General features: G+C 42.2%; 3 protein-coding genes across 3 annotated transcripts in view; 1 reads left to right on the top strand and 2 right to left on the bottom strand.

The window, feature by feature from the left end:
- Positions 1-24,234: 24,234 nt before the first annotated feature.
- On the top strand, positions 24,235-94,006 carry LOC138977312 (sacsin-like). Its single transcript, XM_070350213.1, has 22 exons — positions 24,235-24,360; positions 36,479-36,626; positions 37,093-37,311; positions 38,651-38,967; positions 40,742-40,882; positions 41,582-41,916; positions 45,788-46,425; positions 47,058-49,447; positions 49,895-50,113; positions 52,942-53,749; positions 54,211-54,370; positions 57,062-58,525; positions 60,144-60,477; positions 61,055-61,189; positions 63,662-63,843; positions 67,789-67,879; positions 69,796-69,949; positions 75,106-79,970; positions 80,361-80,972; positions 81,449-81,727; positions 86,394-86,541; positions 86,802-94,006. Exons 1-22 carry the CDS (start codon positions 24,235-24,237, stop codon positions 86,855-86,857), a joined length of 13,821 nt encoding a protein of 4,606 aa, XP_070206314.1. The 3' UTR covers positions 86,858-94,006.
- Positions 94,007-94,109: 103 nt separating this feature from the next.
- LOC138976727 (uncharacterized) lies at positions 94,110-110,150 on the bottom strand. Its single transcript, XM_070349609.1, has 4 exons — positions 108,920-110,150; positions 103,033-103,206; positions 102,401-102,613; positions 94,110-100,662 (listed from the first exon to the last, which is right to left on the bottom strand). Exons 1-4 carry the CDS (start codon positions 110,108-110,110, stop codon positions 99,652-99,654), a joined length of 2,589 nt encoding a protein of 862 aa, XP_070205710.1. The 5' UTR covers positions 110,111-110,150; the 3' UTR covers positions 94,110-99,651.
- Positions 110,151-112,152: 2,002 nt separating this feature from the next.
- Positions 112,153-116,416, bottom strand: part of LOC138977310 (sacsin-like) — a 46,147-nt gene continuing 41,883 nt past the window's right edge. Inside the window, exons 21-23 of the mRNA XM_070350212.1 lie at positions 115,004-115,621; positions 113,817-114,095; positions 112,153-112,386 (exon numbers count right to left, since the gene is read on the bottom strand). Of these exons, the coding sequence (XP_070206313.1) occupies positions 112,216-112,386; positions 113,817-114,095; positions 115,004-115,621 (1,068 nt within the window). The 3' untranslated portion in view covers positions 112,153-112,215. The remainder of the gene's footprint in view (positions 112,387-113,816; positions 114,096-115,003; positions 115,622-116,416) is intronic.

Here is a 116,416-nt window from a genome sequence, read left to right as displayed (position 1 = left end):
CCCCTGGACCCCTGCCTTCAGTTGGACCCCCCCCCCCCCCCCCCATCAAACGAACTTGGTCCGGCCCTGTGTGGGTAGAATTGTATACTTGTGTGAGTGACGTGAGTGTGTAGATGAGAATGTGAAAGTTGTTTTGGACCCAGACACACACAGCAGACTTCAACGCAACAGCTCCAGTATATTAGGTATTACTCTTAGCTAAGTTTCAGCCTGACAAAGAAATTCGAGTGACACAGCTAATGCCTGTACTTGTTATTTCTCTATTAAAACAAATGTATCAAGATCTTCAGGCCCAAAAAAATAAATTGTCTGTTTCTAATAACATGGCTAAACAAAATAGGGTAGGTAGGTAGGGATTTTTTATTTTTTTTTTGCCAGGATAGAATACTTGATAATAACTAAATGACACAAAGAGACAAGACTCGCTATAGATAGATTTATTAAAAAAAAACACAAATGTGACAAAGGATATAAAATGATTGTTTTACCTGGTCTGGAATCTTCAGTAGTAATTGCATAAAAAAGTCTGATATATCAATTATCATGTTAACTTTTTTTTTAAATAGGTGCGTTAAATCCTAGTCGGTTTGTTTTTAATGGACTAAGCAATCAACCCTTGGACTGACAGAAAAGATGTACTGTATTTTAAAGATGTCCAGTTGCTTAAAATTACTTATTTTTCTAATTGGAAGAGAATATGCACTCTTTTGTGTTCAAATGGGTAGGGGGGGTAGTAAAAGGATCACAGTTCAAGATTGTGCGTGACAAGAGGTGTGTTTCTTTTAACTGTGATGAAGAGGGATAACTCAACTTGGTATCTAACACTATTTCTGAACACTGTAACAACTTTAGCACTTTTAATTTATTTTTTCTGTCTTCCAAACTTCTAATTCAGCTTCAAAAATGAGAGAGAAAAAAGTGGTTTTTTTCTGAAGTCAACAACTAAATCACTATGTTGGATAGTCTATTTTGCTTCCCTATTTATCGTCTTAAGTTTTTGATCATCTGATTACTTTGCTTTTCTATTTGGAAGATAATATGCACTCTTTTCTGAAAAATGGGTAGGGGGTGGGGGTAGTAAATGCATCACAGTTCAAGATTTTGCGTGACAAGAGATGTGTTTCTTTTTACTGTGATAAAGAGTGATAACTCAACTTGGTATTTTACACTATTTCTAAACACTGTAACCACTTTAGCACTTTTAATTTATATTTTTCTGTCTTCCAAGCTTTAAATTCAGCTTATAAAATGAGTAAAAAGGTGTTTTTTTTCTGAATTCACCAGTTAAATCACTCTGATGGTTGTTCTATTTTGCTTCCCTATTTCTGTTCTGAAGTTTTTGATCATCTGACTACCTTGGTTTCCTATTTTGAAGATAATATGCACTCTTTTCTGAAGAATGGGTAGGGGGTGGCGGTAGTAAAAGCATCACAGTTCAAGATTTTGCGCGACAAGAGGTGTGTTTCTTTTAACTGTGATAAAGAGTGATAACTCAACTTAGTATCTAACACTATTTCTAAACACTGTAACCACTTTAGCACTTTTAATTTATATTTTTCTGTCTTCCAAGCTTTAAATTCAGCTTATAAAATGAGTAAAAAGGTGTTTTTTTCTGAATTCACCAGTTAAATCACTCTGTTGGATGTTCTATTTTGCTTCCCTATTTCTGTTCTGAAGTTTTTGATCATCTGACTACCTTGCTTTCCTATTTGGAAGATAATATGCACTCTTTTCTGAAAAATGGGTAGGGGGTGGGGGTAGTAAAAGCATCAAAGTTCAAGATTTTGCGTGACAAGAGGTGTGTTTCTTTTAACTGTGATGAAGAGGGATAACTCAACTTGGTATCGAACACTATTTCTGAACACTGTAACCACTTTAGCACTTTTAATTTCTTTTTTTCTGTCTTCCAAGCTTTAAATTCAGCTTATAACATGAGTAAAAAAGGTTTTCTTTCTGAATTCACCAGTTAAATCACTCTGTTGGGTGTTCTTTTTTGCTTCCCTATTTCTGTTCTGAAGTTTTTTATCATCTGATTACCTTGCCTTTCTATTTGGAAGATAATATGCACTCTTTTCTGAAGAATGGGTAGGGGGTAGGGGTAGTAAAAGGATCACAGTTCAAGATTTTGCGTGACAAGAGGTGCGTTTCTTTTAACTGTGATGAAGAGGGATAACTCAACTTGGTATCTAACATTATTTCTCAACACTGTAACCACTTTAGCACTTTTAATTTATATTTTTCTGTCTTCCAAGCTTTAAATTAAGCTTATAAAATGAGTAAAAAAGTGGTTTTTTTCTGAATTCACCAGTTAAATCACTATGTTGCATGTTCTATTTTGCTTCCCTATTTCTGTTCTTAAGTTTTGATCACCTGACTACCTTGCTTGTCTGTTTGGAAGATAATATGCACTCTTTTCTGAAAAATGAGTAGGGGGTGGGGGTAGTAAAAGCATCACAGTTCAAAATTTTGCGCGACAAGAGGTGTATTTCTTTTAAAATTGGTGAAGGGGGATAACTCAACTTGTTATTTAACACTATTTCTGAACACTGTAACCACTTTAACACTTATAATTTATGTTTGACTGTGTTCCATGCTTCAAAATGGGCTTCAAAAATGGATACACAAGGGTTTTTTTCCAAATTCACCTGTAAAATCACTATGTTTGATGTTCTATTTTGCTTCCCTACTTCTCTTCTTCAGTTTGTGATCATCCGATTGTTTTTTTGTTAACATATTCACAATACAATATCACAAATTCTTCAGTAGGGTTTGCGTGAAAAAATCTCATACCTATGCTCAAACTTCAGTCGTTATCTCAAAATTTTGCGCGACAAGCTCTATTCATTTTGTTTTTTCCTGATAAACAAAACACTGAACTAACATAAAAACAAACCTTTAAAACTGCCTAACCACTTTGAAATATGGCCTCAGGTGTGTTCTCCAGCCTTAAAGGGGTTTCTTTCTCAGATTTCTGTTTGCCCTCTGTCTGTCTCTCTATGTCTCCGTCTGTCTGACTGATTCAATTAAATGTGTAATTACTTAGTTTCGCAAAAGTCAAACTAAGTAGGATATACCTAATTGATTCAGGTCTCTAAATTCTTATTGTAAAATTGTGAGTTTTATTCAAAAAAAATTTAATTGGTGTTTTAAACTCAATAATGGGGCATGCTGTGATGAGTGGAAGAATGTGTGCTTACGAGCAGAAAAAGCCCATCAAAGTCAAGAATCGTGTTTTTCTTTTTCTATTTTCACCTTGTAGCTTCATACAGACACTAAGCAACAGTGTAGTTCCACTTCCAGTGCAATATCTTGTACTTTAATTTTGACCATCTGTGTAACACTTTATTGACCCATGATCTGAGCTGTTCACACATGTTAAACCATTCAGATAATTATAAACATGCATGTGCATAGTGCAATAGGAAGCTACATTTTCAAGGTCTAGTAATATGACAAGAAATATGTTTGCACTGAAAGGAGACAAAATGCTCAGAGTGTGGTGCAAGGTTAACACAGTCTGCAACTCAGTTTGAGTTGGCACAAATTCACATGTATGCTAGTTGTGCTAGGGTTAGAGCAACACATGTTGACCATGCAAAGGGTGATACCTGGTTGAAACAAGAGATACAGACACCAGAAACACAGACTGCAGTCAACACTCACAGCGATACCTGGCCGAAACAAGAGATACAGACACCAGAAACACAGACTGCAGTGAACCAGTTCCAGTGTGTGAGGCCCCACCCCTCCATTCCAATCATCACGAGCAACACATGCCAACACTTGAAAGAGTGAAAAATCATCCCTGAACAGAGTGTGATGCTGGGGTTAAATGGTCAAATCGTCTGAAACAACATAGGTTGACACATTCAGGAGAGAAAAAACATGCATGTTCAGAGTGTGATGCTAGGTTCAAACAATCTTGGTATTTGAAGCAACACATGTTGACACATACAGAAGAGAGAAAACATGCAGGCACATGTTTACAAATACAGAAGGGAGAAAACATGTAATGTGTGATGCAAGGTTCAAACAAGCTCGTCTTTTGAAACAACACATGATGGTACATACAGGAGAAAAAACCCACCCATGTACAGAATGCGATTCTAGGTTCTCCCGGTCTGGTCATATGAAGGAACACATGTTGACACTTACAGGAGAAAGAAAACATGCATGTTCAGAGTGCGATGCTAGGTTTAAACTGTCAAATCATTTGAAACATTTGTAATGCTTGTTTCAAACATCCTAGCTATTTGAAGCGACACATGTTGACACATACAGGAGAGAAAAAACATGCATGTACAGAGTGTGATGATAAGTTCTTACTGTCTGGTTTTTTGAAGCAACACATCTTGATACATACAGGAAAGAAAACACATGCTTGTACAGAGGGTGATGCTAGGTTTAAACTGTCAAATCATTTGAAGCAGCACATGTTGACACATACAGGAGAGAAAAAAACATGCATGCACAGAGTGCAATGGTAGGTTTGGCCGTTCCGTTAGTTTGAAGAGACACTTGTTGACACATACAGGAGAAAATATCATGCATGTACTGAGTGCGATGCTACGTTCACAGAGCGTGGTACTTTGAAGCGACACATGTTGACTCGAACAGGAGAGAAGAATTATTTATGCGAACTGTGTTGTGCTATGTTCAGACGGTCTGGTAACTTGACGCGACACATGTTGACACATACAGGAGAGAAGAATCAACACAGATTGACCACGGAAAGCTTACACAGGCCTGTTGTTTGAAGCAACACTAAATAAGAAATACATCAAAACATCCAAATGAGTATAATCAGTGATTTATAAAATCAAATCGCGAAGCATGCATTCACACAGTGGTGACCCTGAGATTAGACAGACCAATACTTTGAAGCAACAGGTGTTGAGATACAGCAAGATTAAACGGCAGACCAATACTTTGAAGCAACAGGTGTTGAGATACACCAAGATTAAACGGTAGACCAATACTTTGAAGCAACAGGTGTTGAGATACACCAAGATTAAACGGCAGACCAATACTTTGAAGCAACAGGTGTTGAGATACACCAAGATTAAACGGCAGACCAATACTTTGAAGCAACAGGTGTTGAGATACAGCAAGATTAAACGGCAGACCAATACTTTGAAGCAACAGGTGTTGAGATACACCAAGATTAAACGGTAGACCAATACTTTGAAGCAACAGGTGTTGAGATACACCAAGATTAAACGGCAGACCAATACTTTGAAGCAACAGGTGTTGAGATACAGCAAGATTAAACGGCAGACCAATACTTTGAAGCAACAGGTGTTGAGATACAGCAAGATTAAACGGCAGACCAATACTTTGAAGCAACAGGTGTTGAGATACACCAAGCTTAAACGGCAGACCAATACTTTGAAGCAACAGGTGTTGAGATACAGCAAGATTAAACGGCAGACCAATACTTTGAAGCAACAGGAGTTGAGATACAACAAGATTTAAAAGAAGTTGGGAGGGGTTGGGGTATTAAAAGGCGAGAAAGAAGAAGGGAGGGAGTCTTCTATCGGGTGGGGAAGGGGGTATTAAAGGGGAGGGAGTCTTATATGTGTAAGGGGTGGGGGGGGGGGGGGTCTGAAAAGGGGGTTCCACAGTAATTGCACATGACAAAGGCGAGTCGTGTAAGGGAGGAGAGGTCCTCCTGAAGCTGGTACTATCTACTTGAGAGGAGATACTTCTGAATCGTAGGCAGTTGTCTGCAAACAGCTTGGTGTGCAAGTGCTTTAAATAGTCGGGGGAAGGGGGGGCGGGGGTGAAGTCATTTATGAGAGTCAGAAATTGGAGGGGTCCGAGCACTTTGCCTTGTGGGAATCCGGACATGACCTCATCTTCAGAAGAAAGTTCCCCTTCTAGTTGTACCCTCTGCTTTACTACTCAAGTTTCTTCAGCTGGCGGGCACTATGGGACACACTATCAAAGGCTTTCGAGAAGTCGAGCAGGATCACATCGACCTGTGTTTGTTCTGTCAACTGCTTTGCAATCTCATGAACTGTCACGATAATCTGGCTTTTACATGATCGCTTCTGCCGAACGCTATGTTGCGTGTCTGTGAGTATCTTGAAGTGGTCATGATTGAGCTGTGAATGATGTGTTCGAGGACTCAAGTGGAGGTTAGTGAGACCGGCCTGTAATTGGCTGGATTATGTCGTTCGCCTGTCTTGAAGATTAGAACAACAAGAGCCCGACGCCAATCAAAGGGTATTGATGCACCATCAAGTGAGACCTGGAAGAGCTGAGTCAGGATTGGGGCTATTTCTTCAGCAGCTGTCTTCAAGATGAAGGCAGATATGGAATCGGGTTTTGTGACTTCATCGACTCTCAGGTCTGTTGGGAGTTTCAGGACACTTTATTCTGCAATGTGGATGTTTTCCATCGCGGAAAATATCCACATTGCAGAATAAAACTTGCGGGGAACCTTGTTCTCGATAATAACGTGGATCTTTAGTTTCAGGGACTGCCACAGTGATGGCAGAGTTGTACAGTACGATTGCATGGTTGCTGTTGCCGATAGAGCACAGTGGTTTACAACGCTGCTTGAAGCTCGGATGGGTTGTCGTGATCACGTCCATCGTATTGTCTTATCTCATGGGAAAATCGACACGTTGTTCCAATCCATTATTCACCACAGCTTGAAGGAATCCTCGGTTCATTTTCTCTGGGTACCGATGTCCGTTGATGGATGGGTCTTCCCAGTTAATGTCAGGGAGATTAAAGTCACCTTCGATAATCAGTACATTCTTCCCAACTCTTGCGTTCAGCTGTGCAAATGATGTTGAAGTTGCGCTGTTTATGCCTTGTCCGTCCTCTTTGGTGGTCTGTAGTATGATGCCACAATTAGCATTTATTATCTTTGGCAGTTGTTTGGATCCGCTCATCATCTCAATGTCTCTTTATCTTATGACGTCAGTCAGTTGTATCTCTGACCTGGCTGCTATCAGGACTCTCCTATGCGCGTTTTCAGGTCTGTCTCATCGGACAATTTCGTTGCCTATTATTCGTTGCCTGTTATCTGTTATAAGTGCCTCTCGGAATATTCCTTTCTTTCTAATGCTGTTGAAGTTCATTGACACGTAGCGTTTCCACTTAACTTTTGTGTTCCCTTCGGGTAACGTTCCTGACTTTGTTTTTTGACTTTGTTTTTTAAAATTGGTTTAATTTAAAGTTGTGTAATGTTAAACTTGTGGGGTCCTGATTTGGCCTAGATGGTCCGCTCTACCCATTAAGCAACAGTTAACTAACTAACTAACTAACTAACTAATGCTGTTGAAGTTAAGAAACAAAACCCAGAGCGTTTTTCTTTTCTCTGCAGCTCTCTTTGGATTTTTAAAGGAGTCTGGACTTTATTTTAAGATTTAAATTTTAAATCCTTGTCACGTTGGGTTTCGATTTAGCTTTTATGTTCCGGCCTTCGGGTGACGTTCCTAATTTTGTTCAGTAAAATTGATTTAATTTAAATGTGTAATGTTAAAGTTGTGGGGTGCTGATTTGGCCTATATGGTCCGCTGGACCCAAAAAGCAACAACTAACTAAGTAACTAAAGTTTTTGTTTTCTGCATTTTGTTCTTGTTCACTTGGACTTCGAAGACAGCAATGGCATCAAACCGCTATGGGACACCTTAGTTCGATGTTTTTATACTGTTCAAAAAAAGAAACGCATAGTTGCTACTTGCCAAATTTGTTTTATTTTTCGAAAAAATTAACAGAAAATCCAATATTTAGATTATTTGTTTGAAATTTGGTATGGACACAGTTGAATGCACACACAGTTTATTTGCATCTTCAAATCAATCAGTCAATCAATACGATTGGGTGCCGAGGCTGTCAAGTCAGTAGGGGGTGTGACTGCCTTGAGCAGCAACAACTGCCCGGCACCTTCTGGGCATGGACTGGATCAGATGCCGGATATCTTGCTGTGGGATGGTGTCCCACTCCTCCTGAAGTGCCTGCAATAGATCGCGGTGATTTGCCGGCGCTTCTTCTCGCCTGCGCACACGTCTGTCCAATTCATCCCAGAGGTGTTCTATCGGGTTCATGTCTGGCGACATGGATGGCCAGGGAAGCACCTGGACATGGTGGTCGGTGAGGAACTGGGTGGTGAGTCGTGCTGTGTGCGGGCGAGCGTTGTCCTGCTGGAATATGGCATCCTGGTCAGCCAGAAGAGGAAGGGCGTGTGGGCGCAGAATTTCCTCCACGTATCGCTGGGCAGTTATGCGCCCTTGGACGTGCACCAGGGTGCTCCTTCCAGCGGTATTGATCGCCCCCCACACCATGACGCCTCCACCACCATGAACGGGTGCCTCATCCACACAGTTGGGCGCGTAACGTTCGTTTACTCTCCGGTAGACCCTCCTCCGACCATCATGTCGCTGGAGCAGGAAGTAGGACTCGTCGCTGAACCACACGTGTCTCCAGTGATTCCGGACGGTCCAGCGAAGGTGCTGGTTGCCCCACTGCACTCGGTTCTGGCGATGGCGGCGGGTGAGGACAGCTCCTCTGTGAGGTCTGCGAGCTCTCAAACCAGCTTCATGCAGGCGGTTCCGCACGGTCTGGTCCGATAATCGGTGTGGCCCGGGGAGAGCCTGGACAGAAGATGAGGCCGACAGGAAACGATTCCGGAGGTGGCGGAGCCGTATGAAGCGGTCGTGAGCAGCAGTTGTCGCCCTTGGTCTTCCCGCTCGTGGCAAGTCAGCAACGGAGCCAGTGGCTTGAAACCTGACCCACAGTCTACTGATGGTGCTCTGGGACACGTGGAAGTGCCTGGCGATTGCACTTTGACTTTGGCCTGCTTGTAAACGACCCAATGCAATTTGGCGGTCTTCTCTGCTCAATCGGGCCATCTTTCGTCGCTGAATTGTCGTCTGATTTCTTTGTGGCGAACAATCCGCTTTTATGGGTTTTGGAAGACATGGTGAGAGCTCAATATTCCCCGAGTTTCACGAGATTACACTGAAGCATGACGAGTGGTCATGCCAAATGAGCAATTTTGACATTGTAGCCACTGATAACGCATGCGTCACGTGCAGAGCTCACTTGTGGCAATGGACGAAAGGTCGACGACCAGATAAACATTTTCTGCAGTTTGGTGGATATCCTTGTAGCCCTATAACTAAATTAACCAAATATTACAACCTATGCGTTTCTTTTTTTGAACAGTATATATCTATATATATATATTTTTTTTTTTATAGATATATTACCTCTTCTTTATATTATGTTGTGTTTTTCGTTTGTGTTTGTTTTTGTGTTTGTATTGACAAGAAACGTGTTCGATATGGATATTAAGTTTTCTTAATTGTTTTTGTCTTGTTTTGTGTGTGTATATATATCCCCTTAAATAACTCCTCCCTTTCTTCCTTACCAGTTCAATATCAATATCAATGTTCCTTTTGTCAAGAAAATCTGTCACCAAATTTGTTTAGTCATAACCCGCGATATGAGCACTTATTATAAGCTTTAAACTTGTTGTGCTCCTTTGTAAGCATATTATTGTATTATCACGTTTGTGTTTGTGAATAAAATGTTGTTTAAACCAATAGCATTGCTGTTGCTCTCTGAGATTCTTGCTTCTCTGCATACTTTAGTCACAAGTCCTTCTGTCAGCACGTTATTTCTTCACACGTTCAAAAGTCTTTTGCCTGTAGCGAGCCTTTTGTTTCAGGGTTGTTTTGACCCTTCTCTCCTTGCCGGCAGAGTTCCTTTTGCTTTGCAAGATATTCCTTGTATTACCCTCTTTCCTTGCGATGTTCTCTGTAGAGATTTCCGCGTCTCTTTTTTGTTTTGAATAGCAGTGTGGGGTTTACGCAAGCTGAATAGCCAATCAAATGAACTGTGTTATTTAATGCTGTTAAATGCTAGTGCAAATGTGTTCCATAAGGTTAGAATTGCTTATTTCGTGAAAGATTCCATCGCCCTGTAAATTTCATATGAGGCGTAGTGATCGATGCTTTAAATCGCAGAATTTTACATTTGGGAACCCCCCCACCCCGGATCCGCCCCTGCTATGGATTACTATAGCCATCAAAAACCAAAAAAATCGAAACAGAGACAGCTGCAGACGGGGGACATATTCTCTCCTTTTCTCCATACAGTCACAGGTGGCCGATCCATCGATTGATCGAGAAAGCGAAAGAAACATAGAGAGACGGAGGGAGAAACGAAGAGAGTGTGAGAGAGAGAAAGAGAGAGAGAGGGGGGGCGGGGCAGAAGGAGAGAAAGAGATATACGGAGAGAGACGTAAGACATGTTATTGATTAAACACACAAGGTTCATTTCAACGGGGTGTGGGGATCAGTATTACATGCCGTGTGTTTGTATTTATGGACAATCATCCGGTTTTATAGCTTTCTCTCTAACATATACTCACACGAACGCACGCACGCTCTCACTCTCTCTCACTCCCTCTCTTTCTCTTAAACCTAAAGGCATATCCAGCGCATGAATTAACAATATGGATAGGTGCAACGACAAACAAGTTTACAGTGCTAACATACATTATCGGCTTTCAATCATGCTCTATCGTTCCACGGCACAAACTCTCTCTCTCTCTCTCTCTCTCTCTCTCTCTCTCTCTCTCTCTCTCTCTCTCTTTCTAACATAGAAACATTTCCAGCGCAAAAATCAACAATTTGAATAGGTACAACAACAACACAAGTGTTCTACACCAGCATTTGCAATCAAACCTGCTCTAACATTCCACGGCACAAACTATGTACAACACATCGCCGTCTCGTTCACCTGTTCCACATTGGGTAACTAGTCCAACAAACTTTTTCTTTTTTGAAAAACACGATATAAGAATCTAGCCACATGCACCAGTGAATCCCCTTTATCTACAGACATAACACGTACACTGCCCAAAATAAGTCAAGGACCAAAGGCCATTTTTCGATCCCAACGTTGATTGTGCAAAAATCACAAAAATCGGCGACAATGACCCTCTACGCTGTGTGGTCGTCTTGACAGCTTCCCTGCCTTTGCTGTGACAGCAAAAACCGGTACTCAGACTTTGCCTGTTTCTCTGTGCAGGCGAGCAAAGAATCCGCATTATTGCGAAAAACGCACGTGAAAGTAACCCTCCTGCAAAGCTCAGCACAGGTGATTTTGCCCCAATCAATCTTTTTCACGTAAACCATTGGTCCTCTGTGAGTGAAATGTCGTCACCAGAAATGCTTTGTAAGCCCAGGCAAAACCACAGCAGGCCACCAAACAACCATGCCTCCAAGACTTCATCTGAACCTTGTCGACCGCGGACGAGCTCTAGCCTGGGTTCAAGAGGGTATCCGGCTCCGAGAGATTGCTGCAAGACTTGGCTGCTCCCATTCCGTCATCGTGAGGCTGCGGCAGCGCTTTCTGGCCACTGGAAGTGTGGAAACCAGACCCCGGTCTGGGCGCCTTCGAAGCACCGCACAACGTCAAGACCGCTACATCACACGCCAGGCGTTGCAGACCAGGACGACCACTGCCAGCACCATCAGACGAAGGCTTAGGGTGGCAACCACCACTGACATCAACGAGCAGACCGTCCGCAACCGCCTTCATGACCAGACGCTGCACGCAAGGCGTCAACTTGGCCGCATTTTACTGACACCACGTCACATGATGGCAAGACTGGCCTGGTCCACCCACCATTTGAGATGGAATCGACAGCAGTGGGCCCAGGTACTGTTTTCCGATGAATCTCGATTCAGACTGGAGCATGATGATGGTAGGACCAGGGTCTGGAGGTGTCCAGGAGAACGCATGATCCCTGCATGTGTGAGGGAGAGAAGAGCCTACTGGCGAGGGTCAGTGATGGTGTGGGCTGGGATCAGCGAGCACCACAGGACCCCACTGTACCATGTACGGGGCAACTTGAATGCCCTTGTCTACAGGGACCAGATCCTCAGGCCCCAAGTCCTGCCCATGCTGCGTCAGATTGGGCCCCATGCAGTGCTACAGGACGATACTGCTCCCCCACATCGAGCACGGCTTGTGGACGCCTTCCTGCACCAGGTACAGATCAACAGGATGGATTGGCCGGCCAACAGTCCCGACATGAACCCTATCGAGCATGCGTGGGACATGTTGAGCCGTCGTGTTCGCGAGAATCATGCTCCACCTGCAAACCTCCAACAGCTGCTCGTTCTTCTTCAGCAAGAGTGGCAGGCCATCCCCCAGGCTAATCTGGCAAACATTGTCCACTCAATGAGGGATTGCTGCAACGAGTGCCGCCAGAATCGTGGGGGTTATACCCATTATTGAACTTTGAAAACCGGTGAAACATTGGAATTGACAATCTGCTAAGACTTGCGACTTTTGATTTTGACCCCCTCTTCACTTAAGAGACAATAACTCAATTGTTTATGAATGGAATTCAATGCACTTTGGCGTGATTGTTGTTGAATGATTTGACCACAACATATTACAAGTTCCATGTTTTTGGTTGATCGGTTTTTGCATAATTTGTGTTTGGATGTTTGGTCCTTGACTTATTTTGGGCAGTGTATAATACTGTTCGCATCTTCACTCTGGTTTTTTCTCTCCTAATATTTTGACATCAAGTCTATAATCACAATATCCTTTGCATACAAACAATACATGTTTCTCGTCTTCCACGTCCTCTCTGCATACAGGGCAAATCAAAAGGCCCGGTACAACGTCAGTTCGATAGCGGCATTTGTGAGTGTTTATCATCAGTGGGTGAAATACCAAATCGAAATTGTATGTATGCATCTCGAAAACAGCGGAGCTGAATATGGTCTATATACACTTCAGCGCGAATTTCTTGTTTAAAGAGCGAATAAAATTCAAATCGCTCCGAGTTCATGATGCTGTCGTGCCAGTCTTGCTGGAAGCAATCAAACAATCGTTGTCTGAATACTGCTATAAATCGATTCAAATCGCCTACACCTTGTTGCAGCCAGACATCTCCAAAGCCGTACATGCATAACATTTCTTTCAAATAATGAGACCATGTTTTCTTGCCAGAACCCTGTAAATGTTTCATCATGTCATATGCTTTCCTTGTGAGGTTTTCGCTTGGCAAATGTAACACTCTCAGCCAATACTTAATACAGCGAACCGACGAAGTGACATAAAGTGGGTAGCGGCCTAAGTCACCATATCCCATCTTGTTTGGTGTTTGTCGTCCGTTCACTAGTCCGAGGGTTCACTAATCCGAGGGTTCACTAGTCCGAGGGTCCACTAATCCGAGGGTTCACTAGTCCGAGGGTTCACTAGTCCGAGGGTCCACGAGTCCGAGGGTTCACTATAGTCCGAGGGTTCACTATAGACGCTTGAACAAAGGATATTCAATTTGATTTGTTTTTATTTTGTGTGTGTATGTGTGCGTGGATGTGCGTGTGCGTGCGTGCGTGTGTTTTTCACTGCTGTGGGAACCAAATCGAAGAATATTCTCATAAAAACACTGAGTTGTTTTCATTCAAAAAGATAATGTGGTGTTTTATATTTTGACTGAAGAAATCTCAGACTATTTCCCCCAAGAAACTTAGTTATTTATATTTTGACTGAAGAAAGGATATTAAATTTATCAGGATACCGCCCCGACTGGACAATTACGTGATCGAACTGCCTACAGTTTTTAGTCATATTATCTAGCACCTCGGGTTTCCGTTTGCCCGTGAGGGTCAATTAGTTATCCCACCGACCTGAATTATGGGATCGAGCCTGGGTTGTACTACAGCCTCACACATAATTTCATTGAAATCGGTTCTCAAACATCGGATATCTATTTGCGGACAGACAGACACCCCCCCCCCCCACACACACACACACACACACACAGACAGACAGACACAGTAAAACCTATATACCGCCTTTTAAGGGGCAGTATAATAACTGGAAAATCAAGCGTCTATATAGTAAACCCTCGGACTAGTGAACCCTCGGACTAGTGGGACGTTCCCCGTCGCAACACTGTTCATTTCATCAGAACACAATGTGCAGCACTAAAATTAAACTTGCAGAATACAAGGGAAAAAAACTAGTTTTCTTGGTAGTTATTGAAGTGACTTATAAAAATGAATGACAGAATTGTGAATATTAATTGACACAGACTGTCGTTGCTATGGAAACAGCTGCCATATTGGATTTCTAGGTAACGGTTTTACAGCGACATCATACATCAGAAATGCATGATATTTGGCACAATGTTACACACGACTCATATCTACAGTCATATAGAACGATGTTTTGGCTGAAGACGACAGTTGAATTTAAATCAGATTTTGTAATAAGGATTAATGAATTTCTAACCACAAATTAATGAATCCTTATTATGAACATTAAATTAAATTCAACTGTAGTCTTTTTTCAAAAAAATCGTTCAATAGCATTGTAGATATAAGTCATGTGTATCTTTGTGCCAAATAGTATGCATTTCTGATGTATGATGTTGCTGTAAAACCGTCTCCTAGGAATCCAATATGGCGCTGTTTATGCCAGTTTCCATTGCAACGTCAGTCTATGTCCTTTAGTATTCGCAAATGTTTTCATTTCTTTTGATAAGTCACTTCAATAATTACCCAGAAAACGAATTTATTCCATGTATTCTCCAAGTTAAATTTTAGTAATTTTAGTGCCTCATATTACCGTAAGCTAATAGGGTAGCGGGGGGGGGGGGGGCGGTGGCGGGGGGGGGGGGGGGGGGTGGGGGGTGTTGTTTGCACTTTGAAAGCACCCCCTATTGGCTACTGGACAGAATCTGACCGAGGAATGCAATTTTACAGATTTGGTGTGAAAAACGTGCTCACGCGTCACTGAGGCTCCTCCGGGGTTGATACGAAAATGTTACCTGGGTACAACAAAAACTATGGACAGTAGAGCTTAACCCTTTTAATAAAAGATTGTACTAATCGTCCTCAACAACTTTTATTCTTAGACACTATGCAAAAGTTGATTGGATTTGTTTTTAAATAATTTAAAACGTCATCTGCTGGTCACCCGGACAGACTAAAACTCTTCTGGCACTCTTGTGTGGGGGCAGAGACTGTAAAGTATACAGAGACGTGCCAGGCCTTCTTTGCGTTATGTTAAAAAAAAAACTGAGACCAGCGCGCGAGAAAGGCCGACTCCCTGCCGACCGTGTAAACTGACACTCGCGTATAGCTATCGGCTTTGTTATCACGTCTGTGTCAACACACTATCAGTTCTGACAGTGCGGCAAACATTAACCGGTGGAAACAAATATGTTTGTTTGTGTACATTCCTTTTAAAAGGACCGGGGGGAAAAACGAAGAAAATACAATTGATTCAAACTTAATATCTCTCTCTCTATGAATATCCCGGACTATATGTGTTAAAAAAAAAGAAGATAGGGCTGGCGGGATCAGCTCGTTACTCCACCGGCTCGTTACTCCCCCTTAGGGTTTGGGTTAGGGTTAGGGTTAGTAACAAGTAACAACGGGGGAGTAACGATACGGGGGAGTAACGATACGGGGGAGTAACGAGATGCTCCCGGGCTGGCGCGGTCTTGCAGCAACATTGACTGTCTCGGTCAGTGTTAATTGTCACATTTTGGTCAACACTACAAACAAGAAATTCAGTTGATCCCAGGATCAACACGAGCCGAAACATTGACAATATCAAAGAAACAGGGAGTTCTACACCTGTTGGTACAGGTAAACAAAATAATAGTGTTGATGTGTCCTGTTAAATTGTCTGTTCGGCGTTTGTACATAAATGGGAGATATATAGAATACTACATGGCTTGCTGTGTCGTACCAGATTTACACGAGTTGTTTTTTTAAATATTGAACTGCGAGCGAAAGCGAGCTGTTCACTATTTGAAAAAGCAACGAGTGTAAATCTGGTACGGAACAGCAAGCCATGTTCTTTCTTTCTTTATTTGGTGTTTAACGTCGTTTTCAACCACGAAGGTTATATCGCGACGAGGGAAAGGGGGGAGATGGGAAGCAAGCCATGTAGTATTCTGTTTATCCTACATACTGTACTTACGTGTATTTTACTGAAAATGTCCTGCATTCGAGGCAGCTAAATTGAAGACGCTTGTTTTAGAACCTCGATCTCTTCTAAAGCCTCGTGCAATCTATTAACGTCAAAGCAAAGAAACGTCACTGTGAAAGTGTGGCGTGACGTGTTAGTTCTAAAGATTCATCGAGGGTAATTAGCGAGCGCAATTTGTGTTTCTATAATGACGTTTGTCTCGGTGACTTTAGCATCATAAGCAGTGGAAAAACAGGTCCCTGCCAGACTTGCTTGACATGACCTCATTTACATGATATACACACGTGTGATTTGAACGATTATTATCTCACGGGTGTCTCTCTCACGTATGTAGGATAAAACAACTATCGCAATATCAAGGAAGAAGATTGTTGTGAAAGTAATGCAATAATGAATAAGAGCTCAATCATGAATAAGACCTATTGGCTTAACAGAAAGGAAGAAGGCTACTCTACCTTTATGGAAGTGATGCAATAATACTGGTATTGGTGACAGAAATATGTTTTCCACCAAGAAAACGATCGATCAATCAAGGAACCAAAAGACAGAGCGAGCGATAGACGTTGCAACAGGTAGGAATGGTATTGTTTTTGGTCTGAATGAGCGTGATACAGTGGCATGTCACAGTGAATAAGGGAAAGTAGTAAAAGTAGTTATAAATAGAAATGAATGAAATCAAAGTGTATGATGCAAATAACTTTATTTAAAATTATCACTGAGTCACAAAATAATAAAGCAAGAAAGAATACAGTGTTAGTGAAACTGTTGTAAATGGCAAAATGCTGTTGCCATGAATACACATTTGAATGCTAGTAATGTAGCACCAATATATGACATTGCCTGTTGTAAATGGCAAAATGGTTTATGAAAGAGATTTACAGTTTCACTCCAACAAAAAATGTAAGCTTACTTCGTAGCTTTCGGTAGCTGTTGCCATAAATACCCAAAGACACTGGCATACAAATAATATAGCATCAATATAGGACATTGTATTGATATTACCTACAATGATATCTGTCGTCAAGGTTAACAAATGCTGACTAGATGTAACAAAATAGATACAATATTATAATACTAAAGTGAGTGCTTAGTCATGCAGAGTGGCGTTTGCATAGAATTGAAGTCTATTCGTCACGAGGGTGAACAGCATGATAACTTTCCTGTATAATACTTCTTCAAAAGGAACACTTTATTATATTTAAATATCTGGGAAATTGTGGTTAAAAGACTTCGTTACTTCTTGATTGTTATTTACTATTATATTGAAGTGAATAGCAAAACGCTGTATTTGAAAACAGCATGGGATTTATATATATATATATATATATATATTTTGGTATCAGGTAATGCCCTAGTTTTTACAAATTGTAGCAAAGTCGATTAACTTTACTATGTACGATGTTTGCTTGCAAATTACAACACAAACGCGAAAAACTTAACTATTTGTAGAGTTCTAAGGCATTGCAGACAAAGCAACTGCAAGAAAGTCAGGTTTTAGCAGTGTGAAAATCCGCTGAAAACGGTCTTATATCCCTTCCGTTAACATGGCTTCGTCCGGCCATACATGTAGGCTCTTATGACACTGACCCTGAGCTGACCCTGAGGCACTGAAAAGGTTTTCACGGAAAAAGTCTCTCGAAGAACGAAATGGGTTCGGTGCATTTGTCAACTGGTCTGTCGCATGTTGAAGCATACGGGTTGAAAGAGATAAGGTACTGTCGTGTTTTTCCCAAACCTAGTGCACTACCGTTCTCACGAGATAAGTTACTTCTGTTTTGTTCCGGTTTTTCTCTCCAATTGACACCATGTATGAGAGATGAAACAGAAAAGCCTGTTGTGAAAATGCAAAAATTTGGAGGTAAAAACGAAACAAAACAAAAGTAACTGTTCTCATGACAACGGCAAACAACGACACCGCCCTCAGCTAATTCAAGAAATCACCCCCCTCCTACACGTGCACTCAAGTTAACCTCTGCTTTGACCTGTGTGCCAAGAGTGAGATGAGAGAGAGCAGAGACACACACACTCCCGCGCCGTAGATCAGATTAATAGGTGCTTGATTTTGGTATTTTGATTTTACATAACATTAAACCTTTCTTCTTCTTATTATTATGGTGAGCTTATATAGCTTTACATATTAATTTCTGCCGTGTGAAATGGAATTTTTTTACAGACAGACAGACAAACAAACATTTTTTACACACAATATATAACGCATTCACATCGACCAGCAAACCTCAAGCCTGTTAGGCGAGCATTCACCTTTCGCGGCCTTTATTCCAAGTCACACGGGTATTTGATGGACATTTTTATCTATGCCTATACAATTTTGCCAGGAAAGACCCTTTTGTCAATCGTGGGATCTTTAACGTGCACACCCCAATATAGTGTACACGAAGGGACCTCGGTTTTTCGTCTCATCCGAAAGACTAGCACTTGAACCCACCATCTAGGTTAGGAAAGGGGGGAGAAAATAGCGGCCTGACCCAGGGTCGTCGGAACACGCAACCTCTCGATTCCGAGCGCAAGTGCGTTACCACTCGGCCACCCAGTCCCATGGGGTTCATGGTCATGGCAACAGCCTTAATAATATTATATCATGTATAATATTACATTTCAGCATATGTGAATTACATGTCATCATACCAAACTGTCATACATTTTTATTCCCACATCATTCTGATTGATCACAACCAAACCTACTATCAGTGGACACATCCAAATACAAGCGCCTGTTCTTGACAACTTGCGACTGATCTAAAAATAAAAACCAGTGCAATTTCCTCGGTCTGGCTTTGCCACGACACTCACGGTTTGGCCTGTAGGTAAAATGTACAATGTATTTTCTGATTTGTGCACAAAAGCTTTTTTCTTTTTTCTTTTTTTTTAACATAACAATGTTTAATGTCATTGTTTGTTTAAAAGACCATGGTCACATTTGTAAAAAAAAAAGGTTAAATTAGAAAATAAATAACATTTTGGTTCATGATTTTTCCTACACCTGTGCTGAAAAAAAGAAATAAAAATGTCGGTATATAAGTCACTCAAATACAGCAATGCATGAATGGCTCGGTTTGAGTTTGTTGCGGTTGACCCTGCACAAATCGACCTATGATGTTTTTGTTCAACAATTTTGCCGTCACACCTCCCATAGGGTGACGTATTCCACAACTTCCTGTGTTCCTGTGTTGCTCAGTGATTTTGTTAGAATTCAAATTCTTGTGACACACTTCTTCTTGTTCATTTCCTGTGCCTGTGATTTGTTTGAGCACATTGTGAGGTATTTCACCACAGACTACAAACGGCGACTTCCTGTCACGTGTTCGCCCATGAACAAAAATTTCTCCTCCTGCACGCTACTTACCCGTCGCCAAAGACGACCCGCTGGTGCGGCTCGTCAATAACTTAGTATGATAGTCCAGACAGAGAGAGGCACAGGCAGAGTGTGTTATAAAAGCAGCCATCGATTTTCTTTATTTCCCTTGTAGATGCTGTTCAGCGGAACCAAAAGTAGACAGTTTACCGGGAACCGAAAGTAGATTCGAGATCGTGCTAAAACCGGCACGAGCTACTTTCAGTTACAGGCGCGTGAATCAATATTTAATACCAATATACTACAAGAAAACAGCTTCATTGCCAAAGGAAGGGCCTGGGGATTTTAGTAAATAGAACGGAGGGTTGTAACATACAGTGTAACATAGTAATAACCTTTCAAAGAGATTAACAAATACCGTACGGTACAGTTTTATTGTGCTAGTTCACAACCACACAATCACTGTAGGAAAGACGTCAAGATCTATCTACTATCAACAACAAAAGACACCTACACGACAGCGAGCGCTCACCACAACCACCACCATCAGCTGGCAATGGTGTCTGCAGTGTGTCATCTCTTCTGGAAATGTGTAAGTTGGCTTCAATATAAACTCTGCATACGAATAATTGCGATAATTTTCACATTATTTCCCCTGTATTTCCATTTCAGGGTAAAGGTGGAAGGGGCGGACGAGGGGGGAGGGGGTGCACAGGGTGCAGGTGCACCCCCCTCCAGCAACAAAAAATAAAAAAATTGGAAAGCTGATTCTATGACCATTTCTAAGTTCAAATGGCACCAGATGGCACCATTTTGCTTCTGTGGGCCAAATTTTTTTTCGGGGGGGGGGGGGGGGGGGGGGGGCATGCTTTTTCTTCTTCTTCTTCGTACGACGGTTGTGTCAGACTCGGAATCTGGAGGATGCCATGAACATGGACGTTCTTTTCAGGTCCTCCAGTGCTCCCCACATTTTGGTCCTCAGATCTGTTTGGTCAGGCCATGTCTGGATCCGCAGTTGGTCGAGGAGGGGACATGCTTGGAGAACATGTTCTGGAGTCTGATCTCCCTCTCCACAGTCACACAGACCCCCCTAGCAAATTCGGGCGCTTCGCGCCCATCACATTCACTTTCGATTCAAAGTGCACCCCCCCCTTACAAAGCAACTGATCCGCCCCTGGGTGGTAACATTTGCAGACTGTTCTGGCACCTCAACAAATCTTGTATGCACTTTTCGTTTGACCCTATCGTCTATAGCAGCGTATATTCCCCGGATGAGACGCCATGCAGCTACAGGCTTGGACAGGCATAGTCAATTTATTTTTGCTGTTTTTAATATATTTTGTTATTATTTTTTTAAGAGAGACAGGTCCTTGCATACATCCTGTTTAGTTTGCATTGTTTATTGAGAATAAATATGCTTTCGTAAAAGGAAAGATGGAAGTATTTTGATTTCGATCGCCGTCAGATGACGAGGAAGAAGAAGAGGAGGAAGCGTGAAGCACATAAACAGTTAGTAAGATTCAGTTGCCTGTGACACAACCGGTCGCCGGCTGACACCAACACAAGTTCTAGCTGTGTAGACCGGGAGAAGCTGTTTGTGGGTCACACCTCTCGGCTGTGCATTGTACACGCTCTGCCGATATGATTTACTGGTGCAAGGACGGGACTGCACGATTCATGATTACAAGCAACCCAGCGAGTGTGGAAGGTGAGTCTTGCTTGAAGCTATTTTCTGCTTCAGACTTTTACTCGACTATCGTCATTTTCAACATACTGGTATCACCTCGTTTATGACCTCCAAAAATCGTGTCTTAAAAAAGAGTAGTCTTAAAATGGAGGTAAATATACAGAGGTTAGAACAGAGGATCTGAGAAAGCAAGGTCTTAAAAGGGGAGAAGTCTTAAATCGGGAGGAGGGGTGGGGACTAACCGATGTACAGAAGAGCAGAGGCGAAGAGACGTGTACTGCCGGAATGATCGATTGCGTGTTTTCGGCACTGCGTGTTTTCGGCATGTCGTAACCTGTTTGTTGTTTGTTTGTTGCTTGGCGGCTGGAGACGCACACTGGGGTAGGCAGTGCACTTTATATTCATTATATTATCGATCGTCCCAAGCAGGATTGAATAGATTCTTTTCCCGATCGTTGAAAATCATGAAAGAATTGCTATCAAAATAACTTCAACGCAGTCAGTTTTTTTTTTCGTCGTTGTGTGTTTTCACTGGCGCGTGGTTAGAGTGGAGTGGAAAAGGACCTGAATGGAATGAGAGAGAGAGAAGACCCATTCGGGTCTAACATTCGTGCTTTTATAATGACGTGCTTCTGATAGCTATAATCGTTACCATAGTCAACTGAAATAAATAGGCAAAATGTGACACTCCACCACGGAATGAGTCGCATGTCACCTTTGCATGATTTTCATATTTTTACATTTTCATAAAGAGGTTTTTATGCTCTATCCAGTGGTGAAAACCGTTTTATAAAAGAGCAAAAACTGTTTGAGTTATAAGCCTGTGACTAAGGTGACCCTCTCACTGTTACCAGACACCCCCCGGACTAGCGCAGAATCGCGCGAGGTGACATGCGACTCATTTCGTGGTGGAGGGTCACAAATAAGCATCTCTGTTTTATTTTATTCGCAAAACTATTAAGTCATTACCTTGGTTAGATCACACAGAGTAGTATTGCCTGAAAATAAACACGTTTTCACCTGCCCACGTGTTCTCAGAGTGTAGCTTTGAAATGTGTCGTGCAACTTGTACCGGCGTTTTCTAAGCGCTGCAGCATATACATACTGGAACATGGTGTAACATGGCACAATTAAACATTTTATTCATAGACACGACGATTTAACTCCTCTCGCATGATTTAGCTCTGCAAACATTGAGCCGCCTTGGAAAACTATTCTGACAGCGCGCGCACACACACGTACACACATTATTGACACACAAATACATTCACTCGCACGCACGCGCACTGACACACTTGCACACACACACACACACACACATACACACACACACACACACACGCGCGGACCATCAGCAACAGTGTGAGATGTGTAACGGCCTTACGTAACAGCTACAATATATACAGAGCAGTGCCGAAAGAGGGACAATATGTTTGGGGCAGGTGGGGGGGGGGGGGGGGGTGGTCGTTCCTGAGACTTTACAACGTTTGAATTATATAAACCGGGAATTTACACTGCGGAACCGTACACTCCACACCGGAACCGTACACTCCACACCGGAACCGTACACTACACACCGGAACCGTACAATACACAGTCGAACCGTATAATGCACAGCGGACCCAACATTCCACAGCAGAACCGTACACTCCACAGCGGAACCGTTCACTCCACAGCGGAACCGTACACTCCACAGCAGAACCGTACACTCCACAGCGGAACCGTACACTCCACAGCGGAACCGTACACTCCACAGCAAAACCGTACACTCCACAGCGGTACCGTTCACTCCACAGCGGAACCGTACACTCCACAGCGGAACCGTACACTCCACAGCGGTACCGTTCACTCCACAGCGGAACCGTACACTCCACAGCGGAACCGTACAATCCACAGCAGAACCGTACACTCCACAGCGGAACCGTACACTCCACAGCGGAACCGTACACTCCACAGCGGTACAATCCACAGCAGAACCGTACAATCCACAGCAGAACCGTACACTCCACAGCAGAACCGTACACTCCACGGCGGAACCGTACACTCCACAGCGGTACACTGTACTCCACAGCAGAACCGTACACTCCACGGCAGAACCGTACACTCCACAGCGGAACCGTACACTCCACAGCAGAACCGTACACTCCACAGCGGTACCGTTCACTCCACAGCGGAACCGTACACTCCACAGCGGAACCGTACACTCCACAGCGGTACTGTTCACTCCACAGCGGAACCGTACACTCCACAGCGGAACCGTACAATCCACAGCAGAACCGTACACTCCACAGCGGAACCGTACACTCCACAGCGGTACAATCCACAGCAGAACCGTACAATCCACAGCAGAACCGTACACTCCACAGCAGAACCGTACACTCCACAGCGGAACCGTACACTCCACAGCGGTACACTGTACTCCACAGCAGAACCGTACACTCCACAGCAGAACCGTACACTCCACAGCGGTACAATCCACAGCAGAACCGTACACTCCACAGCAGAACCGTACACTCCACAGCGGAATCGTACACTCCACAGCGGTACACTGTACTCCACAGCAGAACCGTACACTCCACAGCGGTACAATCCACAGCAGAACCGTACACTCCACAGCAGAACCGTACACTCCACAGCGGAACCGTTCACTCCACAGCGGTACCGTTCACTCCACAGCGGAACCGTACACTCCATAGCAGAACCGTTCACTCCACAGCGGTACAATCCACAGCGGAACCGTACACTCCACAGCGGTACACTGTACTCCACAGCGGATCCGTACACTCCACAGCGGTACCGTACACTCCACAGCGGTACAATCCACACCGGAACCTAAAACTCCACACCGTAACCGGAGGTTGATTTCCAAAAGTGTATTGAACTTTAAGGCGCTCTTGAAGAGTTTCCCATAATACATCATAGCTTGAAATTCCCTTCACAAAAGGTCAACACTGCTGGCAGGGGACCCATCAGCCTGACAGGCACCCTGTATGGAAATGTTTCTGCCACAAGTATTCCGAAGTTCGTCTAGTATGATGTAATGAAAAAAGCGAAGTTCTCACGTCCTTGGTTCGCCTAGGTTGCAAAATATAATTAGTTCCCCTCCTATACATTTAAAGCCCTTACGTCCTTTGTTTCTCACATGTATCTTTAAGTTAGACGTGTTTGCTCGATCTGCAGGGTCGGCCATGACATGAGCGGCTCAGGAACCTGGCCTGACCCGGATGATCCACGCTGCAAGATGGCGGACGACGACCGAGACGTTGGAGGTCACAGCAAGAGAGTGCTGGGCTTTGAGAGACCCAGTCTGCTGGAGGACCTCAAGAACATCATGCACGAGTACCCGGACAATGAACACATCTTCAAGGTCAGTACTCTGACACTGAACTCATCTTCAAGGTCAGTACTCGGACAGTGAACTCATCTTTAAGGTCAGTACCCAGACAATGAACTCATCTTCAAGGTCAGTACCCAGTCAATGAACACATCTTCAAGGTCAGTATCCAGACAATGATCACATCTTCAAGGTCAGTATCCGGACAATAAACACACCCCAAGGTCAGTACCCGGATGATTAACACCTCTTCAAGGTTAGTATCCAGGCAATGAACACATCTTCAAGGTCAGTACCCGGGTGATTAACACCTCTTCAAGGTTAGTACTCGGAAAATGAACACATCTTCAAGGTCAGTACCCTGCTAACAAATACATCTTCAAGGTCAGTACCCGGACAATGATTTTGTTTGTTTGTTTGTTTGCTTAACGCCCAGTCCACCACGAAGGGTGATATCAGGGCGGTGCTGCTTTGACATTTAACGTGCGCCACACACAAGACAGAAGTCGCAGCACAGGCTTCATGTCTCACCCAGTCACATTATTCTGACACCGGACCAACCAGTCCTAGCACTAACCCCATAATGCCAGACGCCAGGCGGAGCAGCCACTAGATTGCCAATTTTAAAGTCTTAGATATGACCCGGCCGGGGTTCGAACCCACGACATCCCGCTCACTGGGCGGACGCCTTACCACTAGGCCACCGTGTTGCGGTCCCAAACAATGAACACATCTTCAAGGTCAGTACCTGGACAATGAACACATCTCAAGACCAGTTCCCCGACAATGAATACATCTTCAAGGTCAGTATCCAGGTGATTAACACCTCTTCAAGGTCACTACTCGGACAATTAACACATCTTCAAGGTCAATTTCTGTACAGTAGGCAGATCAAGTTCAGTAACCTGTCAATGTACCGTTCTGTTAGATTAGATAGAAACATACTGAACACGTCTTTTCGGTTTGTGCCTGGGTATGGAGTAAATCATCAGTACTGGACAATGAACAAGATGAGTGGACACAGTCAACCGACGATGATTTAAAGCAATTACGTGGAAAGGCGAACTTATCAATCAACGTTTCATCAAAAAAGCGAAGTAAGTCTCCAAAGTAAACAAAATATCAAAGATTATTAATACAATATGAGATGTATGCTCTAGGAATGTCCAGATATTTCAGTTACATTTTTCAAGGAACGTTTGAAATAATGAAATTAATTGTTTCAGGAAATGCTTCAAAACGCAGAAGACGCAAGGGCAACAACTGTCAAAATCGTATCTGTACCAAGGGATGCAACTCCTCCGCCGCCCGTCAAAACCCCCAGACAGTCGGATCCAACGTCCTGGCGACCTCCTTTTGCGCGTGTCTTTTCTGTGAGTGCGGAGTTTTTAAGCTGACAATATTGCGTTAACCAGACATATCCCGGTAATCCAGTCAGAAGAAGGGATATGTAATAAACAAAGGGAAGTAAGCGCTCTAAACGCATACGACACGTGTAGTAGAGTAAGTGAGAGTAATTAAATTACATATCTTATCCCAATTCACATATAGCAATTTACTTCAGTTTAGTGCTAGAACGCTGAAACTACGCTCCACCCTGGTAGGGGGGGAAGTAACCCTAAAAATAGAACGGCCTTGACGGTCACATGTCCATTTCTGGCCAATGGTTACCTCCTAACATGCATTGCGCATGCGTGCTCTCGCCGCCATGTTATTCATTCTACTCTTCAGCGATAGCGTCTAAGGACATGTTTTGGATTACGCTCTGGCTATTTTGTTAGCCCACTGCTTCTTTGGCAGACTACACCCTGGTTTCGTCTGTATCTTAGCTTTCTAGCTGAGATTGGGTGAGATTTTTCCAATTTCTTTTGTTGTATTTGCATTCGTTCGCCACGAGTTAGTCTTTGTTTACTTTCGTCTGCAAGACTAACGCCAGTATGGCGGACAGTGGGAAGAAGAAACCCAGCTCTAGACAGGGAACCAATACAGAGTCTCCGTCTAAGAAAGCGGCTAAGAAGCCCAAGGGTTCTAAACCTACAGTTACGGTGTTCGAGCCAGTTTCTCAGAATACTTTCACGATAGAAATTGACTATCCTAAGAGCCGGTAATGTCGTCGCTGAAGCAAGAATGCAAGACAGCGCCGGTTAAGGCTAGCATAGCATCAGAGAAGGAAGATTTGTCAGCAATGTTTGCTTCATTTTAGCGATCAAATGAGATGCATGTTTTCGGCAGAATTGCGCTCGGCGAGCGAACATTTGCTCTCCCTTCAAGCTAGAGCGGAAGACGCTCGTTCACGGTCGAAGGTTATGGCAGCGCCGTCAGCCACCGTTACGTCGGCCGACGTTCACGCCGAACATTTCCGGTGAAGACGGAAAGTTCCCCTCACCATGCCTCCTCTTCCGGATTCAGCAGCTACAATAAAGGTACTGTGACTGTCCCACAGGGAGATACGCACGGGCGTTCCCTACTTCCGCCCGGCGCCGGGCAGGAAGCCGTGATAAGACAGGAGGCTTGCTCGAATCACGACTTGCAGGGGCCTGTACTTAGATCGGAGGACACGCTAGTACCAGGTTGTTATACGGATGCAACATCGGTACAGCGGTCCAAGCTTCCGCCACGGGTGCGCGAAGTTGTTAAGAGACAGGAGGCTTGCTCGCATCACGACCCGTAGGGGCCTGTAGGCTACTCTTAACGGAAGACACGCGAAGGCCGGTTTGCACAAAAGCATCCCCAGCTCAGCATTATTCCCTTCCGCCCAGGGGTCAGCAAGTTGTTGTAAGGCAGGAGACTTGCTCGCATCACGACTTGCAGGGGCCTGTACTTACAACAGGAGACACGCAAGTGCCGGTTTGCTCGACGAAAGCATCCCTAGCACAGCTCTTCACACTTCCGCCCAGGGGGCAGGAAGTTCTCTCCAGAGAGGATACGAGTAGAGGATATGCCTCACGCGGTACCTCTCTTCCGGACGACACTGCCAATGACTATGACAGTCAATATGGCGTTGAATTTCCGGTAGGCACTTCCGGAAGGAGAATCGGAATACGGGGCTTCTCTTTCTGAGGAAGATCCCAATTTCCAGCTACCAGACAAGCTTCCCCATGCAGTAGCTTTGGCAGCACAGGTAGCTTCAAGATACTTTGAGGAAGGAGTGGTGTCAGCAACAAACTTGTCTGCACCACCACCTTCTGCTGTCAGAGATTTTCGCTCAACACAGGGAGAAAAACAAACTTTTAAGTTTCGTGAATCTCCCTCAGTGGCGTATGAGATGTCTAAGATTTCCGGCTACCACACAAGCTTCCCCATGCAGTAGCATTGGCAGCACAGGTAGCTTCAAGATACTTTGAGGAAGGAGTGGTTTCAGCAACAAGTTTGTCTGCACCACCACCTTCTGCTGTCAGAGATTTTCGCTCAACACAGGGAGAAAAACAAACTAAAGTTTCGTGAATCTCCCTCGGTGGCGATGAGAGGTCTAAGATTCTGGCTAAGAATTCCCGGTCGGGATATGTGCCTTTGGACACAGTGCCTCTGCTTACAGAGCACAGTCCGACACCAGAGTTAGCACAGCCGTGGCTAGCCTCCACACAGACAACCCCTTAAGTCGGGCAAGCTGCTGGCCGGAAGTTCGGGTTGAACCCAATGCCACGCAATCTCTTGGACACTTTTCTCTACCACGAGCTCCACTTCCGGTGACACCGGAGTTAGTGACGCTCAGGGAGGATGGCTACAGTAGGACAGATCTGTCCCTTATACAGAGTCCGCCCTTGTGGCACTGGAAGAGACAGGGAGATTTAACCTAGAGTTAGCGTCTCTTTCGGAAACGCTGCCTAGGTCTCTCTCCCGTTCTATCGTTACGTCCCTGGAACCGTTGGCATGCGGCCCGTCTCGGGCATTTACACATTGGTTACTAAGGTAATCAGTCAGTGAATAGCGGGTATAGTGCGTTCAGGATTCAGGCTACTCTGGAAGGAGGGGTAGGCTCCCTTAACCAGAGCGCCGCAGCTGTCAAGTTTCCTGTCTAAACGGAAGCAAAGACAGTGATACAAGTACATTTTTCCCCTCTGAATAGATTTCTGAGACAAATCAAATTCACATAGGAGACACCCACGTCAGTCAGAGACGCACTCAGACCAGGAGACTGGGTGATGTCAATCTAGGACTCTATGTCAGACAGCTTACGGCTAGCTTCAGACGTATAAGCCTCTTTGCTTAAGGATAAACGGCTGCACAGTTGCATGTCAGCCACTATTGCCGGACAACATGAAGCACTGTCAAACCCTCGAAGTTTTCATATTAAGTGTTACGAACAGAACTAAGGTCCCCATCATGTGGCTACCCTTATGTTCGGCACTAAAGCTTTTTCCGCATTTGGGGATCTTTTTCCCTGACGCAAAAGATAGGAATGTGGTGTTTGGCAATTACTGTTAAAACACACACCTTCTGGTTCGGTGTTTCAACTCAAGCTTTACGTCCCTCAAGGCCTTTTCTACCGCGAGTTAACAAACTACACTCTTTTTGTAGTTTTCCCAGCGGTGGCCCCTGGATTTTGCACAATTTGGCTTTGCGCCAGGAGTTTTCTTCTACTTCGCAAATAGTACTCTTTGCCTCTAGATTAAGCCAACGAAGGCTGAATCACGAAACTTCAGTTTGAGGGATGCAGCTTCGGATACATACTCAGATCCCTCTGCATGGTTTCTAACAACATTTTAGTCTGAGTCACTTCCGCACATGGGCAGAAGATGATTGAGCTTACCTTTACCCTCGGGGATATCGAACTTGAGGTTACCAGCACTTGAAGTACCAGTTAATGGAACCTTGGCTATGCAGTGACCTCTTCTAACAGAGTCCACTTATTTTCCAAAGCCAGTTCTCTTTCCTTGAAGATATTTTCTCAAGGTTTCAGAACTAGCTACATGTAATGCCTCTAGCCATACAGACATCGGCAATTAAAACTCGTAAGACGCTCACTCACCCCTCCCTTGGGACAGGATTTGACAGGAGCATGGTCTGAGAGCGGATCAGGTTACCGATACCCAGTCGTGTCTTCCCCGATTGCGGGCCGATTAACACAGAACGAACAGGCAATCAGGTTTTCAATACTCCTGACATTTCACCCCTGCTTTGCAAACAGGGAAAGTATACCCGCTTCTTGCAGCCGTGGCACAGACTTCCGTTCACAGCCAAAGGCAGCAACACGGTCTTTTCCGACCACCGAGGTTAACAACTATTGAGCCCGGTTACTACCGGGATGGGTGACCGTTTGGAACACGGGCCCAACAGGCAATCTCTTTAACAATAACATTCAAGCTGCGGCCTTCAGGCTTCAGCTATTGTACTGTCGTTTACTCAAACACAACATCAGCAGTACTTCGCTCCCTAGAGAGTTACACTACCGGTTTTCACCGGAGTTCGCCTCCCTTTCTTTCAAGCCCCCGCTTAGGGACTTGGGTAGTGTACATAGTTCTCACTGATACCACTCCTGTAGCCATTGAGGACTACGGTTGTTTTTTCTGGAGCTTGATTTATTCTTTGTTCTTCATTCTTTTCCTTGAAAAGATCAGTGACATTCTGTTACATTCTCACAAACGGGTCCTTCCTCTTCACTCATAAGTCTTATGAGACAAGGGGACAGAAAAAAAGGGGGGGGCGCATGTTCGTACTTGGACAGTTCTCCCTTGGGCTCCTTCCAGACTGTGCGATATAGAGCATGGACCTACTCATAGGCCTTACCTGAATTAGGCAATGTTTCTTCCTAATCTTATCAGCGTGTCTTACTTAGCTCGCAGTATAAGATTACAGGTCTCCCTTAACAGAGAGACCATAGGCTAGATAGCGTTTATAACCAAAGGGTCACAGCAGGACAAGTCTGAGTCTTTTGGTACTGGAGTTTCTATGCTTCACAGATTTTGAACTGCTACAATCGCTCACCTTCATAAATCTGACGTGTGAAACGCTCTCAGCTTTGCTTCTAGCTACGGCACATAGAGGTAGCGAGATTCACGCACTCTCCCGCTTACTGGGAGACGTAGTTTCAATAGAGACGCTCTATCTCACTTGGTTTCGGCCCAGACTTCTTAGCCAAGAATCAGAAGTCAGGATAACCATCTTCGATGGTCTATTTATTCCTCTTTATAGGATTCTCGCCACAGGCGAACCAGTCTTATGAATCTGACCAGTTAGATCACTATGCTCCTTCCTGTCTCATACAAGGAGTTAAAATCACAAACAAAGCTACTCTTATCGTCTTTGAACACAAAGAGAGATAAGGACATATCTAGGTTGGTGCTAAAATCAGGAAGATTATCTGACGTCCTAGACTCCTCCTACTGGAGATCGGAGGATGTCTTATCTAATTTTATCTGCGCGACATTTCCAGTGCGCGGCAGGACGGTACCAAGGCGTTACCAGCAATGGTAGCGGCAGGGCAATGGTTGCCTAGCTCATAGGTGAGCACCCCACCACCTTAATAAGCAATCTGCTATATGTGAATTGGGATAAGATATGTAATTTAATCGAAAATTTTAATAATTCATTTTTATTTGATTAATATACTTACCCAATTCACATAGTAAAGTTCCTCCCACCTACCCCGCTTTAGATTCCCTAAAAATAAAAGGGCGCTTCAAACAAATGAATAACATTTCGTTACAAGGTGCGTTTGTTGTTGTGTACCTTTGAAACGTATTCATGAATAGATAAATAAGTAGATAAATAAACGTATTGATTAATAAGACCTTGTAAGTGACATATATGTATCCAGAGATTTTAAGGATGGTACGCCAGAGCTATTATAACCTTAATCCATAAAGGAAAAGACCTCACAAGAGATAACTTGTGTAACTGGAGACCCATCTCCCTTACAAATACAGACTATAAATTATTAGCAAAATGCCTTGCGCTTAGGATGTCGAATGTTATAAGTGATTTGATCTCAGAGGATCAAGTGGGATTCATTAAGGGTAGAAAAGCTAGTAATATTATCCGATTAATAGATGACGTAATTGAACATATGAATAATGAAAATAAACCCGGTATTTTATTGGCCCTAGATTATACACGTGCATTTGACTCTATCTCCAAGGAATTCATGCTATGGGCTTTCAGAAAATTCGGATTTGGCGAGAATTTTACGCATTGGGTTAAAGTTCTCACAAATGAGACCGAAAGTAGTATTAACTACCTTGGCTGGATTTCCGAACCATTCCCGATTGAGACAGGAATTCGCCAAGGCTGCCCGTTTTCGCCAATGGCCTTCATTCTCGGACTGGAAATTCTTGCAATAAAGATTAGAAACGATCCAAGCATACACGGACTTCGATTACCTCGCTCCCAGATAGAGACTAACAACTCAATTGATATGATAAAATTAGCAATGTACGCTGACGACATTAGCATGCTATTACAAGGAAAACAAGATCTGGAAAATGCAATGAAGCTTGTCACTGATTTCACGAAAATATCACAACTAAAAATTAATAAAAACAAAACGGAAGCAATGTGGCTAGGATCTCAAAAGGACAGCAGAGAACATCTCTGTGACTTAAAATGGAAAAAACAACTAAAGATTTTAGGTATACTCTTTAAAAATGATGTCACTGCATCAGACATAAATGAGAATTGGTCGGAAAGAATCGAAAAAATAGAAAGAATAATAAGCATATGGTCTAAAAGAAACCTTAGTATCACAGGCAAATTATGTATTGTAAAAAGTTTCTTGATTTCACAATTTGTATACCCAATGCAAGCTTTAAGTGCTCCAGCCACTATCCTACAGAAAATAAAGATAGATAGATATATATAATTTATTGCCAAGTGTACAATACATGAATGAACATAAAAAATACACGAGGAAAGCAGCTTGCCGTGTGATAAAAACAAAAATAAATAGCATTCATACATCTCTGGCGCATAGCATCATACATACATGGGTAAGACAATTTGGTATCACAGTAACTAATACATACACTATACAGACATGGTGAGAACTATGAAACTCTAAGAGCTATCGGAACCACAATAAAAGTACGCAGAATAAGATAGGATCCCCCTCCCCCCCCCACTATCAACTACTGTAAGAACTGAACATGTTCCATACTGATAAAATGTACCTCTAAAACAGCACATAAAAATAAACTCTTCCAACACATCACAGTGGTTAAATACAATCTTATTTCGATTTTTATGGAAAAAGAAGTACACAAATACGCGAGCCTTTGAAAAGGTAAAAAGATGTGTAATGTGCAACGTAGGGGAGAATGGAGGTTGTAATATGATAAACATAATAGATATGCAAGCCTCCTTTATGATGACATGGATAACTCAGTTAAAAATAGACACATCTGCCAAATGGAAATTAATACCAACCTACATCTTTAATGAAGTTGGAACAAACCTTTGCTGCCTCAATGCTACTGCCAATCCAAAAACATTTTTAGGACTCGAAAAAGTCAAATCTAAATTCTGGAAATCATGTCTAATTAAATGGCTTGAATTCAGAAATATATACCTGTCCAATACTGAATTCAAATATACCTGTCTCTGGAATAGCAAAGAGATAATGTACAGAAATAGACCTCTGTTCTTCAAGAGATGGACAAATGCATACATAAATTACGTCCAAGATATATGGACAGACGAGGGATTATTACCACTCGCACGTATTGCAGAAAAAATCGGGGACTACCCTGCTCTGCTGTTTGATTATAATGCAATGCGAACCGCGCTCATTGCGCAATCATTGCAAGCTGACAATAACCAAACTCAAGAAGCGATTGTCTCTCTAGAACCTCAATCTCTTAAAAACTGGACTCCCAAAAAATTTAGATCACTACTTACCAAACAAAAAGCAAGTACTCCTTGCTCAATACATTTTTGGATGAATAAATATAACTATAAAATAGAAAGAAATCATTGGATGATAGCAAACAACTGCACCAAGGAAGAGCGACTAAGGCTACTTCACTGGAAGATATTGCATAATATCTACCCCACTAATATCTTACTACACAAAATGAAAAAACGTGAAAACAATCGCTGTAGTCTGTGTGGAGATATTGATTTCATTGAACATTTTTTCTTTAAATGCCCAAGAATATCACTTTTTTGGAAGAACGTAGAAAAGCAAATTTATATAAAAACAGGTTCACAGATAAAATTAAAAGAAACTGACGTTTTATTTGGTTTCCAACCGAACAAGCAACAGGACCAAACTATAAGAAATATTAACTTTATTCTGCTTGTTGCAAAAATGTCAATAAGTATATACAAATACGGAGAAGGCTTTGACCCAAATTGTATATTTGAAAGAGAGCTCTCCATTCGGCTTTTTGACTGAGAAACCCAGTAATGTAAATGACTCGTTGCAAATGTCAATGTATTAACTAAGGTGAACCAATGATGAAAACAATTATGACGAACAGCAAAATATATCATTATTATTAATTCATTTAAACACAACCATGGTAATAGAGAGAGAGAGAGTGAGGGAGGGAGAGTGAGGGAGGGAGAGAGAGAGAGAGGGAGAGAGAGAGAGAGAGAGAGATTGAGAGAGGAAGAGAGAGAGAGAGGGGGAAAGGGGAGGGTGCGAGAGAGAGAGAGGTAGAGAAAGAGCGGAGGGAGGGGTGGGAGAGAGTGAGCGAGAAAGAGAGATTTTCGAAGATTGTCCATTTTAAACGAAAGAATGATATTATTGCTATTTATAACCCTATCTGTTTATGTTTAAACTGTTCAGCATCGCTCACAGTATCAGAGAGAGAGAGAGAGAATGGTAGGGTTTATGTTTAAACTGTTCAGCATCGCTCACAGTATCAGAGAGAGAGAATGGTAGGGTTTATGTTTAAACTGTTCAGCATCGCTCACAGTATCAGAGAGAGAGAGAGAGTGGCAGGGAGGGTGAGAGAGACAGAGAAGGGGAAAGGGGGGAGAGAGAGAGAGGACGATTAAAGATAGAGAGAGGGAGAGAGGGGAGGGGAGGGAGAGAGAGGATGGGGAGAGAGGATAGAGAAAGAGAGAAAGTGTGCAAATGCCAGTTGACGGAGAGAATTATAGCTAAATTATAATTGATTGAAAATATTGTACATTTTCGAAGATTGTCCATGTTAAACGAAAGAATGATATTATTATTATTTATAACCCATTCTGTTTACGTTTAAACTGTTCAGCTTCGCTCACAGTATCATACTCGTAGCGAGTCATATTGTAACTGAGGTTCAAGAGAGGAAGAAAAAGAAGAAAAGAAAGAAAAGAGGGAAGAAAAGAGAAAAGAAGAAAGAAAAAAAAAAGAAAGAAAAAAAGATAAGAAAAAAAAAAGAAAAAAAAAACAACAAAAAAACCTTCAATCGTTTTCGAATAGCAATATCAGCGGAAGAGACTAAAGAAATAAAAACCAACCAACCAACCAACCAACCAACCAACCAACCAACCAACATTGAGCTGCAATGAGATGATAACTATTGGTTTTCCCATTTTAGAGGTAGATCAATGAATTGACTTTGAAAATGTACTATAATTTCCTCACTCGAAATCATTACTTTCGATTTTACGCACTGCCACAGTTTGCACATCCCTCCCATCCAGGGCATTAAACGCACGATGAAAGCGGAAAAAAACAAAACAAAAAAAAAACAACCTATAAAATAGAAAGAAATCATTGGATGATAGCAAACAACTGCACCAAGGAAGAGCGACTAAGGCGACTAAGGCTACTTCACTGGAAGATATTGCATAATATCTACCCCACTAATATCTTACTACACAAAATGAAAAAATGAAAAAACGTGAAAACAATCGCTGTAGTCTGTGTGGAGATATTGATTTCATTGAACATTTTTTCTTTAAATGCCCAAGAATATCACTTTTTTGGAAGAACGTAGAAAAGCAAATTTATATAAAAACAGGTTCACAGATAAAATTAAAAGAAACTGACGTTTTATTTGGTTTCCAACCGAACAAGCAACAGGACCAAACTATAAGAAATATTAACTTTATTCTGCTTGTTGCAAAAATGTCAATAAGTATATACAAATACGGAGAAGGCTTTGACCCAAATTGTATATTTGAAAGAGAGCTCTCCATTCGGCTTTTTGACTGAGAAACCCAGTACTATCATGCTATTGTAAATGACTCGTTGCAAATGTCAATGTATTAACTAAGGTGAACCAATGATGAAAACAATTATGACGAACAGCAAAATATATCATTATTATTAATTCATTTAAACACAACCATGGTAATAGAGAGAGAGAGAGAGGGAGGGAGCGTGAGGGAGGAAGAGAGAGAGAGGGAGAGAGAGAGGGAGAGAGAGAGAGAGATTGAGAGAGGAAGAGAGAGAGAGAGGGGGAAAGGGGAGGGTGCGAGAGAGAGAGAGAGAGGCAGAGAAAGAGCGGAGGGAGGGGTGGGAGAGAGAGAGCGAGAAAGAGAGATTTTCGAAGATTGTCCATGTTAAACGAAAGAATAATATTATTATTGCTATTTATAACCCTATATGTTTATGTTTAAACTGTTCAGCATCGCTCACAGTATCAGAGAGAGAGAGAGAGAATGGTAGGGTTTATGTTTAAACTGTTCAGCATCGCTCACAGTATCAGAGAGAGAGAGAATGGTAGGGTTTATGTTTGAACTGTTCAGCATCGCTCACAGTATCAGAAAGAGAGAGAGAGAGAGAGTGGCAGGGAGGGTGAGAGAGACAGAGAAGGGGAGAGGGGGAGAGAGAGAGAGAGGACGATTAGATATAGAGAGAGGGAGAGAGGGAGAGAGGGGAGGGGAGGGAGAGAGAGGATGGGGAGAGAGGATAGAGAAAGAGAGAAAGTGTGCAAATGCCAGTTGACGGAGAGAATTATAGCTAATTATAATTGATTGAAAATATTGTACATTTTCGAAGATTGTCCATGCTAAACGAAAGAATGATATTATTATTATTTATAACCCATTCTGTTTACGTTTAAACTGTTCAGCTTCGCTCACAGTATCATACTCATAGCGAGTCATATTGTAACTGAGGTTCAAAAGAAGAGAAAAAAAAAGAAAAAAAGGATGGTACGCCAAAAACAAATTTCTATACAAATAAGTAACAACATGAATAAATAAACGGATTCCTAAGACTTTTTTTATGTCATTTTGAAATTTAAAGCTTTGAAAGTATACTGTCTCCATTCAGATGCCAGGACTGTGTGTCTACAACGACGCCCTGTTCACGGAAGAGGACTGGCAGGGCATCAGGAAAATCCACGCCAGTGTCAAGGTCAAGGACCCTCTCAAAGTCGGCAAATTTGGACTGGGCTTCAAGTCTGTTTTTCACTTGACAGGTTAGTGCTTTCTTCAGTGCAGTATGATAAAACCATGTCTTCTGTGGATCAAAAAAGGTACCCTCTACTTCTCGGACGTCCCAGAAGGAACATAGTTTATAAACAGGTTGTTTTGTTTTAACTCAAATTGGGAATCTCGAGAGACTCTCTTTGTTATGTTGGGCATCCCCTTAGTTACCAAGTAAATAAAGAAAATCCCAAGGTTGTGAGAGCTGTGAGTGAGGAGTACTAGTTTTATTTGTGTGTATGAAGCTTTTAAATCCAAATTTGCTTTGGTGATGAAGAATGCTTCCTGTCCTACAGGCACTATGCAGTCTCTAAAGGAATAGCCTGTAGTATATGAAATTAATTTGCTTTTTGTGAATCATGAAAAATCACCAATCCATTGATCAATCATGCATTTCCTTTGCCTTTTTGAGTAAGTCGAGAAGGACATGTATCTTCATTTTCGCTGGTTAAAAACACACTTACGCGAGAATAGCTTGTCTCTGTCACTTCTGCTGTATCCCAACAGATCATCCAATCATCATCAGCGGACCACACCTGCTGTTCATGGACCCGTTCAGAGAGGAAAGGGAGGCAATCTACATGACATCCCTGGATGACCTTGACCGAGAAGAGTGGAACACGTTAGGTGGCGCTCTGAAGCCTCTGCTCCATCTGCTGGACAAAGACTCCCTTGGTGGTGAGTGATGTGTTGGAGCCCTTGAACTTTCTTGTGAGAGGTGCACCTTGTAACGTGGGGAAAATCACAGAACATATTTTGTATCTGTGGTTTTGACAGGTATTGGCTGTGCGAAACATATGTTCCGCCCCGTTCCGTTTTATCATTGAACACAATGCTTCTAAAGGCTATAAAAGAGACATATATCATATCTTGTAAGTTCCACCTCAAGAAAAAAAGTATTACCTATTAGTTAGATAATCTATTGTTCATTAGATGTAGATATGTGCATGACTCGTTATCTCCGGGTCAGATTTCGTAAAAGATTCTCTGTTCATTTTTATATTTAGTCAAGTTTTGACTAAATATTTTAACATCGAGGGGGAATCGAAACGAGGGTCGTGGTGTATGTGCGTGTGTCTGTGTGTCTGTGTGTGTGTGTGTGTGTAGAGCGATTCAGACTAAACTACTGGACCGATCTTTATGAAATTTGACATGAGAGTTCCTGGGTATGAAATCCCCGAACGTTTTTTTCATTTTTTTGATAAATGTCTTTGATGACGTCATATCCGGCTTTTCGTGAAAGTTGAGGCGGCACTGTCACGCCCTCATTTTTTAACCAAATTGGTTGAAATTTTGGTCAAGTAATCTTCGACGAAGCCCGGACTTCGGTATTGCATTTCAGCTTGGTGGCTTAAAAATTAATTAATGACTTTGGTCATTAAAAATCTGAAAATTGTTAAAAAAAAATAAAAATTTATAAAACGATCCAAATTTACGTTCATCTTATTCTTCATCATTTGCTGATTCCAAAAACATATAAATATGTTATATTCGGATTAAAAACAAGCTCTGAAAATTAAATATATAAAAATTATTATCAAAATTAAATTGTCCAAATCAATTTAAAAACACTTTCATCTTATTCCTTGTCGGTTCCTGATTCCAAAAACATATAGATATGATATGTTTGGATTAAAAACACGCTCAGAAAGTTAAAACGAAGAGAGGTACAGAAAAGCGTGCTATCCTTCTTAGCGCAACTACTACCCCGCTCTTGTCAATTTCACTGCCTTTGCCATGAGCGGTGGACTGACGATGCTACGAGTATACGGTCTTGCTGAAAAATGGCATTGCGTTCAGTTTCATTCTGTGAGTTCGACAGCTACTTGACTAAATATTGTATTTTCGCCTTACGCGACTTGTCTTATTTACAACAAGGAATTGTTAAATTAAGTTAGTTAGTTAGCTGTTGCTTTTTGGGTCCAGCGGACCATTTAGGCCAAATCAGGACCCCGTTAAATTAAGTGTTATTTTCCTACAATATAAATGTATTAAACCATCAGATCTTTCTTTGCAGATAAAAACTTTAAAGGCACAGTGTTTTGGTTCCCGCTCCGTCAGACGCCGTCAGAATTATCCCAGACAGTCTACAGCCAGCAGCGGGTTCAGCAACTCAAGCAGGCGTTCAGGGGGGAAATCAGCACCATGCTGTTGTTCCTGAAGAGACTGGAGAGAGTCGAGGTATTCTCTGCACACAGTGAATCGCAGTCTCCTGCCCCTACGCTTGACTTCTCCGTGGAACTGAGCGGAGGGTGTGTGGCGGCCGTAAGAGCCAGCAGGGAGAAATTCCTGTCTGGTATCACCACCAGGGACAGACTTTGTCCCCAACAGGAGGTAACCCTTGCTACTTGCACAATCGTCTGTGTGTTACAAATTGGTCACGGCCGCGCATAGCTTGCCTCTTTACTTTTAGCAACACCAGCTGCGCTACCGCGGATCTAATCTCCTGAGCGGCCTGCGAGCCACCGAGAGCTGCCAGCGGCGAGCACGCTGTTACGCGATACCCCAGCCGTCAGCGGGCTGATACTGCTCTTTCAGTCTGCGCGGGGAAACACACTGCCTTTGTTTCAATAGACAAAATAATCTTCCCATTCATGCAGTTGCAACACTCTTGATCTCATCACATAGTCCAGTGAACACAGTTTACATAGACACCAAACACTCCTGGAGAAATGTGAGCGTGATTTGCACTAAGCCCGTTATAATGCATGCATTCTACACGTCTTACAGCACAGTCACATGTACACAACACAAACAAGCACTAACTTCCACCCATGCTGTGTGGTGCATGTAAGATTTTTGACAGAAGAAATTAGGTACTAGCGTGACTACAGTTTAGCCTCTCTACGAATCACTCACTGAATTTTGGAAAACACGTCATCAGCGCTGTGGAGGTCGGGGTCAATAAACAGACTGGTTCCACACTGTCTGCGGCGCGTACTCCAGTTTCGTGTTGGTTCACACAGACAGTTAGCGAGCCAAAGGCCGTTTGTCAGTTCTTTGTGCCACTGGTTTATCCACTCCTTATTCGCCTAGTATTACTATTAGCTACCAGAAATTTTACTGTCCGATTTTGGTTTCTCTGAGATCTTTCACCACAGATTCTACAAAGAGCATTTAGTTTTTCTAAATGACTTGATTCCGAGTGCACTGTGGCATCCATGTTTGTACAGAAGCTTCTCTATACGCTAGTTTTATTTCTGTCTCAATAACATAATAATAAAGAGTGTCCCCGAAAATCTCTCAGTCACATACTAAAGAGCACACATCAAGCAACTGGAATCATAAATGATATCGGCACACAAATCGTGATGCACAAGATAATCCATTTTGAGAACACAAGAGACAGCCGCAGACCAGTATACTCCACAACACAGAAAATAGACTATACACAGGTTATACTTCTGTCTAAATTACATTACTCTAAAGGGTGTTGTCGGAAATCTGTCAGTCACATTATAAAACACACACACATAGCAATTGGAATCAGCAATTGATATCGGCACAACAACTGTGATGTAGAAGATAATCCACTTTGAAAACACAGGAGACAGCAGCAGACCAGTGTACTCCTCAATACAGAAAACAGAACAAATTCCAGAGCCAAGGAGTGACCTAGAAACACTGGCTGCCAGCCTCAGCTCTTATCACTAGCCTGGCGGGTCAAATTACAGCATGCAGCTGGAAAAACTTAAGCGGTGGTTTTGGGCAGAATTCGTGAGCCGTGTGGTGAGAGCAGAATTAATACAAACCCAAAGGAAAATTGTTTGCAGAGTCCTAGTCAGTGCTAAGGTTTTGTAAAGTTCTTACAGTTTTTGTCACATAGCAATTGAGTTTGTGTTGTTAACGGTTTCTATGCCAGTATGCTACTGGGTCACTGTTGAAGATACTTGGTGAATTGATTCCTATTTGTGTGCGTATAATTAGTGCAATAAAGTGTTGGTCCTTGTTTCAATATCTTTTCTGCCCCTCACTGGGTACATATGTTGCCTTTGGCAGACAGTGAAAAAATCAATTTCCCAGTTGCTCAGCAATAAGGAGTCTTATTTATGTTAATCGAAATCCGAAAAGCAGGTCGTTGCAAGATAGGTGTGTTGTTGGATTGCAGGTAGTTGTGTCCAGTCACCTAGTGGTCAAGGTGGTCAGAGCAGTGGCAGGCGGGGTGGAGAGAGACGAGGAACACTGGCTGGTGGTCCACTATCACCAGGGAACGTACGACATGTCCTCTCAACTCACATTTCTCTGCCAGGTCCGTGACAATAATACCTTTGTTACAAGACAGTTCGAGTATTCTGAAGGGTTACTTGATGATAATAAAAAAAAGTTTGCAGTTTTGATGGTGTATTTTTCTTAAGCGGGACTTCGGGAATGTGGTCTGTGCTCGACGGACTCTAAAACCCATGTGTAGCCTAGCTGGCGCAAAGTAACATGATAATTTCCAGAATTGCAATGAACAGAAGCACGTTAAAGATCTTCTAGTATGTGTGAGTACGAAACTTTTTAGTCTAGGTTGCTGCTGGGGACCAGAAAGGCAAGCATTTTATTTTAATGTCCAATAGGTCAAAAGCAATTCTGCAACAACACAAATGGTTTGCTGTGCTTGATTTCAGTAATTGTGTTACTTGCACATACACGACGTGATATGAAAAAAATAGAGGTGAGTAACTTTTTTCTATGACTTTGTTTTGAGTTTCATTCAGAAGCTACTCGGTTTTTAGTCACAGGATTTCATCTGCACGATTTCCTTGACTTGGTGAGTGGAAAGATCTTTGACCTTGTTCACTATTTCCATTTTTACAAGGCAGAGTTAAAGTTCTGACCCTTCAAATGTAAATAAAGACAGTCTTGAAGACCAGGGGTGTCTGGAAGAGTAAAATCTACATTATAATTTCGATAAGCGTTGCATGTTTTCTATTCAAATGCCGCATTCGTACTTTTTATTATACAGAGGAAATATCTGACACACCGACCGTACGTGGGTGTCGCTGCTAAACTCAACAGCCCAGCGGAAGCTTTCCAGGGTCAGCTGTTCTGCTTTCTACCGCTACCCCCCGAGACGCCGAGCCCTACGGGGCTGCCAGTGCACGTGCACGGGTTCTTCGAGCTGAGCCAGAACCGACGTCATGTGGAATGGCCCAAGGGGGAGGGGGAGGAGGGGGAACCGAACGACGAGGCAGCATTGTGGAACAGTCTGCTGGTTAGGGAGGTCCTGCCTCGTGCTTACGTCACACTGCTCACTGAACTGGTCAACTCAGCTGGGACTGGAGCGTCCCTCTTCACCAGGTGACGTATGACTGGCTGTGCAGCATTTCACATTGGATTTTTTTGTATTATTCTAGTCTAGTCTAGCTGAATTTTTTAGTAATAGAGACTCTCACAGATTAATTTAGCCCAGAGAAAGAAAAGAATTATCACAAGACAGTATACTGTGCAGAATGTCCATGAAATACATTAATTTGTCTCATAAAAGTTCTTTTGGGCGCTTTGGCGCAGATGAATTTCCTGAAAACCTAACAAAGATCATGTTCTTATTTTTTTGATTGACTCACTTCAGTAATCTGGAGCGTCTTTGTACTAAGCAGTTTTAGTGGACGAAAAAAACTTATTGTTGGTGTGTTTTTCTCGGATGTTATTAATCCTAGAACTTTACTTCTAGGATTTGATGGCCTTTAAACATGACTCAATGTGGTTGACCTTTGTCAAATGTCAAGGTCACAGCGGAGTCATGTTTTGGTCACATAATGGAAAATTATAGATTTTTTTGCATGTTTTTAAAGCTAGACCTTTGAATTTTAACACACTTCTAGGGTTTGTACACATCCAGATTATCGATTTATTGAGCGTTTATGAAGCTTTATCTTTGATACTTTCCACGGTTCCAGAGTGTGATGACTCGTAGACATCAGACAAGTCTGGAAGATCCTGGAAATATTTCAAAGTTACAAATAGGTTAAATTTTAAATTAAAAAGTAGAAAATTATCGATTTCTTCAATGTCTATGGAGCTAGGGCAACATATAATTTTGTGGGGAGGTTCACTCTCTCTCAACTCAACAGACTGGATGGCGGGATTTCATCGTTTTATTTAAAACCCCACGTAGAACAACACGCAGTGACCTGAAAACATAATACAAAATTGTATTAAGTTTCAGGAAGCAAGTCATGAAAATAGGCAATAAAATCAAGTAATGTTGTAACAACAAGAGCGGAAATATTTACATAATTATTCACAACACCATAAGTACTAGAGCAAAGAGTGGCACAACACAACATACCGCAGTCCTAAAAACAACATGAACAAACCATGACTAGAGAGTCAAATGCAAATTACACAAGTAAGTTCAAGTCGCTATCAGAGTTTCTAGCACAACAGAACACAAGCTTATAGAAAGTCAACGTGTACAGTGAAAACTCTCAATCTCATTCCTCACAACATCACTGACAAGTTACTTTATGCCAGGATCAACAAGGGACTGTTGGGTATGGGTTATACATCAAATACTCTAGCGCCTAATCGGTGAGCAAACAATGACCAACCAAACAACAAGAACAGCAACAAATAAACTGTACTGTACAACAACTAAACATACAAATACCGACAAATTAAACAAGTAAACAAACAAACCGACAGTTAACAAACAAACAACGCATAAATGACACAAAAGGATTCTAGTAAAAGAATACAAAAGACCTACAATATATGTATACAAAATAACCAAAGTCCTGAATGGACTAAGTCAGTAAGTACTAAGTCAGTAAGTAGCACTATGTACTGACCAACTGTACATCAGTTTCCTACCACAACAAGGGAAGTAACAATTGAGGGTAATCATTCTTCAAAGCACAAAATTTGGGAGATGGGAACACACACAGAAATACAACACAGGCACACGACAAACACACTTAGGACAACAAACACATAAACAACCAAACACACAAACAAACAAACACAACACAGGGGCATAGTTATGTTACAATCATCAGCCTTGCAACAGAAACTAGGTCAGTAGTGACACATAAATTACATTTCTGGCAGCTAGGCTATGTATAAATTTGACCTACATTATATACATCCAAGGTTTGCAAGGGCTGACTCAATTCTATCAACCTGAACTGAGAACAACTCAAAATCCTAGCCTGAGACAAGAAGAATAAACTGGCAACCAGAAGAATAACATTTAGAGAGAGAGAGAGAGAGAATTAAAGGATGAACACACAACTAACAGAATATAACAATGACAAGGATGTTATAGGACAATAATAAGAAATCATACCACAATTCAATCAATGTACTGATTAGATCAGATGGAGCGAGAGTCTTAAAACTGATAACCATAACCCTCTGATTTCACATTAATTAATCTCCTTATCCGTTCCCGACATGAATCTCTTTATGAACAGCTAACAGCTCTCTTGAATAAAAGCAGCTTCTTTCCGTAGTGCTTCCAAGCGAATCGAAAATTTAGAAAAGGCACAACTCTTGATGAGTTACATCATACTCTTGGTTGATACAGGTAACCGGCTCAGAAAGAAACCAATGTTATCATATCAACATACCCAAATGATGCGTCTGTAATTCGGCCGATTTACACGAACTTGCCAATGCTAAACAAAATTCACCAAGCATCCTAGCTGAAAGCTTGGCATCCAAAGCTAACTGCTCAATAGACCATACAGTCGCAACGAAACATCGTTTAGTCTACAGTTTGATCTGACAGACTATGACGTAATGTCTAGACATCCTGACGTAACCTCAGCTATCAGTGAAAGACAAATACTCCATCAGTTCAGTCATCAACAAAACATAGCAGTAATACAATCATGATCAAGTCACAATAAATGGCATAGTTAAACAAAACAAGAAAATCATTGTTTACTTACAGTGAACTCAACTCTTTGCCGACATCAACACAAGTTGAACAGGCTACATGTGGAGCAGTCTCTTTTTCCTAGCTATCTGAGCGGGCAAAATGCCTCCTTTTCCTGGGGCTAGCATAATACTCGGAGTCAAGGCGGTCTATTGTAGCGAGCGATTAGCGAAGTCGAACAATGGACTGAGTGATACCCCGCTAGCCTGAGGCTTATATACGCTGCTAGCGGGCTGCTTCGAAAGCGCCTCCCTCCTCCCACAAAAACGGGCCCCAATTCCTGGCTGACGGCCAAATCTGTGTTTGTTTAGAAACTTTGACAACTGATAACTTTACGGAGAATGCATGCATTTGCAATCGGTTTGTTGCTACAAAACCAGTGTGAAAGATACTTTTTAACTCATGTTACAAGATATAACTTTAGAAGTCCAGACCAAAAGATAATTATGATTAATTACTCAGAATGAATGACCGATTAACGATCAAAACCCAGCAAAATAAAGATTGCTAAACTCGATCACTTCCTGCACCAAATACAATTCACTCCATTACAAGATGAACTCCTGAACTTTCCATACATGTGTCATACTTGTGGTAAAATGGAACTTACGACGAGTTATGTGACGTTAAACTTGATAAAGAAACACAGATACTAAAATGACGCGTGTGACGTCACGCGGCGAGACACCGGTCGAACTGAGAGGAAAACTTTGATTTACTCGATCCAAACAGTTATTACTGCACTTTAACTCAAAAAGTATCTTAAGGGAATAAGAAATGAAGTGCACTAAGTTAGATTTATGGAAAAGTTACAATTATGGAGATAATAGGGAAATTCCAGACGTCACCTACTGGGCGCTAAAATTCAGATAGCGTGGGACGTTTGGGTCGGAACTGATCGAACATTAAAGCAATTTAAGGAACAACATGGCCTTAACAGGTACTTAAGCACGAACATACCGCAACAAAATATCTATATCCATTCATTATTAACATCTAAAAGTAGGATATAGCCTTAGATTGCATAAAATAGCATGCACGTGCACTCAATAAGTCTAAAAATAGATTTTATGTGGGACAAACATGGCCGCCGCTCGAATGTAAACAAGCCGTTCGTGTCGTCTGCTAAGGCGCGGAAAGTTTGTTAGACCACTTGGCTGCTGTAAGGGCACTAAAAGTGCACATTGTCACAATTTGTTTCTGATTCATGTGAGCATATGCTCTTCTTGTTATGAATATTCTTTGATTGTTCTTCAAGTAAATGTATACTTTATTGCTCTCTAATAGCAAAACATCACCAGAGCAGACCGTTGCCATGACAGCGGATGTCCTGTACCAGCTGTGTCCCAACCACTCCAAGCTCACCACTCACTGGCAGCCGTTGCTGGCTCCTTTCTATCGGAAACTGTCCACCTCTCGGCTCTTCTTCACCCAGCTACAGGGAGGCTACTGGGTTTCCCTGCACGAGGCTGTGGTGATGACGTCTCCTACCCATGACGGCCTGGACGAGGACACGGAGGTCGCGGTGGTTGAGGTGTACGCCGTGTGTCGGGTCAACCTGGTCCGGCTTCCCCGGCACGTGCTGCACGGTATGAACGAGGTCAGCGCGACCTCTGTCACTTGTGTCAGCCCTCAACACCTCAGCGATCTGATGCAAGCAGACACCACTTGGTCTGGAAAACTTTTCAGTGACCAGAAGTGTCTGATTCTGCGTTACCTCTGTCGCCATGGTGACCAGCCAATGCTGCAAGGCCTGGAACTGTTGCCACTGGCGGACGGCTCGTTCTGCACGCCTGATGATCACGTGGTACACGTGTGTAGGGATGACCAAGACCTCAGTCTGTTCTTAGGACTACCTGACCGCCTGTGTCACGTGACCCAACCAGATGGGCTTCAACAGTGTCTCCAGGGACTGGCAGAGTCAGGTGATCACATGTTGATATCAATATTTTGGTTTGAATTGACTGAGCAGTCAGTTTTACACAAGAAACAAATTAGAAATGAAAACAATAAACAAAAATTGTCTTTCTGTGGTAGAAGTATAAATATCAAAACCGAAAGCAAACAATCGGCACCCCCCGCGGGTTAGGGGGAAGAATTTACCCGATGCTCCCCAGCATGTCGTAAGAGGCGACTAACGGATTCTGTTTCTCCTTTTACCCTTGTTAAGTGTTTCTTGTATAGAATATAGTCAATTTTTGTACAGATTTTAGTCAAGCAGTATGTAAGAAATGTTAAAAAAAAAGTCCTTTGTACTGGAAACTTGCATTCTCCCAGTAAGGTAATATATTGTACTACGTTGCAAGCCCCTTGAGCAAATTTTTGATTAGTGCTTTTGTGAACAAGAAACAATTGACAAGTGGCTCTATCCCATCTCCCCCCTTTCCCCGTCGCGATATAACCTTCGTGGTTGAAAACGACGTTAAACACCAAATAAAGAAAGAAAGAAAGAAACAATAGGTGTGTTCTTCTTGAGAAAAAAAATGTGGTGACGAATTAAAAAGTGTGTATGTTTGTTTGAAAAGTGTGCTCATGTGTAACATATTTTGTCACACAGGATTTGGGAATCTGAGATTGCTAACTGACGACACAGTTCTGTCACTGCTGGCGGACAGTTTAGCGACCCAGCACTCAGGTCGCTCTGACATCACAGTATCACGTGAAGACCCCTGGATCAGACAGGTGTGGTTATACCTGAATGAAAAGGACCTGCAAGACTTCGACCACCTGCCCCTTCTGCCTTGTCCCCATGGCAACGACCTGATCCTCAGACCCCTCCAGGGCACCTACCTGTGTGAGAGGGAGAGACTGGACGGCTTTCCTCCCACCTCCTCGGCGCTGAGCCAGGCTCTCCGTCACCTCGGTGTACATGTCATCCCCAGTCTTCCTGACTTTGTATTGCGTCACAGTGACGTCATCCACTCCCGCGTGCAACCAGCGTCCCGTCTCGGTGTGCTCAAGTGTCTGGCGAGACTGGCTGAGGAAGACAAGAGAACTGTCCAGAGGGCAGTGGTCAAGTTTAACACGGAGTCCGATGTTGATGCAAAACTTGCCTTGGTGGACATTCTTGCTGAGGGGAAAAGCAGAAGTGAAGAAGATGAGAAACACGAGTGGGAGGCTGCCAAGTCTGTTCTAACAAACCTGAGACTCTTCCCGGTGTGGTCAGCATGTGTAGCATCAACAGCAAAAGCCAAAGTTCCCAGTGTTAAGACGGGCAAGACGAAGAACATCAAAGGAAGGAGAGAAAGCTTAAAACACCCTTCAGGAGAATACACCAGTGTCCAGGAGAATGGTCACATGACTCCTGACGTCAGTAGCCACGCCCTCCTCCCTCCTGCCATCAAGTGCTCACCCAAACTGCTTTACTGTGACATCACAGCCCACCGCCAGATTGCCAGACAACTCGGAGCCAGGGAGATGACCTTGGAAGACCTTGTTGGCAAGACCCTTGCTGATCTTCCACACTGCTCAGACCCAGGTTCAGCTGCTGACGCCACAGTGTTTGTGACGTACTTTCTTCAGAGCTCTTTGTTTGAAAACACCTCTCTGCAGAACCTGGCAAGGGCAATCAGGTTTGTGCCTTCCTGCGTGAGAGAAGAGCTGCACAAAGCCGCAGACCTTTACGATCCCGAGGACAACATGCTTCAAGATCTTTTTGCTGGGGAAGACCGATTTCCTGCCAGACTGTTTCTTCAGGGAAAGGGAGCTCTACTCCAGAATCTGAAGGTGCTTGGTCTGCGAAGCAGTGCTAAAGTCACGGCTCAACACCTGATTCAAACAGCCACAAAAATCGAGGAGCTCTGCAGAAGCGAGAGATCAGAGGACATCGTCACCGCACAGAGAAAGGCCAGAGCAATGTTGACCTTTATCCAAAAACACGGCCACTCACTGACCACAGACACGGTGCAACAGCTGGCCACGCTGCAATGCCTGCCTTGCGTCACAAGCAGAGACCACGCCCCGCCTGGCTTCCCTGCCGCGCTCCCTGTGTGTCCGGCACAACACCACGACCTGGGCATCTCGCGTGCCGTGGACATGTGTCACTACGACAAACTGGAGCTTGTCGGGTCCGTCAAGCCAGTGTTGCTTGCACGCCTTAGTCCTGATTGTTCCATTTCTTCCTACTTTTACCAGCCAACTGCAGATGATGTTATCAACCAACTGAACATTGTGATTTCCATGTTCAATAAAAAACAATCACAACAGTTTGCCACCATTTTGCTTCGCATTTACAGTGAGCTGAATGCTATGTATCGTGATGGTGTGAGGGTTGTGACAGAGAAACTGAAGGACATGAAGTGCATTTTGACGGAGAAAGACGGGTGTTTCCGGCTTCCGGGTAAGTTCTGGATAGCGGATGAAGACACCGATGACCTTGACCTGTCGCCATACTGCTTCCCGCTGCCCTCTGCCCTGGTGGATGCGGGTCTTGACGAGCTGTTCGCGGCGTGCGGCTGTCACCAGGGACAGGGATGTGGAGTTCTCACAGAGGTCCTGCAGGAGATTCAGACCAAGCACGCACAGCTTTCCTGCGATAAAAAGGCTTTCAACAAAGATCTGAAACTTGTCAAAAAGATCCTTCAGGCTATTGTGAACAAAGGGGAATATAACCAGGAAGAAATTCTCTTGCCTATAGACTCGGCCCGCCCCACAGAACTCAGGTTTGCCAAGGCCAGAGACTGCACGGTTGCCCCAGACCCCAATGAAATAGAATTGCTTGCCGAGGAAGAGGAAGGAACGACCCTCGTTCATCCTGATCTTGACAAGGACGTTGCACTGACACTCGGAGCCCTTGACCTGAGGGGGAGGATAGTGGCTGAAATGGCTGACCTTGAAATTGATGAATCAGAATTAGGTGACTCAGAATACGGCCAGAACGAAACTTTAACGACCAGACTGCACAACCTGCTCCGTGAGGGCTACACTGACGGCTTCTCCGTTCCCAAGGTGAGACCGGTCAACCTCTCGTGTTCACCGATGTGTACATGTATGAAAAGCTGCGTTTTACCAATCAGACATGGAATCGCTCCAATTGCAGTCCCAATGATTGTGTTTTATTGTAACAAAATTAAGAAGAAATAACTTGACTGGTGTCAAGCGGTTGAAACAGTTATCTCATTGACTTAACGATAATCTGTTATGTAGCTGACGTATGAATGCCATATCAATGTTTATGAAAAAGAGTCTGAGCTTTTTTGATTTCAAAGTCCCAAAAATGGCAAATGATGAGCAAACCCAAAACACATTGCAGGCGACTGCTCATTAGATATCTGTTTCCGATTCTAAACTGTCCTGACACAAAGTGTGTGTTGTACGTGACTGCTTATAATCAATGTTTCATTATTGACGACCGATTCTGAACTGTCCTTACAAAATGTGTGTTGGTGCCTGCAGGAGCTGGTGCAGAACGCAGACGATGCCAGGGCGAGCGTGGTGAAGTTCCTGGTGGACGAACGAGACAACGGCGACTGGAGGAGCGGACTATTGACCCCCGCCCTCGCCGACCTGCAGGGCCCGGCTCTCTGGGTCTACAACGACTCTGTCTTCACCAGGACCGACTTTGACAACCTGTGCAAGCTGGGCGGGGCCACCAAGAAACAGGACTGCAGCAAGGTGGGGCAACACCAGCAGCTGTCTGTTCAATTGTCAGTTCATGTCTTCTTTTTAAAAAAAATTTTTTTATTTATATAAAATAAAAATGAAATATTATGAAACTAGGTATTGAAGTTACCACTTGTTCGCCATTTTCTTTTATCTGAATGTGTATTGATTACCATTTTAGAACGTGTTACATAAGCAGTCTGCTTGTTAACGTTCTTAATGTTGTTATTGTTTGTTGTTGTATCAAAGAAAATGAATAAAACACGCTTAAAACAAACAATCAGATAGTCTGTAGTCTCGGTGTTGCTTTTCGTGTTGATCTGTTAGTTTCAGGCCGGTGTGACGCCGTCATCTGGGCCCTGTCGTCATATTACCCCCTCGATTTATACTCGAGACTGAAATGTTGTTTCCGGGTAAAATTAATGAAGTGAAATTATTAAAGAAAATTGGTGGTGAAATTTAATAGATTTCACCCAAAAATTCGATTTCTTCGAAAATGTGTACCGAGTGGTTACGTCCCTTGAATGAGAAGGGAAACATTTCAGTTAGGATGAATCCAATTTCTCAGTTAAATACAAACAAGAGGCGAAGCCTTCGAGGCTCCCGTAAGAAATCAACAAACAGTAACATAACACAAACTCACTCACTCCGTAACACACACACAAACACACACACACACACACACACACACACACACACACACACACACGCACACACACACACACACAGTTAAAACTAACGCATCATATCAACTCCATGTATAATTTTCAAAAGAAGGCAAACAGATAAAATTACTAGGGTAATAGGTTAGGTACCTGTCATGTGGGCACTTTTTCCACTGCTGTCCTCAGTCCTATACTTTTCATCAAGACTTGTCACCATGCCGAGTAGATCTAAATTCGGAAGTCTTCATGTGGCTGAGGCATATATCTGACATAGCGTCGATCTTGTTGTAGGTTAACCTCCTTTCTGAAACAAATGGCAAAATGCGATTAGTTATGATGACTACAACCTACACAAATATAAACAGTGTTTTGAAACAGAATAGTCAGGTTATACAAGCCACTTTACCTATGCAGCATGGTAACCCTACAATATGCGAAACATGTCGACTGCAGCAGCCTGGTTCTTAAAATAATTCTGACGGTCAACACAGCCAGAAATGCCAACAAAGACAAGAAAGCTGTTGCAAGGTAAGCTTACCAAACGTTACATGGCAAATCATATGATAGTGCGTAAACAGCAAACAGTAGATCTACAATCAAAGAGAGGATCGAGTCTGGAATGAAACGCGATACAGATCTAGCATTCAAAAACTGTCTTTCACGTTCAAGGAAGTTGTTGCAAAGTACTTAAGACTTACTAAATTGTACAGACAAAACCATGACAGTGCATGTTTTGAATCTGAGGAAAAAATCGTGATCATTTTGACTTTGAGAACAGATTCATTCCGTTTCCTTATATCTGCATGTTCAAGTAAATGGTGGACAGTTTTTTTTGGGCAGAGTAAACTTAACTTGAGACTCTACTGCAAGTCTTGAAATTCACATAAATCGAACCACGAGCAAAGACATCCAAACATTACAGGCACTTTAGATCAACTCATTTCACTAGAGGTGACTGCCTAGCACTGTGTTTGACATCCGTGTCTGCTGAAATAAAAAGAAATTAAAACAAAACGGATTAACAGTAGGTGACACGTTATCAGAGTGGGAGACACTAGATCTGTCTCTGAACTTACCGGGATACGGCTGCAAGATCGACACTGACTGCCGCGCTTTCGACAGCTCTTCCTCGCGTGGACATTGGAAACACGCTGTGCAGATCAAATTGTAGGAAATCTCCCTTTGGTATCTTCTTTATTTACTTTTCTGGAGCTTAGAAACCGAACAACATGAAATCGTCTTCCCCGGCGAATCGGCGAGGTGAGAACTGGACCACAATCCTTCGCGCGACCCCTGACCTGATCTTGACACCTGACCTGCCGTCTACATACCAAACACGACACAAACCAGTCAACTGCTTGTACCCCTTCAAAACCCCCCACCACCCGTTTTCTTTGGATACACGCTTTAACTACACACATGCCGACACAATGTTGATCATTGCTTCAATAATTTGAAGATGGTGCTTGAAAATTAACCACGTGAAATTAGTATTTCGGTGTTTAGCCAAAAATGTTAAAGTTTCTACCACAGACATACATACATACATACATACGCACGCACGCACGCACGCACAGACAGACAAAGTTTACCATCGCATAGGCTACACTTACGTGAGCCAAAAATGGGTTGGACAAATTTGGCCCCATGAATGTAAGGTTAATGTCCTCATGTAGAGAAACACAAGACAGCTGTATTTATGTTCAAGTTGTCTTGGCATTGTGTGACGGTTGCTGTTAGCAGCCAGCTTGAGTATTTTGGTTTTTGTTCAATTTCTGATGCCACAATGAACACCAACAAACGAACGTGATGACAACTTTTATGCATTAGGTTTTTATATTTCTCACAGAGCAGTTAAAGATCATCCGCAGTTGCTTGCACATTTTGACACGTGTTCATGAAGAAAAGCATATTCAGCATTTTCCAAATGACACTCTAAGCATGAATTGCACGCAATGTATCTTGATATATGTTCAGTTTTCTTTTGAGGTGATTGCTGGTATTTAATGCCACCATTGACGCATTTTGAATTGAACTATTTTTAAATTTGTGACGGCAGCGGGCACATTGGCATCCAATAAACTCCGCCCTGATATGGCCCTTCGTGGTCGGCTGGGCGTTAAGCAAACAAACAAACAAACAAATCCAATAAACTTGTTGTTCCCCTGTCAACAGGTGGGGAAGTTTGGCCTGGGGTTCAACGCGGTGTACAACGTGACTGAGGTGCCCAGCATCTACTCTGGCAGCACCCTGGCCATGCTGGATCCTCACCAGCTCTACCTGGACAACAAACGCGGCAAGAAGATGGACTTCGGGGACATCATGAACAAGGTGCTGCTCAGACGGATGCCCAACCAGTTCAGGCCTTTCCAGGGGGTGTTTGGCTGCGACATGTTGAACAAGGACTGGAAGCCGTTCTCCGGAACTCTCTTCCGCTTCCCGTTCAGGACAGAAGGGCAGGCAGAGAAGAGCGAGATCTGCCAGGAGGCGTTCACTGCAGAACGACGAGAGGACTTCATGGAGGGCTTGATGTCCAAGGCGGGCAACTTGCTGCTGTTCCTTCAGCACGTGAAGCGCGTGGAGCTGTACCGTCTGCCCAGAGACTGCAGTGACCCGGCACAGGCACAGCGCCTGATGGTGGTGACGAGAAACTCTGTGCCTACAGTGCCTCGCCAGTTGTCAGGCAACGAAAGCATCTTGGAACATTTCTCAAAAGCTTGGGAGTCAGCAGTTGAACATGGCCAGTCTTTCCACGAGCAGAACTTGACTGAAACAGTGACTGTTTCCATGGAAGCTGAAAAGACGGATAAGAGAGAGGGAGAAACGACACAGAGCAAATTTCGCATTGCCTGGACACCAGGGGCAGGAGAATCGTGTGACACAGCACGTGAGACAAGCAAGGAAGGCTTCGTACCGCTGGCTGCTGTGGCGATTCTCACAGATAATGACGGAAGGATTATGCCAATTGAGTCTTGTCCTGAAGGTATGTGTGAATTTTGTTATTGCAGGCTCTGTTGATATTTTGTTTGTTAAAAGTTCACAGGTACATGATGTACGCACTTCCGTATTAACTTTGATGGAATTTTAAAGTTGGTTCACATGCATGAATTTCACAATTCTTAGTCTGTTCACTGATTTGGTTTGACTGGGACATGCGGTGACCTTAACATTGAATAATAAATGTTTGAACTTCTTTTCTTAAAACTGTGTAGTGCTGTTTTCATAAGTACATAATGTCGGCTTTTTCTTACGTTAGTAACACCTTTGTTTGGGATTTTACACAACGGGTCCTCTGTTCTGCTTTGTTTGGTTCAGAATTTTACACAACGGGTCATCTGTTTTGCTTCCTTTGTTTCAGGATTTTACACAACGGGTCATCCGTTTTGCTTCCTTTGTTTCAGGATTTTACACAACGGGTCATCTGTTCTGCTTCCTTTGTTTCAGGATTTTACACAACGGGTCATCTGTTCTGCTTCCTCCCACTGGCCCGGCAAGTGTCCCTGACTGACCTTCCACTGCACATCAACGCGCCTTTTGCCTTGACCTCTGACCGCCGGGGGCTGCTGTCTCAGAATGAAGATGAGAAAAAGCTCATTGAAGGACGGTCTGTTGCGATAATATCACATACACTGCCCCCCCCCCCCCACCGCCCTGCACACAAACACACACATATCCACGAGCGCGCAAGCAAACAATCTGAACAGCAAGGAAGCTACCTGAGCATGAACACAATCTTTCAAGTACTTTACTCCCACACACACACACGCAGCTAGCTCCCATACACAGCACACTTCTAATGATATGGTTTTAACAAAGGAACATGACTTTTTCAGATTGTATTTAGCAAACAAGAAGGGTTACTATAAAGACAAGGCAAGTTGTCGGCTATTCTCTATTCCTGAATCCAGGATAAACAAAAAAAGAAAACGAATCTTGCACCTTTTTTGTACTTCAATGAATTAACGTTTGCTTATTTACTTAAAACGTTGTATGCCCAGTAGGTATTTATCTTTAACACGTTTTACAGATTGAGGATTTTTTACAGGGAGCAAGTGGCAGCTATTCGAATGAGGGTACCCCCAAAATCGACCTACCTGACAAGAACCCAAGTCTTAAATTGAAATAATTCGCAAAATATCCAAAATGGGCAAAATTATTCTCATTAATTTGTTCATTATAAAAAGACAAAATGATATTCCTGTAAGAATCCACAGGCGTTACAGTTGTCCTATTACCATTCGTGTTGTTTCAGGTAGATTATTGCTGTGATATTTGATGTGACCAAGTGCTCGAAGCACAAGAATCGCCTTTGGAGGCAAAGCCAGTCAAACAGGATTGAGATGTTAGAGCTAAATAATAGCCATATAAAAACTGCTATGGGTACCCATAGGTTATGAAGAGGTGACAACAGCAGCCTGACAGCTACCCACATCTCACGGGTGTGCTGTCTCTTGACGTACCAAAAAGGTTTGGCTACTATAAATAGTCCACGCTTTGACAGGAAGACAACACTGGATTTCCAAGTCAAGCATAAAGTCTTGGGCTGGTCGCACTCTTAACTGATGTTCCGACTAGTCTACCATTCGTCTATGGGAGCGCGGGTGTAACTGTTGTTGTCCACACTCCTGCTCGTTTTAAGGGTTAAACGTCTCCTGCCCTCGTCCACCATCCTTAGTCTAACAGAGCGGACGGACTATAAACACAGAGCTACTGCTACCGTTACTCAACCGACGAGGCCCATCCCCCCTTGCCCCCAGTGTGTACAGGTGGTACATGTGGCCCAGCTCCAACCTCCCCCACTCCACCCCTACCCCAGGAGGACGGAGGATTGTGTCGAGAAGTCGCGCTAACTCACCATACCCCAACATTCGCCCCCATACCGGATCCCCGCCCACCATAGTGTGTATGTCAGCGCCCGCCGAGCAGGGAGCAAAGGACAGTTTCTGTCCCACCCTGAAGGCGGGTAGCGGTACACCAGACATATTACGCGACACACGTCTGTTTGACAGCGTGCTTGCTCGCTTTTGTTGCGTGTGCGCGAGTCCGCCGGCGCCCGCTTGCTGGGGTTCACTCCACCTGGCAGGCGGGCCGATGTGCACCGCACACAAACACTTATACCTGTTCCTCGTTCAATCACAACATTTTGTATCAATATCTTTTATATTTAACTTTTATTTCTTCCCCTACCCCTACAATGGGTGAAGTTTTAACACGCCTATATTACATGGCTGTTATTCCAAATTTTATCTGAGATGCGACCCTCTTGTTCCGGCGGTGACCTAGGCCGCTTTCAGAGCAATCCGCGCCTGCATTTCTATCAATGCTTTCATACTCCTGACACAACGTCAGGTCCCGTGGGAGAGCCAGCCAATGGAGCACGCCCCTTCACGGCAGAGTCGGTGGGAGGGTGTTGCTTTGCTGGCGGGCGACACAGGGGTAGTAAATGATATTTTATTCTTGTGAAATATAAAAAAGAGATATAAGCCAACGTTAGTCAACTCCTTTTTGGTGTGGCATAATTATACTCAAAACAGCCCTTTTTTTGTTTTCCTGTGGGTTTTTTTACTTTGTTTTTGTGTTTTTTGTGTGTGTGTCAGTCTTTGTCACATGCGGCTGTGAATGAAAGTAAATGCATTTCTTTATCCCCTCCAATCATCATCACCATGCATATAGTGCATATACTACTCGTATCACAACAAAATCGGACTTTTATCTTTTAATAAAAGGTGGTTCTAAGTTTTATCAATTTTATCAAATTATGAAATCAGCATGTACTCCTTTATTGGCCTATCCCCATTCCAAGTTTGTGTAAACCAACCCTTTTGAATACTTTTTTTTTTATCCAGAAGCCTTTAATAAATAGTTAGCGGACCCACAACCCCGTCACCTCCATTCCTGTGGCCAGGTGCCTTACCTCCCTCCTTCACCCTCCAACTAGCAAACAACCACATCACCTCCCTAATGGACCAAGCTCTGTGGGACAGAAGCATCATCATCAGGAAGACAACTCTGTCAATGCAGAGCAGCTGCCTGTGACAAGGGGGACTACTGCGTTAGTTTTAAAATACAATCAGTAAAAGATGAAATCTAAAAAGGTAAACCAAAATTTGTTTCTTCATGACAAAAGTGACAAAAAGGAGGAAATGATCGCTCGTCAAAACTCTGTAAACATATTTCTCATTGTGTGTTGATGTCAGTTGATTAAACCTGTGAAAACCTTGCCAGGTACTTCACATGCATATGGAGATGATGTTATTTACAAGACTATTACAGCAGCGCTTCCTTCATCTTTCAGGTGGAACAAAGCTTTGTTCTCGGACCCCATCCCCAGGGCCTACCTGGCTGCCTTGGAGAGCGTGGCGCCGACACAGACATCAGCAGAGCCGTACTACAGCCTGTGGCCCCAGCACACGGCACAGCCACTGAGGGAAGGCCAGAGTCCGCAGGGCGAGCTGTACCCACACTTTTATCAGCTCTTGGTGCAGGAACACTTTAAAGTCTTTCTTCATCCCAGTGGCTGCACAGGCTTCTCTGACTCCTTCTTCTTTGACCCGGAGCTCAGTGACACAGACATTGGCCGGGTAGCGTTCAGGGTGCTTGAAACCTTCTGGGAGGAGAGCGAGTGGCATGCTGGTCGTCTGATCGACCTCCCGCCTGGCGTGGCTGACAGCATCTCGCGGTCCGGACAAGGCGTCGCCTTCAGACAGAGAGTCATCACCATTGAGCAGTTCTGTCGCTGTGTCCTCTTCCCTAAAGTTGACCAGGGCCACACAGCGCTAGAGGCCGGGGATAGAGACCGGCTGGTTCTGTATGCCCTGCAGTCCCACAATGCCGCGCTGCACGAACTGGTCCAGTCTCACGCCTGCATCCCGTGTCGCCCTGACGGACGTCTGCGAGCTCCGGCCAGTCTGGTCCACCCCCACGGCCTGGCCGCCCCGCTCTTCTCTGAGGACGACGCCATGTTCCCACAGCGTGAGGTGAAGGCAGACTTCACCACCAACACCGCCCTCAGCCAGCTGCTGAAGCTAGGCATGGTGAAGGACACAGTCAGCAGAGAGGAGCTGAGGCAGCGAGCTGAATCAGTGGGGACGCTCCCCGAAACAACAGCTCTGCAGAGAGCTAAAGCCGTCATCAAGTACTTGCCGGACCTGGGGAAAGAAATGAAGAGTAACGTTGCAGTCTTGAGAAACATCAGATTCTTGCCGGTTTTGAAACGACCCAAGGGCTGGCCTTTAATGTGGGCTGGACAAGGGAAAAGGTTCACGGCACCATTTGAAACGTTTGCAAGCAGCTTGAAAGAGCTGGTCGGTTGCCAGGCAGCGGTTCTAAATGAAGTTCCCTTAGATTTGTCTGGCACAGACAGGGAAACGTTAGGTTTACTTGGAGTCACTCAGTATAAATCCATGTCCTTGGGTAACACGCGGTTGACAGAAGTAACCGTCACTCAGCTGATGAGTATTGCTGAAGACCCCAACGCAGTGTCCCAGAGCAACTACCAGGCTGTGGCAACAATCTGCAAGGAGATCTATCAGTACCTGGACAGTTTCTGCAGACGTGACCCAAGAGGTACGTACAAAGACCACAGGCTTGTGATTGAAGGGCTGAAGGAGCGACAGGTAGTGCTGACGGGTCAAGGCTTCCAGGAAGCAGGACGTCTAGCCATGGGACCGCGGAACGACCTGGAGCCATACCTGACGTACGCTGATGGATACACCTGGCGCTGTCACGAGCTCTTCGCTTTCCTGGGCGTCAAGGCAGCGTAAGTGTAAATCAGTTTGCAAGAGTATATCTCTATTATTGAGCAATAAGCAGTTTCCGGAGAGAAAAACTTTCGGAATTTTCAAGCGATGTAAAAGAATAATAGACAAAACGCTGAGGCCAGCTAGTGAAAGCAAGTCCAATCGACATAACACTAAGGCCAGCTAGTGAAAGCAAGTCCAATCGACAAAACACTAAGGCCAGCTAGTGAAAGCAAGTCCAATCGACAAAACACTAAGGCCAGCTAGTGAAAGCAAGTCCAATCGACAAAACACTGAGGCCAGCTAGTGAAAGCAAGTCCAATCGACAAAACACTGAGGCCAGCTAGTGAAAGCAAGTCCAATCGACAAAACACTAAGGCCAGCTAGTGAAAGCAAGTCCAATCGACAAAACACTAAGGCCAGCTAGTGAAAGCAAGTCCAATCGACAAAACACTAAGGCCAGCTAGTGAAAGCAAGTCCAATCGACAAAACACTAAGGCCAGCTAGTGAAAGCAAGTCCAATCGACAAAACACTAAGGCCAGCTAGTGAAAGCAAGTCCAATCGACAAAACACTAAGGCCAGCTAGTGAAAGCAAGTCCAATCGACAAAACACTAAGGCCAGCTAGTGAAAGCAAGTCCAATCGACAAAACACTGAGGCCAGCTAGTGAAAGCAAGTCCAATCGACAAAACACTGAGGCCAGCTAGTGAAAGCAAGTCCAATCGACAAAACACTAAGGCCAGCTAGTGAAAGCAAGTCCAATCGACAAAACACTGAGGCCAGCTAGTGAAAGCAAGTCCAATCGACAAAACACTAAGGCCAGCTAGTGAAAGCAAGTCCAATCGACAAAACACTAAGGCCAGCTAGTGAAAGCAAGTCCAATCGACAAAACACTGAGGCCAGCTAGTGAAAGCAAGTCCAATCGACAAAACACTAAGGCCAGCTAGTGAAAGCAAGTCCAATCGACAAAACGCTGAGGCCAGCTAGTGAAAGCAAGTCCAATCGACATAACGCTGCTGAGCGGTTAAAACCTGCCATCACAGCGAACAACTGACTTTGATGTGTATATTTTGCAATGTGCCCTTGAAAATCCTGACAGAGTTATTTCCGAAGATCGTTTGTGCTGAATTCAGAATACAGGAGTTTTACCAAGATGACAAAAGCAAGTTGGTCAACAATTGATTATTTAAAATATTTTTCTTCATGACCATTTCATAAGTTCTAAACTGGAAAATAAGGCGTGTAATGCGATTACCATAGAGCATATTATACCACCTGGAAACATGGGCTATATTTAATAACTTTGGAAAACTTCTTTATCAACAAGAACAGCTCAAGTTACAACACTCATTGCTATATCAACAGTAAGGAGAGCAGATTAACAAAGCATGCATAGCTAGTTATAAATGCAAGTGCTATTTCTTTATTCGGAAAATTCGTTTGATGATCAGAGAGATTGTATGAAGATGAAGAGCAATGTCCAGTCGTGAGCATTTTAAATAATTGAAGGACTTTATTGTCAACTTACCGTCATCTCGTTTGCTTTGAGTTTCATCCAGTAAATAATCTGCTGCAGCTGTTTTCAAGAATGCCTTACCTTTTTAAGTCTTATTGCTTTTTGTGAAACTCTGCTTTCAGATTTGGGGTGTCAGATATACTGGACGCGATGAGACAGCTGGCCTCTGACCATAGTGAATCCCAGTGTGACAGCAAACTTGTCGACCTCCTCCTGAAGATGGCGGAACTCCTCGAGGCAACCCTCCGGTCAGAAAAAAGAGAGCATCTTAAAGAGGAGGAAACCAGTGACCTGTACCTGCCTGACAGAGACGGGGGGCTGCGTCCAATCAGCGAGCTTTGTCTCAACGACTGTGATTGGCTGGAGGAGTCGGACACCATGCACTTCCTGCATCCCAAGTTCTCCGAGCATCTCGCTCTCACTCTTGGCGTAAGGACCAAACGAGAGCATGACGAGGTGATCTAATTTTAATTTCTTTTATAATTTTCATTACTTTATTATCCCAACGCTAGGAAATTCGGGTCGATTCCTCCCAGTGGAAAGCTAGAAGAAACAGAGTCGCGCTACTCAGGTGTGTGCGCGTTGAGGTATAATCAGCCACCTGCACTTATAGCAGAATGGCCGAGGTCTTTTAGGTGACACATTTGTGACACGGGGGTGGAACATGGATACCGTCTCTGAGTCTGCACACAAAGTTGACACGTCCTTCCCGGCCTGGATTCAAACCTGTGACCCTCGGATCACAAGCCTAGTGCTCTACCAACTGAGCTACCGGGTCCCCAGTGTGTGTGTGTATGTGTGTGTGTGTGTGTGTGTGTGTGTGTGTGTGTGTGTGTGTGTGTGTGTGTGTGTGTGCGTGCGTGTGTGACTCTCTTTCTCTTTGTTTCTTTCCTCCCCTTGTCCCAAGTGTTAACTACAAATAGATTCACCGTAACTGTGGTAGTGAGGGTCTCCACTGTGAAGATCCTTCAGTTCAAAGTTCCAGGTATTCCTGACACATACCACGCTCTGTAAAGCTTTAAACTTCTTGCAGGTCGAGTTCTCAGAGTCGTTCGGTCAGCACGAGAAGCTGACCAACCGTATCAACCGTCTGCTGGAGGGCTACACACGGGACGCATCCATCTTCAAAGAACTGCTGCAGAACGCGGACGATGCAGGCGCTACAGAGGTCAGTTATTTCCCTTGTTTATGCTGAGATAACGGTTGAGAAACATTTTATGTTGTTTCAAACTTGGTCCATCTTGCTTATATGATTTTGTTGGTGTAGTTACTACCAAGGAAACCGAGACACACTGCTACATGTGGTAAAGAAAACTACTAAATGATAGCACAAACAACAACAACAAATATTAGAGAACATTATACTGTACAGTCCCCGGCGAAAGAAACGCAACTCATTCGCGCCCACTGTTGCGAGTGATTTTTCGTCATTTTCAAATTGTCGTCAAATATTAACCAGATAAGGTAAATCAAAAAGAAAAACAGATTCGTAGAGGATATTGTACTGGCTCTACGATAAATGCATAGTATTTAATCGTTTGTATTTTTTACTTGTTCATAAATTGTGTTATACAGGGTAGGGGTCAAGCGAGTCGTGGTTGCTACATGCTACAAAAATCGTAAAAATGCATATTTTTTAACATGGTCTTGATAGTTTTGGAGGAAATTCATTTCTCAACAACACCATTTAATTAGAATTATTTGCCAAAGCGTTTAAGACTCAAAAAAATGAGCAAATATCACTTAGACAGTGTTAAAGGCTGCCCTTTTCGTAGCGTTCATTAATTAATTCCTATTGTTTACATGTGCCAATAATGTTATAAAACTGTACCTAAGGGGATATAATAACGATTGGCTGTAGCTTTCGAACACAGAAAAAATTATTTCAGTATTGCAAAGTGGTTTTGATAGTGTCGAATGTAAACAGAACAGTCTCAAAGTGAAAGTGGATGTTTCCCGGAAATTGCGAAGTTAACAAGAATACAGAAAAGCGCGCTTTCCTGCTTAGCACAATACGCTACCGCGTTAAATAGGACAATGTCAGCCTTAAAAAGGGTTGTTTGGCAAAAGCTCCTTCGCACGGAATTGACGCAATGATTTCTTTAAAAAAAACAGGTGCTATTTGTGGCCAAGTGTCTGGTCTACACGAACAGACTATAACTAGAAAAAAATCCTGCTCTTTTTTTAAAAATATATTTTTGTAACATCGATTGATTAGTGATAGTGATTCGTATGAAAGTACTATGAAGCCAGACGCATTCGTCCCCCCTCCCTTAACACATATTTACACACAAATGCACACAAATACACACATATCTATATATATATATATACACATGTGCGCGCATGCTCGTACACAAACCCGAACGCACACGCGGGTGAGGTTGTTTTTTTAACGTAAACACAAACATACTTATTCACACAGAAATACCAACACAAACGTGTGTTTGATTGCGCGCGCGTGAGTGTGTATGTGTGTGTGTGTGTGTGTGTGTGTGTGTGTTTGTGTGTGTGCCTACGTGTGTGCGAGTTGTGGTTGTGCCTTCAGGCGGGCGGGCCGGCGTGTGCATATGTGTCCGTGCGTCTGTCCGTGTATGTGTGTGCGTGCGTGCATGAGTGTTTGTGTGTGCGTGTGTCTTTGTCTCTGTGTCCATTGTTTTAAATGTGAGAAATATAACTTAGGAGAAATAGTGACAGACAATCTGGGACAGCGACCATTAAAGTGACAGTTGGCGCCCCATTTAGCACTGCGTGGCGCTCCTGCACATCGCGACTTTGTTCGTTTATCTGTCTGTTTGTTTATCTGTAATGTATGTATGGATGTGTGTGTCTGTGTGTGTGTATGTATATGCGTGTGTATGTTTGTGTGCATGTGTGTAAATATGTGTTAAGGGAGGGGGGACGTATGCGTTTGGCTCCATAGTACTTTCATACGAATCACTATCGCTAATCGATCGATGTTAAAAAAAATCTATAAAACAAATACGCACTTTTTTGTTTCTAGTTATAGCCTGATTGCGTAGACCAGAGACTTGGCCACAAATAACACCTGGTTTTTTTAAAGAAATCATCTCGTCGATGCCGTGCGAATGAGCTTTTGCCAAACAACCCTTTTTACACTGTCTAAGTGATCTTTGCTCATTTTTTGGAGTCTTAAACGCTTTGGCAAATAATTCTAATTAAATGGTGTTGTTGAGAAATGAATTTCCTCCAAAAATGTCTTTACTTTGTTAAAACTACATGTATACATTTTTACAATTTTTGTAGCATGTTGAAGAGACACGTTTGCCTGCAATTACGACTCACATGACCCCTACCCTGTATAACGCAATATATGAACAAGTAAAAACACAAAAACGATTAAATACTATGCATTTATCGTAGAGCCAGTACAATATCCTCTACGAATCTGTTTTTCTTTTTGATTTATCTTATCTGGTTAATATTTTACGATAATTTGAACATGACGAAAAATCACTCGCATAACAGTGGGAGCGAATGAGTTGCGTTTCTTTCGCCGGGGACTGTACAACACATTCATAGTACAAATAAAGAAACAATCAGCATTAGCAACTCCGTACAGTATTCTCACAGGCAAGAATGAAAATCATCGATGTCTGCATTCATGTTCTTGCTTCAGGTTCGGTTTGTGAAAGACCTTCGGAATCACAGAACAGAAAAACTGCTCAACGAAAAGTGGAAAGAGATGTTTGGGCCTGCTCTGTGTATTTTCAATGACGCCAGCTTCACACCACGTGACATGAAAGGCATCCAGGATCTAGGGGAGGGCAGCAAGGAAGGGGAACCTATGAAGACGGGAAAGTGAGTTGAAATGTTTGGTTTCATTACCTCTGGTGATCATTGTAACATGGCAATGCGTGACGACTTGAAATAACAAGTGGTGTTTTGTGTTTTTCTTTTGTGTTTGTTGTTGGTGTAAGTCTTTTTGTTTTGATTTTTGTGGAAATCAATTAATGGGAATCGCGTAGGAAGACCCTTTGTTACAGCTTAAAACTCTGGCAAGTGGCTTCAAGTAGAAAAGAAGAAAGTGTTTTGGCCAGGTTACATACTGGTCACACTTATCTCACTCATGTTCATCTGCTTAAAAGAGAAGAGGCACCATGGTGCTGCGCATGTGATACTGGTTTTACTGTGAGTCATTTTCTCACTGAGTGTGCTGATCTGTATGATCTGTATGATCAACGAGAAAAGTATTTTGGCACCTCGAGCTTGAAAAGTATTTTTACAGAGGTCAGCTCTTCAGCTCTTTTTGGGTTTTTAAAGGAGTCTTTATTTTAAGATTTGAATTTTAAAACAACCTAGATTTTTTACATATAGGGTTTTTCTTTGACTTTTTTGTTGCCTTCGGGTGACGTTACGGATTTTATGTATTGGAAGTGTTTTAATCTAAAAATGTGCAATGATTAACTTGTGGGGTCCTGATTTGGCCTATTATGGTCCGCTGGACCCGAAAAGCAACAGCTAACAAACTAACTAACTATGAGTAATCTACTCAACTGTTAACCATATGATGTGCACTTCCAGCCCGATTATTGGAAACAATTTTGCACCGCAATTAATCTGGCTTGCGTATTTCGTGTGGTACTGGTATGCCATTCCTTCTGATGCAGGTGTTGGTGGTATGAGCAGTCACTATTTATGGTTACGATGACAAAAAGTGCTCTATTTCAGAAATGACCTGGTGGATTGCTTCGAAACTTTTAAGATAGTATTCCTACTTGCTGGACGTACTTAAGATAACATTTCAGATAGTTTCAGGTATTTATTCAGATGTTATGCAATGTTCCGTGAAGAGTTTTAAAACCTGTCATAGGATTGTCTACTTACATTAAAAACAAAATATGACTGCATGTCCGCAGTCAAAGATATACTGTTCAAAAAAAGAAACGAATAGTTGCTACTTGCCAAATTTGTTTTATTTTTCGAAAAAATTAACAGAAAATCCAATATTTAGATTATTTGTTTGAAATTTGGTATGGACACAGTTGAATGCACACACAGTTTATTTGCATCTTCAAATCAATCAGTCAATCAATACGATTGGGTGCCGAGGCTGTCAAGTCAGTAGGGGGTGTGACTGCCTTGAGCAGCAACAACTGCCCGGCACCTTCTGGGCATGGACTGGATCAGATGCCGGATATCTTGCTGTGGGATGGTGTCCCACTCCTCCTGAAGTGCCTGCAATAGATCGCGGTGATTTGCCGGCGCTTCTTCTCGCCTGCGCACACGTCTGTCCAATTCATCCCAGAGGTGTTCTATCGGGTTCATGTCTGGCGACATGGATGGCCAGGGAAGCACCTGGACATGGTGGTCGGTGAGGAACTGGGTGGTGAGTCGTGCTGTGTGCGGGCGAGCGTTGTCCTGCTGGAATATGGCATCCTGGTCAGCCAGAAGAGGAAGGGCGTGTGGGCGCAGAATTTCCTCCACGTATCGCTGGGCAGTTATGCGCCCTTGGACGTGCACCAGGGTGCTCCTTCCAGCGGTATTGATCGCCCCCCACACCATGACGCCTCCACCACCATGAACGGGTGCCTCATCCACACAGTTGGGCGCGTAACGTTCGTTTACTCTCCGGTAGACCCTCCTCCGACCATCATGTCGCTGGAGCAGGAAGTAGGACTCGTCGCTGAACCACACGTGTCTCCAGTGATTCCGAACGGTCCAGCGAAGGTGCTGGTTGCCCCACTGCACTCGGTTCTGGCGATGGCGGCGGGTGAGGACAGCTCCTCTGTGAGGTCTGCGAGCTCTCAAACCAGCTTCATGCAGGCGGTTCCGCACGGTCTGGTCCGATAATCGGTGTGGCCCGGGGAAAGCCTGGACAGAAGATGAGGCCGACAGGAAACGATTCCGGAGGTGGCGGAGCCGTATGAAGCGGTCGTGAGCAGCAGTTGTCGCCCTTGGTCTTCCCGCTCGTGGCAAGTCAGCAACGGAGCCAGTGGCTTGAAACCTGACCCACAGTCCACTGATGGTGCTCTGGGACACGTGGAAGTGCCTGGCGATTGCACTTTGACTTTGGCCTGCTTGTAAACGACCCAATGCAATTTGGCGGTCTTCTCTGCTCAATCGGGCCATCTTTCGTCGCTGAATTGTCGTCTGATTTCTTTGTGGCGAACAATCCGCTTTTATGGGTTTTGGAAGACATGGTGAGAGCTCAATATTCCCCGAGTTTCACGAGATTACACTGAAGCATGACGAGTGGTCATGCCAAATGAGCAATTTTGACATTGTAGCCACTGATAACGCATGCGTCACGTGCAGAGCTCACTTGTGGCAATGGACGAAAGGTCGACGACCAGATAAACATTTTCTGCAGTTTGGTGGATATCCTTGTAGCCATATAACTAAATTAACCAAATATTACAAGCTATGCGTTTCTTTTTTTGAACAGTATAGATGCAGGTACTGCCAACGTTTCATTTGAGTCGGAGCACTGGTGCAAGTTTGCTGGCCATGTAAACGCATCAGAAAAAATATGGAACGTTTACTCAGTTTTCCACTGACAACGGTTATCGTTGAGTGGCTCTCAAATCATGCTACATACCCAAATGAAACTGTGGAAGTGATTTGTCTGTAGACATGCAATTTTGTCAATTTTTGGGAGATACGAATAATCATATGAGGGGTATTAAAACTCTTTCCCGAGCATTGCATAACACCTGACCAAATACCTGTAACAGTCCAACATTTTACTGAAAGTACATCTAGTATGCAAGCATAACATCCAGAAAATGTCAGTACGATCCAGTTTTATTTATGAAATACAGCGCTTTTTGCCAGGTGCCCTTCAAATTTGATGCCAAAAAAATCTTTAAGCCTAGACAAAAGAACATGTTCTGGGTAGATTATCGATTTTATTCTACATCCGTGAGAGAGACCATCGGCCATGAGATAACAATATCGTTCAATTCACTAGTGAGTATATCATGTAAATGAGGTTGTGTAAAACTAGTCTGGCAGGGATCTAATTTTCCACTGCTTATGATGAAAAAGTCACCGAGACAAACGTCATTGTAGGAACACTTTTACCCTTGCTGTTTACCCTGGAAGAATTTTGAGAACTTACACCTGACGCTATACTTTCTAGAGTGACGTCTTTTTGCTTTGACGTCAAGTATTCACGAGGCTTTGGAAGAGATCGAGGTTCCATATGACGCGTCGTCAATTTGGGCGCCTCGACTGTGGGACGTTTTGAGCAAAAGACAGGCAAGACGAGTATGGAGGATAAACAGAATACTACATGGCTTGCTGTGCCGTACCAGATTTACACTCGTTGCTTTTTCAAATACTGAAAGGATCGCTTTCGCTCGCATTTCAATATTTTAAACAGCAACTCATGTAAATCTGGTACAACACAGCAAGCTATGTAGTATTCTCTATGGACGTTCTCCTCGGATTTACAATTTGCCAAGATTTGCTTGTTATGATTTTTCGCAGATTTGTTTAAATTGGTACCTCACGTTTTTGTTTGTCATGCGTCACTTCTGGGGGTACCCTTTTTTGATCCGCGGCCACATCCATGTTAAAAAAATCTTTGATCCGAAAGGTGTGGCAGATAATCAAGTTGACTGCTTTTAATGGTATAGAAAGTCAGAATGAAATGACACAGGTATTAGTGCTTTTATGGGAGGGCTACATTTCTAGCAATAGTATTTATGCCAAGTTTGGTGGAACATGATACAAACCCCTGCATGAAAACAATATGCCTCCTGGCCTACGAATTCTAAAAATGAACTTGTTGCTTTCCAGGTATGGAGTTGGTTTCAACGCTGTGTACAACCTGACCGACACACCCTGCTTCTGGACCAGAGTGGTGCCTGAACCTGTCGACACTGCACAGGTCTGTCTAGTGTTGTAGTTATAACTGGGAACAACATGGTCATACTACACAGGTCTGTCTGGTGATGTAGTTATAACTGTGAACAACATGGTGACACTGCACAGGTCTGTCTGGTGTTGTAGTTATAACTGTGAACAACCTGGCCACATTACACAGGTCTGTCTGGTGTTGTAGTTATAACTGTGAACAACCTGGCCACATTACACAGGTCTGTCTGGTGTTGTAGTTATAACTGTGAACAACCTGGCCACACTGCACATGTCTGTCTGGTGTTGTAGTTATAACTGTGAACAACCCGTCGCGATATAACCTTCGTGGTTGAAAACGACGTTAAACACCAAATAAAGAAAGTACTGTGAACAACCTGGCCACACTGCACAGGTCTGTCTGGTATTGTAGTTATAACTGTGAACAACCTGGCCACACTACACAGGTTGTTTTTACTCACCTGAGTAATTGGTGAGTATTAGGATTCATATGTTACCGTCTGTATGGACGGCCGGGCGGGACCGTGGACAAAAAACTTAACGTTGAGGTTATCTCGGATGTTTTTCAAGGTAGATCTCTAAAACTTTGCACAGTTTTAGGGTTTGATGATCTCACAAAGTGACCCCAGTTTGGTTGACCCTTGTCAAATTTTGGTGTCACAGCGGGTTCAAGTTTGTTTCATAAAAACTTTATCTCGGATGTTTTTGAAGCTAAAGCTTTGAAACCTTGCACACTTTTAGGGTTTGATGATCTCCTGAATTGACCTAAGTTTGATTGACCTTCGTCAAGTTTTGGGGTCACAGGGGGTCATGTTCGATTCATAATAACCTAACAGTGACGATATTTCAGGCGTTTTTGAAGCTAGAGCTTTGAAACTTTGTACACTTCAAGGGTTTGATAATCTGCCAACATGACCCTAGTTTGGTTTGCCCCCATTACATTTTGGGGTCACAGCGGGGTCATGTTTGTAAAAACTGTATTTTCTTAGTTATTGTTTTAGCAAAAGTCTCCGAATTTCACACAATTGTAGATGTTGATAATCAACAGACATGACCAACATTTGGCTTGGTTTCATCAAATGTTAAAGTTCCAGCATGAAAATGTTTGCTGGAAAAGATTTTCACCACTGAAAATGTCCACTGAGCTATCAAGGATATAAGTCTTGACCTCATTAAGCTATGATGTCATCGTTTGATTTGGTCAGTTTTGGCTAGACTATTGGTGATGACATCATGTTATGATGTCATAGTGTCAGAAATGAGGTCACGCAAGTGTCTGATGTATTACATATTTTGACTGGGCTAGCCAAAACTCAAGCTGGTCAAGAAATATAATGATTCTTGTTAAAAAAAAAAATCCTTTTTCCAAACTTTGGTGGATGTTGAGTATGTCAGGCTAGTGATGGTGGTGGAGAAGAGGTTGGGGGTTGTGCCAGTTTGAATATGTGAAATATTCTTAGGGTTGATTAACTAAATGGATTGATACAGGTCACATAAGGAGTTCTCTTGAAAATTATTTCATGAAGCTGAAACAGCTCTCTCTCTTTTTTTTTGGGGGGGGGGGGGGATGGGGTCATATGTAGTAAAATCCTCAATGACTTGTCGGGGGTTTGGGGTCTTAAAAGGAATGACGTCTTCTGAGGGGTAAGGTGGTCCAGGGAGGGGCGGGGGTAACAAAGGCGAGTCGTTTGCAAGCTTTTGCTTTTCTTGTCTGGTGATGTTGTTATAACTTTTATTACCGAAAAGTTTGACATTAATCTGTAGTTTACTATTTGACTCACATGATCAATCGGGAAAGTCAGAGAATGCAGGAATGTTAAGTTTCCTAACTTACTAACTACGACTCTGAAGACGAGTCAGTCAATCATTTGATCTTGTTGATTTCCTTTCTTTAAGTATAAAATGTTCTTCCCTGCTGTTATTTACCAGGTTGAAGAGAAGAAGCTTGGCGAGAAGCTGTGTGTGATGGACCCCAACTTCTTTGTGGCCAGTCCCCGTGCCAGACGACCGGGACAACAGCTGTCAGTCACAGACAGGTTCAGGGCTCAATACTCAAACATGCTGTCCCCGTTCATGTTGGAAGGTTAGTACATGTTGTAGTAGGCAGGTAGCAAACTACATAAGACCGTCTGCGCGAACTGCCCCTGACACAAGGGGGTGGTCTACTTCAAAGGAATAAGGGGGACCAGCTTCAGATAATTGTACAGACACCTAATTGCTTGCATCTGTTCTAAGATGGACACAGGTGCATTCCAGCTCTTACAGTTTACAAAATGAATTGACACAAAACACAAACCGATGGCAACATAAACAACAAAGACTAAACTGGACAATAGCAACAGGGTTAGAACTGCTTTACTCTTATTTACTGAAACGAAATGCAAATTAAGATTTCCAGCTCAGTTCTACATGTCTTCAACACAAAACTTACACTGATGACAGTTCACTCTGTCACATTCGAATTAGATCTCCATTGAGTAATGTTACACTAACCTGCCTATGTTGGTCACAGAAAAAAAAAATGTCGAAGTATACGTATTCTCGGATTTAATAAAGTTAGGCTGCACTGAAAACTGACAGAGAGTTCAGTCCCCTGGATCTTCAACTTCAATGGCAGACTTCCCCTGGAACGGTCAAGTTAAGTTGGACAAGTTGAGACAATAAGAAAACTTGCTTCAAGTTCAAGTGTCTTTCCACTCATCAGAACTTTAATAACTTTTAATACTCTAGGACACTAATAGGGTTTGATGACTTGAAGACATGACACTGGTCTATAATTGACCCTCGTTAAATTTGAAGGTGTTTAGATCAAAAACTTGAAATGTAAGTTTCTTTTACGTTTTCGAAGAGCAATATATAGCTTTGAAACTTTGCACGTTTGCACAGTTCGATGACCTTCAGACACGACGCAAGCATGGTTGACCCTAATCTAATTTTGAGATTACAGCAGGGTCAAGATTCGATCGAGAAAATAACAAAAGAAAAACAAGAGGCGAAGCCTTCAAGGCTCACGTAAGAAATCGACAAACAGTAACACAAACTCAATCACTCCGTCACACACACACACACACACACACACACACACACACACACACACACACACACACACACACACACACACACACACACACACACACACACACACAGAAAGAGCATAGGTGAAACTGTGCAAGAAAGCGAGACACTAGATCTAGATCTGTCTGTCTGCATACATGTATACTTACATGGACACGACTGCCAAATAGTCTCGGCCCGCTCAAAATAACAATCACCAAGACTTTCAGTAATTCCATCGCGTGACGTCTAACCCTCGTACGTCATAATGTGACGTCAATGTAATATGACGTCTTCAAATGTTAAAGTTTCTACCACAGACATACATACATACATACATACATACATACATACATACGCACGCACGCACAGACAGACAAAAGTTAGCATTGCATAGGCTACACTTGGGCGGGGATATAGCTCAGTTGGTAGCGCGCTGGATTTGTATTCAGTTGGCCGCTGTCAGCGTGAGTTCGTCCCCACGTTCGGCGAGAGATTTATTTCTCAGAGTCAACTTTGTGTGCAGACTCTCCTCGGTGTCCGAACACCCCCGTATGTACACGCAAGCACAAGACCAAGTGCGCACGAAAAAGATCCTGTAATCCAAGTCAGAGTTCGGTGTGTTATAGAAACACGAAAATACCCAGCATGCTTCCTCCGAAAACGGCGTATGGCTGCCTAAATGGCGGGGTAAAAAAACGGTCATACACGTAAAATTCCACTCGTGCAAAAAACACGAGTGTACATGGGAGTTTCAGCCCACGAACGCAGAAGAAGAAGAAGATCGAAAAATGAAAAATATCATGTTATCAAAACGTTTTGAAGCTAGATCTGTTAACAATTTCACATTGCCAGTTTGGTGACCTTTAATCATGAACCAAGTCTGGCTGAGCCTGATCAAATTTCAAGGTCGCAAAGGGGTCAACTCAGTAAGTCGGAAATTATCATTTTCTTGAACGTTTATGGAGCTAGAGTTAGAGTGGCAGACAATTTCTGCTTTATATTACACATGATGAAGTTAAGTCATATGAGCATATAAGCATTTGGTTTATTTTATTTATTCAATTTTTAGTCATCCTGGACCAACTTGCTTTCATCTTTTACTGCTTTCAGACACTGCTCTGACACAAACATTGTCAGAGCTATAGATATACAGGATGACTCAAAATTGCACCCAACAATGCTTATGACTTCTACATCCAATGACCAGATTGTTTAATATTTGGTGTACATTATCAGCCTATACATGAACATTCAATAAAGTGGAAGGTTTGTCGGTCAGATGGTCTGACTGTTATGCTTTTTTTTTTTAAATCCGAATTCGGTGATCGACGCTACACTATGAGGTTTGAAATTAAGAGGTAGTCAAACTAACACAATTCAAGTCCCACACATTGTTACCTTTGAGGTTATTTAAAGAACATAGTATTGTGACTTCAATACAGCAAATGTAGGCAAGATCAAGGCATTTCCCATGGAGGAATGCGCTCATGTCATTGATGACTTTTTCACGCCATTGCGCAAGTGTTGTCTGGGGATTGCCCTGAACCTAGCTGTAACTGCTGTCTTCATGTCACCGATGATCTGGATGGGAAAGGGGATGTTTTTGTATACTCCGACATTTCAGAAAATCGAAAAGGTAAAAGTTTGGGGGGTATAAATCAGGAAAGTATGGCTACTGCTTAATGTCAAGCCTCATACTGTTGAGTTGAGTTTATGTATTCAGAAGAAAAAAAATTTAAGTGCGGAAAAGTCCGACCATTAAATATTTTGACCTATACATTTGTCACGTTTCATAGATCACACAAGGTGATTATGAACGGTCAATTACTGCTAACTGACTAATCCACACCACGATCCACTCTCGCAGTCATACAAATAGATAGAATCAACAAAAGTGTAAGTTTCAGACGCCTGTTTATATACGATCTCGCCACCTCCCTCGATACTTCACTTCAAACGTTGTTCTTACGTCAAAGACGTAAGGAAAGTAACTGACAAAATGCCAGTTAAAGTTTATTAAATGATAATAACACGCTGATCTCGTGTAAAGACAGGAAAGTTAGCTGTTATGCCAAAAGCGCTGGTTATGCAGGTGTCCCACACCCCACGTTATCACCACTCAAATATAAAAGATGACTTGGTGGTAAGAAGGGTGCAATAGCCCGGTACACTTAGCTTTTTGCCACCGAGTGGGCGACCTGTAAATAGTCTATCTCCACAACTGCTCCGTTGACTGTAGTGCCGGTTGGCGTTGAACGAAGCAGGGAATAGTGGAGATATCAGGCGCCTCACTCAGTCGCTGAAGGTCCTCCCCGTAGTTTACCAGCAAAGGTACTTAGTGTAAAAAGGTAGAACAGCGACAGCAACAGCAAAACACCAGGTTACAGCAATACAGCAGGTGATGTTCCGGTTACAGCATACCAGCAGCACCGCACTCCCGCAAAGATAAGTAGGCTGCAACAAAAAGCATCGGTGCACTAAACATACCACGCAACCCTTCACACTCCACCCTTTTAAACATGTCAGCTTTACATATTTCATGGAGCACGCGGGCCTGCACAACGAACTTTTAAAACAACAAATCAGCTATTTTCCCTCCTTCTCTCCATAGATTACATGCAAAAACCATATACAGATTATACTTTTAGCGTCACAAAGAGCATATTATGCGCTAACCTGGAAAGAACAACAGAGAGTATTTCATTCCACAAACAATGACTCGTCAAACAGCGTTTAATAACGATTTATTACCTCAACAGCCTAATGAATGTGTAGCTTTCCTTAAGCGAACCCGCTTCCTTGTATGGCTTTCGCCCGTCGACGAATTAGTAACCACAACCCTTGTACTGAGTTTTCTTCTGCGTTGAAATTCTCCAACACCCAGTCAAGAAACACCTGACGGCCTCGTCGTCAGAAACATAATTTTGCAGCGAAAGGCGGTCACTCCTCCGTTGTCCTAAGAGCCCTACTGGACATGCAGAGCAGGCACATTGACATAAAAACTGTCACCACGCGTTGAAAAACCGTCAACTCTTAGACGAGGAAACAACCTTATTGCCTCAAAGTAAATGCCGAATGGGGTTGTTTCAATGTCTACCCCAAAGCTCGTCGAAAACATCACGTGACTCCAGCGACCAATCGCTATCGTTACACGTACAGCTCAGTCTCAGTTGATTTTGTCCAGACAGCAAAATCCTGCACGTGGAAACCCTGTACACAATATCACACCTCGCACCCCTAGCTCAGGTGTGGAGATAAACCAATTTCTCGTGCCAAGCCCTGTCAGCACAAAATCCTTCAGTTGCGATAAGCACAGGCGCTTTGCATCGCAATTTCGGAAAGGCACCCTACAGAGTGTTTCTTTCCCAATCACTGTCACCAAACCGTGACAACATTTGCCAATTTGTGTACTGGTCGTACAAAAGCTAAAATAATGTACACCGATTATAGAGTTATTCAATCAACAGATTTAGAAGTTATTAGCATTTCTGTGGGTTGCATTTGTTTCGGGGGGGGGGGGGGGGGGCTCATTCTGTAATAAGCCTAGTGCAAAGCCTGAACCATATCAGAATGGAGAGAACTATGAACTCAACATCTTAAAAGTCACGTAGAGTTTTGATGATTTACACATTTCCAGGGTTTAATGACTTTCAGACATGACACAAGTGACCTTCATCAAATGTCATAATGTCATCATAAAATTAACCTTCCTCAATTTGTTGTGCTCACGTGAAGCCCTTCTGAAGATATATCTTTGAAATTTGCCACACTTTTAGGATTTCAAACTCTTGTGGCAATGCCATAGCTTGATGTCCTCCAGATATGGCCTGAGTCTGGTTGACCCTCGTCAAATGTCAATGTCACTGTGGGGAATTTTGTATTTTAATCTATAATTGTCTTCATAGTTTTTGAAGCAAGATCTTTGAAACTTCACACACTTAATTCTATTGGTGATCTTTAGATATGACTGGCCAGGTCACAGCGTGATTGAGTTTTGGTCAATCAGTGGGATCCTATCATTTTATTGAACGTTTATGGAGATCAGCAGATTGATATTAGATTCAGAGCATAAGCTCTTGTTGCTTTTTGGGGGCATTATTCTGCAACGATTTTTTTGATTGTTTGATAAATGTACTTCATTATGTTGTAAAACTCTCTATAAGTCCTATAAACACATTGCAGCGAAAAGCACAGAGGCGCAGTCAGGGACGGTGTTCAGGTTACCGCTCAGGACGGAAGACAAAGCAAGCAAGACCAAAATCAGACAGCCAGCAGCGACCATGGAGGAAGTGAACGACCTTCTGCAAGACTTTAGGTCAACTATGGGCGAGTGTCTTCTCTTCCTGAACAACGTCAAGAAGATCGGAGTGTACACAGCAAAAGAAGACGGGACTATTGAACTGGACTTCGAAACGCAGCTCACTGCAGACGAACGCAACATGAAGATGCAAGAAGAGTTCAAATTGCACGTGAAATCTGAAGCTGAACGTTTGAAAGATGAGGCAAGCTGTCCAAGCCTCGGTGAATTTCTTTCAAGGGAGGTTTCTCTTCACTGCAAGCTGTGTTCCTCTGACGGGGGAAGTGAAGAGTGGCTGGTTGTCCACAGGGTTGGATTGTCTAACAGCGACAATGTACCAGATACACTGCAACTGTCGTCAACAGTGAGAAAGCATAAAATGCTACCGGTTGGAGGAGTCGCTGTTTGTCTGTCCATGCTGGAAGAAGGGCACACACGCTATTTCAGTTCACAGCGCATAGAAGGCACCGGGACTGTCAAAACTCTTGCAGCATGTTTTGAAGGAAAGCATGATGGCAATACACCAGTTCCAGAGGTGCTAGGAAACTTGCAGAAACTATCTGCATCTGCTCAAGCTGCGGACCAGAGAACGTTTCAGGCCTTCTGTACGCTGCCCATCCCAGTCAACACAGGCCTGCCAGTGCACGTTAACGGTCGCTTTGCGCTGGATCACGAGACACGACGTAACATCTACAACGGGAATGACCACGAACTGACGTCATGGAATGAGCTGCTCACTGGCAGCGTCATTGTACCTGCTTACGTCACTGCTCTTCGAGAGGTCAGGAGATTGTGTTTCTCGCAAGAAGAGGTTTCACTCGGCAAGAACGATAAACAGAAAGAGGAAAGTGATGCTCTTCCAGACACGGGACACAACTCTGGCAAGAAGCGAAAAAAGAAGAAAAAGCACCACGACGAAAAGACAGCTTGCCTGAACAAGGCAAGTCTGGTGAGCAGTGCAGACGTGAACGCAAAGCTTGAGCAGTACAGTAACTTCTTCCCAGACCATCGGGTGCAAGTCGACACTTTCTGGAAGTCCTTGATGACGTCGTTCTACCAACACCTCGCTGAGACTGAGGCTGACGTGTTTCCTGTTCTGCGCAGAGACTGGGATCATCTCCTTTGGGTGCCAGCTCTCAGATCAGAAGGTTTCCCTGGGTACTTTTTGAGGGATGCGCTGTCTTCAAGTCTGAAACAAGTGCTAATGAACCTAAACATGAACATCGTTGAATGCCCTTTTTGGCTCCATGAAGCATTTGTCAAAAGTTCAGTTGAGGGCATAAAAGTTGTGGATGATGAAACAGTGGTTGACTTTCTGCAGTCCTGTCACAGAGATGATTCAGACACAGACAGCTGCAACCTGAAAGACCTCCCTGAGCCTGTCGAGGACACTGGTTTCAAAACTGCAGAAGGCGTCCATGTGATATTCACATTTATAAAGAAACAAGATCGAGACCTGGAAGGACTTCCTCTCAGCTTGAGGATGTCAGGACAACTGCATTGCTTCACTCCTCACAATCCTATAATTGTGTCTAAATTCTACGACTTGCTGCCTGGGTCCAGTGGCCTTTTCCTACACAGCAAGTTGATACCATGTGTAATACTGAGCAAAGAGAGCCCTCTCCCCGAGTACCTGAAGCATTTTGATCTTGCTGTCCTGGCCCAGAAACTGCCATTCACTTTGCACGAATCCATGATGAACAGGGGCTTAACCCAATCGTTGGGTGAATTATCCTCCAAACACAAAGACATCTGCTTGTCTGACTGGATAAAACGTCTCTGGTGTTTTCTCAATGAGTTGGAAAACAACGAGCTAGATATTGAACTTCTTCAGGAGTGGTGTCTCATTCCGGCAGTGAAAGACGGAACAGTCTACCTTTTTCCTATTATAGACAGAAATCGGGTTGTCTATATTCCCACACTAACAATTCAGCAAGTACCCAGAGTGGTCAATATCGAGAATGAAGATGTCAACAGAAGTCTTGACAAACTTCCGTTATTCAAACTGGACACAGGACTTGTCTCTTGCACACATATAGCCACTCAAACTGTGGCGTCAGTCAACAATCCTACAGACCTGATCACAGCTCTCACCAATTTACAGGAGCACAACTTGAACAGCAATGAGGCTGAGGTCATTCTAGATTTCTTTTTCAGAACAGTGGATTGCCAAAGTCTCGCTTCCAGGGTGCTATTGTTACCATTCTTCGAGACACCAGACGGTTCTTTTGTAGCTTTGGGAAACAATAACAGGTCGCTCTGCCTACCTGATGACATTCCTCACGATGGTCTGAAAGAATGGTCCAACAATAGAGGCATCTCTCTGGTGAAAAGAAACGGTCGGCTAGAACAACTTTTTGTACAGTTGGGGATTGCGTCTCCTGACAGGGAAGAGTTTTACTGTGGACACCTGTTGCCGACACTTTCATCTCTTCCAGCAGACACCATTCCCAAGCACATAGAATTCATCAAAGACTCTCTTCACTGTAAAGACGACAAGCGCCTACTTCGCACAATGCGTCGGACACCGTTCATCAAAGGGACGGACGGAACTCTCTCCACTGCCTCACATTTCTTCAGCCCATACTGCGAGGTGTTCAAGGTGATGATGCCACAGGAACGGTTCCCTCCCCCTCCTTACGATGATGACAAGTGGAGGTCGTTCTTGCTGCGCGTCGGCATGGTCTGTGAGGTGTCAGAAAAATGGTTTCTTACCTTTGCGAGAGAGGTGGCCGACAATGCCGGAAGGCCACTGTCAGAGAAACTGCAACAACAGTCTAAGGAATTAGTGCTGTATCTGAAGTCGTCGGAAAAGCTGCGCAGCGACCAATTTCTAGAGCAGTTGAAGGGTGTAAAGTTCCTAGTGCCCCTGTCACATGATGACCTGCCTGACGGAAAGCTCCTTCAGTCCTTCCACCCGTTGTTCCACCCACCCACACCGCTCATATCGTTCTCTGAAGGCCTGGCACCTGACAAAAAGTACCTTGGGTGGACCAGCTCGTGCCTCTTGTCTCCTGACGCAAATCCTTCACAGTTTGTTAAATGGAAACATAACATGCATGACTTCGTTGGGTTCAACCCACAGCCCTCTGAAGACCTGGTCGTGAGACATGTGAAGAATGTGTGTCAGTCTCTGGGTATGAAAGACAAAGGTGGTTCATCGCTTCTGACTTTATTTGATGACAGGAAGCTGAACTTGATTGAGGAAATCATGAAAGCAATCTATAATCATTTGGGAAAGTCCGGCCCTGACATGCTTCGCGGCATACGGGATGTTGCCATTATATTTGACAAGGACAAAAAAGCCATGTTCTCAGCAGATCAAGTGGTGATAACTCTGACCGAACAGCAGGTAATTCAGGGTTTTGTGACACGTGCTCCAGAACATCTGGGAAATTTTTTCTCACTCTTCAGAAGACTTGGAGTCTGTGACACCGTCACACCTGATCACTATGCAGTGGCCCTGGAGCGAATCCATGACATCTATGGTGATCACATCCTGAATCTAAACGATCTTGTTTTGGTCTCACGTGCCGTTGACAATTTCTTCACTTTTCTAAAAGGTGAATTGGAAACAACAAGCTTTTCAAGATCCAATCTATACCTGCCCGCAAAAAACATGTGCCTGTTGACAATGTACCCAGAGCGGATTCTGCAAGTGAGGTTGATGGACTCAAAGACTGTGGTGGTAGACGTGAAGATTCGCCACCAAAAGCGCCTGAAAACAGAAGTGGAAGGTCTTTTAGTTTTTGTGAACTTTGCTCTGTTAGGTCTAAAGAACCACAACTTGCATGAAGAGGTTAAACTGCTCCCTCACTCATGCCGAATGAAGGAGTGGCACGAAGTAGTGAAGGAAGTGCTGTTGGAGTCCTGCAGAAGGGAAGCAACTCAAGACTCAGACACTCGGTCCATCACCAAACTCCTTCATTCAGCCGACTTGGCGCACGTCGTAAAGAGATTGAAAAATCACAAGCTCGTGCAAACGGGAGAAAAACTTGAAGAAGATGAAGGTAAAAGGATAGAAGATGCGCTGAAACACATGGCCGTTTTCAAAACTCAAGATTTGAGGACTGTGCTAGTCCTGCATGGATCAGAGTTGCCAGACTCATCAGAGGAGAAAACATTCTTCATCTTTGAAGAAAGACAGAGAAATCTCTCTGACAGTGAAACTGCTGCAAAGGTTTCTTTGTATATGGATACCAATCAAGAAGTAGGTACAGATAACGTCAGGATTAAAAAAAACATACGTTTTTTGCGAAAAGCCATATACAAAGCAGTTGGGTTTGACATTGCAGCAGACTTGGATGACTGCTTGGCAGACTTATCCGCGGCATCAGAGATAATGGATGAGGCAGATATTACTCCATATTCTGGATGGCAGCCTGCAGAGTCAGCGTATCCTCCACCTGGGGTACTCATCCCTGACACCATGCATTTTATGCTTGATCAGGACGTCTATGAGTTCGAGGTGGGGCATTTTGTTGCCTGTGAACTGAACGATCCTCTCGTTGATGTCCAGGAGTCAAAGCACACAATTACTACTGATGATGAGTGGAGTTCTCCCCAAGACTTGCAGCCTTCCACGAGTGGAGAAAAGTCCGCAAAGCAAAAGCCTTCCTACATATTTTGCAAGGTGAAGAGGGTAATTGAACCCGAGACTGACATGAACGTTGACACCAGGACCAGGCTTCTGCTTCTGCGTTATGTCATCGTCATCGGAGAGAATGATGGTGAAGAAGAACTCAAAGAGGTAAGAACAGCAGATAAATGTATGATCTTACTATTACCATTCTAGCTCCAAATAATGTCACTTATATCTTGTATGTTAAAGTTGCAAAGTTAAGCCTATTAAGATTTTCGTCGATTTTGTATTGGTCCCTTCCGTTTTTGTCGGGTCGATTTTGAGTGTACCCTTATTTGAGCAGCGGTCACGTGATGCCTGTCAAAGGAATCTTTAATCCAAAAAGGTGATCCAGGAATTCAAGTAAACAGCCTTTCTGGATTAGAAAGTTTGAATGAAATGACTCTGGAATTAATGCTTTAATTTGGGTGCGAAATTTGTCGCAAGAATTTGTTGGCCAAGTTTAGCTTAATCAGTCTGAAGGACACTAATGTGACTTAAACGGCCTATTATATTCAGGTACAAGGCTGTGAACTGTACAAGTTCATCAGGCCTACTCCTGTCGCTTCGGTTCCTTTCACTGGAGACACGGCCCCTCCTCTCGCCGCCTTCAGCCAGCCCGGGGCCAGCGACGACCTGAAGGCGGTGCTAAGAGACATTCGACGTCAGCTGCGTTCCATGCCGGACGCCAAAAGCCGCAAGCAAGTCTCCAAGCGTCTGATCCTCAAATGGCACCCGGACAAGAACCCCGGCAAAGAAAAGTTTTGTACCGAGGTGTTCCAAGCTATCCAGGACTACATGTCACGGCTGGAACAGGGCGAAGAGCTGCTGTCGGATGATGAAGACGACCGCAGTACTAGGGCCAGTGGGGGAGACGGCTTTGGCAGCTTTTTTGACGATGTGTTTGCAAGGGGACAATCTTACGCAGAATCCAGAAGGACATTTCACAGTTCTGGTGGATGGTCTTCGCCAGGGTTCTCGTTCAGATCGTACTGCAGTTCCAGTGCGAACCCTCAACCTAAGGAGGGAAAACGGTGGCTGCAACAGGCAGAGAAAGACAAGGAGACAGCCAGAGAGATGCTACAGCGAGACACTGCAAGCTTCAACTGGATCTGTTACATGACTCATCAGGTGGGTGGGTAGGCTGTCAGGAGCTTTAAGCCTCATATAGCCACACAGAGCGCCAAAACAAAACAAAATCAAATGATAATGTCAATGAGTCAAACTTAAGACAAAATTAAGTGTTATCTGTTCAGGTCTGATTCCCAAGGCAATGCACTTCACTGACTGTAAAAACAACTGTCATCCGCACTAACTTTTTTGTTGTTGATCTTATTGCTGTTCAATTTTGTTTGAAGTCTTTTGGTTTGGGCGTTCTGCATCGCAAGACGTTGATATGAAAAAAATCTTTATCAAAAACACGCAAACATCGTGTCGAAGTATTTTATTTAATTTCTTTATGAATAGAGCTAGAGTGTAAAGATACGAGATACTAACTCTCGGCTACAGAGCCAGATTGACAAAAAAAGATGATAGCTCGATTTCTGAGATGTAAAAGCTTAATGTTGTAAGCGTAATGTAAGTCGTGTCAAACTGCTTGACTTCAGGCTGCGGAAAAAGCGCTGAAGGCGGTGCTGTACCGGAGAGACGCGGGTCACGACCAGAGATACAGCCACAGCATCTGTTCCATTGCCTGCAGTGTGCGAGATGCCTCCACCCAGGTACTGGTGTCCCAGCTTGATGACCTACTCGGGTACCACACACAGATGCGCTATCCAGGATACGGTCGTGGATACCCCAAGATCCCCTCAGATATCTACAGTCAAGAGGAGGCAGCTCAAGCCTGTGACCTGGCTGACAAGATTGTGGAAAGAGCTAAAGAACTGGTAAGGAGGTGACGTTTTTATCTGGGTATGGCGGATGAATAGGGGGGGGGGGGGGGTGATGAGACGAAGAAGAAAATCTTTTTTGTTTTTGAAGAAAACGTAATAGTAAGTAGGATCGGTTGGTCGATTTTCTTTTCCTTTTTAAAATTATTACATTTAGTCAAGTTTTGACTAAATGTTTTAACAGAGGTGGAATCGAGACGAGGGTCATGGTGTGTGTGTGTGTGTGTGTGTGTGTGTGTGTGTGTGTGCGTGTGTGTGTGTGTAGGTAGAGCGATTCAGAGTAAACTACTAGACCGATCTTTATTAAATTTGACATGAGAGTTGAGTTCCTGGGCATGATATCCCCAGACTTTTTTTCATTTTTTGGATAAATGTCTTTGATGACGTCATATCCGGCTTTTTGTAAAAGTTGAGGCGGCACTGTCACACCCTCATTTTTCAATCAAATTAATTGAAATTTTGGCCAAGCAATCTATTTATTAATTAATTTGGTCATTAAATATCTGAACACTGTAATTAAAATTTTTTTATAAAATGTTCCAAAATTACGTTAATCTTATTCTTCATTATTTTCTGATTCCAAAAACATATAAATATGTTATATTTGGATTAAAAACAAGCTCTAAAAATTAAAAATATAAAAATTATGATTAAAATAAAATTTCCGAAATCGATTTAAAAACAATTTCATCTTATTCCTCGTCTGTTCCTGATTCCAAAAACATATAGATATATGTTTGGATTAAAAACAACCTCAGAAAGTGAAAATGAAGAGAGGTACAGAATAGCGTGCTATCCAGCTCAGCGAGACCATTACCGCACTATTTTGGCTTGTCGATTTCACTGCCTTTGCCACGAGCGGAGCGGTGGACTGACGAAACTACGAGTATGCGCACACCGTATAACCGGTTGATAGGAAGAAACTACCCACGCTCCGGTTCAATCCATTTCAGCTCTCACGCGGCGGCAAAGCGAGGTGAGTTGCTCCACAAATTGCATCATAACTTTCACAAAAAGACATTTTATCGTATTATTGTTGTTTGCACTTTAGCATAAGAAGTATGCGTACCATATTCCAGAATTATTTTATTATTTAAATGCACTTGTAAAAGGGGAGCAGAGAATATTGACACATTTCAAGCCTTCTGCGCCAAAATGTTGACTTTTCATTGTTATTATGGAATATTTAATGCAAGTAAAAGATTATAGTCAACGGGAAAGTCAAGATTAATCAATTCTTGAAACATGAGTGTACTTTTTGGTCTTTGAAAAGTTGCAATTCGATTACATGTCAAGAAATCGCGTAGCAACCCTACAAATTGCCGGTTGATACTCTCACGCTCGGTAGGGTGAGACTCTCACGCAAATTTTGTATTCTCTGGTTGAGACTCTCATGAATGATTTTTGCTTTATTTGAGCAAAAAAACACCCAATTTACTCGTTTATGCAGGCAATCTTTGTTTGTCCGGTATTTTGTCACTGATTCCTGTTCTCTCTCCCCCCCCCACACATATATATACATGACCCCTCTCCCCATCATAGAGTTGTTATGTTCCCTTTTCCCCTATTGTAGTTTCGGCAAACTCGGGGTGTACCGCCTCTTTACAGACAGTATGAGCTGTCATTCATACCCTAATACACCCTTGATAATGTAAATGTCCGAGAAAACCCACACTGTTGCAGATCCTCTGTTATTGGGGAAAACAAGGATCATGGTGATTTTCTTGACATGATTCACTTGAATTTCTGCTTGTTCATGATCAAAAACTATATTTAACTACATTTCTAACTGTATAAGAGGCATGTTTGGAAGTGGATTGTGGAGTAAATATGTAAACCCGAAATACATGAAGTAAATACTAATACTTTGGCTCGGCTCGTTGATTTCATTAGAAACTCTCCTACTCTTTGTCTTAGTGAAGTTAGTCAGGTCTCTGATCAGATCTTCGTCCTCGCTTGATTTCTTCTTCTTCCTCTTCTTCTTCTTCTTCCGTGGTAGGACTGGGTTCTCTCGAACGTTGAAAAGTCCTGCAGGTTGTCCATACACTTTTGGATTTCTGCCGTTCTGACCCAGTGACTGTGTAAAAAACATATCTCAGTGACGCAACATGCTCTCTCCAACGCTGGTGTCACTCACGTCAGTTTCAATTAAAGTGACAATCACTTTGCCTTTGCCGACTCTGATTCTGAAACAGACCAGATCCGCAAGTCAATCAATGCTTTGTGGATGAATGCTGGCGGGACCCTGTCTGTCAAACTGACATGTTTCATGGCACGTGCACTCAATTCAACAGTGGATCACAAATCCAGTAAGACAATCATGATATAAGTATAAAATATGGTATACCATCATAACATGAAATACCATACGTGACGTGTGTAGCATGCAAGGCAAAACAAGTAAAGGGAAGTAAAAGAATCATCAAGAGAGAGAGAGAGAGAGAGAGAGAGAGAGAGAGAGAGAGAGAGAGAGAGAGAGAGAGAGAGAGAGAGAGAGAGAGAGAGAGAGAGAGGTTTTAAAAATTAAGAGACTACATAAGAGATTTTGCATCAAATCCAAACAGGTAAACATGCTAAGACATGAAATATTCTCCGTTTTCCATTTGAAAAACTGCGTGAGAGTCGCAACCGAGTATGCGTGAGAGTCGCAACCTTTCAAAATAAAGCAAGCGTGAGAGTATCAACCGGCAATTTGTAGGGTTGCTACGCGATTTCTTGACATGTAATCGAATTGCAACTTTTCAAAGACCAAAAAGTACACTCATGTTTCAAGAATTGATTAATCTTGACTTTCCCGTTGACTATAATCTTTTACTTGCATTGAATATTCCATAATAACAATGAAAAGTCAACATTTTGGCGCAGAACGCTTGAAATGTGTCAATATTCTCTGCTCCCCTTTTACAAGTGCATTTAAATAATAAGATAATTCTGGAAGATGGTACGCATACTTCTTATGTTAGAGTGCAAACAACAATAATACGATAAAATGTCTTTTTGTGAAAGTTATGATGCAATTTGTGGAGCTGCGGCCTTTCGGCTTCAGCTATTGCACTGTCGTTTACTCAAACACATCATCGGCAGTACTTCGCTCCCTAGAGGGTTACACTGCCGGTTTCACCGGAGTTCGCCTTCCTTTTCTTTCAAGCCACCGCTTAGGGACTTGGGTACATAGTTCTCACTGATACCACTTCCGTAGCCATTGAGGACAACGGTTGTTTCTCTGGAGCTTGTTTTACTCTCTGTACTCCTTCCTTCCTTTGTACAGATTAGGTACCTTCTGTTGTACTCTCGCAAACGGGGCCTTCCTCTTCACTCTTAAGTCTTTTGAGACAAGGTGGAAGAAAAAGGGGGGGGGGGGGGGGGGGTGCATGTGCGTTCTTGGACAGTTCTCCCTTGGGCTCCTTCCACACTGTGCGAGATAGAGCATGGATCCTAGTCATAGGCCTTACCTGGTTAGGCTATGTTTCTTCCTAATCTTATCAGAGTGTCTTGCTCAGCTCGCAGGGTAAGATTACAGGTCTCCCTTTACAGAGAGACCATAGGCTAGATAGCGTTCGATAGCCAGAGAGTCACAGCACGGCAAGGCTGAGTCTTTTGGTACGGGAGGTTCTATGCTCCACAGATTTTGAACCGCTACAGGCCGCTCTTCTTCATTAATCTGACGTGGAAACACTCTCCACTTTGCTTCTAGCTACGGCACACAGAGGTAGCGAGATTCACGCACTCTCTGGCTTACCGGGAGACGTAGTATTTATTAGAGGCACTCTATCTCACTCCGTTTCCGGCCAGACTTCTTAGCCAAAAATCAGAAGTCAGGGTAACCATCTCTGATGGTCTAAGTTTTTCCTCGTTATAGGATTCTCGCCACAGGCGACACAGTCTTATGAATCTGACCAGTTGGATCACAATGCTCCTTCCTGTCTCATACAAGGAGTTAAGATCACAAACATAAGCTACTTTTATCGTCTTTGTTTACAAAGGAAGATAGTGACATAGCTAAGTTGGTCTTAAAATCAGGAAGATTTTCTGAAGTCCTCGACTCCGCCTACTGGTGATCTGAGGATGTTTTTATCTACTTTTACCTGCGCGACATTCCAGTACGCAGCAGGATGGTACAAAGGCTCTACCAGCGATGGTAGCAGCAGGGCAATTGTTGCCTAGCTCATAGGTGAGCATCCCACCACCTTAATTAGCAATCTGCTATATGTGAATTGGGATAAGATATGTAATTTAATCAAACATTTTAATGTAAATTTTCATTTGATTAATATACTTACCCAATTCACATACTGAAGTCCCTCCCGCCTACCCCGCTTTAGTTCTCCTAAAAATATTACAGGGGCGCTTCGAGCGAATGAATACAAGATGGCGGCGAGAGCACGCATGCGCAGAGCATGCTGGGGGGTATCCTTGTCATGGCGTCATTATGTGACGGTCAAGGCTGTTCTATTTTTAGGGTACTTCCCCCTTACCAGGGTGAGCGTAGTTTTCAGCGTCCTAGCACTAAACTGAAGTAAATTGCTATATGTGAATTGGGTAAGTATATTAATCAAATGAAAATTTACATTAAAATTTTCGATTCTTGAACACACACGCACGCGCACACACACGCACGCATCTGATAATTGAATGTTTAATCTTATCTTTTTTTCTGTCACAGTTCGACAGCTTCAGAACACCACCACCGTCTCCCCCACCACCACAACACGCACCTCCACCAAGGCCGACACAACAGGCCGTCGGAGGAAGCAGTCACCTGAGCGTGACGTCATCGTCTTCAGAGAGACGCCCTGCCATTGCCAGTCACAGTAAGCCTCTAGCTCTTGGGTAGCAAGCATTGTTGTTTAATAGTATCTGGTTCAGTAGTTTAAATGTGTTTGTGTGTGTGTGTGTGTTTGTGAAAGACAGACAGACAGACAGACAGACAGACAGACGTGGTGACAGAGAGCGGAGAAGAGAAGTATTTTTAGACGTCACTTCCACTCTCTTCGAAGTGTTGATTGCATGTTGAAATGCTAGCTTCGTTTACACACTTTGCAACGTTTTCTTTTTCATTTCTTATTGCCAGGTTCACAGACGAGAGCGCTACCACCTCCCCCACTTAAGGCGCTTACACCACCGTGACATATGTTGTTCGGCTGGGACCATGTGGCTGAGACTTGACTGAAGTGTTCTATTTCATTTAATTACATACCGCTGAGCTGTTTGACTGGTAGCTTACAATTTCACATTGTGATTTTTCTTCTGCTCGTCTCTTGAATTTTTCTGATATTTCTTATGTCTTGTTTTGGGTTGTAAAGAAAATAGTGCTGATGTTGTTGCGTTTATATGCAAATAGAAATAAACGGCTTTAAGACGAAGCTGAATCATGAGATCATTAATTAACTTGTTTGCAAGTACTTTTTGCTAAATTAAAAGCAATTCATTGCAGTTGATTTTATAAGCTGCTATGATGTCACTTCTGTCTTTGACTTTTACATTTATGTAAATACACAAGCCTGTCACATTAGGCTCAAATTGTTAATGCTTCGTGTACAAATAATTATGGTGTGCGTTTTTTCTGATAATGTGTTTGCTTGTTTTTTTGTTTGTCTTGACAAAACTGGCTAAAAAACAACACAGCTGACTTCACATTCAAACCTGATCCAGTGACACTTACACTTACATTCTTGGCAGTATGTGAAGTTAACCTTTTATACCATGATTCGATCTTTCCATTTGGCGTCTTTTCATGATTTCTATGATGTTATGACTATACGCCTGTATACTCTTACTTATCAAACATCAGCGTGTTTACTTTTTTAATTTTATTATATATTCACAGTTGTTGTTAACTTTTAAATGTGATCGAGGTTTTTTTAAACTGTATATTATGCACCCCTCTGTGCTTAGAAGGTTGTTAGATTGTGACTAAGTTTACAGCTATAATGAGTCAACAAGGTAATATGACTTTGTACTCAATTCAGTTTGCCCTCGTCACTGCAACGTAATACTTTTTTGTGATTTGATGAATGGAAATTTACTTCAACTTTGTTGGGAAATTAATAGAATAAATAGGGATGTAGATTTTAATCTGACTTAAAACATTTATTTTTATACTTGTGTATCATCTATTTAACAAATAATACCCGTGTTAATGCGCTGCTTATATTGCTACTTGTATAATCTAGTTAAAGATAATCAAATAATACCTTTTCTAATGTGCTGCTATTATATGCTACCTGTATAATATGTTTCACTTTTAATACCTGTTTTAATGTGCTGCTAATATATGCTACTTGTATTGTTTCAGTATTGTTGATTTTGTTTTGCATTCTACTCTCTTAATCTTAGACAATATGTGATAACCGGCAAGGTGCTGACTTTCTTTTGTGCATTGTTGATGGTGAATGCATGTTAATTTATTTTTAATATACTTTCTTACGTGATAACCAATGTGCTATATTTTCTCAGGACAAAGTACAAATGTTTATTTTGAATGTTTTATGTATGTTAATATTACGGACACAAACGCTCAGCAATGTAATTTCTCTTTTAGAGATTAATAAAGTTATTGTATTGTATTGTATTGTATTGTATTGTATTGTATGATCTATTTCACAGATAATGCCGGGTTTAATGCGCTGCAAATATATGCTACCTGTATAATCTATTTCACAAATAATACCTGTTATAATGTGCTACTGGGGTCCTGATTTGGCCTGTATGGTCCGCTGGACCCAAAAAGCAACAACTAACTAACTAACTAACTAACTAATGTGCTACTAATGTATGTTGATGCGTGTGCTTTTATTTGGTGTGGGGGGGGATGAATCTATATAATAACCCATATTTGTGTATTACTTAACAATCCTACAACCTTTGTTCACAGTTTGTTTTGTGAAATTGAATCAGGTTTTCCCAACAATTATGTTCAACAATTATAAGCACGATAAATTCAAGCTATCGTTTTCTTCACAAAATCGACAATGATTTTATGAGGTGTGTAACGGTAGTAGGATGTAACAACTTTGAAAAGAAAAAGGAAGATTCTGGATGGCTTTCACCTTTTTCTGTTTGTCATTCCTTGCTCACCTTTACATTCAGTTAATATTTATTTATTTTTGCTTTTTTTGGTCGCTTTGTTCCTTTTTCTTCTTAAAATTTAGTACAAAGCATTAGCATATGAAGTATTCAATTTGATTGAACGCTGATACTTTGCAACACAGTCGGAGAATATTTAAAATTGTATTTTTAAGTAAACGTTCTGATCACTAAAATCTTTTTTTTTAAGTCTTGAGTTTTCGCTTACTGCAGTCAATATATTTTACTTTTTGGTTGTTGGGTTTTTGTTGAAACAAAAGTAATGCATATTGGCCAGGAGAATTTTGTTGTTGTTGTAACAAAAGTAAAGCATATTGGACCGTGTCTCGATTTCCTAATCTTTTGTCGGTTTGCTGTTTTTTGCTTTCTGTTTTGCTTGTTATTTTGTGCTTTTGATATTTGTGTTCTTGTCACCAATTCAATGCATATTAGGGGGTCCTGATTTGGTCTATGTGGTCCGCTGGACCCAAAAAGCAACAACTAACTAACTAATGCATATTAGACCATGCCTTGTTAATTTAGAAAATGCAAGAAATATTGCATATCAAGATTGCACTTAATGTGTTTACGTCAGTATCAAGATCCATTATTCATTGGTGTTTCTATTTAAATAAACTGCTACTCTTCGTTATTATTCCAATATATACTTTTTAATGTAAAAGACCAATTCCGAAAATAACGCTGTCAGGTTTCCTTAGGTTGTCAAAGGAGTGAATACCCTTGCTTTTTGTGAAACAAACAATCCAATTGCCAATCACTAACGAGGGGTGTGTCAGAAACACGTGGGCAAGGAGCACCAGCGGATTTAGTTGTACAACCAAAAGCAAGGCTATTCAGTCTTTCACAGCCCATTCAAACCCGACATAGTTATTTCCGAACATCGTTCATTGTTACATGTATTTGCCAGTGTATATGTTTTTTGCTGAATTGTATTTGTAACCGACATCCTGTCAGTCTGCAAAATGAATTTAGCTTTAACAAAACATTCCGACTGATCACATGTAGCGCGCAGGCAGCTGATTGTTGATACGTCTGCTGCGGTTTACAGGCGAAGCACGGTATTGTTTAAGGTGGATGTGAGGAAGAGAACCTGAATACATTTATATACTCGCAGTTTGAAATCATTATTTCACGAAGGAGAAGAATACGATTCATATAGTCCTGTGAGGTTACCCTCATGGAAATTCGGGCTGCTTTCTCCCTGGGGAAATCGAGCTGCCATACAGTATACGGCACTACACATTTTATTTTTTCTTCTTCTCCTGCATGCATGTATTCATGTTTTCAAGCCCTGAGACTTTCGCTGTGAACGTGGGTGCTTTATCGTGCGCATGCGTGCACACGGGGGTGTTCGAACACCGAGGAGAGTCTGCACAAAGTTGACTCTGGGAAATAAATCTCTCGTCGAACGTGGGGATGAAACACACGCCGATAGCAACAACTGGTTTTGAAGCTAGCGCCGCTACCGACTTGAGTTATTTCCCCACTAAGCTCATGTATAGAATATCTTTAATATTTGTGATGTATTTTCGCTTGAATATTGGCTATATTTTCTGTATTGTGATACATGTTATTCACAACTTTCAATCCCATGCCCCAAGTGGGCCCCATTTGATGACGTAATGAACCTTGAACCTTGAATCTTAGCATTTATTTACACCCTCACTGTTATTAGGTGTTGTATGTGCTGACCAGTTAGTGACTGTGTTCAAGAATACACATTAGTAGTTAGATTATGGAGGTTGTGCTTCATTACTGTAACGTGAACTCCTTTATCACGGACAATTACGTAAATTACTTTTTTTTTAATGTGTGTTATTGTTGGTGTTTACATACACTAATTTTTTGACATTGCCTACATGTAACATTAGTACATATCTCTCACTCATAGAGTAATGTTTGCATGCATAGATGGCCGGCCGGCCGGGATGTTATTTATGCTAGAACTTTGAAACTTTACAAACTTCAAGTGTTTGATTACCTTCCGAAATGACTCAAATCAGGTTGATCCTTTTCAAATTTCAAGGAACCATGTTCTGTAAAAAAAATAATTAAAAAAATGTAAAATTAGAGGCTTTTAGATTTTGTGTGTACTTGAAGAATTGAAACGTGGCCACTTTCAATTAAACCTCTGATGACATTCATATATAACTTAAATTTGGTTAACTTAGGTTGTCTATCAAGGTCACACAGGGGCTATTTAACCAATTCGCTGTCAGTAAATATTTGTATACAAAACATGACCTGAATTGACAACTTACAATGTGCCCGTGATGTATAAATGATTACACCACACACGCACATATTCTTTATTTGTTGTTCTCTTTCTTTAATGTTTATTGAACGGTTTGGTGACCGTTAACTTTCACCCTGGGCTAAGAACTTCACGATTCGATGACTGTGGGTAACTTAGGTGCATCAACTTAAGTTCACAGATAGGTCGACTTCAGGTCAGACGTGGAGAATGAGTTTTCTCAGATATGTTCTTCCTTGTACATGACGCATTACAGCTTCTGCAGACCCTACAAACTGGGGTCATTACAGGGCAATTTCGAATTTGAAGATTGAAAGTGTAATTTTCCCCCATAATAAACGATGTTCCTCTCATGAGTGTTTTAGCTAGATCACTCAAACTGTGTACACAAATACCATTTATGGCCCTTCTGCTTCACAAGATGTGAATAGACTTATCAACTTTAGACGGTCCCGGATAGCTATCCGTTGTAAGGACGTTTTTAACAATAACCAACCATCAACTTTGGAAAAATCTTTAACATTATTCCAAAGGTTGAATGGTGTATATATTACAGTTAATCTGTGAAACCAGGGAATTCGTGTATTAACTAAACTATTTTAGATAATACATGAATTATATAACTGTTTTTTTCCGTCAGTTAATTCATGTATTACGTAGTTATTACAAGTATTCCCTGGTTTCACAGATTAACTGTAACATAGGTATTACGCAGTCGAGTCTTGTCGGACGGATGGCTTTCTTAATGCGTATATGGCTTGTTTACTGTGGAATATTGAAAAGGGTGTTGTTTAAGGTGACATTCCACTGATTTTGTTTTCATGAGTTGGTGTGCTCCCGTGAAGCCTATTGTTTTACTAAATGATAAAAAGCAATTATTAAACACTGGACAATGTCTTCAGTGCGTTACTTATGGAAATGTTTGCAGGCGGATTGCCGTTTAAAATGTTGAGAAAAAAGTATGTCTGTGTTTAGCGTGAATAGAAGCGAGCATTAGTCATTGTTGTGCTTGCTTTTCCGTTATTACGTTTTAGTAATGCAATTTTGACACTTACAAAATGTCGGAGATACCATTGCCACCAATACAAGCAATAACAAAGGTAAAAGCAAGACTGCATTTTACCTTAACAATAGGCAGGTAAATAGATGGACTCTAAGCTTCTGCCCCTGTGACCAGAATAATGAGATTATTATGACTAAGGAGGAGTACTTTGGTACAGCTGGTGTTGGCTGCGTGTGAATAGCACGATCGTTGTACATGGCCATGCAGTTGTCTATGACACTGTAAACCAACACTTGAGGTTAGTTTTCATTCTGTGTCTGCATTGTGTATTTGTATGTTTGTTGTCAATTTTTTTATGTATTCAAATGTGCTACGTATAACGATGTCATTGTAACTGTTGATAAACTAAATGTTATGCCATAGTGTGGTGACTTCGATGGTGGAGCTAGAAGTGTTGGTCGTGGTGATCGTAGGAGGAGGAGTAAAGGTGGGTTCTTGAAGACTAGCCTTGTATGTCGGCCAGGGGGAGCTTATTGTCTTTTGTTTCATCTGTCTAGACCTATGATAGAGAAAGTCGATATTCTCACCGAGAACCAACTAGAAAAAGAAATTCGACTTTAAATTTAAACTATAAAACTTTCAGCAAAGGCTGATTCTCGCTGTTCAAGTTTGGATATTGTATTTGACTAAAACTGGGTGATTTTGCTGTTGTTATTGTTACTTTTGCAAGAATAATCATAGCAGCTTTGAATACCCCCCACGGGTTAGGGGGAGTCCCATATTGGTTGGGACGAGAAAGAATTTACCCGATGCTACCCAGCATGTTGTAAGAGGCGACTAACGGTTCTGTTTCTCCTTTTACCCTTGTATAGAATATAGTCAATGTTTGTAAAGATTTTAGTCAAGCATTATGTAAGAAATGTTAAGTCCTTTGTACTGGAAACTTGCATTCTCCCAGTAAGGTCATACATTGTACTACGTTGCAAGCCCCTGAGCAATTTTTTGATTAGTGCTTTTGTGAACAAGAAACAATTAACAAGTGGCTCTATCCAATCTCCCCCCTTTCCCCTATCCCATCTCCCACCTTTCCCCGTCGCGATATAACCTTGAATGGTTGAAAACGACGTTAAACACCAAATAAGAAAGAAAGCAGCTTTGAATGAGCGATACTTCCAACCATTAATACAAATACAGGTGAGGGTTGTTGCAGTGCTTCATATGTAGAATCGTTCTGTCTTTGGTGTGTGTGTTTTTTTAAAATACGAACCAAGCTTTATCTCGGTTTGACAACACGACAATGGGATACCATCTGCAAGAATTTGAATGTAAAGTTTCATGACAATTTGTCCTTTTTTTTTGGGGGGGGGGGGGGGGTCACACACACACAAACACACTCCCCTCGTCTCGATTCCCAGTCAAAACTTCACCAAATGTCAAATGTAAACAAGCTTGACGGTTTGTGGTGTATGTATATGCATGCTCGCCAGATCTCACGTGTGCAGGTTTTATATTTTGTAACAAGTCTTAATCTCTTTCAAAAAGTTAACAATCTTGGCCGGTGGTACTACGATTTATGAACTATGTAAGAAACCATTCTTCTGGTCTTCGACAGAGCATTAGGCAAAAGGTTATCTGAAATGTCAGTTAATGTTGCTTGCGGCCAGTTGTACTTGTGCCTACATTTAGTAAACGTTCTGTAACATGTGTTGAAGTTTCCTCACTTTGAATCATAACTGTAATTGTCACGCCCTAATTCCGTTGGCACACCTGTCCTACTCAGTGAAATGAATGCATGATAAAAGTGGAGTCACCACACACACAATTTTGCACATGCTTTCAATTAATTTGATAGTCTCATAGTTGTGTTGCTACTGTTAATAACGTAGAGTTTTGACGTATTTCTTTTTGAGCTTAATAAAAGAGTTAAAATGCACCGCACTACTTTTCTGATGTGTTAACGTGCGTGGTGTGGTGTGTTGTGTTGTGCTGCGGTGTGTGTGTGTGCATACATTTGAAGAAGAGAGGAAAGACGCAAATACATTTGTCTTCCTTTTTTTTATTGATTGAAAAGTCTACATGGCTTTTTAATCAGTTACAAAAGGCTGATAATCGCTAGAAGAAGAAGATGAGAAAAAAATATTAGAAAGTCAACGCCACCCGTCTGCCCGCCACCTTACTCTAAATAATGACAACGATACAATTAAGAGTCTGGAATGTCTGGCCCAGCTGATGGAACAAACTGCAGTAGGCCGTCACAATGCAATTCAATTCGACTTTATTATCTAAATGTGGAATACACAGACATTTGTATTTTAACTACTAAATATGATGAGAATTGCAACACGAAATAAGCCTATACTTGTAGTTATGTTTTCTCGCAACCTCTGCAACGTCTCCTCCCGTTCGAGTATAAGACCAATGCTTGCCGAACGGGGAGCTTGTTTTGAAAAAAAAACCACATTACGTGGAAGATAATTATTATGTGTGAGAAACATGATCATTTACATGAAGAACAGGGCGGACATTTGCTTTTTAATTTTTGACCTGAACACGACCCTGCCATGACCTTGAAATTTGACGATGGTAAAGCACATTTGGGACATGGCAAGAGCTCATGAAGCATTAGAACTGTGGCCATTTTTAAAGCTACATACACAAGCGACACAAAATCAAAATATAACAGTGCATACAAAAATCCAAATATTAATATTTTTCTATTGTGGACGTCAAAGTGATGACTTCCTTTAAGTAGCAACAGCATATGGTTCTGTTCATCTCACGACGACGAGAAAAAAAGGTTTTCGAGTAATCGTCCAGTAACATCTGTTTATAAAATTAATATAAACCGTCCAGGAATGAATGTAAGCAATGAGAACGCATCACTACGTAATGTTTCAAAGCATTTTGTTTGTGCTTAAAAAAAAGCAAGCATATATTTTTCACAATAAAAAGTTTTTTTAGAAAGGTGTATACGTACATCTATAAATCTCTTTATAACCATAACAAGGGATATAAAGGTACTACGAGTGCACAAAGAGTCTGCACAAAGTTGGCTCCGGGAAATGAATCCTTCGCCGATCCTGGGGATCAAACCCACGCAGATAGCGACAAACTGGTTTCAAGCCAGAGCCGCTACCCACTGAGCTATCTCTCCGCCCAAGAACAAGGATCAGGTATTACAATAGTCCTGTCAGGTAACCCTGAAATAAATTAGGGTTGCTTTCTCCCTCAGGAAAGCAAGCTGCAATACAGTTAAGCTCGACTGCAACAGTTGTCTCAAAGAACATTATTATTTGCACAATGCGGCAGTAGAGTTGGAAGCAAAAAAAACCCAAGAAAGTGAGGTTCAGTCAGCTAGTCTTCTGAGAGAAACATTACAACAAAGTAAAACATGATACCAAGGGAATCAGCAAGTACTACATCATTTTGAAACATATAAAATTGTGCAAAACACCAGTCATACTGAGGATGCTAACATGTGAAGTTCGCTACAGTAGCACACATCAATAAAAAAGACATTTTACTAATGTACATAAACAAAGCTTCAAATGTGACAACGTGTCTCTAAAGCAAATTCCAACAACACTAGCTGATAGCGAAAGGCTGCACAAGTGTATTCCAAATTAACTAAATGTTATAATTACAAAATCGTGCTACAATATACAGTGTAGGAAAACTGCTGTACAGACAAGTATTAACATTAACAACAAATATTAAATAAACAAAAAGATCCAGTGACATAATTATTTATTTGATGCCATACATTTTAACTCCTTATTTGCTACTCATGCACATTATCAGATGCCAAAAATCATGTTAAATGCGGTTTGTTTGTTTGCTTAACGCCCAGTCTACCACGAAGGGTGATATCAGGGCGGTGCTGCTTTGACATTTAACGTGCGCCACACACAAGACAGAAGTCGCAGCACAGGCTTCATGTCTCACCCAGTCATTATTCTGACACCGGACCAACCAGTGTTAAATGCGGTGACAAGAAAACAACACAGGTAAAATGAATGAATATTCTAAATACATCAAATCAGGAAAAAGAACAAACAAAGAATTCAACATTCTTTACTCTAAAGCACAGTAATCTGTGTTAGTTCGCTGAAAGTGTGGACACAATCAGTAATCGTCATGGAATCAAACAATAGAAAAAAATATTCAAAGTATTTATCATCATCATCCTTAAAGACTGAATCATAATTACAAGCAAGGGTATTGCATAACATCCAAAGGAAACGTTACACATATATTTCAGCACAGATCAGTTGCATTTTGTCTTATTTAAAAAAGTGTTACATAAAATCATACAAAATAATAGCTAGAACCTACAGTCATATTAGTATATAACACATTTATCAACAGTGCACACTCATAATTTAAACCCGAAAGTCGTCCATTGATACAGCGTACTGGTTGACAAAGCCAAATATAAAGCTCAAAACTGAAGATGATGACAAGCAAGGACGACAAAACAAAACAAAAGGTTACCATAGGGCAAAGCCAAGTGTAGAAGAACAAACCGATTGGGTTTAAATGCACAACATTTGTTAAACGCATTCAAACCCAATCGGTTTGTTCTTCTACATATATTTAATATACAAAGTACTTATCATCATCATTACTAAAGACAGAATCATTATTACAAGCAAATGTTTTACATCCAAGGGACACGGTACACATATTTCAGCACAGAGCAGTTGCATTTTTCTTATTTTTGAAATCGAAAATCAAGCAAAACTATTGCTAGAACCTACAGTCTCATTTGCATATAATACATTAAGCAACAATGTACACTCATAATTTAAACCCAAAACTCGTCCATTGATACAGCGTACTGGTTTACAAAGCCAAATATAAAGCTCAAAACTGAAGATGATGACAAGCAAAGACGGCAAGACAAACCAAAAGGTTACCATAGGGCAAAGCCAAGTGTAGAAGAACAAACCGATTGGGTTTGAATGCGTTTAACAAATATACAAAGTACTTATCATCATCATTACTAAAGACAGAATCATTATTACAAGCAAATGTTTTACATCCAAAGGACACGGTACACATACATCTCAGCACAGAGCAGTTGCATTTTTCTTATTTTTGAAATCGAAAATCAAACAAAACCATTACTTCTTTAGCTCCGTAGGCAGAGAGCCAAAAGAGAGTTATCTGGGGTTCCAGATTTTCAATTCATGCAATTTAACATACAAATATTAGTTACGGCACAAATATTGCAGCACACGTAAAAATGCAAGTTAAGTCGATCTGCTTAAACTGCTTCAGCACGCAAGTCAATACGTTTGTTATTTATTACAAGGGAATTCAACTGTACACAACATTCACGCTATTCTCTAACGTTTACAAAAAAAAGTACAAGATATTATTTGTTAACAACAAATGTGCCAAAGAATATCTGGCACAGACTCCGCCGATCCATGGAGAGAAAAGACGACAAAACAACAATAAAAAAAACCACAAACAATCATCAAAAGTCAATATAATGTTATTAACAATTACACACAATATTTCTGCAATCGGATTTTAAGACAATCACTCAATTGAGGGTATCAGGTTTATATATCTCATCATCACTAAGGACTCTATCTTTATGTATTAGCAAAAACACGTAAGTTGCATCTACTTTTTCTTATACCGAAAGAGTTGGCAATCTAGGTACATGTAGAAAGCAAATAGCAGTCTGAATAAATATGAGATTCAATTTACAACGCTTTTTGTTTGATTCAAGTTTTATGTTAGTTGAAAGCTCTTAAAAATTGCTCTCTAGTGTCAGGTGGTTACGATTGAAGTAACAACAAGTCGCGTAAGGCGAAAATACAACATTTAGTCAAGTAGCTGTCGAATTCACAGAATGAAACTGAACGCAATGCCATTTTTCAGCAAGACCGTATACTCGTAGCATCGTCAGTCCACCGCTCATGGCAAAGGCAGTGAAATTGACAAGAAGAGCGGGGTAGTAGTTGCGCTAAGAAGGATAGCACGCTTTTCTGTACCTCTCTTTGTTTTAACTTTCTGAGCGTGTTTTTAATCCAAACATATCATATCTATATGTTTTTGGAATCAGGAACCGACAAGGAATAAGATGAAAGTGTTTTTAAATTGATTTCGACAATTTAATTTTGATAATAATTTTTATATATTTAATTTTCAGAGCTTGTTTTTAATCCAAAAATAACATATTTATATGTTTTTGGAATCAGAATATGATGGAGAATAAGATGAACGTAAATTTGGATCGTTTTATAAATCTTTATTTTTTGTTACAATTTTCAGATTTTTAATGACCAAAGTCATTAATTAATTTTTAAGCCACCAAGCTGAAATGCAATACCGAAGTCCGGGCTTCGTCGAAGATTACTTGACCAAAATTTCAACCAATTTGGTTGAAAAATGAGGGCGTGACAGTGCCGCCTCAACTTTCACGAAAAGCCGGATATGACGTCATCAAAGACATTTATCAAAAAAATGAAAAAAACGTTCGGGGATTTCATACCCAGGAACTCTCATGTCAAATTTCATAAAGATCGGTCCAGTAGTTTAGTCTGAATCGCTCTACACACACACACACAGACACACACACGCACATACACCACGACCCTCGTCTCGATTCCCCCCTCGATGTTAAAACATTTAGTCATAACTTGAGTAAATGTAAAAACGATCCATCAGAAGTGATACAAATCTTGTCAATGTACCCTGCTGCACAAACGATTATCTTTTTTACATTTAAAAAAGCATTTGTTGGTAAGTGAGAGAAAGAATTCAAAGGTAAAAAGAGTTAGATTACACACAACGAACAACATTTTTGTCAATAAGGAATTGTGACAATTTCATAGTAATACATAAATAACAAAAACATAAGTTGTGCAGTAAAATATTGATGAAAAATCACTAGAATAACATTTCACTTCATACATGTGTAATACAAGGTACATAATCCACAAACAAATGTTCTAAATAATAACCTCACGTGGGGTTGAAAACACACAGTGTTGGATGCAATGACTTCTTTGTACCACGTAGATTCAACCAAGGAACACACAAGAAGTGGATTCTTGTCAGCAAAATGACAATCGCCATACTGACCAATAGTCTGAATGAAGGTTCTCTTGACATGGACGTACACTTTAAGCTGATGACGACGGCAGTCACAGCCAAAGTCAAATGCACATACAATGTATATAATTGTATATACAAACTTGGAAAATCCGAGATTGACATCACTAAATAAAACATACTTCGTAAAATTCATGGTTTTATGGTTAAAAGATCATACATAATAAAAATGCAGAGCAGAGCTGCTATAATTATGTCCTTGGTCTCCAAACAAGAACAAAATCTCGAATGATGGGCAGTAATTTACAGAAAAGAAACATTCCCGTGTATGCAAAGCTTTAATTAACTCTCTCTTGTGTTTGGTTCTGTGCGGTTGCAGAAAAGCGTACCAGCATATATACCGTTCCAACACAAAAATCACTCCACTTATCTGTAGAGACTTAAGTAGCCAAAGTGAATCACCTAATCTACAAAGGGAAACTGCCCGCAGTATGCATGTTAACTTTACTCGCTGTCTGACACGTAAACAGGTGCATCAGGTTCCGACTGATTGCCCACCGAGAGAATGGATGCATCCAAGTGGGAAGAAGACAGGGAAGTGGACTGCGACTCGTTCACGACTCCCAAATCACCGTCATCATCACTAGTGATGGAGCCCCTGTCTGGCATCTCTGGAAAAGCTTCAGTGTGACTGCATTCACGGTCAGCAGTTCGGGAAGTGCTGATCTCCTTTCGGTACGTCTGGCTGTCATCTTGAGAGCTCATACCTCTCGCTCCTCTGTCACTACGTTGTGTTCTCTGAGTTGTGCTTGGGAACGATGTAGCCATGCTTTGCGCATGAGCCTGAACTTCTGAGCTGCAATGTGCAGTCTCTACATTAGTCACAACTGATTTCCTCTCCGTAGCTGCATTGTCCTGATAATTACGATGGAATTCGCTTGCAGTGTTTCTTGGCATGCTGTGCGCAGAATTTGCAACCTCAGGGTGACGAACTGCAGACTCGACTCCATTGTTTATCGTTTTTCTTTCTGTTGCTGCCCTGTCGTCAAACTCAAGGTAACATCGTCTTGCATCGTTTTCTCCACGTGTTTCTGCACGATTTGCAGGGTCTTGATGGAAAATGTCTCTCGATAATTGTTCACGGTGAGGTTGCACAACTGCTGTCTTTACATCTTTTGGTCGAGCCCCACCTCCAACAAGTGGGTCGTTTTGATGCGGGGCGTTTTGAATTGTGGCCCTTTGAAAAGGGGTGCTTATGGAGCTCGGTTGGTTGCAGTCCTGTGAGGGTAAGTTCGACTGACGGTGGTGGTCGTTGTTTGGACCACATGGATTTTGTCTTTGGACTGAGGGCAAAAGGTCGTGTATTTGATATTCATTCCTCACGTAGGTTTCGGGTCTTTGGGTTTGCATTGAGGGGAAATAAGTCTCCGTGAGCCTTTGCAGCTGCTCCAAGCTCAAGCCACGCAACACTTGTTCCCTGTCAGCAGTCGTTGATCGCACCGGATCTTCTTCCATCTGCACACACAAATCAAACTTTAAGATATAGTCTGGGGCACTGTTTTGCGACTTGCATTCGAACGTTACAGTAAAGCCCCAGTCTGTCTCAAATGCTTTACAGAACGATTTAAATCTTCTCACGAAAAAAGCAGTTCTAACCTTATCGAACACACTTGCAATAGCATTTACCGGTAATAGCATTAAATGACACAGTTCGTTTGAACGCCTATTTAGCTTGCGTAAACCACACACCAGATTTCGTGGTTTATCTAACCCATGAGCCATCGTGAACCAGTGTGATCCACTTTCCTTTTTTTCATATTTTCGTCGTCAGTTCGTGATTTCGATGCGACTCGCTGTATCTGCAATATCACGTTATTGTGTACCTCTGAATCTAAAACGCAACAAATAGCTGCGAGTCACACGAACTCATCGGCGGCAGTTGGCTTCAAAGAAAGCAAGTGCTATGCAGAAAATTCGTCTGCTTTGAGACACAACCTTGCGTGAACTGCTTCCCGGCTCCCTTTTTTAAAACTTTCAAAACTGCGAATTGTACTGATCTTGTCATGATGAAAAAAGACATCTTTTATGATTTAAGAATTTTTGTGTTACAAGCTGTCAATTTATTATATAGGTTTTAAAAGTTAGTTCTAGCAGCAAAACAAGGCGTCCGATTTGTCTCATTGTAAATCCGGCTGGCCACGCTAAAAGAAATTCTTTGAAAAAATGCTTGCTCTTCACGGAGGGCACCCAGGCTGTTCTCAAGCGGTGAGTGTACTGCATGGAAAAGCCTTTTTTTGTTGTTTTTTGTTTTGTTTGCTTAACGCCCAGCCGACCACGAAGGGCCATATCAGGGCGGTGCTGCTTTGACATATAACGTGCGCCACACACAAGACAGAAGTCGCAGCACAGGCTTCATGTCTCACCCAGTCACATTATTCTGACACCGGACCAACCAGTCCTATCACTAACCCCATAATGCCAGACGCCAGGCGGAGCAGCCACTAGATTGCCAATTTTAAAGTCTTAGGTATGACCCGGCCGGGGTTCGAACGCACGACCTCCCGATCACAGGGCGGACGCCTTACCACTAGGCCAACCGTGCCGGTCATGGAAAAGCCTGACAGTGTCTGTGACCAGAAACTGATGGTTTATGTGAAGCTGTGTGTGCCTTTAATGATCAAGTGTAGTTGTTCAAATGCTTGCGAAATCAATTCGAAAACGTTTTTTGGGGAAATTTGACGTCCACAATTCGCTCGGCTCCAAAAGAGATGCACCAGCAATGATTTGCTTGAAAATTGTTCGTACCTGTGCTGCAAAACCGGACTGACCATTATGTTTGTGTCAAACGCCCGATTCCATATTGCAGGCAAAACATGTTGGACTTTAGAAAATCGAATCCTAAATCTGGCACATACACTGCTGTCAGTACCATAAAGTAGGTAGAAGCAAAAGTGAAAATGAGAGAATTGCCGTCTTTATTACACAGCGTGTATTAGTCAAATAGCTTCACGTTCAGACATTAATTCTTTGGCCATGAAGAGTATACAGGACGGCCGCAGTATAGATACACGCACCAACCCAATGACAATAGTGTAAACATGTTCACTACATTATATTATATTAGACGTGAATGTTACCTTTGACTGCGAAAACAGCGAAACAAACCACCTCACTGACTCATCTTTAGAAATGCACAGATGAACTTTATCTTTAATAACTGTTTTCACCACTACAGGCACACACAGAAACTCACCTCAACATTTAAAGTGACGGAGTTTTTCGCCTGATCACTCTCGGTTGGTGAGGGCTGAGTATAGTGCCATAGTTCTAAGACCAGCTTGAGCAGAGGTCCTGGGTCGTGGTTTTTCTCCGACATCAAGCACCAATGAACGGTGATGGGTGGCTTTTCGCGCCTGTCAGAGCAAGACTTATCTTTACAGCTCAGATGCTCTGCTAAGTTCTGCGACTGAAAGATTAAAGAAACAAATGTTGTCAAATACATGGATATTTCTTAAACTTCGGTTGTCAGTTTGCATACAAGGAGGGGCAACCCCCCAAAATGGGGAAAATTTGGTCTTTATGTTTAAAATGGAAAAAGTCACAATAACTCGACTTGAACGCAATGCTATCCTTCGAAATCGACGTATCCTAAAACAGGGAACAAACGTTCATAATAACCCACTCGTGCCAAAAACACGAGTGTACGTGGGAGTTTCAGCCCATGAACGCAGAAGAAGAAGAAGAAGAAGAAGAAGAAGAAGAAGTTGAATTAAGAGGCTGCACTGTAATCGTTAAACTTTTTGCTCCAAAAACGGTTCCATTCTTCTTACACACACACACACACACACAAACACACACACACATATTGACAATATTTATTCCAACCTTCACAGCCGCATGTCCCAGCCTCCCGTCCTTATCTACATTATGCTTCCAGAATTCCGCTCCAGGTTCCATAACCCGAAGCTCCATGTGTACCACGTCGGAGTCAGACGGATTCAGACACGATGTAAGGACGAGTGTGGCTTGTGCTTTCGGATTTTCCCCAATATAGTATCCCTGCAAAACAACAAAATATCTTAAGGTGGAGGTAAACTAAGCTATGACGTATGACAGTCGCAGTTGTCAATTGCTTCGTGCGTCTTTGTTTCTTGACCAGTAATTTTGGTGCCGTTGTGTTCCTAAGAAGCTGCGCTTTCCTTTGATATAAGGCTGACTGTGCATAACTGGGTCAAACACGTTAAAGTCGCCAGGTAATCAAGGTATATGCTGTGACTAATTGGAACCTGGCAGAGAGAAGATTATCATCCGTATGTATTCGTTATTTGGTTATTTTAGGGAACAGTTTAGTTAATTATTGTATTTTTAATTACGAAAATGTCCATTGGAAAATTTAGATATTTGAAGAGTTGGATTTGGGTGCATTACTGGAATTTGAGTTTAATATTGGAAGTAAATTTATGGTTTGAATTGAATTTGAGAAAAGAAAGACATATGAAGAAAGATGCTCCCTGCCTGTAAAAAAAAAAAAAAAAAAAAAAAAAAAAAAAAAAAAGAGAGAAGGCAAACACAATCAGGGTAGTAGCAACCTGCATGCAACTGAGGTCTAACAATACAATTTTTTTTAAAAGGTTAACAAAATAAAATTAAAAAAATCCTCACATATTCGTGTACGTAGCTTTGGTTTTGATTATGTACTACAGGATGTATAGATATCAGAAACATTAATTATTGCCGCCATTTTTATTTAACATTTTCCAAAGTATCTACTTTGTCTAGCAAATAATCAAAACCAAAAATATGTACACCGGTATATAATGATATAGAATAACTGTTCTGGTTCTTTTTCTCATCACTGCCAGGTTCAAATTAGTCACAGCATGTAACTTTATCGGCAAATAACTCATTACTTCATTCATTAGCAACTGTCACGTATTTGATCTTTTTTTTAATACACAGTGAGCCTTATATAATAGAAGAGCGTATGAGTTGATCTTGTTGTGCTCCTTTGTTATATCAACCATTGCATGACTTTGTAAACATGTTTATGAATTAACAACGTTTAAACCAGAGAGAGAGAGAGAGAGAGAGAGAGAGAGAGAGAGAGAGAGAGAGAGAGAGAGAGAGAGAGAGAGAGAGAGAGAGAGAGAGAGAGAGAGAGAGAGAGAGAGAGACCAGATTCCGTAGGAATATTTATTTCCATGGAAACTGAGGATGAAGAGGATGCAGAGCGACTCGGGGTGGAGTGTTTGGCTGCGTCAACTCCAGTGTTATTTTCAGAAGTATCCTGGGACTGGCTGTGCGAGTTATCAGAGAGAGAGAGAGAGAGAGAGAGAGAGAGAGAGAGAGAGAGAGAGAGAGAGAGAGAGAGAGAGAGAGAGAGAGAGAGAGAGAGAGAGAGAGACCAGATTCCGTAGGAATATTTATTTCCATGGAAACTGAGGATGAAGAGGATGCAGAGCGACTCGGGGTGGAGTGTTTGGCTGCGTCAACTCCAGTGTTATTTTCAGAAGTATCCTGGGACTGGCTGTGCGAGTTATCAGAGAGAGAGAGAGAGAGAGAGAGAGAGACCAGATTCCGTAGGAATATTTATTTCCATGGAAACTGAGGATGAAGAGGATGCAGAGCGACTCGGGGTGGAGTGTTTGGCTGCGTCAACTCCAGTGTTATTTTCAGAAGTATCCTGGGACTGGCTGTGCGAGTTATCAGAGAGAGAGAGAGAGAGAGAGAGAGAGAGAGAGAGAGAGAGAGAGAGAGAGAGAGAGAGAGAGAGAGAGAGAGAACAAGAACAAGAACAAGAACAATTCTTTATTTAACGAGGGTAATAGAGTAAGCAGTGATCTGCTTTTTTACATCTGGCCCTCGCCCTAAAGAGGGACTAGTCTAAAATTGCTAAAGAATAAGCAAGGAAAGAAAACTACTGCTACATGATTATAATAAAATGAAAGTAAGAACATATCATAAATTTACTTACAATACATTGCTTAAATGAAAAATGTTAAGTTCATTTGACATGAGTTAAGAATAATAGAGTAGATTGCACTGACGCAACAAAGCTGTAAATGCCATGCCCATTGACATACACTGCATTCGAAAAAGTCAGTGTATATAAAAATAATAATACATTGTTAAAAAGCACCGGTTGTTGGTTTTAACAACCATTCTAGCGACAACAGATGTTTATTTAGACTTCATGAGATAAGACGTATATCTGGTCTGAAAAACGTTTGTGCTGCTAGTTTGCCGTAGGATTGTCGGAAGAGTGTTCCAGAGACCGCTACCTGAATAGACTAAACAAGATTTGAATAGGTCAATCCTAGGCAGAGGCATGTTCAGTCTCATCAATTGGCGTGAAGTTTTTAACGTGAATTTGGAAAATATGGTTTGAGGTACACATCCATGAATAATTTTATGCATAAGGGTACCTTTATTATAACTTAGCCTTGCCTTCAGAGGAAGAATGCCTAAGTTCATGTAGTCTAACTTAGATAGGGTTGTTTTCCTTAATAAGACTACTTTGAGCGCTCGTTTATGTAATCTAATAATAATAATAATAATAATAATAATGGACATTTGCTATAGCGCATAATCATATATATGCTCAATGCGCTTTACAATAACTTAATGCCGTGTGAGATGGAATTTTTGACACAATATATCACGCATTCACATCGACCAGCAAACCTCAAGCCTATTAGGGCGAGCATTCACCTTTCACGGCCTTTATTCCAAGTCACACGGGTATTTGATGGACATTTTTATCTATGCCTATACAATTTTGCCAGGAAAGACCCTTTTGTCAATCGTGGGATCTTTAACGTGCACACCCCAATGTAGTGTACACGGGACCTCGGTTTATCGTCTCATCCGAAAGACTAGCACTTGAACCCACCACCTAGATTAGGAAAGGGGGGAGAAAATTGCGGCCTGACCCAGGCCTGAACACGCAACCTCTCGATTCCGAGCGCAAGTGCGTTAACCACTCGGCCACCCAGTCCAGTTAGTGGTTTGAATGAATTTTCACTTGCCGAGTCCCACAAGGTAGACGCGTAGTCAATAACAGACTGGATATGAGCATTAAAGAATAATTTCCTGGCTTCCAAATTCAGAAAGTGCTTGATTCTAGATAATAGATAAACCTTCTTGGACACTTGTTTAGACAGTTGTTCGATGTGGTGTGACCAAGACAGGTTGTTATCAATGGTCACTCCCAAAACTTTATGATGGTCGACTTTTTCAACAAGTTTATCATTAACCGTTAGATCGTGAAATATTGAGGTTATGTTCTGGCGTTTTTGCCTGGTTGTTATTATCATGCTTTTTGTTTTTGGGGGGTTAAGGGACATGTGATTTAGCTCAGTCCATTCACTCAACTGGTTTAAACTTTCTTGCAGTGTTTCTGATAAACGACTTAAATTGGTGTTACTAGAATGTATGGTTGTGTCATCTGCGAAAAGTTCACATAAATTCTCAATGTGAAGGGGAAGGTCATTTATGTATATAGAGAAGAGGAGAGGGCCTAAAACTGACCCTTGTGGTACGCCATATCGTACATCCTGCATACTTGATGCTGAGGCGTTTGCGTATACAGCCTGTTGCCTGTCACTAAGAAAAGAAGTTATAAGTTCAACCAAATCAATTCCGAGTCCATACAATGTGAGTTTCCTCAGTAACAACTTGTGGTCAATTACATCAAAAGCTTTGGCAAAATCTACAAAAACAGCTCCACAAAATTCATTATCGTTGATCTTTTCCAACCACTGATCAACAAGAGAGACTAAGGCAGTGTGACAGGAGTGATGAGCTCTAAATCCAGACTGGTTAGGGTGAAATAATTGATTGAGGTCAAAGTGCGATAATAGGTGCTTGTTTATATGTCGTTCCAGTGGTTTTGATAATACTGACAGTATAGAAATCGGCCTATAATTTGAGGGGTCTTTCTTTTCGACAGATTTAAACAGAGGAATGATTTTAGCCTGCTTGAGGGCTATTGGAAAATATTTTTGTTCTAAACATAGATTATAAATGTAAGTGAGGGTGTCAGAAATTACAGGGGCTGATAACTTTAGAATCCTTCCATCAAGCCCGTCTATTCCCCGGGTACCCGTTTGCTTTATTAAATGAGTGAGTGCGTGAAATACTTCAGGCACCGTAAGCGGAGGAATATTTAACTGAGATGAAATTTGTTTTGATTTACAGAAGTCTTCCAAAACTTCCAATTTATTTAAGGTTGTTTTATCGTTTATAATAACCTTTTCAGCTATTTTGGAAAAATGTGTGTTTAAATCATCAGGTGATATGTCCTTTAGACAACTTGAAGTAGGTGTAGTCGTTTTATTTGTAAGTTCATTTATTGCTTTCCAAATGTTCTTTGAATTTTGTTTTGAAGAAGCAAGGTCTTGAAAATACTTTCTTTTTTTTAATCGTTTCATTGAATTAACTTTATTTCTCTGTTCTCTATACTCCTCTTCTTTACCAATCGACTTTAAAAAATCACGATGATCAATTGCATCTTGTAATTCATCATCAAACCACTTAGGTTTTACTATGTGTTTGACTCTCTTAATTCTCCATGGAGCATGTCGATCATAAATATTAGTGAAGGCATTCAGCCAGTGTGTTAGAGCAGCATCAGCATTCGTATGATTATAAACCTCAGGGAGAGAGGAATTGCAGAGGTCACGGAGAAATGTGTCTTCGTTGAATTGAGAAAAGAATCTATATTTTATTGTCTTGTGGCCAGCTTTAGGAATTTTTATACCCTTTCTCGACCACGTTAGACAAATGGGAAAGTGATCGCTGCAACCACTAGCTGGAACACAACATTCAACAATGTTACGGTGATCAGTCATATAAATATGATCTATCAGAGTGCTGGTGGTTGCTGTGACTCTCGTAGGTGTGCATACTATTTGTTTGAGATTATAGAGGTTAAGCATATCAAGCCACATTTTGTTCTGTTTTAACAAATTAATATTAAAGTCACCTAACATAATTATTTCCTTTGATTCGAGAAAGACTGCATCTAACATCTGTGTAAAATTGTCTGACCAGTTTGCTCGCTCTGCAGGATTTCTATAACAGAAACCTATAAGGAGTGGAGGTGCTCTTTTCAACTTAATTTCTATCCACACCGATTCCACAAACTGCTCAAGGTGTGTTAATCGTGTTTTACTAACTGATTCGCTTATGTACAATAGCAAACCAGTTTCTTTGCTTTGCTGTGGGTCTCGTCGTAATACATTGTAACCAGGAATAGCAACATCAGAATCTGAAATCTGGTGAGATAATCTGGATTCTGAAAACCCAAAAACGTGAAAGCTTGAACCAGAATTTAAAAGCATAGTAGATATGTCAGTCATTTTGTTAATTGCATGGTTTATATTCAGGTGTCCCACGCGAAAACCCTCTTTAGTGGGCCATGCATTTGGACAGCTGTTCATCGTAAAACTATAAGTATAACAGTGTTCTAACTCCTGGGCGTTAAAATGAATCGATATATCTACTGAAATATCTTGGTACAAAATAAACAAATTAAAAGACAATAGCAAACGAGAGAAGAAAAAAAAAAAAAAAAAAAAAAAAGCAATTAAGAAACACAAAAATATGTTATCAAAAAGGAATACACACCGTAATATGAAAAAGGATACAATAAACTACTTTGAACGAAGAAGTAAGTTACTAATACTAATAAAGAGAGAGAGAGAGAGAGAGAGAGAGAGAGAGAGAGAGAGAGAGAGAGAGAGAGAGAGAGAGAGAGAGAGAGTCGAACCTTCCGATAGTCTTGAATATTCAGGCGACCGTCCCAGACATATAGAGCAACGTCGGCAAAGCGTTGTCTACCTGAGACCTTGTGCTCTCCGAAGGCCCATGCGTGCAATGTGGGCTGTCCCTGGCTGCGTCCGCAATGTGTACACACGTAGCACGAGAAACGATCTGTGCTGATATTGACAATTCCATCTGAGGTGACATGGAAATACCCATTCTTTTCCCAAATGACGTCCTCTGCCTCTGGTTGGTCGAAGCAAGTATTCTGGCCACGCTCTGCTTGGTCGGGTGTTGATGGCTTTGTGATTGGAGGGGTATTATCCTTGCCTTGAAGATTTGGTGTTTCCTCGTCAGAACTCCCATCTAAGGATTTGTAGGCGTCTCTTTCGCTTGTCGAGTTATCACTGGAAGGCGAATACGTGGCAGTATCTCTCGTTTCTAATTGCCTCAATCTGCTGAGTATCGTTTGACCGGATTCGTTCTTGGTAGCACGGTACACACGCACAATACTCAGATCTGCATCGGGTGGCAGAAAGTGTGGCAGATCGATCTGAACAGGTAGCTGGAAGTGAAAATCAGGACCGGCCCAATATTCTGCAAGTGGACTGACAACCAGATCTTCTCCAGGCAACTTCAGCGCCCTGTAAATGTGTTCATTGTTGACGCATACGGCGGAGCAAACCTGTACGGACGATTCATTGTCCACCGCACCAGGTGGCACATGCAGGACAACTTCAGAGCCAGGTTTTTGTAGTATCCCGCCATCGGTGGTGAAGCTTGCAGCGGCTTGCCATCGTGAACACACTATGGTCTTGGAGTGATCCCACGTATTTCCTGAGTCATCATGCCCTGTGTGTTCACCAGGATGAGGTGATAGTTGTGGTTCCGGCCCCGACACATACTGTTCTGTGTCTGGAGAGTCACCAGATTCCGTAGGAATATTTATTTCCATGGAAACTGAGGATGAAGAGGATGCAGAGCGACTCGGGGTGGAGTGTTTGGCTGCGTCAACTCCAATGTTATTTTCAGAAGTATCCTGGGACTGGCTGTGCGAGTTATCTGTACCTAGTTGCACTGACGCAGATGGTGCCAATGCGCTATCGCCAATACCAGAGGCCTCTAAAGAAAATACATCTTCTCTGATGGCCGGTTTGTCGTCGCTTGTCACTGCTGGCTCATGATGGAAATCCTCCATGCAGCACTCATTCACGAAGAGTACAGAGTCTTCGTGACCTTCAAAACATGTATAACAGACTGATTATGTTGTACTACAATAATGAGTTATTTCAAATATCCTGACTGTTAGCAAATGAGCCGGCAGGCGAATGCTGATATCACATATATATATATAGGACGATGTGGAAAGCATCTGTGAGACGTTACTTAAGTATGACACGTAATTACATATCTTTCAACCGTTTGACTAATTGCCTACAATTTCACATTTTGATTTCCCACCGCACGTTTTTAAAAAAATTATTTCAGTTTTGTGTCAGGTTCTAATGAACAGATTGCAAGATTGAATTGAGTTGTGATTACGAATAAATGGCTTTAGGGCGAGCCTGAATCGTGAGATCATTAATTTGTTTGCAAGTACTTTTTGCTAAATGTATAACATTGCAGTTGATTTGAGGCCATAATCAACAATGATGTCACTTTGATTTTTTGAACCCATGTAAATACACTGGCCTGTCACATAAATCTTAGTGTGTTAATGCTTAGTGTACATATCTGGTTTGTGTCTGAAACTTTCTCTTCAAATGCATTTTGATGCAACATATTAGACTTAAATTCTTAGATATATGTGTAGTCTTCTTCTTCTTCTTCAGCGTTCGACGATGGCTGTGTCTAAATTCTTTGGCCCGTAATGTTGATGAAGAGGGCTGTCATTTCCAGGTCATATGTGTAGTCAACATCTGATTCCATGATTTTATATTTTCATTCAGCACCCTTTTCATGTTGTCAAGGTTATAATTATGCCAATAGATACTTTTACATATGACCAACCATATTTGTCTTCGCTGGTATGTTTTAAAAAACAAACATTTACAATTATTGTTTTCTTATTGAGTAAATCAAGTTTTTTTGTAAATTATATATAATATTCACCTCTGTTCTTTAAGGGTTGTTTGTTTGTAAAGAATTTTACATCTGCAATAAGTGAACATAGTCACATAGCCTTGTATGACATTTATTTTGTAGGGGCTTTTTCAAGCCCTAGTTACTGCTACTGAGCACATTTTTGTGATATGTTGTATGTTAATTTACTTCAGTCTTGTTTGGAGATGATATAAACTTGGATGTAGTAATACTTGTTTTAATGGGCTTCTTATGTATGCAAGGCATATTGAATTTTTGGTGGCTGCGGCAGTATAACGATTTTATGTCTCGACATGTATTTCTCTCTCTCTCGACTGTATACAGAGATAAGAACAGCCTCGCCTTCACCTAGATCCTGCCTAAAAACAATGTTCAGACCTCATGTTCAGACTCGGCGTAATGATTCCGAAAGGACTACTTTTTAGCGGTCAAGTTTAGTCGTCCGCATACTCGAAAGTGAAAAAGAAGATGAAACGTTTTGCTACAGTATCGGAGGATGAACTGTCGAAGAAGAAAAAGAATCTCGTGCCAACCACTACGCAGAAGACCATCCGAGTTGCCCAGAAGAGTTCTGAAACACGTCACGTTCCAAATCAAAAGACGACATTCTATTCTCTTACGTTACGTCACTATTCTTGGTTTACGGTACCATTCGGCGGCTTTGCTACGAGTATGCCATAGTCTTGGTTGGCCGAGACCTTGAGGTGGAATGCGAGTGATTAGGTTTGTTGATTTTGCTCGGAGAAGTGGTCCGTGTTCAAGCAAGTTTCTTTCTTCTTTGAAAACAAAAACCCTACGACCAGTGAATGTCGAGATATATATGTTAATTGGATCTGTGATCCAAACATGCCTTTTGGTCAATCTCGATGGCAGTTTATTCCACTCGCCCTTCGGGCTCGTGGAATAAACTTCCATCTCGATTGACCAAAAGCAATGTTTGGATCACAGATCCAATTAACGTATAATGTGTATTTTTTGTTTGTTATGGGAATAAATCTATACTATAATCCATTCTCTGTCTCTCTCCAGTCTGTCTGTCTGTCTTTCACACCACACACGCACGCACACACAGAAAATATTGAACATAATAAGCACAGAGGAAGTGATCAGCTGTCAAAAGTCACGTGACTGCTGAGAAATAAAGATAACTAACTTCAAACATTTATGATGATTACTTTTAAAAGACAATCCCAATGCTTGCTACCCAAGAGCGAGAGACTTACTGTGACTGGTAATGGCAGTGTGTCTCCCTGAAGACGATGACGTCACACTCAGATGACTGCTTCCCCCAACGGCCGGTTGTGTAGGCCTTGGTGGAGGTGCGTGTGGTGGTGGCGGGGGTGACGGTGGTGGTGTTCTGTAGCTGTCGAACTGTGACAGAAGATTAGATCAAAGAATAATTTTACTTCTTAATGTTTAACATGTGTGTGTGTGTGTGTACGTGTGTGTGTGTGTGTGTGTGTGTGTGTATTGTGTAAGTGTGTGTGTGCATGTGTATGTGTGTGTGCGTGCGTGCGTGCGTGTTCTCATTCAAAAATGAACAGTTTATAGTATTCACTAAGAAAACAATGACGCGATTTCCACTGATCCATTTCGCACTGAAATGACACTTTGCTCGCTACCGGACGACAATGTCATTGAGTGATTCCATTGACACGTGTTTTGATCTCGTGCAATGAAGTGTCCACAGCGTCGCTCTTGTTCTCTTTCAACTCAAACTGGGATTCCCGAGACACTTTCTTTGTCGATTTGAACATTATAAAGCGGTCGAAGCTTTCCGAGAAAACAAGGGAAGTAAAACAAGTCGCGTAAGGCGAAAATACAATATTGTCAAGTAGCTGTCGAACTCACAGAATGAAACTGAACGCAATGCCATTTTACTCGTAGCATCGTCAGGCCACCGCTCATGGCAAAGGCAGTGAAATTGACAAGAAGAGCGGGGTAGTAGTTGCGCTAAGAAGGATAGCACGCTTTTCTGTACCTCTCTTTGTTTTAACTTTCTGAGCGTGTTTTTAATCCAAACATATCATATCTATATGTTTTTGGAATCAGGAACCGACAAGGAATAAGATGAAAGTGTTTTTAAATTGATTTGGACAATTTAATTTTGATAATAATTTTTATATATTTAATTTTCAGAGCTTGTTTTTAATCCGAATATAACATATTTATATGTTTTTGGAATCAACAAATAATGGAGAATAAGATAAACGTAAATTTGGATCGTTTTATAAATTTTTATTTTTTTTTACAATTTTCCAATTTTTAATGACCAAAGTCATTAATTAATTTTTAAGCCACCAAGCTGAAATGCAATACCGAAGTCCTAGCTTCGTCGAAGATTACTTGACCAAAATTTGAACCAATTTGGTTGAAAAATGAGGGCGTGACAGTGCCGCCTCAACTTTCACGAAAAGCCGGATATGACGTCATCAAAGACATTTATCAAAAAAATGAAAAAAACGTTCGGGGATTTCATACCCAGGAACTCTCATGTCAAATTTCATAAAGATCGGTCCAGTAGTTTAGTCTGAATCGCTCTACACACACACACACACACACACGTACACACGCACATACACCACGACCCTCGTTTCGATTCCCCCTCGATGTTAAAATATTTAGTCAAAACTTGACTAAATATAAACAAAACTTGACTAAATATAAAAAGAAATATGACCTAGATGGACCAAGGTCATACCCAGAGTTCAGTAAAGTCTGAAACTTAAAAATAAAAAAAAGCATCTAATGCACTGGGGGTTCTCCTTCGCCATGTCCAGATGGAAACGTCACCTCCTTACCAGTTCTTTAGCTCTTTCGACAATCTTGTCAGCCAGGTCACAGGCTTGAGCTGCCTCCTCTTGACTGTAGATGTCCGAGGGGATCTTGGGGTACCCACGACCGAATCCTGGGTAGCGCATCTCTGTGTGGTACCCGAGTAGGTCATCAAGCTTGGACACCAGTACCTTGGTGGAGGCATCTCGCACACTACAGGCAATGGAACAGATGCTGTGGCTGTATCTCTGGTCGTGACCTGCGTCTCTCCGGTACAGCACCGCCTTCAGCGATTTTTCCGCCGCCTGAAGTCAAGCAGTTTGACACATTTTACAGCTTATTACAGCATTCCTCAGGGGCGGATTAGGGTGGTGGTTACAGGGGTTCCGGACCCCCCCCCCCCCACCACCCCCTCGGCTGTAAAAAAACACCCCAAAAAAACCTGTTTATGAATTTTGTTGTTGTTTCTGTCTGTAAAGCCGGGGGAAGTGTTAATTGTTTAATCAGTATCATTTTTGTACAGTTTTAACTGCCACTCCTATGCGACATGTCTTTCTTCTAACCATACTATAATTTATGATGTCGGGAGCAGATATCATGGAAGATAAATTGCCATTATTTAATACTAACTTTAAAAGAAATAATGAGTGGCTGCTGACACCAGTTGATCATGTTTAAAATCAAGGATAAGCCACAAATTGTTTATAAGATAGCTAAAATTCTTCAGCTTCAGGGGGGCTTTGCCCCCCAGACCCCCCAACGGGGCGTTGCCACGATACCCCACCCCTGCCGACCCCAGGTTGTAACCCCCCCCCCCCCCCCCGTCGGACTTAACTGCTCCGCCCCTGTTCCTGGTCAATGTGGCTCTGGCTGAGAGTTAGTATCTTGTATTGTTTTTACACTCTAGCTTTATTCATATAGAAATTCTATGTTTGCGCGTTTTCGAAATTTTTTTTTTTTCCATTTGCGATGCAGAAAGTCCAAACTGAGAGACTTCAAACAATACAGAACTGCAATAAGATCAAGCACAAACAGGATGCAAACACCTGGAATATTCGGGGATGAAATTGAAATTCATTGAAATTCATTGCCTCGAGATTCGGACATGCACCGATGCCACTTAATTTTGTCTTAAATTTTGATTCGTGATCATTTGATATTGTTTGTTTTGGCACTCTGGTTATATGAGGTTTTGGACAGCCCAACCACCCACCTGATGAGTCATGTAACAGACCCAGTTGAAGCCAGCAGTCTCCCTCTGTAGCGTCTCTCTGGCTGCCTCCACGTCTTTCTCTGCCTGGCGCAGCCACCGCTTTCCCTCCTCGGGCTGGGGGTTGGCATGAGAGTCGCAGTACGACCTGAACGAGAATCCCGATGAAGAGCATCCACCGGAACTGTAAAACGTCCTTCTGGATTCTGCGTAAGATTGTCCCCTGGCAAACACATCCTTAAAAAAGCTGCCAAAGCTGCCTCCACAGTTCCCAGTGTTGCAGTCATCCTCATCGTCCGACTGCAGCTCTTTTCCCTTTTCTAGAAGTGAGATGTAATATTGTATCTCCTGACACACCTTCGTGCAAAACTCTTCTCTTCCGGGGTTCTTGTCCGGGTGCCAGACGCTAAGGACTAGACGCTTGATAACTCGCTTGCGGCTTTTGTCGTCGGGCATGGCACTCCATATCTTCCGCAGCTGACGTCGGATGTCTCTGAGCACTGCCTTCAGGTCGTCACTGGGCTGGCTGAAGGCAGAAGGGCGAGGGGTCGTGTCTCCAGTGAAAGGAACCAAAGCGCCCCGAGAAGGCCTGATGAACTTGTACAGTTCACAGGCTTGTACCTGAATATAATAAGCCGTTTTTAAGTCACATAGTGTCCTTCAGACTGATTAAAAGACAATTTGCTAAAACAAATATTGGGACAAGTTTTGCACCCAAAATAAAGCATTAATTCCTGTTTCATTTCAACTGTCTATGCTGTTAAAGGCCGTCCACTTGCCTATCCGGCACACCTTTCGGACCAAAGATGTCTTTAGCAGGGATCATGTGACCACCGCTCAAATAGGGATACCACTGGGTAGAATATTGATTTGACTTTCTCCTCGTATATAAAAGTTGTTGAGTTTTGCCCATTATGATTTTTTGTTGATTTTTAATAATAATCGGTTTCTTCCGTTTTTGTCACGTCAATGTTTGGGAGTACGCTGACTTGAGCGGCAGTCACGTGATCCATACAAAATAACTCTTTAATCCGAAAGGTGTGCCAGATAGTCAAGTGGACGGCCTTAAATGAAATTGAAACTTAGTTGGGGTGCACAGTATGTTTCTGTTAAGTTTATAATATGGGCAATGAAATATAGCGCAGTCGGTAGGACGTCTGACTTAAAACCACTTCTCAGCTATCAGTATAGGTGCAATCTTCGGGTTGGGTGATGGATGAACAAGAGATGGAGGAAGCAGAGAGAGAGAGAGAGAGAGAGAGAGAGAGAGAGAGAGAGAGAGAGAGAGAGAGAGAGAGAGAGAGAGAGAGAGAGAGAGAGAGAGAGAGAGAGAGAGAGAGAGAGAGAGAGAGAGAGATGCAACATATGTTCAGTAATCACGCTGGAGAAAAAAGACCAATTAGCAGGGAACTAAAG

Source organism: Littorina saxatilis, linkage group LG9 (genome assembly GCF_037325665.1).
Source record: "Littorina saxatilis isolate snail1 linkage group LG9, US_GU_Lsax_2.0, whole genome shotgun sequence".
NCBI lineage: Eukaryota > Metazoa > Mollusca > Gastropoda > Littorinimorpha > Littorinidae > Littorina > Littorina saxatilis.
The sequence above is the reverse complement of the archived record's forward strand: the minus strand, read 5'-3'. Positions and strand labels throughout refer to the sequence as shown.

Coding starts and splice junctions, on each gene's coding strand:
- LOC138977312 (XM_070350213.1), top strand. CDS start 24,235: ATGGCGGACGACGACCGAGACGTTGGAGGTCACAGCAAGAGAGTGCTG. Junction 60,478..61,054: donor CCAAACGAGAGCATGACGAG/GTGATCTAATTT, acceptor AACTTCTTGCAG/GTCGAGTTCTCAGAGTCGTT. Junction 63,844..67,788: donor GAACCTATGAAGACGGGAAA/GTGAGTTGAAAT, acceptor GTTGCTTTCCAG/GTATGGAGTTGGTTTCAACG.
- LOC138976727 (XM_070349609.1), bottom strand. CDS start 110,110: ATGGAGGATTTCCATCATGAGCCAGCAGTGACAAGCGACGACAAACCG. Junction 103,207..108,919: donor ATATTCAAGACTATCGGAAG/GTTCGACTCTCT, acceptor GTTGTTTTGCAG/GGATACTATATTGGGGAAAA. Junction 100,663..102,400: donor CCGTCACTTTAAATGTTGAG/GTGAGTTTCTGT, acceptor TTGTGTGTGCAG/ATGGAAGAAGATCCGGTGCG.